We start from the raw sequence: 144,179 nt of genomic DNA, 5'->3' as shown, positions 1-144,179 counted from the left end.
TCCTGACATGTGTGCAAACCTCATCATCAACTACAGAAGACGTCTGACCGCTGTGCTTGCCAACAAGGGTTTTGCCACCAAGTATTAGGTCTTGTTTGCCAGAGGGATTAAATACTTATTTCCCTCTGCAGAATGCAAATAAATTCATATACTTTCCACAATGTGATTTTCCGGATTTAATTTGTGATGTGCTATCTCTCACTGTTACCAATAACCTACCCTTCAATTATGGGCTGCTCATGTCTTTGTCAGTGGGCAAACTTACAAAATCAGCAAGGGATCAAATACTTATTTCCACCACTGTAAGTCCAGCAGTCTTTATTAAAAAATCAAAGAGAAAGACCTGACACGGGCCGTGTTTCGACGCAGGCAGGCAGGCAGGCATCTGCAACAGGGGTCAAACTGTCAATTCTACGAATAAAGAATACAGTGAAACCTTGGGTTTTGTCGATAATCTGTCCGAAAATAATCGGCAAAAACCAAAACCGACGAAAACCAAGGCAATAAGAAATGTTTTCTTTTACATGAATAAAAAAGACAAATGCATAGAATAAATGAACATTTAACATGGCATTTACCTTTCTGAAGACTCTTCTTGGTGTTTGGAAGAGGGAGAGAGAGTTGCAGATATTATTATTTGGAAGGGGGATCCCCCTCCATAAGTACAGTAGGTATCAAGGCACTATCTGGGGCGGTCACTTCCCTTCTTGGTGTTTTGGTACTAGGACCAGCTTCAGAGTCAGTGGAACCATGTCGCACTAGAAAGTTGTCCAAAGAGGTTTGTTTCTGCTGCCTCTTTAAGATTTGCCTAAATGGGGCAAGACATTATCATTAAACAAGTTGCAGGCACGGCCTGCAACAGCTTTGTCTGGGTGATTTTTCTCCACAAATACCTGTACTTTACTCCACATGGAGAAGATGTCCTTAATCTCTGAAGGCACATCTCCCCTGTCTCTTCCTCTTATCCGAAGCAACTTCTTCATCTGCTGTCTGTTGCACTTCTAGTTGAAGGTCTTGCAGCTCTTCAGTCGTGAGTTCTTCACTGTGGTCATCCACCAACTCTTCCACATTCTCACCACTCACCTCCAAACCCATGGACTTCCCCAAATAAACAATTGACTGCACAACATGTGTAGGGTCATCATGTAAAGGCTCTAACCCTTCTAAATCTCTCTCAAGCACACATCCTGGCCATAATTTCTTCCAATGTGCAACCAGTGGATCCAAAAAAGTCCTCTCACAAATGGTGTTTCCCAAACAAGGTCTTTATTAGAACAAATATTTGTTCTAATAAAGACCTTGTTTGGGAAACACCATTTGTGAGAGGACTTTTTTGGATCCACTGGTTGTACATTTGACTTTCTGTTTTTCCTGTGGAGAGATCACCTTCTGTGGGTGTTGGCTTCGTTGGAATTGGAGGAAACCATAATTTCTTCCAGCCACAGTTCATCATCCTTGATGTCACCCACTGCCAAGCCTTATCTATGAGGCTAATGCAGTTGAGAATGTTGAAATGGTTTTTCCAGAACTCTCTTAAGGACAACTCTGTATCTGATGTCACCTCAAACCACCTTTGAAACAATGCTTTCGTGTACAGTTTCTTGAAATTGGAAATGACATTCTGGTCCATGGGCTGGATGAGTGGTGTGGTATTAGGGGGCAAGAACTTCACAGTGATAAAACTGAACTGCTCCAACAATGCATCTTCCAAACCTGGAGGATGTGCAGGAGCATTGTCCATTAACAGGAGGCACTTAAGGGGCAAATGATTATCCTGAAGGTATTTTTTCACACTCGGGCCAAACACTTCATTCATCCACTCAATGAAAATTGACCTCGTGACCCATGCTTTCTTGCTTGCCCTCCACATCACACACAATTTACTTTTGATCACATTGTTTCTGCTAAATACTCTTGGTGTTTCTAAATGGTACACCAGTAAGGGCTTCACTTTACAATTACCACTAGCATTACCACACAACAAAAGAGTTAGCCTATCTTTCATAGGCTTATGTCCTGGCAGTGCCTTTTCCTCCTGTGTAATGAACGTTCTCTTTGGCATTTTCTTCCAAAACAGGCCAGTTTCATCACAGTTGACGATTTGTTGGGGGATGAATCCTCCAGCCTCTACATAGTCTTTGAATTCGAACACAAATTTGTCGGCACCAGACTTGTCCGAACTCGCATCTTCGTCTGAGAGCAGGCCGTGATCAAACAACGAGAAACAACGCAGTGTGGGACAAATGACGAAATTCTTATTTGCAATCTGTTGTCTGAGAGCTGGCAGTGATCACACAATGAGAAACAACGCCCCAGAAGAACGCCGCAGGAGAACAGCCCAGAAGTACGCTGCAGGAGAATGCAAAATTAGCAGCGTGGGCACGCCGACAAAACCCGAAGCAACCAACAAAAACAAATTTTCGATAATAAATTTGACGAAAACCGAAAACGACGAAATCCGAAGTCAACGAAAACCGAGGTTTCACAGTAATAATAAAACAATCAAAAAATTAGAAAATTATAAACAAACATAATTGTGCCTAGATATGAAAATATGTGCACATTTATGTTCTTTTTCTTTTTTTACCTTTTTTGGCATATATTTTGTATTGTGCACTTTCATGATTTACCATTTAGTCATTCATTTTCATATTCATTTTTTAAAATTTTCATTTTTCTTTTAATAAATCATATTCATGACATATCTACTTTGCATTTTTGTATACTTTGGTGTCATCATCTTAATACATCATTTATTATTTCTTTATTATTTTATTATTATTTTTGATACACATTTTATTATTTTTTCATTATGACTATATAATTTACAGAATTTTTTTCATTTATTAATGTTTCTGCAGATATAACATGTTTTGTTTAGCAGCAAAACATAATTAAACTATCTCAAAACAATGTTATCCAATTTGTTCTATGATTGCAGTTTTTAGAGTTATTTTAGGCATTCCATTATTAAACAGTTTGTTTATATGATGTTATTGGTGTTGGTATTTATGATATTTTGATATTTATAATATTTGTGTTTCAATTTATTTTTAATATTTGTTTTAACCAAATGCTATTGATATTTGTATTCATAATATCTTTAAGTCGATTATTCACATTTGTTTTTACTAAACGTTTTTGTTTATGACCATATTTTCATGTCTAGGCACAATTATGTTTGTTTATAATTTTCTAATTTTTTGATTGTTTTATTATTATTATTTATTCATAAAATTGACAGTTTGACCCCTGATGCAGACGCCTGCGTGCATCAAAACACGGCCCGTGTCGGGTCTTTCTCTTTAATTTTTTAATAAAGACTGCTGGACTTATATCTCCGTTGGTGATTCGTCTTTTGTCAGCCTCTACTTTTGCCTGTTGTGCTTCCAGGTAAGACATGTCACTTGTGTTATAAAAAGTATGAAAACTAACTTTATGGAAAAAGAAAACTGGGAAATTAACCTCAACAAGGTAAACAAAATTAATGGTGCAGGATGTGGGGTTTACTGAAAATTGGGGTGGCTTGGAATGCCATTCCATAGGCTAAGTCAACTTTTAACAGTCTTAAAGTTCAACGGTCTGTGCGTCCAGCACATCAATCCAATAATAACCCAGAACCTCACAAACAGCAATTTAGTAAAGTGGACATGTCATCTCTAGACCGCGGCAGTGAAACTTTTTCACAGTGAGACACAGACTAGTGATTCTCTGATATCATCGTTGGTCATAGACAGCTTTCTCATATAAATATTAAATGTATCTTATGAACATTTTTATACATTTTTTGAAAATAATAAAAAACTACTCAGTTTAATTCAGACCCACAGTAAGGATAAGCTGTGGCTGTTAGGTTTTCTCACGGAAACACTAGGTTTGTGAGCCCTTGGACCACAAGGCGCGGCAGTGGCAGGCAAAACCACCCCACACCAGAGACAAGGCAGAACTCTGACAGAAACAGCTACGGTAGACTTTACCTTCACTTGACCGCCCTTCCCCAGGAGTTGAGCCCCCGGTTGCAGGCAGCCGGCAGGACTTACCTGACAGGGCAGGAACTGGATGCCAACTATGCTGAACAAGGACTGAGGGTCAGAGGGGAAGGGAATATACATGGGCAGCAAGGCAGGAAACTGGGCTAGGACTCACAGACAGACAATACTACACAAGGTAGGAAATGGACAAGCTAGTGGATAGGAACTGAAAGCTGCCAAGCAGATACTGAAAAACACTGACAGACAAGAGTCAAGACTGAAAGCTGCAGAGCAGCCACTAAGCAAGAACACAGGCAAACAGAAACTAGACCAGGAATACAGACCAGAAACAAGACTAGGGAAAGCAAACAATAAACCTAAGCTAACCTACACACAGACTAACTAGAACCGGACAAGAAACACAAACAAGAAACCAGACTAGGCAGAAGTGCAACAAAGCACCAAGAAACCAGGGACCTTAGACGATGCAAAGGCAAACACAAAAGTTTCCAGGTGATTAATAAAGCCCATCAGCTGCTGAAGCTCAGCTGCAGGAATCACAAGGCAGCTACGGGTGCTGTTCAGGCACAAACAAGATAAGCAAATCTGGCAGCCCGGAAGATCCGGACTGGAGTGGGCTGAAATCTGGAACATGAGACAGTCCATAACAGCCACCGGTTCTGGCCACCAGAGGGCGAGGTGAGCACAGACAAGGAAACAGTCACCATCGTGACAGTGGCTAAGCAAGGAGCAAGCCCTGATGCAGGTTCCTGAAACATGGACCACGCTGGTGTGGGTCTGTTAGAGATAGCTTACTCAGCAAAAAATTTGTATCACTGAAGGACCCACACCAACGTGGTCCATGTTTCAGGAACCTGCATCAGGGCTTGCTCCTTGCTTAGCCACAGCTTATCCTTACTGTGGGTCATTTAGCGAAACATAATTCTGCTGATTAAGCTGAGTAACTTTATCATTTTCAAGAAATATTAAAAAAAATTTGTAAGACACATTTATATACATTTAATATTTATATCAGTGAATCACCAGTCTGTGTCTCAGTGTGAAAAGTCACTGCTGAGGTCTAGTTATGACATACCTGCTTTACTAATTGCTGATTGTGAGGTACTGGGTTATTATTGGATTGATATTCCGTAGGGTAAGAGCATACATTGGTTGTAAAAACTGGAGGGACTCAAACTGATGGAAAAAAATCAAGTACTCAGAACAGAAACCACTGAACTAAAAACTTAAAAAGTTCTTAATACATGTTTTTGCAGGTACTAAATTAGAATTTAGAGTGACGGTAGTCTATAATACTGCAAATGCAATGATCTGAGCCTGGCCCTTGCCAAGGATTCTTGATATTAGAAAGTAATTTTTCAAGAAAAGCAATTAACATTTATTTGAACATCCATTGCATTCTTTAGCAAACTTAGCATTCATTGACAATAGTTCTAGTTGCTGTTAACTTAATAAAACAAATTTCAAAACATTCTTGATCAGAAACTAATGCCATATAGTTGAGTCTACAGATGTCCCAGAAAAAGCAGTCCACAGCTTATCGCTGTTAGCGTGCACCAGTCCCACTGCCATGTGAGCTTCAGGCCTTTGCTGGAGCTCAGGCATTGGGCGCCTGCATAACCATGGTAACAATGGCACATAAAATCCCTCTTCATCTTCTCTTTCTCATTCAGACCCATGGAGCCTGTTACTGATACATAAGTTCCATTGATAGACTCTAGAACCTCAATTCTGAAGGAATCCGAGTTCAGATGGAGGTAGGTGTCCGATTGAAAATTTTTTCGTAAGCAGCGGCCATTACTGTTACACATGAACTCACTGCAGAGTTTTGCTGCCGTGGTTACATTGATGATGTAAGGGCCCAAGGTGGTTTTGAGGTAATTCTGAACGAACTGGCAGTTTGTCTTTAAAAAAAAAAAAATTATTATTATTTAGTTTGGAAAATAGCATATTTTCCTTATAGGACATCTGTCCCAGTAGTCAAATTTGGCCCTTGGTGTATGAAGCAGTAATCCAAATATACAAGTGAACCTGTCATTGAACTAAATAGACATATGAGAATTACATTAGCTTCTGCAGCTAACTAGATCTACTTAGGGGTGGAAAGGACTGATTGACATTGATTGCAATTAGTGTGCCATAGGATATTATGAAAACAGTGATTATCTATTGGTTTCTTCAGCCTATGTATTAATACAGAGGATAATGCTTGACTATAAAAGTGCAAAGCTGGCACATTGAGTGGTCCAGATGATGTTAGAGACTAGTAAGACAGGAAGTGTGTGTGTGTGGCAGTGGCATAGCTACGTGGGGCCTGGGCCCCTGGGCCCCCATAGATTTGGCCCTGGCCCCCCTGGAGACGACCCCCTTGAACCCCCCTCCCGCCACCAACCCTCCCCCGCCGCCGTCTGCCCTGCCGCCACATCAGATACCTCGTTTGCTGCAGCCGAAGAGAGTCTTCTTTAGTTCAGCGCCGGAGTAGCGCCTTCGTTCAAGGAAGTTCCTGCTGTGATCAACTGTTTCTGACGCCTTATGTCCTGCACGTAAGGCGTCAGAAACAGCTGATCACAGCAGGAACTTCCTTGAACGAAGGCGCTACTCCGGTGTTGAACTAAAGAAGATTCTCTTCGGCTGCAGCAAACAAGGTTATCTGATGTGGTGCCGGGGCGGGCGGTGGTGGCGGGAGGGGGGGTCCAATGTGGCGGTGGCTGCGGTAGCTGGGGGGGCGATGGCCAGGGGGGGGCTAAACAGTGCCCCCCACCTCGGGCTCTGGCCCCCCTCCCCCAGCGAGGTCTGGCTATGCCCCTGGTGTGTGGTGGTGGTGGTGATGGAATTCATTAAGCGGCATTATGGCCTTAATGTGCATTAAAAGGAATTAGTGCATGCTAAATAATAAAAGCACATTCTATATTGTCATGAAATGCCTAGCCACCCGCCAAGGGTTATGCCACTTAGAGGGTTTATCCCCAACACAGCTCAGTTCCGCTTGCACCTGAAGCTTGTTCTCTATACTAGCACCCTCCTCCTACCGACTGGGCCACAACCACCTCTTGGCGAGTCTCCCGCTCTCAAATTATACCCAGTGATTTCTAGGTTACTGGAGCCACACTCCCAGTGGTCCCACAGTTCCTAGAAAGCACTCGGAGACCCAACACACAAACCACCAGGATTCTTTATCAGTCCAGATAGGCAGAGACAATAAACAATTGTTTATTGTCTTAAAAATATATTGAACAATGAACAAGAAATGTGCTAAAAGTGTGCAATCAGCAAACAATAACAGGTAATTGAAATATGGATCAATTTTAACACTAACTAAACCTTTGTTTACTTCCTAAAAGTACCTGGGAAGATCAGGACATACAACTGCCCACAAGTTATCAAATGTAACTGTTTACAGGGCCTTAGCAGAGAGATCTGTCTCTCTCTTCTCCCGGTCTAAGACTGGAGCAAAAGCCAGTACTAATAGGGTAATTTCAAACTCCAGGCCAATCAGAGCCTAGAACAACAATGTTCAAAAAAAGCTGGTTGCATCACTACAGGCATTTCTGTGTTAACTAAAGAAGGGAAAGGTCAGTTCTTTGTAACAGCTTGAAACACAATACGCACCACCTGCTGGCCAACCTAGAGAAATGCACTTCAAGAAATATTCAATACAATTTACAGGCTTAAAACACACGGTTGTCACATATACCTATGAACTTTCAGCATTTAGCATGCCTTAAGGCCATAACACTGCTTGATGAATTTCTCCTCCCCCTCCAAAGTCTAGCAATTTACATTTCTAATAGTGTCATGGTTCTGAGATCAGGCACAGCCAGCCAAGGCTGGAGGAAAGCAAAGAAAAATTAACCAAAAGCACATATTCTACATTTACTGCAGTATGCCCTTGATAGTTCATTCTAATTACATGGACAAATAAGGTTTTGTTATAAAGATCCAAGGGAGGCAAAACACAGACAGACACTTTTATCATGGTATTTTTACTTTCAATGGACATCATATTGCTTTGTAGATATTGATGAAGGCTTATCCCCCTAATTCTATAACTGCTCACCTAATGTTATGTGTGAAACTTAGTTTTCTAGCCTAAGTACTCCATGGATGTTAAGTGGTATTCTGTACTTTTAGCATGCTACTGCAAGGGGGTGTTCACAGGGGGAGAAGCATGGCCAAGGAATGGATGTGCCCCCCTCCCCCACCCAGTTACACAGAACACTTACAGAATACTGCATTAAACATATTTAGTCAGGCATATATACACCTGCTACTGACATGAAATAAGTTTGTGTGTGTAAATGTAGGTATGTTAATGCTGACTTATGCTAATAGGTCAAATATATCCACTGCCACTCAGGATCCAAATAAACTCTAATTTCGTTCACTTTTCAGACCTCAGCAGCTTCATAGCTCCAAGCTTTATGTGCTCTATCATCATTAGCCTTTCACAATATCTCACAAGTATTTCAACTTTAAACATTATAAATGCAAACTTACCTTTTGGTAGTATTCTAATGGCGGCCAAGTTGGTATAATCGAAAGCCGATTTTGGCCGCCCTCGCCGGCCAAAGTTTAAAGGGGCGTGTCGGCAGTGTACCGAAGGCGGGACGGGGGCATGGTTAACATATGGCCGGCCTCGGCCGATAATGGAAAAAAGAAGGCCGGCCCTGACAAGCATTTGGTCGACTTTACTTGGTCCATTTATTTTCAGGACCAAGCCTCAAAAAGGTGCCCGAACTGACCAGTTGACCACTGGAGGGAATGGGGAATGACCTCCCCATACTCCCCCAGTGGTCACCAGCCCCCTCCCACCTTAAAAAAAAAATTAGAAACATTTTTTGCTAGCCTTTATGCCATCCTCAAATGTCATACCCAGCTCCATGACAGCAGTATGCAGGTCCCTGGAGCAGTTTTAGTGGGTGCAGTGCACTTCAGGCAGCCGAACCCAGGCCCATCCCCCCACCTGTTACACTTGTGGTGGTAAATGGGAGCCCTCCAAGACTCACCCGAAACCCACTGTACCCACATATAGGTGCCCTCCTTCACCTATAAGGGCTATGGTAGTGGTGTACAGTTGTGGGGAGTGGGTTTTGGGGGGGGGGATTTGGGGGGCTCAGCACCCAAGGGAAGGGAGCTATGTACCTGGGAGCAATTAATGAAGTCCACTGCAGTGCCCCCTAGGGTGCCCGGTTGGTGTCCTGGCATGTGAGGGGGACCAGTACACTACAAATGCTGGCTCCTCCCATGACCCAAAGGGCTTGCATTTGGCAGGGTTTGAGATGGCTGGCCTCGGTTTCCATTATCGGCGAAAACCAATGCTGGCCATCTCTACGGGCAGCCATCTCTGGGGTCGACACAAATGTTGAGATTTGGCCAACCCCGACCGTATTATCGAAACGAAAGATGGCCGCCCATCTTGTTTTGATAATACAGTCGGAGACGCCTCTTTACGGTGCCGGCCTTAGAGATGGCTGCCCTTATAGATGGGTGCCCCCATTCGATTATGCCCCTCCATGTTATCCAACATGTGCCGTGTTCACCCTATGGCTTTACCAAGGCTCTGCCCCTAGAGAAAAACCAACATTGAGTGGTATACTAAAAAATATGAAAAAAAATATCTATAAAGTTTCTTTAAAAACACTTTTACATATTACTGTATGCCACTGACATCAAGATCCACAATCTTTTGGGAGTGCTGGTGAGCTCTTGATGGATATGGACGTCTGATCTGTCATCTCCCACAATACTAGAAAATCATCTAAAATAGCATCTTTTACAAGATTTTTTTTTCTATTCATCTTTATTCTTCCTCCTATACTTAACTGATGTAAAGTTTGAGGGCATATAAAATGGATCCCTGCACTTCTTCCTTGACAGGATTTAAAAGAACACCAGAAAAAAATGTATCTGGAAAACCTGTTTCAGTGCTTTCAGATTCAGTTCTGGAAGAACTCCATGCACTTCGAGACCTCTCCTCTCTCATTATGAAACCACCTGTGAATTAAAAATGGAGATCACTAACATCACTACCTCACTATCTGCCTTTCAACTTCGAGTTGAAGAATTAGAGCAACGCTCTGACCACGCGGCTCTGCAGATCTCCCGACTACAAGATGCTTCTTCAGCACAGTTTAAAATATTGGGACTAGAACTTGAAGATTTAGCTAATAGATCCAGATGTAATAATATCAGAATTCTGGGCCTCAAAGAGGGGATAGAAGGTTCAAATATGCGAGAGTTTCTCAGCAAATGGATCCCCTCTGTGCTTCATATTACTTTCGAGTCATTAGAAATTGAGCGTGCTCACCAAATGCCATCACACAGGAAGCTTAACCAGTCACTTCAGCCGCCTGTGGTAGCGAAATTATTACGATTTCAGCAAGCTCTCCAAATTTTAACTACTGCTCGTTCACATCCTTCTCTACAAATTGACGGTAAGACAGTTCTAATAGTCCCATATCTTGCTAAAACTACTGCAAGGAAAAGGAAGTCTTTCCTAGAAATGCACCCCAAGCTGAAATCTCTTGGTGCTCGTTTTGGTCTGCAGTACCCAGCTCGCATGACAATCACCCGTCACAATACAACTAAATCCTTTGATTCTTCTGAGCAACTACAGTCTTATTTGGATTAGCTTCAGAGGCCCCAACGCTGGTAGAAGGCTGACTATGTGAATCGCTGGTGCCAGAGAGAGAACGCTTCAGGGCAGTAAAAAGTGACCACGCAGACGGGAGAAAGCGGGCAGAAGAGACAGGAAAAGATTGAAGGCTCGGGAGGGGGTAGAAAAAAATATTTATTGGCATGAGGCGCATAGGTGCCATTTTTTCTAAAAAGCTGTTTGAGGGAGAGACCGCTCCCTCTGCGCCCCACCCAGCTATGCCTGGCTTCAGTCTCACGGCATGTCCTAACCCTCATTTTTCCTTTATTTTTTATGTTCTAATTATTTGCTTAATTAATGCAATAGTGCTGCTGCATATTTTACCAGCATGCACTTTCTGATGTGTTAATGCATAAAGCATTATTCCTGTTATAAAATGTATAACATTTGACTGCATATTCTGTTAATTTTTGGGCTCTAGCAATTCTAGTACACATGAAAATACGTTTTTCCCTATGTTTGGTGGGTTTTGCCTTTTCGGTGTCCTTACAGTCATCAGCTCTGTTAACTATAGATTTTCTCTCTTGACTGAGCTTTTTCTGTTTTAGCTCTATATGTAATTAGTCACTATTATACATGGGAGACACTTCTTTACTGTTTGTTATCTGCATGGGATTGTATTAAGAAGAAATCCTGTTCTAACCTCTCTGCAACCTCCATAATGGCTAATATTTCTTCCACTACAGCTCTAAATGTTATATCATGGAATGTAAATGGTTTGAAACATCCTGTTAATTGCAAAAAAGTATTACACATCTTCAAAAATATAAACCAGTTATTATCTTTCTTCAGGAAACGCATGTCCCCAATTTGGTTCATTTAGTTTCCCCTTACAATTGGATTTCACAAACTGTTGATGCTCCCTCAATTGGCAGAAAAAATGGCGTCAGTACTTTTTGATAGAAATTTACAGATAAAGATATTTGAACATATAGCTGATACTGATGGGCGTTGGCTCGTCATTAGAGTAGAAATTTTCTCTCAGCAATTATTATTAGTAAACATATACTAATAATGATTCTCCAGATTTTTTTCACCTCTCTCTTTCATTTTGTTGTTTCTTTTAATTCATTACCTATCCTTCTCTTAGGTGATTGTAATCTTCCCCTTGATATCTGGCTTGATAGGCACTCAGTCTCTAAGTCAGTTTGTAGAGCCAATACCACATTACACTCCCTAATATCTCAGTTTAATTTAGTGGATCCCTAAAGAATTAGACACATCCAGACACAAGAGAATATATACCGTTTTCCTCCCCACATAATAGTTTCTCTCGAATTGATTACTTCTTACTTTCTGTTTCACTCCTTCCTTCAACCACGGAGACCCGCTTACACTCAATAGTTATTTCTGATCATGCTCTCATCACCCTGACTTTAGCTTCTCCAATGCACTTTACCTCCAGATCTCTTATGGAGACTTAACTCTAAAATTCTCACTGACAATAAAATTAAGTCTCATCTCAATGATTTCATCTCAGAATTTTTCCAATGTAATTCAATTGATACAGTCTCTCCACTTACTCTCTGGGAAGCCTTTAAGGCTACCTTAAGAGGTGAGATGATTTCAATTGCTGCTTTTAAAAATAAAAAATGAAATGCAGCACTTCATAACTTAGAAAAACAAATTAAAGAATGTGAAAAAAAATTATCTCCTTCTAAATTATAAAACCATGCTAAATACTATTTACCAGTTCAAATATACTTGCAATAAGATACCTAGTGAATTTGCCACACAAGAAATAATGCAAGATATTATGTTGAGGGTAATGAAAGTAGTAAATTACTTGCTAATTACATTAAACGTAAACGAACTAAAGTTCAGATTCCATCTATCAAAAATACCAAAAACGATATTGTCACCTCAAATTCTGACATACTGAATTCATTTTATCACTTTTTACAATTCCTTATACAAATCTGACTCGCATGGAGACCCTTCAGGCATTACCAATTTTCTCACTCCATTCAGCTTCCACAATGGTCCTCTGCTTATAGCATATCTCTAAGTTATTTAAATTAGAAGATATTAACAGATCTCCCCTCTAGTAAGACTCCTGGCCCAGATGGCATCCCAATTGAATTTTAAAAAGTCCTCTTTCTCTAATACTCACAAAATTATTTAATTTTCTTGACCCTGCATCTGTCTCTAGCAGTCACTTTTCAAAGGCTGTTATTACAATTATCCCTAAGCCTAATAAAGATCCTCTCAGCTTGTTCAGAACTATAAACCTATATCCCTCCTTGATTCTGACTACAAGCTTTATGCCAAATTTTAGCAAATAGACTTTAAAAAGTTATAGATAAGGTTATATCTCCATGTCAAGTTGGCTTTATACCAAACAGACTTAATACGGATAATGCTAGATTATTTTTTCATCTTTTACAAATCGCCAAATCTCATGATCACCCTGTCATTGCTATGTCACTAGACACAGAAAAGGCCTTAGAATGATCTTACTTATTCTCAACTATACAATGGTTTGGGGCACCCCCAGAGTTTATAAATAAAATTAAAGTTTTATACTCTAATCCCATAGCCAGAATTATTGCCAATAACCACCTCTCAGATTATATTACACTCAATACAGGTATACGACAAGGATGTCCTCTATCCCCTTACTTATTTAATCTAGCCTTAGAACCACTTTTAATAGCTATTAATTCTCAGACTAATATAACAGGAATAGTTCCTAATAATACACGTTTTAAAGTTTCTGCATATGCAGATGACATATTACTATATATTTCTAACCCCTCTACCTCTTTACCAATGGTTTTTTCCCTTATATACAAATTTTCAATGTTCTCTGGTTACAAAATTAATCAATCCAAAACTGAGGTGCTTCCCTTAAATATTTATGCCACTCCTGATTTAATCCAACCATATGACTTAGTTTGGTCTTCTAAAAAAATTAGGTATCTTGGTATTGATTTATATCATATAATACAAGACACTATAAAATATAATGGTGATAATATATTAAAATTTCGTAAAAACCTTCTCTACACATATCATGGTTGGGAAGACTGAAAACTATTAAAACGATGGTCTCCCCTAAAATAAATTGTATGCTCAGTATGATTCCAACTCTTGTTCACATCTCATTTTACAAGCAAATTGGCAAACTTTTAATCTCATTTTGATGGAACTCCAAGCCACTTAGAATATCTTTAACAAGCTCAAAGCCCCCAATTTGGAGTGCTATTCCCTGATGTTTTTTGTTATATCACAAGCATTTAAAATGTAACAAGGTTCTCATTGATTTTCTTATGATTATTCCGTTTGGCTCCACTTAGAACATTTGTTGTTGTATCCGACTCCTTTGAATTTACTTATTTCTACTTCAAGGAGCGTAGCTGCTATGGGGCCATGGGGGCCAGGGTCCCCGTAGGTTTGGCCCTGGACCCCCCTGCCAACGACCCTCTCAACCCCCCCTCCCACTGCCAACCCGCCATCGCTGTCTAGTACCTTTGCTGGCGGGGGACCCCAACCCCCGCCAGCCGAAGTCTTCTTGCTTCGTTTGTTTTCTGAGTCTGTCTGATGTCCTGCATGTACACAACGTGCAGGACATCAGACAGACTCAGAAACCAAATGAAGCAAGAAGACTTCGGCTGGCGGGGGTTGGGGTCCCCCGTCAGGAAAGGTAGGCAACGTCACGGCAACAGTGGGTGGGGGGTTGTTGGCGGGTGGGCCACAGTTGTTGGAGGTGGTTCTGGTGGTGGCAGGGGGTGGCGGCAATGGTGGGCGTCGTCGGCAATAGCGGCAGGGGGGTCGTCGGTGGCGCCGGAGGGGGGGACTAAAATGTGCCCCTCACCTCGGCTCTGGACCCCCCTAACAGCAAAGTCCAGATACGCCCCTTCAACCTCTTCCTTACAAAAAGATAACCCTATTATTTCCAGTACTAGATCCTGTCTTCGGAACTTAGACCACATACTTGAATCACCTATACTCACCTCTCTATACATTTCTATATGGAACAATCCTAAATTTCTTATTAATAATAATACTTTTTTTTTTAAATCTTGGGCAGAGTGTAGCATTTGAACTCTAAAAGATATATGTAATAATAATACTAAAAATGAATTTGATAAAACCTAGCCTCAAATCAAAGGCATCAAATGGCACTGTAGATACAACTTTCCAAGAACTTCAATCAAAATTTAATCTACCCTTAACCCAATTGCTGGCTTCAGTTATCACACTGCCCAAAAAAATCTGGAATCTGGAAATCTACTAACTGCCTTGAACCTACTATATATCAACTTACCACTTCCTTGATACACAATGGTCATGTTGCTTCATCCATATACAATACTTTATTGTCACATCAAATAAGTGCAGCATCACTCTTCAATCAATATGGGAAAAAGACACTGACCAACTCATACCAGAATCTTCACCACCCAAGCTTTGGATCTCTCATCAAAGCATTATCTGCAGCCAATGTTATGCAGTTGATGTACTTTATACCATAGAGCTGTTTGGACACCTTGGAAACGCCATAATGCCAAACTATCATCCTCGAATCTATGTTGGCATTGCCAGTCACAAATAGGAACGCTAGTTCATATGATTTTTGAATGTACAGAGTTTCAACCTTTTTGGCATTCTATCTGGAATTTTCAAATCTCGCTCCTCCAATATATCTTTACCAGATCATAAAAAAAACTCTTTTTGATACTTTAATTACTATTGCACATCAAACGGTATTGGCAAACTGGAAAAATTCTTCTTTATTAAATGAACACTTCTGGTGAAAATCTGTCCTAATTACCATAAATACGAACTGGCATCAGCAGATTTATCTGGATCAATAATTTAAAAAAAAAAACCCCAATATGATCCCTACTTAACTATATAAACTCATTAAAGACTTCTAATTAGCCATCCTGATTTCAATTATTTACTCAACTTGTTCATATTGTACCTGTCATTATGATATATTCTCTTATGCATAATAATTTCTGTACTTATGTGCCTTATTTCTATGTTTAATTGTTCTGTTCTTTTTTGAAAACCTAATAAAATTTCAAGGGAAAAAAAATTCACAATCTTTCCATGACCGAGATGGTGGTGGTGTCTAAGATACCTGTTAATATACCCCACTTGAAAACAGCTGACCATGTGACAACCAATCACAAAATGACATGGTTAAATAAAGAATTTCATTTGATCTCTCCATTTAGACCAGATGGAATTACTGTATTTAAAGAATAAATCCATCTTTGTTCTTTATAATTTAAATATTTCTCTAGATCCTTGGTAAAGCCATGGGGCGAAACATGGTGCTTGTTGGATAACATGGTCTCCTTGCTGTTTTTTTTGATTAAAGAATACTACCAAAAGATAAGTTTACATATATAATGTTTAAAGTTTAAATACTTGTGAGATATTGTGAAAGACCCATGAAATAGAGCATGTAAAGCTTAGACCTATAAAAGTTTTCAGCTCGGAGTGGTGCTGCTGAGGTCTGAAAAGTGAACGAAAAATATGTTCTATTCCATGTGGAAACTCAAAAGAGTTAAACCTTTCTTCCCGAGATACATATTCCGCACCCTGGTACAGTCAATGGTGATAAGTCATCTCGATTACTGTAATGTACTGTACGCAGGCTGTAAATAGCAGAACATCAAGAAGCTCCAGACTGCCCAAAATACTGCGGCCAGACTCATATTTGGAAAAACCAAATATGAAAGTGCAAAACCCTTAAGAGAGAAACTTCACTGGCTCCCACTTAAGGAACGTATTGCATTCAAGATCTGCACAATGGTACACAAAATCATTCACGCAGATGCCCCAATCTACATGTTAAACCTTGTGGACCTACCTCCTAGAAACGCCTCAAAATCATCCTGCAAATTTCTTGACCTGCACTTCCCCAACTGCAAAGGACTAAAATACAAGACAATGCATGATACCACCTTCTCCTACATGAGCAAGAAGTTATGGAACGCACTACCTAGAGACCTGAAGACAATCAATGAAACAGCTATCTTTTGCAAATCCCTCAAGACGTATTTCTTCAACAAAGCTTACAATGAAAACCCAGAACTGTACTAATCTACCTCTGAAAACCCATCGTCTAAGAAAACCCATCGTTTAATATTCCTACTAAATCCCTTCCTTCTTCTCTCTACTTCTTCCCCTAATTAATCTCTGCACAACAATAATTGTACCTGACATCCAGGTGTGTGTAAATGTAGGTTCTTTCTTTTCTTCTTACCTTGTCTAATCAATTTAATCAATGTACTGAATTTATTGGATATTTGGAAGAGCAGGTACAGAAAATATTGCAACATCCTGCTCTTCTGGATGATGGTATAGAGATACCAGTGCAAATATCATGGACTGAATTGGAGAATTTGAATAAGAGATTAGTACGTTCGGAATTGCATGGCAGGTACAATATTTGAAGAAGGCGATGATTCCACATGAATTGCATATAATGAAAGACTACAACATCAGATAAGTGCTTTTTGGATAAATGGATAGCTATTTTGAATTGTTGTAGTAGGGACCTAACTGTTCTTATTGTGGAAGCTACTATGAAAGTGGAGTGGGAACTGCGGTCAAGTATTTCTGAGGTTGAGACAGAGTTGCACTCTAAATTTGAAGCCATGGAATAAGATAGAGTTGGCAGATTTACAACAAAATATAGTACAATGTAGAGATTCTTTGAAACAAATGAAAAGTCAAAAGTTAAAATGGGATGAAAGAGACTAGTGTTTACTCTTGGAACAAGAGACAAGTGCCTTCTGGTACAACAAAGAAGGTGGCTTTTGAGAACTCTTCTGGCGACTCAGATGAGGTTGGAGATGAGATGAATGACACTTCCTCTGAGTGATCTGGAGTGGAAGTTGGTTTGAGAGAGAAACAGTTTGTGGGCAGAGGACAAAAAACAGGAGTCCAGAAGGTTCGGGAAAGAGTCCCTGTACCAGGGGGACTCAAAACCCCTACCCAGTCATGATGACCATAGTTAACCTCTCCACAATATGGTTAACATTTTTTCAGCTACAGGTTCTTCAATTAAAACTTGGTTTTGTACCTACAGTGTCATTTGATGCCTTTTCTTTGAGGCTAGGTTTTATCAAATTCATTTGGAATTTGCATATTAGACTGTACTTTTTGAATCATCCATCTAGTTCTGATATTTCTATTTGTAAGCCAGAAAGGCCATCTTTTCTGTTCAAGCTCCTGAGCATTGGAACAGGATACCCCAGTCCCTTCGCCAGGAAACATCCCTTCAGAATTACCAGTCTTAAAACATTTCTCTTTTCAGATGCGTACTCCTAATCCTACTTTGGGGTTCCTTAGAGGTGGGCTCTGTGAGACCTATCTGACCAGTCTCAATCTTCCTTTTCTCTCACCCCCCCCCCCCCCCCATATGCAATAGTAGTTCTACCTCACCCTTTCTTTTCCAGTACTTGCTTTCCTTCTTACCTTGTATCTTTTAGTCTGTAAATCGCCTAGACATCTCCATGATGGGTGGAGTAGCAAATTATGAAATAAACTTGAAGCCAACATCACACTGGAGTTTGCCATCTGCCAGAGAATCGTCCTGTGATATTACAGACATTTAGAGATCTAGTTCTTAGGGATCTTATTAGTTGGCAAGAACAAAATAAGTATGTTAAGAAGTGGAATATGACAGTTCTTGAATGGAAAGTGTTACAACAATTGGTCACATCTCAGAATGTGGTGATTTTAAAAGCTGATAAAGGGGGAGCAACAGTACTTCTCAATAAACACGATTATTTTCAGGAAGCAGATCGTCAGCTGGCAGATAGGGAAGTCTATCAAAAACTAGATGCAGATCCTACTTCAGATCTGCAAATCCAAATAAAGTATTTGGTACAGATGAAACTGCACCTACTATATATTTTGTTCCAAAAATACACAAGACATTGAATATTCCACCCGGTCGGCCAAATGTGAATAATAGAGGCTCGATTTTGGAAACCCTTTCCAAGTTTATTGATTGTTTTTTGTGAGATGAAGTCATGCAAGTACCCTCTTATTTAAAGGACTCTTCACATTTTTTTACGGGTGTTAGAGACTTATTTGGGACTGGTAAATACTACTTGAATGGTCATATTAGATCATTATTCACTTGGATACCACAATATGGATTGTTGGAAGTGGTTGCTGAGGCATTGAGGCATAGATCTGGTCTGCAAAGAATTTCGACAGCATCTTTTAGTGCAATTGGCTGACTGGATTATTTGTCAACAAATGTTTTCTATATCAAGAGACTTGGTACAAGTAAGTAAAAGGTGTGGCGATTGAAGCAACTTCAGCTGCCTCAGTAGCCACATCGTATGTGGCACAGTTTGAGGCTCAACAGTTAGACCCATCAATGCAGTTTCATCTGATTCCATTATGGCAACAGTTTTTAGATGATATATTTTTTCTCTGGACTGGATCAGAAGAGGAGTTAAAACAATTTGAGATCTGGTTGAATTCATTGGACCCTAATTTGCAATTTGTGATGCGCGACCTAACCAACTTTCGGAAATCACTGAAAACCTGCCTCTTCAACAAGGCATACCGCAACAATCCATCCTATGATCTTTAACGCAATACCACATTATCTCTTATTCTGAATATGATCTCTTTATACTTGATTGCTTAATCTACTATCCTGCTTATTTTTGAAAGAGAAAGGCGGCTATCTTCCGACACAAATCAGAGATGGCCACCCTTCTCCTGAAGCCGGCCAAATCAGTATAATCGAAAGCCGAGTTTGGCTGGCTTCAACTGCTTTCCGTCGCAGGGCCGGCCAAAGTTGAAGGGGGCGTGTTGGCAGTGTACTGAAGGCGGGACGGGGGCGTGCTTATGAGATGGCTGACTTCAGCTGATAATGGAAAAAAGAAGGCCGGCTCTGACGAGCATTTGGCTGACTTTACTTGGTCCATTTATTTTTAGGACCAAGCCTCAAAAAGGTGCCCCAACTCACCAGATGACCACCGGAGGGAATCAGGGATAACCTCCCCGTATTCCCCCAGTCATCACCAACTCCCTCCCACCCTAAGAAAAAACCAAAACAAAACATTTTTTTGCCAGTCTCAAATGTTATACCTAGGTCCATGACAGCAGTATGCAGGTCCCTGGAGCAGTTTTAGGGGGTACTGTAGTGCACTTCAGGCAGGTGGAACCAGGCCCATCCCCCCTACCTGTTACACTTGTGGTGGTAAATGGGAGCCCTGCAAAACCCACCCGAAACCCACTGTACCCACATGTAGGTGCTCCCCTTCACCCATAAGGGCTATGGTAGTGGTGTACAGTTGTGGGGAGTGGGTTTGGGGGGGGGATTTGGGGGGCTCAGCACCCAAGGGAAGGGAGCAATTAATGAAGTCCACTGCAGTGCCCCCTAGGGTGTCCGGTTGCTGTCCTGGCATGTCAGGGGGGCCAGTGCACTACGAATGCTGGCCCTCCCACGACCAAATGCCTTGGATTTGGCTGGGTTTGAGATGACCGGCTTCGGTTTCCATTATCGACGAAAACCAATGCCGGCCATCTCAAACCCGACCATCTCTGACATTTGGCCAGCCCCAACCGTATTATCGAAACAAAAGATGGCCACCCATCTTTTTTGATAATACGGTTGGGGCCAGCTCTTTATGGCGCCGGCCAAATAGATGGCCGCCCCCGTTCGATTATGCCCCACCACGTCACTCATGATCTTTATGTAATACCACTTGTATCTCTCACTCTGGAATGGAGATCGCCATGAAGGAAAATTGTAAGCCACATTGAGCCTGCAAATAGGTGGGAAAACGTGGGATACAAATGCAGCAAATAAATAAATAAATTTATCTGTACTGAATTGGAATTTTTGGATTTATGGATTTGGAGGGGTTTTAGAAACCAGTATATAGAAAATCAGTGAACAGAAACATTTTATTAGATTTCTCAAGTTTCCAGTCTTATATATTAAAATTGAATTTGCTGATTAGTCAATTTGTATGACTTCATCTCTGTACCACCACGGAGGAATTTAAGTTACAAGCAGGTATATTGAAAGAGCAGTTCTTGGAGAGAGGATATCCTAAACAAGTGATTAAACAAGCATATTTAAGAAAATCAACAGGCTCCTTTAGTATGCCATTGGATGACTCGTGGACATTCTGTAAAAGATTTAAACTAGAGGATTATTGATTTGAGTACAAGTTGGGAAGGAGGGTGGCAACTTGGAGAAATATTAAAATTATAACGAACAAAGATGGATTTATTCTTTAAATGCACAGATCAAATGGAATTCTTTAACCATGCCATTTTGTGATTGGTTGTCACATGGCCAGCTGTTTTCATGTAGGATATATTAAAAGGTATCTTAGATGCCACCGCCGCATTCTTGGTCATGGAAAGATTGTGGATGTCGGCGGTATAAAGTAGGGTGTGAAAATGTTTTAAAAGAAATGTTATAGATATTTATTCAGATTTTTTTAGTATACCACAATGTTGTTTTTTGTAGGGGCAGATCCTTGATAAAGCCATGGGGCAAAACATGGCACATATTGGATAACATAGCCCCCTTGCCGTTTATTGATTAAAGAATACTACCAAAAGATAAGTTTTACATTTATAATGTTTAAAGTTTAAATACTTGTGAGATATTGTGAAAAACCAATGATGATGGAGCATGTAAAGCTTAGAGCTATGAAAGTGAATGAAGTGAGAGGTTATTTAGACCCTGAGTGGTGGTGGATATACTTGACTTTTTGGGACAAGACTACTTGGGATATATCTCATAGCCTGAGAGTGCTGGACTTATGGTATTATGCACATAAGTTTTGTTTATAGAATAATTACCATTATTGAATTATCATGCTATATTTTGGTGCCTAAATTTGGCAACCTTTACAAAACTGCCTCCTATGTGACTCCATTCTGCAGTGGTCATACTGTCTGCTTAAGCTGTAGAGGAGAAAGAAGGAGGACTTCAAGGTAAAATGGTGGAGGATCAAAGAACGACTATGGGGTGCAAGATATTTCAAAGTTTTATTTTACCTTGTTTCGAGAATATTCCGCACTTCCCCAGATAACAATCCCTTGAACTCCCAGTGCAGCTGTTTGTCCAATGGTGATTATTAGGTCCACCTGCAAGTGAAAAGCATAACAGCTATTATTATTATTATTATTATTAGCATTTGTATAGCGCTACCAGACTCAAGCAGCGCTGAACACTTGACACAAAGAGACAGTCCCTGCTCAAAAGAGCTTACAATCTAAATAATACAGACAGACAAGACAGTTAGGGGTGAGGGAAGTACTGGGTGTGAAGGAAAGAAGGAACAAGGAACAAGGGGAGGGCAAATGTGTAGAAGCTAGGAGCCAAAAGCAGCAGTGAAAAGGTGGGTTTTCAGCATGGATTTGAAAACAGGTAGAGATGGAGTTAGACCTATAGGTCCAGGAAGTCTATTCCAGACATAAGGTGCTGCGAGAGAAAAGGAATGAAGCCTGGAGTTAGCAGTAGAGGAGAAGGGGGACGACATGAGAGATTTGTCCAGTGAGCGGAGTTCATGGGGAGGAAAGTAGGGAGAGATGAGAGTGGAGAGGTAATGGGGGGCTGCAAAGTGGATGATAGCAGCATGCTGGCCACCTCCCCTCCCCCACCCACTTCTTGCTTCTCGATTGTGAATGGGATGACAGATTTGAAACAGATCGGTCCTAGATATTCTCTCCTGTGTATGTCTCCACCAACCTCAACAACCTCCACCTATCCCCATCTTTAGCTAGCATATCTCATAATTACCATTAAGCCGTTATAGCGTCAACTCCACACCGTTAGATACTGGGATTACCCCTGTCAAGATGGCGACGGCGTCTTGATAATACCATTTAAATGATTTATCCCAGGACGTATCGGACCCCCTCAATCCCCATTGGATAATGCTGACAACCCATTTTATATTAAGGAAGCCCATTCTAATTCGGCATTTAAGCCGGACGGAATCACTGTGTTTAGATAGTAAATGGGGAAGGAGTCAAGATGGCGGTTTGGGCTTGAGGCTCTGTGGAAGCCAACGCTGAGCTCTGTTCAACATTATCTTTTTCCAAAATGCCGCATACAAAACGAAAAGGTGCAGTGAAGGGTGTCTTACCATCGGCCCAATCACTCCTTCTGGGCCAGTGAACGCTCCTACAGTTTGCCACGAGCACCCCTGTGGATACTGGCGTGAGGAACCCCGCTGTTGGATACGCCAAAGGAGCGGCGTTTCCACTTGGGTCGGAGACATCACTATCCCTGCCAGAGCTTAATCCGCCGCTTTGCCCTGCAGCCCTTCAGATGAGCGACGAGGACTCGATGGGACTGGAAGTCGGTAACCAAAGGGCCTCAGACGGCAGAACTCTACCCCAGGACGCAGATGGTTCGATCATAGAGCCTAAGGCTCCCCAAGCGGTGACTCTACACTCTATTTGGGCAGCAATTGAACAACTAACAACTACGGTCACAAAAACTTCTCGAGATACAGCACTGCTGGTAAATAAGCTTGACTCTTTAACGTTAACCTTAGAAACTGTTAAGACTGAACAATTTGCCCAAAAAACTGAAATAACATTGTTAAAATCTGTTACAGATGCTTTGATAAAAGATAAAATGAAAACTTCTTTAAAATTGGAACATTTTGAGAACTACAACAGAAGATTAAATTTGAGGTTACTGAACTTTCCTTTTCTAATTGGAGTTACCCCAGTGGATTTCCTTAAAAAATATTTAATGGAAGTTCTGGCTTATCCTCAATTAGCAATACCACCTATTAACAGAGTTTATTATTTGCCTGATAAAATCACCAAAGCGAATCCGAGTGATAATAATCAAGGTCCAGAGATAAATTTGCAAGACTTATCAGCATTTCTGGAAGAATCTATTTCAGAAATAACCTGTCGAAGGACTTTACTGATATCGTTCGTTTTCGAGCAAGATTTAAATGTGTTATTAAGACTTTATTTCAAGAATGCAACTAAACTTTTTCATGGTCAAAAAATCTGGATTTTTCCAATGTGATAAAAACAACTCAGGATCGCAGGAGAGCGTTTCTAGCTTACAGAGAGGAGGTTAAAACTATGGGTGCTACCTTTTTGCTGGCTTATCCCTGCAAATGCTGTATCAAGTATTTAGGGAATAAATATACTTTTTTTGAACCAGACCAGCTAAAAAAAATTATAGATGCTAAAGCTATCCAAGTAAATGTGTAGAAGATATTAAGGATATGGAAATTTGACGGGGGAATACGAGCCAGGCTATTTACTTTCTGAGTTTCCTGTTTTATCTCCTTAATTGCTTTACTTCCCCTCTCCCTTTCTGTTTGTTGTGGTCTAAGAAAGTAGACTATGTTTCATAGTTAATATTTGTTAGATATACTGAAATACTTATTAGCTTGAGATTATGTTGATTGTTTCATGGTAATAGTAACCTATGACAATTTTACTGCTGTATTTCCATTTATAAGTTTATCTTGTAAAGTTGAAAAATTTAATAAAGAAATTAAATTTAAAAAAAATGTGCCATTGCTCTCTATAATTCAAAATTTTTTTTAATCGATCCCCCCTCACTACCTGGATGTATTTGTTCCAAAACCCGCCATTTAATGTCTTCTACTGTATGATTTTTTCTATCCAGTGTTCTACCAAAGGCACGCCTCCCCCCCAGAACGCATTTTTACTTACATGGAGAAGCGAGGGACGGGCAGGCGGGCCGATCTGCCCCTGAGTGCACGTTGCTGAGAGCTGCGTTGGCTCCGCTGGTTCCCTGCTCTCTCTGCCCCGGAACAACTTCCTGTTCCGGGGCAGAGGGAGCAGGGAAAAAGTGGAGCCGACACCCCCCCAGCGGCGTGCACCCGGGGCGGACCGCCCCACCGCCCCCCCTTCCTACGCCACTGAAGTGAAGTTTCCCAAGTGCTGCTGAAATGAAATGATATTTTAAATTGCCTGCTTGTTTCTGTGTGGTTTAGCGCTCATATCCTTTTTCCTTAGTGACAGAAAACAATAGCAGAATTGAAACAGTATAAGATGTAATGAGATAAGCATAAATGTTAGATTTTAGTTCCAATATTTTTATTGTGTTTTATAAATGATAACAAATGGCTAAAATAAAGCAATTAGCCAGCTTAACAAGTTAACAGTAACAAGCATCAGCATACAGCATTTCTTCTGAACAGGATTCCTTTATGTTTATCCCACGTATGTTTGAATTCCGTTACCGTTTTCTTCTCCACCACCTCCCATGGGAGGGCATTCCAAGCATCCACCACTCTCTCCGTGAAAAAATATTTCCTGACATTTTTTTGGAGTCTGCCTCCCTTCAATCTCATTTCATGCCCTCTAGTTCCGCCGCCTTCCCATCTCCGGAAAAGGTTTGTATGAGTTATAAACAAGGTTTTAGGTCTAGTTATGAGTTATGGCCATGAATTGAATTTTAAAAAATGAACCTTTGTTCTTCTTGAAGAAGGTTATGATTAATGTTTTCACCTCTCCATCTTGGAGCTATGATCTTAATCAAAGAAGCAAAGTCATCTATAGAATGCACTGCCATTGTCCAGTATTCAATGATAGGGGCTGACTGTGTCTTGTAATGAAACTTCTGTGTTCGATGTGTGTTGACCATCCTTTTAGTTTGGCCACATATAATAAATTACAAGGACACAGAATGACATATGACATCTGATCAACTGTAGTTAGTAAAAAAAAAGAAGCACAACTGGGCCTTCAGGACCGAGATAAGTATAGTCCTTTCTATTCTGAAAGAGACCCGACACGGGCCGTGTCTCGGCGCACAATGGCAGATAAAGACCTGAACGGTCCATCCAGTCTGGCCAACAAGATAAACTCATTTTACATGGTATGTAATACTTTATATGTATACTAGAGTTTGATTTGTCCCTGCCTTTCTGAAGCTAACATTGAAGCCCCTTAAAATTTATGCTCTAGCCCATCCATATCTATTCAGTCACGATCAGGGTACAGACCTTAGAAGTTCGCCCTGCATCGGTTTTACTGTCCAAATACCAATGACACCACCCAATCTCCGCTAAGATTCCATAGATCCATTCCTTCTAAACAGGATTCCTTTGTGTTTATCCCACGCATGTTTGAATTTCATTACCATTTTCATCTCCACCACCTCCCGCGGGAGGGCATTCCACGTATCTACCACCATCTCTGTGAAAAAATACTTCCTGACATTTCTCCTTTCAACCTCAATTCATGTCCTACCACCTTCCCGTCTCTGGAAAAGGTTCGTTTGTGGATTAATACCTTTAAAATATTTGAACATCTGTATCTTGTCTCCCCTGTTTCTCCTTTCCTCCAAGGTATACATGTTCAGGTCGGCAAGCCTTTCCTCGTACGGTTTGCAATGCAAATCCCATACCTCACCAATGACTTGTAGAGGGGCATCAACACCTCCTTTCTTCTGGTTATACCCCTTTCTATGCAGTCTCGCATCCTTCTGGCCACGGCCGTCGCCTTGTCACATTGTTTCTTCACCTTCAAATCCTATGACACCAACATCCCAATGTCTCTCTCCTGACTCGAGCTTACTAATCTCTCCCCTCCTATTTGGTATCTCTCTTTTTGGTTTCTACACCCCAAATGCATCACTCTACACTTCTTGGCATTAAATTTTAACTGAGAAACTCCAATCACACAGCTCCAAGGCTGCAATTGTACTACTGCTTGCAATACACCTTATGTGACTCCAACCTCCAGACACCACCCAGCTTTTAGAAAGTGGAGAAAAAAAGCCTCAGTGATACCACCCAGCCAGCCTGAAGATATCAATAATAATACCCTAAGCCTCCACCAGAAATGGCTGCACTTGAAAAACTTGTAAAACACCCTACTACTGAAGACACACTGAAGAAGTGGAAAATGTTTTATCCTTTGTATATTTGGTATCATCCACAGTGTCCTACATAAGTACATAAGTAATGCCATACTGGGAAAAGACCAAAGGTCCATCGAGCCCAGCATCCTGTCCCCGACAGCGGCCAATCCAGGTCAAGGGCACCTGGCAAGCTACCCAAACATACAAACATTTTATACATGTTATTCCCGAAATTGTAGATTTTCCTCAAGTCCATTTAGTAGCGGTCTATGGACTTGTCCTTTAGGAAACCGTCCAACCCATATTTAAACTCTGCCAAGCTAACCGCCTTCACTACGTTCTCCGGCAACGAATTCCAGAGTTTAATTACATGTTGGGTGAAGAAACTTTTTCTCCTATTTGTTTCTGAACACACAGAAATAATGATCCAGCTCTGTCATTGAAAGCGAAGACAAGTTTGCAGATCAACTCCTGCACAGTTCCCCACACTTGGGAACCCTTCCTGTACATAAAGATTGATTGCACTAAGCTGTCAAAGGGGGTTTAAGTGTTTGCCACTGTTTGCAACAAATTTATTCCTTTGAAGAAGCTGATGTCATTTTCCTTTTCTCCCTTTGATAACCTCTTCAGTTTATGCTTTGATTTTACTGTCTTGAATTAATGCTGTATATTTAATGCTATTAAATATTTGTTGAGGCCTTCCATTTACAGTTTTTCCAAAGGTGTCGCAGCACAAGTCATCACTGAAACTTTATACAAAAAGCGAAGAAGATCCATTATACTGAGGCCCATCATGAATCAGCATGATTTACAACATCAGGACTTCTTCATCAACTACCTTGAGGAACCCGAATGACTGTGGTAGGCTCATCTACCATCAGGATCATCGGCTTATAAGGCTGCACAGTTTTATAGGACTGAATCCTAGAGCTTTACAGCCTGTTTTTGTTTTTCTTGCATTTAAGGACTTCTTCCCATTAATGTTTTAGGACTTTATTCTTTTCCTTAGCATTTATTAAGCTATTGTGTGTATTATTGGAATTATTGCTATGTTTGTGAAGGGTTAGAAAAAGTGATAGGTCAGATGAAAGACATATGTGTTTTACTGAGTGTGTATTCATCCTGTCTTGAATCTTATACCTGTTTCATATTTTATGCTCACTTCAAGAGACTCTCTCCATGTTCTCCTTATTGCCCAGCTGAAGTGAGACCTGACAAGTGCAGTGAGGAAAATGAAGATACCACCTGCTGATAAGTGATGGGAACCATGGCTACTGCAACAGATACTGCCTTATAACTGAAGCACAACAACTCTCCTCATCCAGAGGTGGAAACTTCTGGATTAAAGAATGGAATGCTGAACATGAGAACATAAGAGATTCCAGCATGGTTAACTCACACTCTGATACCTCAATGTGAGCACAGCCTGAAGAAGTCCAGAATAACCCAGTCTGCACTGGTTGAAGGTTTTTGTACAACATGTGGACAGCAGTTCTTTCTAGAATTTAAGAGTTTGTTGAATTCTTCTTGAAGGTGCAGTAAAACTCATGACAGAATGAAAGGTGTGTGTGTATATGTATGTGTATGTATATATATGTATGTATATGTATGCATGTGTATATATATATATATATATATATATATATATATATATATATATACAGTGCACTCCATTTAAGTGCATGTCGGATAAGCACATGCTCTGTTTAACTGCATGCCATACTTCGGTCCTGTTTTTGGCACCATCAATTTCTATGGGGACAAACTTCAGTTTAGTGCATGGTTTAAGACCGCTCCTCTGAAGGAAAGACTCCGCATAAGTGCGCGGACGGAATATGGAAGCCGATTGGCGCTTGACAACCAACGAGATTTCAAATTTATCACCCCTTTAACTGCCACAGGCAGAATAAGCAAAAAAATGTTGTTAGAGTGTACACTGGGGTCATCGTCATCGCGGCAGCAGAACTGTAAGACTTTAACACTGGCTGAAGAAATAGAAGTTCTTAAAAAGTTAGAAAACAAACAAAGTCAAGCATCTATTGGTAAAGAATATGGTGTCAATCCCAGTCAAATTTCACGTGTCTTGAAGCAGAAAGACCAGCTTCTGGAAGACTGGCAAAACAATACAAATCCACAACGGAAACAAAAATGAGTGGGAAAAGCTGAGGAGGTAGAAGATGCTCTTCTTCTGTGGTTTTCTCGAGTCAGGAGCAGACAGTTTCCTGTCAGTGGTCCCCTGCTCATGGAGAAAGCTAACCAGCTAGCTGAAAGTCTTGGACTAACTGAATTCAAAGCCACTGTTGGATGGTTGGAAAGATAGAAGGAGAGGAACAACATAAAATTCAAGAAACAGCATGGTGAGAAACAAGACGCTGATGACTTTGGTGCTGAAAATTGGGTTGTTTCAGTTCTTCTTACCATCTTGAACGAGTTTGCACCTCGTGACATTTTCAATGCTGATGAAAACAGTCTCTACTGGTGAGCGATTCCTGATGGAACACTTGCATTCAAACATGCCGAAACTACTGGAGGTAAAACGTTGAAGGACCGACTGATGATCTTCCTTTGCTGCAATATGGATGGGAGTGAGAAGTTGGAACCCCTCGTCATTGGAAAGAGCAAACAGCCCCGTTGCTTCAAGAAAGTTAAGCAACTTCCTGTGTCATACGAGGCTAACGCAAATTCATGGATGACGGGGGAAATTTGGAAGCAGTGGCTAAAGAAGTTAGACACTAGAATGCGGGCACAAAGGCGTCAGATTTTGTTGCTTTGTGATAATTGTGCTGTACACAGGGATGATGTCAGGCTGTCTAACGTCAAGGTGGTCTTCCTGCCACCAAACACTACCTCTCTGATCCAACCTATGGATCAGGGCATAATAGCCAATTTCAAACAACATTATCGGGCTCTTGTGCTACGTCGTCTGATGAGCATTATGGCAAGGATAAACGTGCTGTTGAACTGGCTCATAATCTATCACTGTTGGATTCCCTATATAAGTACATAAGTAATGCCACACTGGGAAAAGACCAAGGGTCCATCGAGCCCAGCATCCTGTCCACGACAGCGGCCAATCCAGGCCAAGGGCACCTGGCAAGCTTCCCAAACGTACAAACATTCTATACATGTTATTCCTGGAATTGTGGATTTTTCCCAAGTCCATTTAGTAGTGGTTTATGGACTTGTTCTTTAGGAAACCGTCTAACCCCTTTTTAAACTCTGCTAAGCTAACCGCCTTCATCACGTTCTCCGGCAACGAATTCCAGAGTTTAATTATGCGTTGGGTGAAGAAAAAGTTTCTTCGATTTGTTTTTAATTTACTACACTGTAGTTTCATCGCATGCCCCCTAGTCTTAGTATTTTTGGAAAGCGTGAACAGACGCTTCACATTCACCTGTTCCACTCCACTCATTATTTTATACCTCTATCATGTCTCCCTTCAGCCGTCTCTTCTCCAAGCTGAAAAGCCCTAGCCTCCTTAGTCTTTCTTCATACGGAAGTCGTCCCATGCCCGCTATCATTTTAGTCGCCCTTCGCTGCACCTTTTCCAATTCTGCTATATGTTTCTTGAGATGCGGCGACCGGAATTGAACACAATACTCAAGGTGCGGTCGCACTATGGAGCGATATAACGGCATTATAACATCCTCACACCTGTTTTCCATACCTTTCCTAATAATACCCAACATTCTATTCGCTTTCCTAGCCACAGCAGCATACTGAGCAGAAGGTTTCAGTGTATTATCGACGACGACACCCAGATCCCTTTCTTGGTCCGTAACTCCTAACGTGGAACCTTGCATGACGTAGCTATAACTCGGGTTCTTTTTTCCCACATGCATCACCTTGCACTTGCTCACATTAAACGTCATCTGCCATTTAGCTGCCCAGTCTCCCAGTCTCGTAAGGTCCTTCTGTAATTTTTCACAATCCTGTCACGAGTTAATGCCTTTGAATAACCTTGTGTCATCAGCAAATTTAATTACCTCACTAGTTACTCCCATCTCTAAATCATTTATAAATATATTAAAAAGCAGCGGTCATAGCACAGACCTCTGAGGAACCCCACTAACTACCCTTCTCCATTGTGAATACTGCCCATTTAACCCCAATCTCTGTTTCCTATCCTTCAACCAGTTTTTAATCCACAATAGGACATTTCCTCCTATTCCATGACCCTCCAATTTCCTCTGTAGCCTTTCATGAGGTACCTTGTCAAATGCCTTTTGAAAATCCAGATACACAATATCAACCGGCTCCCCTTTGTCCACATATTTGTTTACTCCTTCAAAGAATTGAAGTAAATTGGTCAGGCAAAATTTCCCCACACAAAAGCCGTGCTGACTTGGTCTCAGTAATCCATGTCCTTGGATGTGCTCTGTAATTTCGTTTTTGATAATAGCCTCTACCATTTTCCCCAGCACCGATGTCAGACTCACCGGTCTATAATTTCCCGGATCTCCCCTGGAACCTTTTTTAAAAATTGGCGTTATATTGGCCACCCTCCAATCTTCCGGTGCCACACTCGATTTTAATGATAAATTGCACATTACTAGCAGTAGCTCCGCAAGCTCATTTTTCAGTTCTATCAGTACTCTATGATGAATACCATCCAGTTCAGAAGATTTGCTACTCTTCAGTTTGCTGAACTGCCCCATTACGTCCCCCAGGTTTACCGTGAAGTCCGTAAGTCTCTCCGACTCGTCCGCTTGAAATACCACTTCCGACACTGGTATCCCATCCAAATCTTCCTCGGTGAAGACCGAAGCAAAGAATTCATTCAATCTCCCCACTACGTCTTTGTCTTCCTTGATCACCCCTTTTATCCCTCAGTCATCCAGCGGCCCAACCGATTCTTTTGCCGGCTTCCTACTTTTAATATACCGAAAAAACATTTTACTATGTTTTTTTGCCTCTAATGCTATCTTTTTTTCGTAATCCTTCTTGGCCTTCTTTATCTGCGCCTTGCATTTGCTTTGACACTCCTTATGCTGCTTCTTGTTATTTTCAGACGGTTTCTTCTTCCATTTTCTGAAGGTGTTTCTTTTAGCCCTAATAGCTTCCTTCACCTCACTTTTCAACCAGGCCGGCTGTCTTTTGGACTTCCGTCTTTCTTTTCTAATTCGTGGAATATGTTTTGCCTGGGCCTCCAGGATGGTATTTTTGAACAGCGTCCATGCCTGTTGTACAGTTTTTACCCTCTCAGTTGCCCCCCTAAGTTTTTTTTTTACCGTTCTTCTCAAATGCAGAAAGAAGCCTGGAATCATGTTACACAGGCAATCTTGTGAACTGCTACAAGCGAGCAAGCTTTGTTAAGGATGTGGAGGGGGATGCAGCTGTTGCAAATGTGTCAGATAAACAGGTTATTGACATCCCAGCCGGTGTTACTGAAGAGGAGTTTCATCGCTACGTTGTTGTTGATTACGATCTACAAACAGCTGATGACAGCACTGATGTAGAGATATGCGCCTACACACCGGCAACAACGGCTGATGATGAAACAGAGGATGAAATGAGCAGTGAGGCACATGCTGACGAAATTCAACAACTTCCACCTGTCACTTTTGCAAGAGTGCTGGAGAGTCTCAACACCGTGTGGGCCTATCTGGATGCCACTGGATGTCAGTGCTATGACAGTTTTTACCATCTGGCAGACATAGTATATGGAACTCACAGACCCATTAGTGTACAGAGGACTATAACTGATTATTTCAAGTAAGCCTTATGTTAGTTAACGGAGACTGTATACTATACATATAATAATAAACAGTACTGTACATATGTTTATCAGATGTCAAGCTTCTTTGGGTCACACCGGTTAAGTGCACGCTCCGGTTAACTGCATGCATTTCTTTGGTCCCAGACCCTTGCACTTAATATATATACTTTTTTTTTAATTAAAAAGGATGTATAAAAAATAGTTCTGTAGGAACTGGCCAGCCCCTAGAAAGATTGTTTCCTAGTCAGTAGGATTATAAACATCATCGCTATAATTCCATTGTCTGAATGCTTATTATGATATATCTCCATTCCTGGTGTGCATTGATGGTATTCGTTCCCTAGAAGGGGAGACTACTGGAACTTTATTGAGTTCTATTAATATGAATAGTTCAAATTTATTTAAAAGTACCTTCTAGATGTGCCATCCTATTCCTGTGTTTTTAAGATTAATTATTGTTGCTTTATGCAGCAGATGGCTTGAAACATATTACCCAAACCTAAAATTAAGATACTGTTGCAACAGACCATAACAGATTGATCACGCACCACTTCCATAGTTGAATTGGGCTGCGTGACATGAAATTGTGATCATATTCATAATAAAAGGGGGCACTGAAATGAATGTTTTGTTCAGACGCTGAGAAGTGTCACTAAGAACATGCATATTCGGAAGGAAATAAGGAAGTGAAAGCGAAATACGCAATGTCTGAGCATGCAGATGTAATATGGAATAATGTATGTTAGTTCCATATTCCTATAAATGTTAATGATCTTTACTGGAATGATAATGATCTTTACCAAAATAGCTACGTAGCAGCTGTCTGACCTTTGCTCTCTAGAATGCTGATAGAAATTGAATATAATCTTCAACCAATGAGCATCTATATCTTGTACCATCCATACCATGTATCCAATCATGTATATTGTATACCTGTTGACTGACCTCATGACTTGATGCATTCCTTTAGTTAATAAAATGGAGCAGCCAGAAGGAGTTGAGATAATTCTGGGTGGCCTCCCTGTCATTATGTGAGAACCTCTATTCTCTCTTTCAAAGGCCTTTGATCTATACTTTTTATTTATTAGTGGTGTGTGTTTGCATTTTTTTCACTTGGCCTCCTAGATTTGAGAATAAAGAGCCAGGTATGTACCTGTTCTGGTAGGGATCCTGGGCAATCAGATGGACACCCCGGAGGAAGTGGAAAACATGAAAAGGTATCTGCAGAAGTTAGAAGAATGGTCTAATGTTTGGAAATTAATATTCAATGCAAGGAAGTGCAGAGTGATACACTTCGGGAGTAGAAATCCAAGGGAGACGTATGTGTTTTAGGCAGTGAGAGGCTGACATGCACAGAGAGGGAAAGGGACCTTAGTCTGATTAGTTTCTGAGGATCTGAAGGTGACAAAACAGCGTGACAAGGCGGTGGCCCTAGCCAGAAGGATGTTAGGCTGTATAGAGAGAGATGTAACCAGTAGAAGAAAGGAGGTGCTGATGCCCCTGTAGAAGTCACTGGTGGGGCCCCACCTGAAGTATTGTGTTCAGCTTTGGAGGCCGTATCTTGCTAAAGATGTAAGAAGACTTGAAGCAGTCCAGAGGAAGGCGACAAAAATGATATGGCGCTTGCGCCAAAAGACATATGAGAAGAGACTGGAAGACCTGAATATGTATACCTTAGAGGAGAGGAGGGACAGGGGAGATATGATACAGACATTTAAATTCTTTAAATATATTAATGTAGAAATAAATATTTTCCAGAGAAGGGAAATGGTAAAAATACTAAAGGACATGAATTGAGGTGGTGGTAGACTTTAGAGTAAACAAAATTATTTTTCGTGGAGAGGGTGGTTGATGCCTGGAATGCCTTCCTGAGGGAGGTGCAGGAGGAAAAGAAACTGTGGCAGAATTCAAAATGGCATGGGATGAACACAGAGAATCTCTAAATAGAAAATGAAGGGTTGTATATGTGTTTTATGTCGAGTGGTGCTTAGATGGCAACTTTGTATGAACTGAGGCAGTGCTGAGCTGGCTTGTACGTCTGAGTCCTGCATTTAATAATCCATTTTAGGAGGGGCTGTAGAGAGCTTCAATGGAAACTCCAGTAATTTGCAAGGTGAGGACAGTGTCAGGCATACTTTTACGGCCTGTGTCCTGCAAATGACAAAATGGATTCGGATAGGCTGGAGTGGGCTTTGACAGCAACTCCAGTGGCTGGAACATAAGGACAGAGCCAGGCAAACTTCTACGATCTATGTCCCAGAGACAACAAAGGCCATGATCAAGAATATAATATCATACTCATTGTTGATTTAATCTAGAATTGAGAATGAATGTGATTGTTGGGAAGAATTGATAGACTATTGAGGTCTTTATCTGCTGGCACTTCCTATATTATTATGGTTCACTACAGTTTATCCCCAATGTTGATGCGTCTAATGGATTCCATCTACTGGTGCTGTTCCCCATGTGGTGCAAACCTCAAATAAGTGGCTTGAACCCTGTAGTGCTCTAGGAGGATGTATGGGGAGCACCGTGTGGTTCAAGCTGTCTGATTTTTGAATTGAATAGGAGAGGTCAGTTTTGTAAGAGGAGGAACACATTAAGGGCTCCTTTTACTAATCCACGGTAAAAAGTGGCTTGTGATAGCGTAGGTGCGGGGTTTGGGTGTGCACAGAAATATTTTTCATCACAAGTGCTAAAAATGCCTTTTAAATTTTTTTGCCGAAAATGGACGTGCGGCAAAATCTAAATTGCCGTGCGTCCGTTTTGGGTGTCTGATCTTACTGCCAGCCATAGACCTAGTGGTAAGGAATCTGCGCGGCAAGGACCTACATGCGTCAGGCGCCACTTGGTGCATGTCCGCAAATAAAAAATATTTTCCAGATGTGCATAGTGGACGCGTGCCAAAAATGAAATTACCACAAGAGGCACATGGTGGTCGGGCAGTAAGTTCATTTTGGCGCGCGTTGGGCATGCGTAGAGCCTAACACAGCTTAGTAAAAGGGGCCCTAAGAAAGCTAGCATCAGTGACAGACTGGGAAGTGAGAAAGAAACATAGAGGCCCATCCTTGTTTCTAGTTATGATTCTGGAAGGAAAGATGCTGTGCCAGAGCTACTGCCACTAAAAGCGGGAGCACTGTGCCACAACCTGTAAAGTTTCTTTTCATCATGGAAATGGGGCAGCAACTTTTTTTTTTAATGGGTGCTGATTAGCCTAGAGCCAGCCCCAACCCATATAAAGCTACTTGATATTGATAATCTCTACTTATCCAAAGGTTATATCCTTAGGCAGGAACAAACCATTATTGTGTACTGTAAAGGAAATGCCTCCGAGGATGCTTATTTAAAATGTAGCTGATTGCCGCAGCAATTTAAAAGAGCATGTAAATAGCTTTCAAATTTCCCCATGCACAGGGATAAAGGGGTTTCTTCTTACCAGACTTAAGGGCTTTAAGGTGTAAGTGTAGAAAGGCCGTGTATATGCATACACTGGCAAGAAATACACAGTAGAAGCAAGTTGTGCTACTCTCATAGCCTCGACCATCTTGCCCTTCACAAACTTATTTGCCTGGTTTGAGGACTTCAGTACTTCCTCAATATAGATGGATGGGTAAAGGGCAGTGCTCTCCTCCCAAAGCCATTTCAATTGGTTGTTGCGCTTAATTTCAATGCTAGGGCAGGCCCCAGTAAAGTTCTCAAAATTATTCTTGTAGTCATAATTATAACATTCTGGAAACAGGTAATAGCCCCATTTCCCATCAGGGTGCTTGATCCGGGCCAGTTCTAATGTCCTTGACATTATATCTTGGCCAGCAGTCTCATATTCCAACTGGGCCTTCTGTTTTACATAGTTTGTTGAGCGGCAAGGATGAACCTTCCTCACCAGCTTCTCAGACATCCTCCGATAAATGTCCTTCTTGCCCCAGTTCCGTATCCACAGGGGTCTCCATTCTTCCCAGTCAATCACAGCCAAGCCCGAGAAAGACTGTGGCATATATTTTTTAAGATCGACAACTACTTTCTCCAAATGACTCTGTAAACTGTTGTTTTGGGGGCAACCTCCATTGACAGGCTCTTCATCATGATAAAATGGATAGTAGCCCAGCTGTTTATGGTAAAAGATAATGATATTGTCCCCAGTAAAGTTCTCCTTTATATTGTGGATAATGGAAAAAGCATTCAGGTTCAGGGGTACTTTATAAGCACTCTCACATCTGGCAGTTGGAGCGTTCCAAACCACCACAAAAGGCTGGTTTGGGCGGATGGAGGGAAGGGATGGCTTTAATCCATAGCACCTGTTCATCAAGTCATTCCCCAGAAGCAACAGAAATGAAAGAAATAGGTGGCATGATTGCTGATAGCATGTCCTGGAGCTTAATTCATTTACCCTCACTGGCTTCTCTTCATTTCCATTTCTGGCTCCTGATGTTGGGCTTTGGGCATTAGGATCACTCCCCCTAAAACAAAAGTATACAAAAAGTTACTTGATCTGACAGTTTCTCTCATACTGAAATCAGTGGCGATCAAGGCTATTTAAGTGTGTTGACATCAGAATTCATTCAATACCATTGCTCCAAACTGAAAATACAATACAAATAGCAGATCTACTCAGTGTTGTGTGTTTGCACAGTTTGTTACTGGATATTAGACAGCCGTACCCAAACTGAATATAGAACCAGTGTTTAGCTGTTATCTACTAATTTGTTCTCATTTCTTTTTAAGAAGATGTACACCTTGACAACAAAAGTAAAGTAGGATGAGAACTTATAATCACCACAATTTCCACAGTAAAACATTTCTAAAAATCTGTTCCCCCAGTTTACAAAAAGAAATGGCCCCATATCATAAGCAGAATATACTGGTAATCGGTCCAAAATCATCAAATATACTGTCACTAACTTGAACAAAATGAAAACACTTCAAGACATTGACTAGACTGTAAGCTCTGTGGAGCAGAGTGTCTCTCATGCATTCATAAAGTGCTGTGTACGACTTGTAGTGCTTTACAAATTAGTAACAGTGCATACTAACAAGAGCCATTTTGAACATTCGGGACTAGATTCTATAAATGCTGCTGAAAAGATTGGTGCAGAGAAAAAAACCACACACACTTCCCGCTATTTTATATCCTGTGCCGAACATTAGACACGGTTTATAGAACACGTGTAGTGCCCAGACCCATGACTAAATTTAGGTGTGACCATTTATACCAAGTAAAACCTGGTTTTAAATGCCCGCACCTAACAGTCACAGATCAGGCATACAAATTTATCTCATGCATATTGTGGGCATATTGAAAACCTAATGGGCTTGGTGTGTCGCGAGGACTGGGTTGAGAACCCCTGCTTTAGGGAGATAGATGTGGGATGTTTGTGGGGGGGGGGGGGAGGGGGGCTGGATTAGGAATCATGGGGGATAATTCTGTACAGATGGCCTAAAATCAGGCACTACTATTACTAATACTTGACATTTCTAAAGCGCTACTAGGGTTACGCAGCGCTGTACAATTTAACATAGAAGGACAGTCCCTGCTCAAAGAGTTTACAATCTAAAGGAGAGGAGTGTGGTAGCCGTGTTAGTCCACTCTTAAGGTTATCAATAGAAATCAAACAAAATAAAACATGGAAAAGAAAATAAGATGATACCTTTTTTATTGGACATAACTTAATACATTTCTTGATTAGCTTTCGAAGGTTGCCCTTCTTCGTCAGATCGGAAATAAGCAAATGTGCTAGCTGACAGTGTATATAAGTGAAAACATTCAAGCATTACTATGACAGTCTGACAGGGTGGGAGGATGGGGGTGGGTCGGAGGTATGCATGGGGACATCAAAGCATATCATTGATATTCTAACAGGATGGGTGTGGATAGGTGAGGGGTGGGGTGATCAACAGAGACATACAGCTTTATGGTTTATAATGGGCTAGGAACCCCAGGTCCTTGTTTCACAGTGAGAATACTGAAAGGTAGCTTTAAAACCATACAAGAACATAAGACCTTTGAAGTCAGAATGATTGAATATTTTAACACCCAACAGAAAGGACTTAACAAGGACCTGGGGTTCCTAGCCCATTATAAACCATAAAGCTGTATGTCTCTGTTGATCACCCCACCCCTCACCTATCCACACCCATCCTGTTAGAATATTAATGATATGCTTTGATGTCCCCATGCATACCTCCGACCCACCCCCATCCTCCCACCCTGTCAGACTGTCATAGTAATGCTTGAATGTTTTCACTTATATACACTGTCAGCTAGCACATTTGCTTATTTCCGATCTGACGAAGACTATAGAATGAGGGGGATAGTGGCTATCCTTTGCTGTGCTCCATCTGCTCTGGGTTGGCTGGCTTTCTCCTGGGAGAGGAGGAGCTGAGTAGAAAGAAATGGTTGTTTCTTTGCTGTCTAGGATTAGAATCGTGGACAGCAGCCAAGATGGTTGCTGCACACACCTGACAAGTGTGGAATCTCTCTGCAGTTTTTCCACTTTTCCTTTGCAATGCCAAACAGAAGGGGGCGATCTGCTGCTGAAGCCCCTCAGCGACCTAGTACTCTTTCTGTTACTGGAGTGATCAACTCCTTTCTGCAGACAGCTGGGTTTCCGAGAAAGTCCATGAGCAGCCCACTGGAGCAGTATGGGGCAGTGAGAGGCTCCAGTCTGCTCCCTGGGCTAGAGGTTTCACTCAGACCTGACATGGCGGCAGGAGGGGGGTCAAGAGGGTCATCAGCAGGGGTCATCAAAGTTGGTGGTGGTGGCGGCAGCGGCGGGGGGGGGGGGGGGTCGGCAATAGTGTGTGTGGGGGGGGGGTTCGGCAGCACCGGGGGGGGGGCTAAAATGTGCCCCCTCACCTCGGGCTCTGGACCCCCCTTCCCGCTGGTCTGGCTAGGCCCCTGCTTACAGTTATCCCTATGACAGGCATAAATGCTCACACCTAAATGCAGCAGTTACACGCAAAACTAACAGTATTCTAAAAGCTTATCACAGTGGTTCCCAAACCTGGTCCTGGAGGCACTCCAGCCAGTCAGGTTTTCAGGATATCCACAATGAATATTCATGAGAGAGATCTGCATGCAGTGGAGGTAGTGAATGCAAATCTCTCTCATGAGTATTCATTGTGGATATCCTGACAACCTGACTGGCTGGGGTGCTTCCAGGACCAGGTTTGGGAAGCACTGGCTTAGCACTTAACTGTCTGGCACACCCTTGCCCCACCCCTACCCCTCCCACATCCACACCCTTCTCACAGTTACATTATAGAGTAGTACCTAAGTGCAGTTATGTTCGCAACTGTAAATTAACATTGATTATTTCAATAAACATTGATTATTGGTTGTCAGTGTCAATTTTTACCTAATTAGGCCACTTAATTATGCACATAACTGGCAGTATTTTATAACCTGTGTGTCCAATTTTGAGCTAACCCCCGGATTCTATATAGCATGACTAGATTTCCGTGTGGAAATCCAAGCATATTCTATAACAACGCACATAACTTAATTGGTTTAACAAGCTAATAGTGTTGTTAACAGCTCTTAACAAGCAATAATAAGCAATAATTGGCAATAATTTGAATTTACATGCACAAATCCCAAAGCGTATTTTGTAATGCACTGCACCTAAGTTTGAAATCACATAGGCACAAGGGGCATGGTTATAAGTGGGGATGTGGGTGTTTGATGGGCATTAGAAACACTGGTACATGATAAGCTCATATAATGCTTAAAAAGGAGAAAATCCCTCAGAAACCTATGGATTGAAAAATCCTAGGTTTACAAAGGCAAAAAGCTTATGTCGTTGATAAGTTTCTATCATCGGGAAAAATACTCCTTATTGTTTTTACATTTTTTTCTTTTTTTTTTTTGTTCTATGCAATCTTTTAAAGTGTTGTAACTGAATTCAAAGATTCAAGCATTTGTACACAAATCAGACTCTACATAGAAGCGCCAGATATGTAAACAACAGCACTTAGCTTATGTCCGACGGGGCCGCCGTTTCACCCCTATTTGGCTTCTTCAGCACACATTGAAAAAGGCATAGAAGAGAGCTAAATACAATAAGAGGGAGCTCCTATTATCGGGCACATATATATGTACCATGGTAATGAAATACACGTCATCGAGTCCAGATATCACCAAGATAATGAAGAAACGTTGGGAAATTATTCAAAAAAACCAATTTGAGGATTGCATTTGTGAGAGGCAAGAATCTCAAAGAGGAACTTTGCCCTGCAGCTACCATTACCTGCTGCGGGAAACAGCAAGATTCAGGGACATTTTAAATGTGGAATGTGTCAAATCTGTAAAATTACCATGCAAACGAAAATCTTTAAAGATGTTCAAAATAATCAAGAATACTCATTAGTTCATCACACTAATTGCAGAACTGATTTTGTTGTGTACATCATCCAGTGCCCATGTTATAAATTATATGTAGGAAAGACAACTAGACCATTCAAAACAGTAAAAACAATGTTCGACCACCTACAGTTCTGGAAAAAACTAAAAACGCACCTGTTCCAAAAGGCATACTCCACCAACCCAACATAAGAACCAGAGTACCTGCTACACAACAACACCAAGAACTTAATGGACTCACCCCAACTCTCCCTCTTTCTACCTAATGTTTCACCAATGTATGTAACATATATGAACCCTTTTCTACCACAACCACACCTTGTACTTGTGCACACTCTGTATTTGTTCAGACCGGAACCGGCGATCGCCGCTACGGTTCTATGTTAGCCACATTGAGCCTGCAAATAGGTGGGAAAATGTGGGATACAAATGTAACAAATAAATAAATAAAACCAGAATGCTAGAACATAGATCGAATATTGTGAGGAGAAATATGATGGAGCCATTAGTAGAGCACTGTACTGCTATGAAACACTCTTTTGAGGACCTTAAATGCTGCATTTTGAACAAAATAGAAAAAAATTAGAGAGGAGGCAACAAGAAATTGCTGTTGCAACATAGGGAGACAAAATGGACTTTCAAATTGAAAACGTTAGAACCTGAAGGTTTAAACAGTAAGATTGATTGGCATGTATTTTATTAACCTAATTAAGACCATATGATTGAGAATAAAGCGGGTAATAAGAGAGTTTAAGAACATTCAAATGGGCATGTCGCTTTAAGATCAGCTGTTTCGTGTAGCCTATTTAAAGGGAGAAGCCAGCGTGTGATGCGAAGGCACCATTTTGTCTGAAATTAAACGATTGAAAGTAAGTGAACCAGAGTTAGAGAAAGATAGCTTTGGAAACTGTATGTTTATAGAACTAAGAGTCTTATTTTTCAGACATTCACAAGCCTAAACAAACAGCACACGTTCCTGAAGAAGTCAAAAATGGGTGAAATGGCGGCCCTGTCGGACATAAGCTAAGTGCTGTTGTTTACATATCTGGCGCTTCTATGCAGAGTCTGATTTGTGTACAAATGCTTGAATCTTTGAATTCAGTTACAACACTTTAAAAGATTGCATAGAACAAAAAAAAAGAAAAAACGAAAAAACAATAAGGAGTATTTTTCCCGATGATAGAAACTTATCAACAACATAAGCTTTTTGCCTTTGTAAACCTAGGATTTTTCAATCCATAGGTTTCTGAGGGATTTTCTCCTTTTTAAGTACCACATGAGTTTGGAAAGCTTATTATGTACCAGTGTTTCTAATGTGTTTGTAAAAATTTACCTGATTATTACACTGGTTGTTACTTTACATTTTGCTGTAGTGTTTCATGGACAATCCAAAATTTACGTGCATTGTTACAGAATATGGCCCAGTGTGCATGAATCTACATGCAGGGATTTATACCACGTTTTCGTTGGTGTAAATGGGAGCACATAGTTTTAGTCACATTGAAGTCCATCTAAGCATATTCTATATACCATGTGTAAATCTAAGTGTTTCTTACAGAATACACCTAGGCGGAATTGTTTACCATGCAGATTTTCTTAGGCTGCATATATAAAATTCCCCCCTAAGTGAAAACATGCACGCAAGACTATAGAATGAGGGGGATAGTGGCTATCCTTTGCTGTGCTCCATCTGCTCTGGGTTGGCTGGCTTTCTCCTGGGAGAGGAGGAGCTGAGTAGAAAGAAATGGTTGTTTCTTTGCTGTCTAGGATTAGAATCGTGGACAGCAGCCAAGATGGCTGCTGCACACACCTGACAAGTGTGGAATCTCTCTGCAGTTTTTCCACTTTTCCTTTGCAATGCCAAACAGAAGGGGGCGATCTGCTGCTGAAGCCTCTCAGCGACCTAGTACTCTTTCTGTTACTGGAGTGATCAACTCCTTTCTGCAGACAGCTGGGTTTCCGAGAAAGTCCATGAGCAGCCCACTGGAGCAGTATGGGGCAGTGAGAGGCTCCAGTCTGCTCCCTGGGCTAGAGGTTTCACTCAGACCTGACATGAGAGCCCCTCTCCCCCCAGCTGCAATGGAGCAGTTCCCCGTTGTCAGCGTCTTCAGCTCTGCATTCGTGAAAGAAGCCCCATAGAGACTGAGTGACAGAGTCAGTCTGTGAGTGCTTTGGAAGCCTTGAATTTGCAGGGTTGTATAGCGGCTGTCACAGCAGGTTTACCATCTATCTCGAGGGAGTTGGAGGCTTTGAGTATTGATGATCAATCCTCAATAATAATGGAACCACAGGTACCAGCTCCACAATGTACTTTTCCCTTAGTAAAGCCCGCTGAAGTAACTTTGGACAGTTTATGGACCCTAATAGCAGACTGGGTAAAGCTTTGTGACCCTCAACAAGCTTTGTGTACCCTCAACAAGCCTACAGAAGGGCTAAATATAATAATCATGAGTACCTTTTGACACCTAAAAGAACTGAAGAGGTGAAAGATCAGGACGTTATGACATGTATATTACGTCATTCTATGAGGGCAAACGAAGTGGCAGAAGCAATGAAGACTCATTGGCATGTTATACAAACTTTACCAGGTTTTGAACAGAGTAAATTGAGATTAGCATACAGTAGAGGCCGAAATTTAAAAGAAATTCTGGCTCCCTCAGCTCTGAAACAATATGTGGGGATACAGGACAGTGAAATGGGACATAGAAAATGCGGGGAATGCAACATGTGTGAAATTATGTTGGATACGAATGAATTTGTAGATCCCCAATCAAAGAAAAAATATAGTTTACGACAGAAGACCACATGTTGGTCAGATTGGGTGGTGTACAGCATTGTTTGCAGTTGCAATAAAGTGTATGTTGGTCAGACATCTAGAAGATTATCCACTAGGTTAGTGGAACATAAAAGCGATATCAGTATAAGAAAGACCACAGCACCCTTAGCAGTTCACTGCAATAAAGAAGGGCATACCTTTGAAAACTTGAAATGTTGCGTACTCCAACAATTGAATTGGCAGGTAGGAGGGGGTGACAAGAAACTCCTCTTACTTAGGCAAGAACAGCGATGGATATTCCGCTTAAATACACTGATTCCGTTTGGATTGAACACCAAGATTGAATGGAATAAATTCTTCTGACAACATTGGCTAGCGAGGCAGATTGTTATTGATTGACATTGAAGAGGAGGAGCGTAATGTGGAGGCGTCTGACGTCACCTCTAGATAAAGTGGAGCCATTTTGAGAATGATTGTGGAAGCGTGAACAGATTGGAGAGCACCTTGTGAGAGAAAAAAAGAGAAAAAAGAATAAAGTATTATACTACTGTTCTGAGTAGCCGTGTTAAAAAAGTCATGCTGAAATGTTGATGTGCTTTTTTACAGATTCGATCAGTCAGACACCACGGCACCCTGAAGAAGGACACGAAACTGAGGCCAAGTCGGGCCGTGGAAGGTGTCGAGTAGACTGTAATTGGATAAGATAAGTGCTTTTTCCCGTACTAGATATATATAGACGGGTTTTGTTATTTTGGTTTAAATAGAGTAAAAAGACATTGTAGTATTTGCAAAATAACAGAAAAGAAGGAAGTTTTTTACCCGTGATGATTTAAAGGACCTCCCGATAGTTGGTGATATCAACAATAGGAGTGTGCCTTTAGAATTTGAGGTTTTTTCCTCCTAATATTCAGAATTTTCAGGTCTATTAAAGGATATCTCTGTTGGCTGTGATGTGAACATTGATTATTAGTGATATCCTAATAAGCTCTTTATGATATTATAAAGCTTTGTGACCCCAGGTCCAAAAGTTGGGCCAGGATTTGATAAGTTTGGAGGGGGAGTCAAAGGAAACTGATAATGGTTTAAAAATATTAACTGAGCAAGTTAAGAAATAAGAAGAAGAGTTGGAAAATATTAGTAACCTTCAAACTAACATTGTGAAAGATGTGTCTAATATAAGAAGGAAAGCAGAATTGTTTGAAAACTCCATTAGGAGTAATAATCTTCAAAATTTTCCTAAGGTGTTTGCTGTTACTCTTTGAGATATGCTTAAAAGCAGCATAAAAGAAACATTTGGAGTTACTGAGGAAAATATTCCACCTTTTTCACAAGTATATTATTTACCTTCTAAATCTCTGGTTAACCAACAGCAGAATGCTCCACAATCGGATGTTTTAGCGTTTTTTGGAATCTTCAGACACGTCAACCTTGGTGGCTACCTGTCATGTCCCCTACCCTCAACGCAAGCGGCGTCCCCGGGCTGCGCGGGGTCCCGTCGACACGCACACTTGACTGGAACAGCCCTGAGCCATATGTGTGTAGTTCTTCTCTGGCTGCAGGCTCCTTGATTGCTTTGCTTCTATGCACCTGGGTCTGCTCTCTCTCTGCCTGGCTTTCAGGCTCCTTGATTGCTTTGCTTCCATGCACCTGGGTCTGCTCTCTCTCTCTGCCTGGCTTCCCTTGCTTCTCTCCTATTGGTCTTCTGGTTCCTCTTTCCCCTGCTCTTGTCCTATGGCTGTGCTCCTTGTCCCTGCTGATGTCAGATGCCAGCACTTATCAGCTGAGCTCTTCCTGGACTCCATGCTTTGGCTTCTACTTTGGTACGTGTTACTTGCTCAGTAGTTTGCTTCTTCTCTACTTTGTCCCTCATTGCTGATTTTGCCTGTACCTGGATTACTCTCTTGCCTGCTGCCTGCCTATTGACTTTACCTGCGCCTGGATTACTCTCTTGCCTGCTGCCTGCCTACTGACTTTACCTGTACCTGGATTACTCTCTTGACCTGCTGCCTGCCTATTGACTTTACCTGCGCCTGGATTACTCTCTTGCCTGCTGCCTGCCTACTGACTTTTCCTGTACCTGGATTACTCGCTTGACCTGCTGCCTGCCTGGCCAATACGTTCACCACCCCGTTTCCAGCTCCGTCTCGTAAGTCCTGCAGGCCGCCTGCACCTAGGGGCTCAACCTCTGGGAAACGGCGGTCAGCGCAGGTGAAACCTGGGGTTGTCCGGCCGCCAAGCAGAACCTGGTCTGAGTACCGGGCTCAGCAGCACTCTACTTGATACAAGAACTCACAAGTCTGACACTACCATGGTGTTGGCACCTGATAAAAATTGGCTAATGAGAATGTACTTTAAAAAAAAAAAAGAGAAGATCTTTTGGGGATTTAGAATTCAAATCTTCCTGATGTTTCTAGAGGTACTCAGAAGAGGCATCAACAATTTTTGTTGTTAAAACCAGGGGTGCTTCAGATAGAGGCTTCTTTCTTTTGCAATATCCCTATAAATGTGTAGTTCGGCACCAATCTGTTAAATATGTTTTTTTTTTTAGCCTTCTCACCTCACAGCTTTTTTAGCATCTAAACATATCATGGGGTATAATTTTACTTCGTGTTAGGCTCTCTTTATATTGGTTGTTTGGGAATCCTGCTGCACGTCAGGTGTATATTTTTTCCTTTTTAAAAAAATTTCTTTCTCCTTTTAGATTCTCCATTGTTAGTAATCTTGGATCATATAATGTGGACTTGAGTTTGATTCCCAATGTATATTGCTATTTTCTTCTTTTTAGTATTGTTTTCCTTTATTTTTGTTATTGCTGGGACTCTTACTTTTCGTACAAGTATGTTGCTTAGTTGTAATTAGAAATATTGATAAATAAAAAGTTTTAAAAAAAGAAAGAATTGTGGACAGCAGGAAAGAGGAAAGTAGATACCTATGTTCCCTTAAAGAATGGCCCTCAAACTGCTCTGTCCCCTGATTTTATTAGCCAATATCCTATGTGAGCTCCACCCATGCTTTACCCATATTTAATGCCCTCTTGCAAATAGCTGCTTAACTTTCATAACATTTATTTTCAGAACAGTGCTGAGGTGGAATTCTGGCATTTATGTGCACACATAAACACTAATGGGTGCTTAAATAATAGCACCTGAAAATGAACAATTCCCCGGGCTCCTCCCCAGTGCTGCTCCAAGTACTGCCCCTGACCTGCTCACTTTTTGGTTGGGTGATCTGTGGGGGTATTCAGTGGCTGTATCCAGTGAAGTGCCACTGACTATCCCCACTTATTTATTTAGATTTTGCTCACACCTTTTTCAGTAGTAGCTCAAGGTGAGCTACATTCAGGTACTCTGGATATTTCTCTGTCCCAGGAGGGCTCACAATCTAAGTTTGTACTGAGGCAATGGAGGGTTACGTGACTTGCCCAAGATCACAAGGAGCAGCAGTGGGATTTGAACTGGTCACCTCTGGATTGCAAGACCTGTGCTCTAACCACTAGGCCACTCCTCTTAGGTGTTGGGCAGCACTTTAAGTGGGTAGGAGAGGCTCCTGCATTCTTAAATTGCTTTGAAAATCAGCTAATATTTGCATAAGTGGGAGCCCTGCCCATGTCTTGCTCATGCTCTGCTCCTGTGTGCCCCCCTGGCTGATTCACGCTTTGTAAGTTAAGCAGGTGTATTTGCAGAACAGCACTTAGGTACCCTGCTAGCGTGCATGTAAAAGTTAGTATTCTAAACATTTCTGCACATGGGCTGATTTCTATAAATGATGCTCAAAATTTTGTGCCAGAAAAAAATCAGTGCTAAGCTTGATTCTGTAAAGCGCATGTGCCCTTTAAAGAATTGTGCTTAGCACTAATTCCCGTGTCTAACTTTAGGCAATCAGACTTATGCCGGCTGAAACCCTAAATGCTGACACCCAAGTTGGGTGCATTGGGGCAGTATTCTGTACCAATGCTTGCAACCTTTTGGAACGTTCCTGGCATGCCCATGCCCCTCCCATGGCACTTCCCCTTTTGCGTTACGCACTATAGGAGTTATGATCCCTGCCTTAAAAAATAACGCACAGCCAGGTGCAAGCACAAATTGTAATTGATGCCAATGAACCCCAATAATTGGTTGTTAGGGTCCAATTATTGTTCATTAATGACTCAGTCAATTAAGGTTTCAGGTTTATTAAAAGCTTGTTATCCTGCACATCAAAAAGGGATATTTATGCAGCTTACAATACTAAAAATTGGAAGTAAATGGAAGGAAGGAAGGAAATTGTGAGATGGGAAGAAAAATATGGGGAATGAAGAAATAGAGGTAGAGGGAGCGGAAATAAGTCCAAACTGGCTAGCAGGCCCAGTTCCAAGACAATTCTAGGGTTGTATTAAGGCATCCTCAAAAAGATATGTTTTAAGCTCTATCCTGAATTTGGTCAGGGAGGTCTGTGGTCTAAGATAGAGGGGTAAAGCATTCTATAGGGTAGGACCCATAACTGAAAAAATTGATCATGTTTGGTGTCGTATCTAATATACCAGATTGATGGTATAAGTGTTTTTGAGATGAGCAAAGAACGCGTGGCAGAGCATATACGGCGAATAACCCTGCCAAAGAGGGAGGCTCCCAAATCTGGGCGCCATAGAATCCAGAGGATAATGTGCACGTAAGTGTGAGTGCTTAGGTTCTAGAATTGCCCCGATTGTGTCTAGATTGAAGGCATGGACATTATTGCTACTTCAGAGCATATTTTTTGAAGTATGCATGTCAATTGCAACTCTGCCCGTGCTCCAGCCCAGAAGATGCTCTACACCAAATGCATCTACAAGTATGCTGATCTTCCATTGCACATATTTTAAGATTCATTATATATGTGAAAACAACTTTATAGAATTGCTCTTGTTGTGCTATTATAGTGTGTCTTCTGCAATATCATGCATTCAATTTTTGGGAGAAAGGTCATGGAGAAAGTTTTGGAGAAAAGCAGCCCATTTGGGCATGATGCCCACACAGGCTGCTTCTCTTTCTCTCTCCCTCCTTCCCTCCCTCCCAACACTTTCTTTACTCATGGCCCCTTCCTGAGTATTCTCCCTCCTATGTTCTACTCCCTGCAGTCCTTTCTTTGCTCCTTCCCAAGTTCTTGCTCTCCTCCTCCCTCACCTGAGGGCAGCCCTCCCCCCATGGCTCTTTTCTTCTTCTCCTTCTCCCACATAGCATAGGTATAGCCTGCCTGCTGACTTTGGGAGGCAAAGGGTAAGGAAGTAATATGACCAATGGTGGAAGGGGAACCAATTCAATATTAACACTTATAATATGCCTCCCCCATTGCCCACCTGAAACTATGCCTATGCCCCATAGCCATACAACTCACTCAGTGCAACTTTTGTGGAACTTGGGAATGGGGTTCTCACTGTGCTTGTCTCTTTCGGTCATTGGAGCTGCATCTGATGAAGGTGCAGGCTAGGGCCCCTGCTCCCAGTGGTGGCAGGCAGTCATGTTTTCGTTCCTGTCCTGTGCTCATGTTTGGGATTCTGTAGGCAGTGATCTTCTTCCTCTCGTCTTCGCATATGATTAGTTAACAGCCTTAGTTGAAGTCAACTTGCTCTCTCTCAGCAGTTATACTGTGGTTGCTGGCCTTTCACTGGATTCCCTTTGATGCTCTTGTAGACACCTAGCATACACAGACTTGGAATATGCCCAAGGCAAATCACCATTAACTTATGTCTAGTAAAGAAAATGTGGTTTTTAAGTGCACTTTTCATATAAAATATTTATATACAAGAGCATGAGAAAGAGGTGAATTTGTGCCAGAGACACAAACTCTGTATACATTTCTGTCTAAAAAACCCCTGCAAAGCAAGTTAAGGTTTCATCATAATCATTGTACATTATGATGGAAGGATCAGCCAGTGAGCTACAGTCATGAATTTATATATTAGCTCTTAACCTTGGTAAGATACAAGCTCATACAATGGCAGCAGGACAATTAACTACCAGCGGCAGAAAGTATTGAGCTCTCCCACAGTCTTGGCAGACTCATTTCTTTTTAACCTCCCTTTAATTAAATAAGTTGATATGGTTCCTTAGGAAGACTAATTACATTTACTTTTCTTTTGTATGGAGTGGAGGGGCCATTTATGAAAAGAGCATAAGAGTTGCCCTACCGGGTCAAGCTAAGAGTTTATTTACCCCAGTATCCTGCTTCCAAAAGAGAACCTTTTTCAAAAATCTCTACTACCTCCCTAAATGGTTAATCCTTCCTTTTCCCTCTATCTCCATTCTTTTCCTCCATTCCCTGTTCCTTTACACTTTCCTGCTGCTGAGACCGGTATTTCTCAACTCGGGCATTCGGCACACACTCAGACGTATCAACCCCCGCCCCCTTCAATACCACACTACAAGCTGTATCTTCGATAGAATTGGATTTATTTTGGCTGCAGCCAGGAACATCAAAATTGTTACAACTTAAAGAAATTACATTACATCTTCTAATAATCATTATGCCAGCATTTGCATTTCTACCTGGGTACACAGCTTCTACACACAGTTGCATATTCTGGGCCACAGGCCAAGCTGTACCAAGCCCCTGTGGACCCCTGTGCTGTTTTCCAAGCACCCGACGTCACTTGGTGTCTCCCGTTGAAGGAGGCACCTACCACATTTACAAAATGACGTTCTAGGCCTCCCGGCCGTCGAAGCCAGGAGACACGCTGTATACACGTTGTTTCCTTATAACAAGGCTGCTCACATGCAAGTCTACCATTTGTATCAACTTGATAACTTTCCACACAACTCTTTCTGCAGCAGTAGTTACCCCAAACTTGTAACTGTTATGTGTCAAGCTGCTGTGTACCCATTGCTGGCTGTGCGTAAACATTGTAGTCTAACGCCACAGGCCACGGCAATGACAACTCATTTGCCGTGGTCCCCTACCCCTCCTGGCTGCGGCCATGCCCTAACGCTATGGCTTGTATCTATTCACAAGTCATGTGGGATCTTATGGCTTTTAATGTATACATGAATGCCTGAAGCATCCCTCTCTTACCTATACCCTGTTATGGCTCCTCTATCGCCCTGGCTCCTCTATCGCCCAGCCCAGGCTCTCACTGTTCGGTCTTACTGCTGCCCTTCTATGCGCCCACCGCCTTTCCCTGTGCCCAACGTACATACGAGTGACAAGTGACCGCATATCCAAATCCGCTGCAGCTCATTCTGGATATGGATACCTGTAATAGAATATAATGGGAAGCGACATGTTAGCACAGTGTAAGCAACCATTATCACTTTGCTGTGGATGCCTTAATGGGTCCAATGTACCGCTTGTATACATTAGGTTGCCATCGGCCCAGTCTTTTGATGGCCTCTATGGACACTCCTAGCGCTGCCACTGCCGTAGCTGCCCCAATCCTAAATGAGTAGGTACTGTACATAGTGTATGAATCAGCAGGCTGGTCTTTGGTCTTTGTTTTAAGTTGGCTTGAAGGTTCAGGACAGGGCATGTCCGTTCCGATCCATTTTTGATTTGTGAATAAGTAGGTCTATTGCCACGGCTGTAATGGCCGCGTCACGTATTAAGAGGGACATGCCCTGGTGGGCATGCTTGTACGTAGCCACCAACTCACTGACTCGCAGAGCACCATGTCAAGCTAATGAGCACACGCATTTGCCTTGATGGCCCTTGAATTCAGTGTCACATATCTCCACTAATGATGCAAAGAGACGGCCCATTTCCCTGCCGGTACTGGGTTTTCTTTTACCTGGGTAGGGTACTCCTGGCCTGCCTTATCCTCTCATCAGTCTCATGACAACAAATGACCTAGGTGCAGTGGCGGTCCTAGGGGGGGGGGGGGGCGGTGGGGGCGGTCCACCCCGGGTACACGCCGCTGGGGGGGGGGGGTGCCGCGAGCGCCTGTCCTCCGTTGGTCCATGCTTCTTCTCTGCCCTGGAGGGCAGGCGCGTGCGGCACCCCCCCAGCGGCGTGCACCCGGCGGGGGGGGGGGGGTCCTTCGTGGGGGTATCCTTTTGCTGGGGGGGTCCGCGCTGCATTGGGGGGAGGGGGCGCTGCACCCGGGGGGGCGGGGCGCATCGGCGATCCACCCCGGGTGCCAGCCCCCCCAGGAACGCCATTGCCTAGGTGGATTTTGGACCGCCACCGCTTTGGCGAGAAAACTGATGACTGCGAACATGATTGAGACCTGTTTTCTGCTAATTCCCTTCATACATGCTGGGGGCCGGGAATATATCAGTACCACCTTGCTCTTCTATGTGTTGACTATATGTGCAGTTGTGTATCTTGGCTGCGAGGTGTCTATTAATTATCGCAGCATTGGGTCCCATTTCTGGGTCTGCACTCTAAGAACGAGAAAGAGAATCCGCTATAAACATTCTCCCTGCCTGGTATATGTTTAGCTGTAATCACTGCGGAACTATCTGTCTGCGCGCATAACTTGTGGGAAGTGCGTGGCGGACAACTACTGCCATATTGTCTGAGGTAAATACAATTGACTTGTTAGATACGCCAGTTCCCCCCAGGAAAAGTGATATCCTACGTGGTCCCTGCTGGAACACGAGCTTGCTGCGCACCCCGCTCCCTGGAAGTAAATCTGCTGCATCTGTCGAGAAACTGTAGGGCTTCCGTGGGAGTGGGTGAATCGTGCCCGAATGAAATCCCATTAGAATAGGCGAAGAACCTAGTAAATCTTGCTTGATGTCCTGTGTACGTCTGAGATGAAAATGCGCTTTGTTCGCTCCTGATGTTGCTAAAGCAATTGGGAATCACCCTTATTGCGAAGCCTACTGGACCCAGGAGTTCATGTACGTGCTTCAGCCTTGCTTTTTTACAAGTGCCACATCACATTCACCGCTCTGGCAAGCTTATCAATTTTGTTAGCCAGCAGTCTGGAACATCTAGTTCTAATTCAATACCTAAAAACGCAAGGATTCGCTGTGGGCCTACTGTTTTTTCAACGGCTAATGGGATGTCCAATTTCTGTGCCAAGCGGATAAAAACCTGTAACACATCCGTCCCCTCTTGTGATTCCCGGCCTATGAACAGGAAGTCCTCCATATAGTGGACCAGAGCTCCAGCGAGGGCTAGTTCCTCCACTACCCAGAGCACAAAAATGCTAGTCTGTTTGAAGTCTATGCACTGGACGCAAAGCCTGTAGCACGTCCGTCCACTCTTGTGATTCCCGACCTATGAACAGGAAGTCCTCCAGATAGTGGACCAGAGACCTAGCGGGGGCTAGTTACTCCACTACCCCGTGCACCAAAATGTTAAGCTGTTTGAAGTCTGCACACTAGATATGGCCGCACATGGGGACGCATTTATCACAATAGAACCTCTCCTGGAACCTGACACCTAACAAGGGAAAGGGCTGTGGGTGTAAAGACAAGGATGAAAAGCCGAATCTCCGTCCACCTTAGCCAAATGCGCCTAGTTGCCTTGCCGCCGAATTATTTGAATGGCGTTGTCTACCGATGCATATTGTACTGTACAGCTGCTAGGGTCAATGTAGTCATTTACTGATGTTCCTATGTGGTGGGACAAGTTATGACTGGGCCTACCTTTCCCCAGCTCCTTCCTTGGTATTATGCCTATCGGAGACACTGTCGTTGCCTTGAATGGCGGGTTCGCAAACAGCCCCGCTATGCAGCCTAGCAATAGATTTGCCTGCAGCAATCTGTCGATGCCTGTGAATCGAGGATGCATTGTTGGGGTATGCATGTGACTCTAGGATGCATTGTTGGGGTAGTGTTGTAACTGTGGTGTTGGACCTCTAATATGGAATCGTGCAACCAGATTGGAACCCTGTGGTGATGCACCCGTTCTGTCAGGGTAACGAACTAACCTTGAAGCTTGATGGCTTCTGGACCCTGACCTGTGTTAATAGATTGCTGTCTCCTGTCTCTTAAGCTTGATGGGGGGAGCGCTAGCTCCCTCAGTACCCTGTCCCATGTTAATAGATTGCTGTTCCCTGTCTCTGGGAGGCCTGCATTGCCCTGCAGCGTGCTCGCGCGGGCATGTCGGGTGCTAGGTGCAATGTCCACTGTTATATTGGTAGCATAGCCTCTGTCCTGCCTTTGTCCTGACGGTATTGCCTGAAAGGACTAGCACTGGCGCTGACCCGATATGTATGGATTGTCTGCACTGCTTTCTTGTAAATTTAATATCGTAGTTAAGCCATGCCCGTCCCCTGAATAGCTCATGCGCTTTTAAACTTATATTCCATATCCCACACCAAGTCCGGGCCCCTTCCATTTCCTTCACTATAGTGAGTATCCTGAGTATGTGAACAGCCTACGACCAGTCCGTGAAGGACCTGAATATCTTGGGCTTCTTATCCCGCTCGAATGGCGAAGTTACTCTATCCCTGCTTACAGTACCCTCCTCATGCAACTCCCGCACAAGGAGGGAGAAGATATCGATCCACCTGTATTGTGAGAATGGTACCTAATGCATCGCTCCTGTGATTAAGTACTCCCACATCCTGACTGATCCCCTGTGCACTGACCGGTGCCACAACCGCATTCTGTCCTGCCATATTGGGCTCTGTTACCCGTTCTCATCGTCCCGTACTGCATATCTAGTTATGTCATGCGTCTGCGCTGGAAGGAGTGTGCTGCATATCTAGTTATGTCATGCGTCTGCGCTGGAAGGAGTGTGGTGCTGTCATTAGACTTACCACTTGCCGGTACTGGCGGTAGCCCCGCAACTATGGAAGTGGAGTCTGCGGTGATGCTACCTCCATAGGCGGTCGGTGGCCCAACTGTTTGGGGAGGCTAAAGGGGGTGGGGTTATGGGTGGGGGCAGGGGCGGGGCTTACATCCATAATTGTCTGACAACACAGAAAAAAAATAAGTAAAAATAAGTCACAATACCTTTTATTACATTTAGATATTAAATATGTATCATGTCAAAGAATAAAGTGGTTGCTCAAAGCATGTACTAACCACAATTGCTCAACTGTAAAACACTATGCACAAATTTATGCAAAAACACACTCAGAACCTTACTGTACCATAACACTGGGCAGACCCTAATAAACCAATATACCACCCATACGGAAAATGCAGACCGTCAACAATATGAAACAAGGGATCATAATATCACAATTTTAATGTAGAGCCACAAAACACCCTTTTAGGGTGGATAGTGTTCACAATGAGCTCCTTTTATGAACGACTATATGTAGATCCTTCAAGAGGTAGTGTGTCATGATTTAGGCTCTAAAACCCTTTCTGATGTTTTGGTGCCACCTCAGTAAGGCCAATACACAATCTCTCCACTGCAAAACACTATACACAAACTTGTGCAAAAACACACTCATAACCTTAGCAAACCATAACAGCACTAATTCCAAGGACAGGACGAGCTACAACCTTATGCGTGGAAAGGCAGCACTGTAATTACACTGGGCTTTAAAACACCAGTACACAACCTAGTGAAACAAAAAAAAACCCCAAAATGGGCTGTAAATACTACACACTAGTAGAATACTGCACCTTGATTACACATGAAAACCACATGACACAACAGATATGAAGGCAAAACTGGAAAGTTACCTCAAGAAGTCAGACTCAGCATGGAGCAATACTAGAAAAATTGAAACTTACATGCAAAATATCACAGATGCACATTTCCAAAAGCTGATAAATTCTGAATAAAATACTTTTTTCTACCTTTGTTGTCTGATCATTTAGTTTTTCTATTCGCTTTGGTCCCAGTGTATTCTGTTTTATGCAGTGTCTTCTTTCCATTTGATGTTTTTTCTCTCACCATGTCCACCATCCTCCTGTGTCCTTATGCGTCCTGTCTACCATCTGTAGCCCTGTCCCTATCCTTCAGTATCCCGATCCAGCTCTTAAAGTCAACAGTTTTCCCTCCATCCATATCCAGCATTTCTCCTCACTCCCCTCCATCCATGTGCATATACTTCCCTCTCCTCCATCCATGTCCAGTACCTTCCCTCTTTCTCTCCTACCATTCCATCCAGTGTCATCCCTCTTTCTTTCTCTCTCCATCCTTCCACCCATTATCCTCTCCCAATCCTTCCGTCCATTGTCTTCCTCTATCTCTCCTTCCTTCTAGACAGTTCTTTCTCTTGACCCTTTTCCATTCAGCATGTCCTCTCTCACCCCATCCTTCCAGTGTCTTTCCTCTTTCCCTCCCTACCAGTTTCTTCCCTCCTTCCAGCATTTTTCCTCTTTCTCCCTCCTTTCATCCAGCCAGCATTTCTCAGTCTGACAGCTAGGGTCTCCCCCAGTTTCTCCCCAGCAGCTTCTCTCTCTCTCTCCTGTCCATGTCCCCTCTTTCTCTCCCCATCTCTTTTTGGCTCTCCCCTGCTTTTTTCCATGTCCCTGGCTCTCCCCTGCTCTTTTCCATGGCCCCTCTTTCTCTCCCCATCTCTTTCTGGCTCTCCCCTGCTTTTTTTCCATGTCCCTGGCTCTCCCCTGCTCTTTTCCATGGCCCCTCTTTCTCTCCCCATCTCTTTCTGGCTCTCCCCTGCTTTTTTTCCATGTCCCTGGCTCTCCCCTGTTCTTTTCCAAGGCCCCTCTTTCTCTCCCCATCTCTTTCTGGCTCGCCCCTCCTTTTTTCCATGTCTCTGGCTCTCCCCTGCTCTTTTCCATGGCCCCTCTTTCTCTCCCCATCTCTTTCTGGCTCTCCCCTGCTTTTTTTCCATGTCCCTGGCTCTCCCCTGTTCTTTTCCATGGCCCCTCTTTCTCTCCCCATCTCTTTCTGGCTCACCCCTCCTTTTTTCCATGTCCCTGGCTCTCCCCTGCTCTTTTCCATGGCCCCTCTTTCTCTCCCCATCTCTTTCTGGCTCTCCCCTGCTTTTTTCCATGTCCCCTCTTTCTTTCCCTATCGCTCTCTGGCTCTCCCCTGCTCTCCTTCTCTCTCCTCCTCTCTCCTCCTCCTCTGGTCCGGGCTTCTTTACAGCAGCACTAACAAAAGACGAAAAGAAGCGCGGGGCCGCAGCAGCATTCAGACATGCGCTGTCGGCTCTGCCGGTCCTCTGCCCCCGGAACGGGAAGTTGACGTCACGGGGCAGAGACCGGCAGAGCCGACAGCGCATGTCTGAACGCTGCTGCGGCCCCGCGCTTCTTTTTCTTCTTATGTAATGCTGGCTCCGAGAGAAGTGGCTGCCACTGCGCTGCTCAATAGAAGAGGCGGCAGCAGAAGATTTCGTCGTCAGGAGTCTCGGGGTACATTTGGAGAGGGAGGCAGGTGGCCGCGAAGCTCACAGCTGGGCTGGGGAGGCTTAGCCTCCCCAAGCCTCTTATACGGGGCGCCTATGGCTACCTCCCTTGCAGGCCCCCGCACCGTCTGTGCTTGTGGTGTAGGTCCCTTGTGACTTCTAAGGTCTGGGGCCGCAGTATTCCGCATCTTAGCTGGCGGAGTTTTGGTGGGCCGCTTGGCTGGCCTTGCTGGTGCATAAGTCTCCTTCGCACGCTGCAGTGGCATTACTGCAATGGAGAAACTAAAAGAATAGACAATTTAAAGCAAAATGACCTCATAATAACTCATTGTGGTGACGCCGGCTTCCCCAATAGTTGTGTGTATTCTATGGCGCCTGTGTAAACTGTACCCTCCTTGCTCACAGCTGCATATCCGGCTGCATGCTGCCTGCGCAGTGCGCCCTTCCCTAAATGGCCGGCCTAAAGCCCCACGGGCGATGGCTGTTACATTCAAATTTGGCCTGGCCTGGTAGTCAAAATGGCCGCCGTATGCAAAATGGGCCGCTAAAATTAAATTGGCTGGGCTGCTGTACATCCGGCAAATAAATCAGTAAGACTGGTGGTCCTTATATCAAAATGGCCGCCGTTTTCAAATTAGCCATGTTAGTTCACGTGGCCGCTCTAGTCAAAATGACCGCTAAGTGCACATGATCCTCTAGGACTAACACAGTTGTACCAACCCTTCCCTCTGTGGACCTGGTCCTAACCGCAGCTAGGAGTAGCATACTGTAACTGATATGTTTGTCCGACGCCCCTGTGTCCCGCTAGGCTGGCACCAACGATATGATATCAATTGGTCCGGCCTATGCAGTGTGTCAAAGACGCATGCGTGTGGTATCCAAGGTGGCCGCTGCGGTTAAATGTGTATTTGGAATGTCCATTCTAGTGAATTTTTAGTGCCATAAAAATGGCCGCCTTTTTCAAATTTTACTGCTAGTCGAAATGGGCGGTGTATTGAAAGTGGCTGCCGTTTTTACAATCGGCAATCCTGCAAATGGCCGCCTTATCGAAATTCACTGCTGCCGTACGTGCCTCTGTAGGTTAATGGCCGACTGTATGGGCGGGCAATTACAACGCGTAGTGAAGTGCATGTTCCGCCAATTTTGGACTCCCCCTAAGTGGCCCGCAAGAGAAGACCCTGACTAGCGAGGATCGCAATGTGGATGTTTCTGCAAAAACCCACATCGCAAATATTGCATGGCAGGCCAATTATGCAGACATGGCGCCGGTAAGTAACGATTAGGATGAACCGTAGTCGACTGAGTAGAAAACACGGCATGGCCGTAGCGCTGTGTACATGGGTGGCTTATACAACATTGGCGACTTATACCGCACTAAAGTTTACCAAATTAGATAGCATGGCATGGCTGACCACAATGGGGCTTGTATAGCTCTGCATGGCATGGGCGCCTTATACAGCATGTGCGACTTATACTGCACTCATTTTTGCCGCATTAAATTGAAAATCTGGAGTGGCCGGCCATAACGGGGCTTAAGGTCCGTCGTCGTAATGGCATGGACGGCTTATACCGCATTAATTTTTCGAATTAGATAACCCGGCGTGGCTGGCCACAACGGGGCTCATTTTTTTTTTACCACGACCGCTATGTCGCCATGGCATTCGCCGCGGGGTCCAAAACCCATATGTGCGCTGCGTCGCCATCACTGCATGTTCATTCAACGAGACCCATGCTGTAGGTAGTGGGTAGGTACCATGCCGCACCGGCGAGGAGCCGCGTGGACGGGCAAAAAGACCTCATTATAGGTCACGGTTAACTACACTAGCACGCATCTCGTGACCTGGCAAGCAAAACTCGCTGTATGTCGCTGCTACGGCAACAGCCCACGAACTGGTAAAATTGTGAGTCGCCAGCACCATAGGAGGTCGGTGGCCCAACTGTTTGGGGAGGCTAAAGGGGGTGGGTTAGGGGTGGGGCCAGGGATGGAGCTTAAATCCATAATTGTCTGATAACACACAGAAAAAATAAATAAATAAAAATAAAAGTCACAATTAATACCTTTTATTAAATTTAGATATTAGATATGTATGTCAAAGAATAAAGTGGTTGCTCAAAGCATATTCTAAGCACAATCGCTCAACTGCAAAACACTATGCACAACTTTGTGCAAAAACACATTCAGAACCTTACTGTACCATAAATATTACACTGGGCAGAACCTAATACACCAATATACCACCCATACGGAAAATGCAGACCATCAACAATATGAAACAAGGGATCATATCATCACAATTCTCATGTAGAGCCACAAAACACACTAATTCATGTTTAATGTGGGATAAAATGCCATAAATAAGTAAATAAATATAAACTTTTAATGTTGAGCACCTGATTCTCAAAGTGGACATATTCCAAACACTATAATGAAAATAAAATGATCTTTTCTACCTTTGTTGTCTGGTGACTTTTTCTGATCATGCTGGCCCAGTATCCGATTCTGCTGCTATCTGTCCTCAGTGTAGGTCAGGAAGTCATCCTCGTTAAATATCTCCCTGGCAACCCAGGACACCTCCAGCCAACCCCCCCTGCTCTCCCAGCAGTAAAGTAAACAAATTAAACCATAAACCAATTTCTACTACTGGTTACACAAGGCTAGAGGGCTTTCACTGCAGCTCCTGCTGTGAGGATGCAGGTAAATCAACAATTTAAACCTCTCAGCACAGCAGGGAAGGCTTAGCCTCTCCAAGCCTCTTATACTGGGCGCCTATGGCCAGCACCGCATGGCCGGCTAGGACGCGGTTAACAACCCTGGCGCCGTAATCATTATAAGGGGATTATAAAGCACCACGTGGCCAGCCCATGAGACCTTGGTGTAGGTCGTGGCCACTAACATTAATGCCTGAACCGCTGTAATGCGGATTGTGAGCACCGCGTGGCCAGCCAAAAACGGGTACCGCGCTGTGGCAAACCCGCCTGCCGTGCGCCATAGGCAGCGTATGTGGGACTCTCCAGCCTAGTGCGTGGAATCCCATGAGATAGGCAGCTAACCCGAGATGGCCGGCCATCCTGGAAAAAGCTAAATGGGGGTCGGCAGGAGAAAGCTAAAATGCCTTGCAGCCACATACATTTTTAAATGTCTATGTACTGTAAAATTTTTCTCGATTCGTTGGAATATCGTGCTCTGCTGGAAGAGCTTCTTTGACTGTACTCTGCACGAGCTGTGCCCGGGGCGGATACAAAACGTGTGCCTGTAAAATTTCAGGAGCTGCTGCCCAGCGTTGCTCTTCTCCTGCCTCCAAATTCAAAAGGACTTCCTGTGCAATTTGAATTCCTCTCTCCTCCTCCCTTGCTCCTCCCCTTCTTTCCTGCCCCCTCTCCTTGCTACCCCTTGTTTCCCTCCCACGACTACCTCTGCTCTCTAGCTGGCCCTCCCTGTACCCTCCCCCACACTTCTGTCTTCGCTGGCCTTCAGCCCGGTTGTGGTCGGCCCCCCTTTAACGGGTGTGCCTGGTTCTTTCTTCTTTGTTTCCTCTTTTAATCCTTCTTAATTCTCTTTTATCTTTTCTCCAGATATGTGGATCATAAACCACCTAGCAGTGCTAAAGTGTAAAAATAAAATACATATAGGAATGCATGCATAGGTTTCCAGCTACATGCGGCAGGAGCAAACATTTTACAATTGTCAATGTCTAAAACATCAGTGGAAGCGGCTCGTTTCAGAACATAGATGTTTAAGTGCCGATGCATAGATGTGTTTGTCTGCCATTTTGGAAATCAAAGGGCCCAATATTCAAACAATTTAATTTTTATTTATTTATTTTTTGCATTTGTATCCCACATTTTCCCACCTCTTTGCAGGCTCAATGTGGCTTACAATACATCATGGATAGTGGAAATGAGAAGGGAGTAGACATTTGATGTTACAGAAGGATTTGGGTTGCATGGTATTGGAGTACATAATAGTAAAATACAGAAGACATTAATTTACATTCAGGGTATATGTGGGAGTTTCACATGACTTGGCCTTTGTGATAAATCTTGTCGAAGAGATGGGTCTTTAGTAGTTTCCGGAAGTTGGTCAGTTCATAGACCGCTTTCAGGTTTCGTGGCAATGCGTTCCAGAACTGTGTGGTCATATAAGAAAAGGTTGATGCATGCATTAATTTGTACTTTAAACCTTTACAGTTGGGGAAATGAAGATTAAGGAATGTGCGAGAAGATATTTTAGCATTTCTGGATGGTAGGTCTATCAGGTCTGACATATAAGCTGGAGCATCGCCATGGATGATCTTATGTACTAGGGTACATACTTTAAACGTGATGCGTTCTTTGAGTGGGAGCCAGTGTAACTTCTCTTGGAGGGGTTGTGCACTCTCGTATTTTGATTTTCCAAATATGAGTCTGGCTGCCGTGTTCTGGGCTGTTGGGAGTTTTTTGAGTATTTGCTCTTTGCAGCCAGCGTAGAGTGAGTTGCAGTAATCTAGATGACTGAGTACTAATGATTGTACCAGATTACGGAAGACGGTCCTCAGGAAGAATGGTCTTACTCTTTTTAATTTCCACATTGATTGGAACATCTTTTTGGTTGTGTTTTTCGTGTGGTTCTCAAGTGTTAGGTGCCGATCAATGGTAACTCCAAGAATTTTCAAGGCCTATGAGACGGGTAGGTTTAATTTTGGTGTGTTAATGGTGGTGAATTTGCTCGTGTTGTGTTGAGAGGCATTGGGTTTTTTCTGCATTGAGTTTTAACTGAAAGGCATCTGCCCAGGAGTGCATAATGTGTAGGCTTTGGTTGATGTCATTGGAAATTTCTTTTAGGTCTTGATTGAATGGGATGTAGATCGTTACATCATCGGCATAAATATATGGGTTGAGGTTTTGGTTAGATAGTAGTTTGGCCAGAGGTGTCATCATTAGGTTGAATATAGTCGGTGAAAGGGGAGATCCCTGTGGACCTCCACATTCAGGTGTCCATGCGGCTGATGTAATCGAGTTTGACATCACTTGATATGAGCGTGTGGTTAGGAATCCTTTAAACCAATTAAGAACATTTCCTCCAATGCCGAAATATTCAAGGATGTGTAGTAGGATTCCATGATCAACCATGTTGAAGGCGCTTGACATGTCGAATTGTAGAAGTAATATAGTCTTGCCGGTTGCAATCGTTTGTTTGAATTTCGTCATGAGCGTAACTAGTACTGTTTCAGTACTGTGATCAGAACGAAATCCTGACTGGGAGTCATGTAGTATTGAGAATTTGTTTAGATAGTCTGTGAGTTGTTTGGTTACCATTCCTTCTGTTATTTTAGTTATTAAGGGGATGGATGCAACTGGTCTACAGAAGGATGAAGCTCAGTTTCCCTGGCTTCACCATCAGTATATAATTCCCCCCAGCTGTGAGAAGGGGAGAGCAGATTTCCTGGAGGTTCTCAGTCACCAGGAGAGAGGGGAGACGAATGGAGAGAGAGATTCCATGGAGTATGTGGAGGAAGGGAGTAGCCTGCAACTAGGGCTGCCTAAGGGAGAGGAGCCAGCTACCATGGAGTGGGAGAATTCAAAGGTTGCCCTGCCCAGCACTAGAAGGCAGTGGAGGAGGCCATACTGGGCGTGGTGCTGAGAGGTGGGAGAAACTGCCAACCCTGCTCCTTACAGGGTTCCCTCTGGGCTGTGAAAAGGCAGGTGATTTGTGGTATTGGTTTGATGTGCAAAGACTGTCCATGAAGATTTGTTCTGAACTGTTGTGCTATATTTGAAGTGTGCGAAACTCTTACTAAACCCAGCAGGGGGAAGGGAAAGCTAATGTCCTAATAGAAGATCTGAGGTCTTGAGGAGCTGAGCGTTTGCTGAGGGATTTTGGGACCTGGACTGTACCTTTTTTTCTTTTGAAGATTATCTTATGAGGACTGTGCCTTTTTCTTTTGAAGACTATATTAAGAGGGCTGTACCTTTTGTTTTGAAGAATATATTATGATTTTTGGTATGAAATTGCCGTGATAATAAAATACTTTGGCCCTGAGTCCCAGTATCAGCAGTATTCTGTCCTGGAACCCTGGGAGCCCCGCAGGCTTGCTGGCTCCACCCAAGAGGAGGAAGCGGACCCCCCCTTTACACAGGTCATTCCTTTGTTTATCAGGAGTGTCAATCTTGGCATGGCCCTTGACCTTTTCCCAGTAGATGATTATGTCATTGTCCTGTACTAGCCGATCTAAGGCTAGAATAAGGTTTTCATGTTATACTGGTTTCTCTTTTTAGTTCAACATGTTGTTTTTCCTCCAAGTGAGTAAATTGGAGACAAAATTCTGTCTCACATGATCTGAATCTCTGCAGATAGTTCTCAAATTCCTTTCTGAACCCCAGTCTGTACCGCCACCAAAGCTGCAACAATCTCAGCATATTGATTGGTTTGGGAACCCAAACAGTACTTCAAGGTCTCATCTGGAGTAGTGGGATGCCATACCACACCAACTCCAGCAACCAACTCATGGTCTGTTTCTCTGTGGAATGCACAGCCTTCCACGTAGACCTTGGGAATGTCAGTACACATCTTCTCATCGTAGAGATGATGGCGGTGGGGTTCCTCTTCTTCAGGGGGAGCATCAGTATTGGGAATACCTGCAAGGAAATCATTTTCTGTACACTCATGTAAATCTTCCATACCTTGCGCTATCACATTACGATGTTTCTGAGCATACCTTACCTCTAGAGGCTATCCTTTGAGAGCCAAAGTCCAGGAGACTATCCGGCTGTTAGACACCCGATCGGACTTGATTCAGTCGCTAGCCAAGAAACTGATGGAGAGAGAGTGGTGGATGCTTGGAATGCCCTCCTGCGGGAGGTGGTGGAGATGAAAACGGTAACAGAATTCAAAAATGCATGAGATAAACATAAAGGAATCCTGTTCAGAAGGAATGGATCCTCAGAAGCAGGGCCGGTCAAACCCGGTAAGCAGGGTAAGCACTGCAGGGGGGCGCATGCCTTCAAGGGCGCCACTTTGCAAGCAATCAAGCTCTGCTGAGTATCTAATCTCTGCTGCTCTCAGTCTGGCTCCAAAGCTGTCAGCTCTCTGTCCCATCCCCTCCCCCCTCCCAAGCAGAGAAATATCCTCCTTGTGTATGTTAGAGGACATCACTGCTCCAACTGAATCTGGCTCTGAAATAACTTGTGGGAGCTCAGCTAACCTCTGTCCTCGGCCCAGAGAGGGCTCAGACAGAGACAGCACAGCAGAGCCTGGACCCTTGTTTTGTCAGAGACTGCTGTTTAGTGCTGCACCTGACCCACCCTTTTCCACCCCCACCCCCACCCCCCCCACCCCCAACACAGCAACTCACAGGACAGGAGGGCTAGATGCCTGCTTTCAATTCCTAACCATCATCTATCTCTCATTCCCACTTCAGTAACTCCTGTTAGTCTGTCCAACTCAGATTGTAGAATATGTTTGTTTATGCTGATTAAGTCTGTCCTAGCTAGATCCTAAGCTGTGCTCGATGGGAAGGCTATTGTACTGCATGTAGAGTCTAACTTCTTAGGATTTCAGGTTAATTTTTGAAGAATTTGAAGAGGGGCTATCTCTGTTCTACATGTGTGACTGCAAGGCCAAGTGTCTGAATAGGGATCTGTTTGTTAGATTCTGAAATTTTGATAACACATTGTTTTTCAGAGTTGGCAAGACTGTCTGTTCTCCTAATTCCTGGTCTGTGTGCTAAGTTATTTTTCTTCTATACTGGTGTAATATTTTCAATGATGCCATGGCTGGTAAAAGGGGTGTGTCTACTGTGGGGGCGGTAGCCATAGTGATCCCGCCTCTGGATGGGTAGGGGCGCCGACTAATAGACTACAGGAGGGCGCTAGAAACCCTAGGGCCAGCCCTGCTCAGAAGCTTAGCGGAGAGTGGGAGGCGGGGTTAGTGGTTGGGAGGTGGGGCTAGTGCTGGGCAGACTTCTACAGTCTGTGCCCTGAAATGGCAGATACAAATCTGGGTGGGACCCGACAAAGCGCGTCATAGGGGGCATGGCAGAAGGCTGGATAAACAGGAGACAAAGTGAGCCTATCTAGTCCATTGTATGAGCTGAAGCCAGTAGGTGGAGCTTGCCGACAGTAGGTAGAGCTTGCTGTGGTTTTAGTACACCCAAAATAATAGCAAATGCTATTGAAAACAATAGCAAAAGATTATTAGAAATAAGGGACTGCCTACGCATGGTCAATCTGTAAAAAATCTAAAGCTGTTCCAGTTGGTAGGCAGTGCCTTAAAAGGTGGAGGAGAAAAGATTTTTTTTAACTTATTGGACAGCTTTTTAATTTATTGGAAAGCTGCTCATATGTTGATATAAATACCTTGAAATGAAAACTGAATATCACTAAAACAGCTTCAAAAATTATTGTAGCTGGTAGAAACATTAATTATAAACTCTGTATTTTGTGCTCATTTTTCTACACTGTTCTCTACAATACAGATGGCCAAATTTCAGTGAGGATACCCTGTGTCCTGATGGGTTCATCTTAACTGTTGTTGTAATCTGCCTTGGAAAGCCTGGTGTTAGAAAGATTATGGAATATATTAAAATTAAATGGAAGCAGAATTAAACTCTCCTTTCATTGGGGGCACATGGAATCTCATCTTCATCTGTTTTGTAGAAGTTTACCTTTTAGATACACAAATGGATTATTTATTTATTTATTTGTAGCATTTGTATCTCACATTTTCCCACCAATTTGCAGGCTCAATGTGGCTTACATTTGCTTTAGTGGCGGTTGCCATTTCCAGTTAACAGAATTACAAATGGTATTGCATTAAGGTGCGTACATACATGGTAAAGAACAATACATGTTTCAGGGACAATACATGTTTCAGGGACAAGTGGTTTTATAAGTCAAAATAAAAATAAATATTTTGTTTCATGCAGATCACTTTTGTTTAAATATAACTAAATGGGCTATAAGACCCTAAGGCAGTCCATTGGTTTTCTTATATTTTGTTCTTGTGATGACTTATTGTGCCAAAACTGAAAACTCGTATCTCTATCTGGTCAATAATAAAAGAAGCTCATTGTGAACACTATCCACCCTAAAAGGTTGTTTTGTGGCTGTACATGAGGAATTGTGATATTGAATAAATAAGTATATGTTTGTGTCCCTAGTCATGCATCCAAAGTTTATATAAACCTTCCTAGAAATCCAGTTAATTACTACTACTACTACTACTACTTAACATTTCTAGAGCGCTACTAGGGTTACGCAGCGCTGTACAATTTAACAAAGAGAGACAGTCCCTGCTCAAAGAGCTTACAATCTAATAGACAAGTGAACGGTCGGTCCGATAGGGGCAGTCAAATTGGGGCAGTCTGGATTCACTGAACGGTAAGGGTTAGGTGCCGAACGCAGCATTGAAGAGGTGGGCTTTAAGCAAAGACTTGAAGATGGGCAGGGAGGGGGCTTGGCGTAAGGGTTCAGGAAGGTTGTTCCAAGCATAGGGTGAGGCGAGGCAGAATGAGCGGAGCCTGGAGTTGGCGGTGGTGGAGAAGGGTACTGAGAGGAGGGATTTATCCTGTGAACGGAGGTTACGGGCGGGAACGTAAGGGGAGATGAGGGTAGAGCGGTAGTGAGGGGCAGCAGACTGAGTGCATTTGTAGGTAAGAAGGAGAAGCTTGAATTGAATGCGGTATCTGATCGGAAGCCAGTGAAGTGACCTGAGGAGAGGGGTGATATGAGTATATCGGTTCTGGCGGAATATGAGACGTGCAGCAGAGTTCTGAACAGACTGAAGGGGGGATAGATGGCTAAGTGGGAGGCCGGTGAGGAGTAAGTTGCAGTAGTCCAGGCGAGAGGTAATGAGAGCGTGGACGAGAGTTCGGGTGGTGTGTTCAGAGAGGAAAGGGCGAATTTTGCTGATGTTAAAGAGGAAGAAGCGACAGGTCTTGGCTATCTGCTGGATATGCGCAGAGAAGGAAAGAGAGGAGTCAAAGATGACTCCGAGGTTGCGGGCAGATGAGACGGGGAGGATGAGGGTGTTATCAACTGAGATAGAAAGTGGAGGAAGAGGAGAAGTGGGTTTTGGTGGAAAGACGATAAGCTCGGTCTTGGACATGTTCAGTTTCAGGTGGCGGTTGGACATCCAGGCAGCAATGTCGGATAAGCAGGCCGATACCTTTGCCTGGGTCTCCGCGGTGATGTCTGGTGTGGAGAGATACAGTTGGGTGTCATCAGCATAGAGATGATACTGGAAACCATGAGATGAGATCAGGGAGCCCAGGGAAGAGGTGTAGATTGAGAAGAGAAGGGGTCCAAGGACCGATCCCTGGGGAACACCAACAGATAAGGGGATGGGGGTGGAGGAAGATCCATGAGAGTGAACTTTGAAGGTGCGGTGGGAGAGATAGGAGGAGAACCAGGAGAGGACAGAGCCCTGGAACCCAAATGAGGACAGTGTGGCAAGAAGTAAGTCATGATTGACAGTGTCAAAAGCGGCGGATAGATCCAGGAGGATGAGGATGGAGTAGTGGCCTCTGGATTTGGCAAGGAACAGGTCATTACAGACTTTAGAAAGTGCTGTTTCTGTCGAGTGAAGAGGGCGAAAACCGGATTGAAGCGGATCAAGGATGGCATGAGAGGAGAGAAAATCAAGGCAGCGGCTGTGGACTGCGCGCTCAAGTGTCTTGGAGAGGAAGGGTAGGAGGGAGATGGGGCGGTAGTTGGAGGGACAGGTAAGGTCTAGTGATGGTTTTTTGAGGAGTGGCGTGACTACAGCATGCTTGAAGGTGTCGGGGACAGTTGCAGTGGAGAGAGAGAGGTTGAGGATATGACAGATGGAGGGGGTGATAGTAGGAGAGATGGTGTTAAGTAAGTTGGTGGGGATGGGATCAGAGGAACAAGTGGTGCATTTTGAGGAGGAAAGAATTGTTTAACTTATTAGTGGAACATAACCACAGAGCCATGATATGGTTACATTTTCAATATGGTAATATTAGGGCCCAGCTAAGGAACAGGTTATTTTGAGTTGGTCTTCACTGGACCAAACTTGCTTTCCTTGTGCCATTACTATCCAGTGGGTAGGCAGTGTCTTAAAAAAAGTGGAGGATTTTTTATTTATATTTTGCTCACACCTTTTTCAGTAGTAGCTCAAGGTGAGTTACATTCAGGTCCACTGGATATTTCTCTGTCCCAGGAGGGCTCACAATCTAAGTTTGTACCTGAGGCAAGGGAGGGTTAAGTGACTTGCCCAAGATCACAAGGAGCAGCAGCAGGATTTGAACCTGCCACCTCTGGATTGCAAGACTGGTGCTGTAGCCACTAGGCTACTCCTCCACTCCTGTTTTTGTTTTACATTTATATCAGACATTATCCTAAGCAAAGTAGGGTTCAATGTAGCTTACATTTGAAAATACATTGAGACCGAATAATAGAATTCAGTTATATCATGGGAGCAAGTAGATGGATATGTCTGAAACCTTTAACAAAGATAAGATTAGCATATATGCCCAATTAGGCATTTAAAAGTTTGTCCTTTAATGATGTCACATGTTCAGAATCATAGCCATAAATATAGGCAGTTATTCAAAGATTATCACTTGCACATACCAGAACAGGCATCCATCACATTGCAAAAGTAAACAGCAACTTCTACAGAGTACATTTAAATTTAAATTTTCTTATTTCTATCTTTCAAAATTCCAGACAGCAGATGTACAGATCAGCAGGACCCAAAGCACTCTAAAACAAGTAAAGTCAGAAACAACACAATTTATACCTAATTGTTCAACCACTCTTAGGATTTATCTTTGGGTTTAAAAAGCAAAACCATGTGCATGTAAGATCTGGATAAACAAATTAAAACAATCAAAGTTTAAAGCAAATGTCCATAATCTACTAAAATAAAAAGCACCTCCAACGTTCTGAAGCTGACTCCGTGGCTTCAGTGAAGGGTTCGTAACATTCGTAAGTCTGTCACATCTCTCTCTCTCTGCCCCACCCTTGCGTCAAAACGTGATGACGTCGAGGGCGGGTAATCAGAAGGCAGGACTGAGGGAACGAACTCGAAGGCTGGAGACAAGCAGGTTAGAGACGGGCAGGGCTTTCATTAACGCCGCTGCTTCGACGGAGCTAATCAGGAGATAGAGGACAATCGCTGGGTGGCTGGAGGGGAGGCAGGGAAGAGAGGAGAATCGCTGGATGGCTCGAGGGGGGGTAGGGGAGACAGGAGAATAGCTGGGTGGCTGTAGGGAGGGCAGGGGAGACCAGAATCGCTGGGTGGCTGGAGGGGGGGCCAGGGGAGAGAGGAGAATCGCTGGGTGGCTGGAGGGGGGCAGGGAAGAGAGGACAATCACACACACTCTCTCTCTCACAGATACACTTGCACCCAGTCTCACTCTCTATCTGTCACACACACACATACTCGCACGGAGCTGCCAACTACGCAGAGGGGGGGAGAGGCAGGGGGTCCTGAGACCAGAGGGGAGGGGAATGCAGAGGGGGGAGGGGGTCCTGAGACCACAACGGGACGGGTGGGTATCTCTGTCACACATACACTCTCTCTCACACACACTCTCTCACAGTCAGTGTCTTTCTCTCTCTCACTCTCACACAGTCTCTCACACACTGTATCACATTCACTCTCTATGTGTCACACAGTCACTCTCACACACTCTCGGTCTCATACACACTCTCAGTCTCACACACTTGGTCTCATACACTCTCGGTCTCACAGAGAGTCTGTGTATTGCACACATACTCTCTCACACTCTCTCTGTCTCACACAAACACTCTCTCACACACAGTGTATCTGTGTGAAACACACTCTCTCACACACGCACTCGCACACACTCTCATTGAAACATACACGCTCTCATTCTCACAGACACACTCTCTCTCACAGACATACTCGCACCCAGACTCTCTTTCTGTCATACACACACACTCGCACATTCACTCTCTCTCTCTCTCTCTCTCTCTCACACAGTCACTCTCACACACACTCTCTCAAACATACACACTCCGAGGAAAACCTTGCTAGCGCCTGTTTCATTTGTGTCAGAAACGGGCCTTATTTACTAGTATGTAATATGAGTAGCAATAATTAAACAATGATGGAATATTTATGTAGGAAGCAGCTTGAGCCCAGATTTATTTTCCACTGAACATAATTAACTTTGTGGCTAATATTATTGTTTAGATTTTGCTCACACCTTTCTCAGTAGTAGCTCAAGGTGAGTTGCATTCGGGTACACTGGATATTTCTTTGTCCCAGCAGGACTCACAATCTAAGTTTGTATCTGAGGCAATGGAAAGTTAAGTGACTTGTCCAAGGTCACAAGGAGTAACAGTGGGATTTGAACTGGCCACCTCAGGATTGCAAGACTGGTGTTCTAACCACTAGGCCACTCCTCCACTCCAACAGTGTGCTGAACTGGAAAATGTTTATTACTTCAAAAGAAAAGATGGCTTAAACTTTCAAATTAGTGATCAATTTCACAAAACAAATGTGTGTGCCATTGCGTGATTTATAATGCGCTGCACCTTGGGTGTTGGGGGAAAAGTCTCATAATGTCACAATGCCTGTGTCCTGTATTCTCACTCATCAACCGGACATGTTTTTCATTGGCGTGCATGACTGATCTAATCACTGACAACCCCCCCCCCCCCCCCCCGACTTCCTATTTTAACTTGCAGGTGCAGTATTCAAATCGTGTACTTAATGCATCAAAAAATGCTTTAACTATTTTTGTTTTTTCTTCACGTTACTTCAATCAGCTGTAATGTTGCATAAAAAGCTGTGCTCGGGTATGGTGTTCATGAAAGGACAATTACTTATCTGTTTTGTTCAAACATTCTCTGGACCCCTACAGGTTCCTGTTTCGCCTGGGCTTTATCGAGGGATCTAGATTGTTGCAGATCTGGTTAAATACAAAACTACATCAGCCATCATCCACAAACATGCACATACAGCAAAATCACCTATAGCGGTGATGGCGAACCTATGGTAAGCGTGCCAGAGAGGGCACGCGTGCCAGTTGCTGGTCCGCTCAGCCCACTCTCCCTCTCTCCCTTCGACCGAGTAGCAGGCCGGCCTCCCTCCCTCCCACCAAGCACCACGCCGCTTGCCCTCTCTCCCTCCCTCTTCCAAACAAGCATCAGCTCGCCCGTCCTCCCTCCCTCCCAGCACCACCCCCTCCTCCTCCTCCTCTGCAATTGAAAAAATGTACCGGGTTAAGGCAGCGTCGGCAGCGGCAACTAAAAGCGTAGTCTTCACTCGGCACGCTTCCCTTCTGTCTCGCTCTCAAGGGAAGCACGCCGAGGGAAGACTACGCTTTTAGTTGCCGCTGCCGACGCTGCCTTAACCCGGTACGTTTTTTCAATTGCAGAAGAGGAGGAGGAGGGGGGCCGTGGTGCTGGGAGGAAGGACGGGCAGGCTGATGCTTGTTTGGAAGAGGGAGGGAGCGAGGGCAAGCGGCGTGGTGCTTGGTGGGAGGGAGGGAGGTCGGCCTGGTGCTGGGTGAGAGGGAGGGAGGCTTGATGCTGGGTGCTGCTGGGTGCTGGGTGGGTGGGTGGTTGGGAGGGAGGCCTGATGCTGGGTGGGTGGGTGGGTGGTTGGGAGGGAGGGATGCCTGATGCTGGGTGCTGCTGGGTGCCGAGAGGGAGGGAGGGAGGGAGGGAGGGAGGCCTGACGCTGGGTGCTGCTGTGTGGTGGGAGGGAGGGAGGCCTGATGCTGGATGCTGCTGGGTGGGTGGGAGGCCTAATGCTTAGTTCTGGGAGGGAGGCCTGGTGTTGGGTGCCGCTGGGTGCTGGGTGGGAGGGAGGGAGGCTTGATGCTGGGTGCTGCTGGGTGCTGAGTGGGAGGGAGGGAGGGAGGCCTGACGCTGGGTGCTGCTGTGTGGTGGGAGGGAGGGAGGCCTGATGCTGGGTGCTGCTGGGTGGGTGGGAGGCCTAATGCTTAGTTCTGGGAGGGAGGCCTGGTGTTGGGTGCCGCTGGGTGCTGGGTGGTTGGGAGGGAGGCCTGATGCTGGGTGGGTGGTTGGTTGGGAGGGAGGGAGGCCTGATGCTGGGTGCTGAGTGGGTGGGAGGGAGGGAGGGAGGGAGGCCTGGTGCTCGGTGCTGGGTGGGAGGGTGGCCTAGTGCTGGGTGGGAGGCCTGATGCTGGGTGGGAGGGCTGGCGGCCTGATGCTGGGTGCTGGGCGGGAGGGCAGGGGGGAGAGGAGGGTGGCTAGACATGGGTGGCTGGAGAGGAGGGTGGCTGGAGGGGAGAGGAGGGTGGCTGGACATTTGTGGCTGGAGGGGAGAGGAGGGTTGCTGGACATGGATGGAGGGCAAGAAATGAAAAAAGGAAGAAAGTAAAGAAATAAATGGAGGCAAGAAATGAATAAGAAAGGAGGAAAGTAAAGAAATAAATGGAAAGGAAGCCCTGGAAACAGAGTTAAGAGAACAGATAGAGAGCAGCAGAATCAGTGACTAGGACCAATATGGATAGAAAAACAAAATCACCAGACAACAAAGGTAGAAAAAAAATCATTTTATTTTCATTTTAGTGTTTGGAATATGTCCAATTTGAGAATTTACATCTGCTGTCTTATTTTGCACTGGGTATACTGGAGCTGTAACAACTTACAGAAATGATTTATAATGAAAGAAAATCATGTTATTTTTTTCTCCTATACTAGTATAATATTTTCAATGATGTCTGTTTATATGCGCCATGGCTGGTGTAAGGGGGTGTGGCTATCATAGGGGTGGAGTCATATGTGGTGACCCCGCCCATAATGATTACCGGCACTTCGCGATAAATAATTAGATTTTGGGTTGCTGTTTGGGCACTTGGTCTATGAACGGTTCGCCATCACTGACCTATAGTAATGCGTGCAACAGCTAAATATTCTCCTGGCACTTACATGTGTCCTTTTCACACTGATTCCAGTCGCCAATGCTGCAAATGGCGGCTGCTTTTTTTAACGGTTCTGTTACCGTATATTGATATGAATCTACACCGGAAACTGACACTGACTATTGGGCTCATTTTTGAAAGAGAAGGGCGTCCATCTTTCGACATAAATTGGAAGATGGACGTCCTTCTCACAGGGATGTCCAAATTGGTATAATCGAAGCTTGATTTAGGACGTCTTCAACTGCAGTCTGTCACAAGGACGTCCAAAGTTCAAGGGGGCGTGTCAGAGGCGTAGCAAAGGCGGGACTTGGGCATGTCAGAGGCGTAGCAAAGTCGGGCATGCCTAACACTTGGACATCTTTGACCCATAATCGAAAAAAACAAGGACGTTCCTGACGAACACTTGGACGTTTTCACCCGGACCTGTTTTTCTTACGACAAAGGCACAAAAAGGTGTGGAGTGGAGGAGTGGCCTAGTGGTTAGGGTGGTGGACTTTGGAACTGGGAAACTGAGTTCAATTCCCACTTCAGGCACAGGCAGCTCCTTGTGACTCTGGGCAAGTCACTTACCCCTCCATTGCCCCAGGTACAAATAAGTACCTGTATATAATATGTAAGCCACATTGAGCCTGCCATGAGTGGGAAAGCGCGGGGTACAAATGTAACAAAACAAAAGGTGCCCGAAATGACCAGATGACCACCAGAGAGAATCGGGGATGACCTTCCCTTACTCCCCCACTGGTCACTAACCCCCTCCCACCCTCAAAAAACATCTTTAAAAATATGTCGTGCCAGCCTCTATGCTAGCCTCAGATGTCAAACTCAGGTCCATGACAGCATATGCAGGTCCCTGGAGCAGTTTTAGTGTGTATTGCAGTGCACTTCAGACAGGCAGACCCAGGCTCATACCCCCCCCCCCTTACCTGTTACATTTGTGGAGGAAACAGCGAGCCCTCCAAAACCCACTACAAATCCACTGTACCCCCACATCTAGCTGCCCCCCTTAGGGCTATGGTAGTGGTGTACAGTTGGGGGCAGTTGGTTTTTTGGGGGGGTTGGGGAGTTCAGCACAAGGTAAGGGAGCTATGTACCTGGGAGCAATTTGTGAAGTCCACTGCAGTGCCCCCTAGGGTGCCCTGTTGTTGTCCTGGCATGTCAGGGGGACCAGTGCACTACAAATGCTGGCTCCTCCCATGACCAAATGGCTTGCATTTGGCCGTGTTTGACATGGATGTCTTTGGTTTTGAAAATCGCTGAAAATCAGAAATGTCCATGTCTAGGGATGGCAAAATTTAAGGATTTGGACGTCCCTGACTGTATTTTCTAAAAGAAAGATGGACGTCCATCTTTCGAAAATACGGGTTTCCCCGCCCCTAGATTTTGCCGTTTTGCAAGGACGTCCAAATTGCAACTTGGACGTCCCTTTCGAAAATGCCCCTCCACATGTAACACCCCCAATGTAAATGGGTGTTAAGACCCATCGGTTCCATCAATTTGAGATGGTATGTCCAGAATACTTCTCTCTGCAACAACTTCTTATTGAGATCTCCCCCTCTATTCCCTATCTGGACTTGTTCTAAAGCCAAACATCTCAGGTCAACAAACTCATGGGAATTCATCAAACGGTGCTGCACCAAAGGTGCCCCTGGTGTTCGTGCTGTAATCCGTGAGTGATGTTCTCTCATATGGATGTGTAATGTTTTACTGGTTTTGCCCACGTACACTTTGTTACACGGGCATTTGACCAGGTAAATCACATTCAATGACTGACAAGTAGTGTAGTCCCGCAGCTTATACATTTTGTTGTCATAGTGGTTGATGAAACAGTCTGCAGAGTGATCTCACACGTTGTGCAGTTCGGTCTATTGCATTTAAAATGGCCCAACGGCGGTCTGTCACTCAACTGCGTCAGTTGTTTCTGTCACATATGTGCCGGGCTAAGCACCTCTTTCAGATTTCTGGAGCAGGAGTACGCCATTTTCAAATGTGCATTCGCAGAAACAGAGTGTGTTTCCATAATATCCCGATGTTGACGAATAATTCTGGTTTTTGCTTCCCTTCCTTTGTATTTAACCAGATCTGCAACAATCTAGATCCCTCGATAAAGCCCAGGCGAAACAGGAACCTGTAGGGGTCCAGAGAATGTTTGAACAAAACAGATAAGTGATTGTCCTTTCATGAACGTCATACCTGAGCACAGCTTTTTATGCAACATTACAGTTGATTGAAGTAACGTGAAGAAAAAACAAAAATAGTTAAAACATTTTTTGATGCATTAAGTACATGATTTGAATGCTGCACCTGCATGTTAAAATAGGAGGTTGGGGGTTTTGTCAGTGATTAGATCAGTCGCGCATGCTAATGAAAAACATGTCTGCGCCATCTGCTCCAGCCTGCAGCTTAAAATCCAATCCTGCAACCTCTACTCCTTTGTTCCACCCTCCAGCCTTGCTGCCTCAACTCTGTGAATGTTAGCTAACTGTCTAGCTATCTAACTGTCTGCTATTATTGGCTATTCTACTACTGCATATACATTACCCTGAATTGTATTATCTTGTATTATTGGCTATTACCTCTAATGCCTATACCATCCCCCTCCTAATTGCTCTGAGCCTATCTGAACCTCTACCCCCTTCTGCTTATTCTGAGCATTTCTGTACCATAATCTGCTATTCTTATGGCTCCTGTACACCTGCTCTTCTTGCATAGTCCCTTCCCAATCTGCTTCTCCTTATAAAACCACTTCCCACCTTAGGAACACATTGCTTTCCCTCTGTATTCATCACCTCTCTATCCCTCTCCTCACCATCTCTTTTTTCCACCCCCTTCTTCACAGCTCTGAACCTTCAACGCTTCCATCCTTCCATTCACCCCTCGGCTGTTTACCTGAGTACATCTTGCTTTCGTCACTGTCGTCGTGCCTCTCCTGCTCTCCTCTGTGCTCTCCTGTTCCTTCTCCTGCTCTCCGCTGGTGACATTAATCCCAATCCTGGTCCCCCACACCAGCCATCATCCTATTTGTGCAGGCCTTACCGTGATACCTCCAATCTTATTCCTATTCCTCTCCACCCCCCTTCTTCTCTGCCCTTCTCTTGTGCTCTATGGAACGCTCGCTCTGTCTGCAACAAACTCTCCTACATCCATGATCTCTTTATCTCTCATACCCTTCATCTGCTTACCCTAACTGAAACCTGGATTTACCCTGAAGACTCTGCTTCAGTTGCGACCCTATGTCATGGAGATTATCTCTTCTTCCACACTCCTCGCTCAGTTGGCCGCGGAGGCGGTGTCGGGCTACTACTCTCACCCTCCTGTAAATTTCAACCCATTCTTCCACCTCAGTCTCACTGATTTTCTTCCTTCGAAGTCCACTCGATCCGTCTAGTCGCTCCTCAACCTCTCTGGGTAGCAGTCATTTATCGACCCCCTGCTAAATCCCCCTCTTCCTTTCTCACTGACTTTGATGCCTGGCTCTCCTTCTTTCTTGAACCTTCATCTCCTTCCCTCATTCTTGGGGATTTTAACTTTCATGTTAATGACCCCTCTAACTCTTATACTTCTCAATTTCTTGCCTTAACATCCTCCTTCAATCTTCAACTGTGCTCCACCGCCTCTACTCACCAGAATGACCACTGTCTTGATCTTGTATTATTCTCCAACTGCTCACCCTCCAATTTCCTTGCCTCAACTCTTCTCCTATCTGACCATCATCTTTTAACTTTCACACTTAGACACCTTCCTCCTCAGTCCCGTCCTATTCTAACCAACACGTTTAGGAATCTACAGGCTATTAACCCTTCTACCCTGTCCTCCAGTATCTCTAACCTTTTCTCTACTGCTATATCAACCAAATCCGTCAATGAGGCTGTCTCTTTCTATAATACTATTCTGTCATCTACTCTGGACACTCTCACTCCTCCCATGTCTCGTCCTGTAAAACGTACCAAACCCCAGCCTTGGCTGACCCCTACTATCCGCTACCTACACTCTTGTGCCCGCTCTGCTGAACGCCTTTGGCTTAAATCTCGTGCCCATGCTGACTTCTTACACTTCAAATTCTTGCTGACCTCCTTCCAATCTGCTCTCCAACTTGCTAAACAGGATTATTATATCCAATTGACTAACTCTATTGGTTTGAACCCTCGACGTCTCTTTGCCACGCTAAACTCTCTCCTCAAAATGCCTTCTCCTCCAACTCCCCCTTCACTTTCTCCCCAGACTTTGGCTGATTACTTTCACGATAAGGTTCACAAGATTAAACTTGAATTTGCAACCAGCTCTCTTCCACCCCCCTCTTCCCTTAGTCCACTCTCTCAACCCTTTTACCCCTGCCTCCTTTTCTTCCTTTTCCAAAATCACTGAGGAAGAAACTTTACTTCTTCTTTCATCCTCAAAACTAACCACCTGCCCCACACTGACCCTATCCCCACTCATCTACTCAACACTATCTCTCCTGCTGTCACCCCTTTCATCTGTCATATCCTCAATCTGTCACTTTCCACTGCAACTGTCCCTGATGCCTTCAAACATGCCATAGTCACCCCTCTCCTCAAAAAACCTTCTCTGGATCCTACCTCTCCTTCCAACTATCACCCCATCTCCCTACTCCCTTTCTTATCCAAGATACTAGAACATGCTGTCCACTATCACTGCCTTGACTTTCTTTCTTCTCAAGCTATTCTTGATCCACTCCAATCTGGCTTTCGCCTTCATTCAACTGAAACAGCACTTGCTAAAGTCTCCAATGATCTATTCCTGGCTAAATCCAAAGGGCTCTACTCTATCCTCATCCTTCTCAATCTTTCTGCTGCTTTTGACACTGTTGATCACAGCCTGCTCCTTGGCACGCTGTCCTCACTTGGATTCCAGAACTCTGCTCTTTACTGGTTTTCTTCTTCTCCCTCTCAGCGTACTTTTAGTGTATAATCTGGTGGATCCTCTTCTTCCTCTATCCCGCTCTCAGTGGGTGTACCTCAAGGATCTGTCCTAGGACATCTCTTTTTCTCCATATATACTTCTTCCCTTGGTGCTCTGATCTCAGCCCACGGTTTTCAATATCACCTTTACGCTGATGACTCCCAGATATACTTCTCCACACCAGAAATCTCAGCAGAAATCCAGGCCAAGATATCTGCCTGCCTGTCTGACATTGCTGCCTGGATGTCTCACCGCCACCTGAAGCTCAATATGTCCAAAACTGAGCTCCTTATCTTCCCACCTAAACCAACCTCTCCCCTTCCCCCACTCTCTATTTCTGTCGACAATACGCTCATTCTTCCTGTCTCATCTGCTCGTAACCTTGGGGTCATCTTCGATTCCTCCCTCTCCTTCTCTGCACATATTCAACAGATTGCTAAAACTTGTCGTTTCTTCCTCTATAGTATCGCCAAAGTTCGCCCTCTCCTTTCTGAGCACGCTACCAGAACCCTCATCCACACTCTCATCACCTCTCGCTTGGACTACTGCAACTTGCTTCTCACAGGTCTTCCACTCAGCCATCTCTCTCTTCAATCTGTTCAAAATTCTGCTGCACGATTAATATTTCGCCAAAGTCGCTATGCCCATATCAGCCCTCTTCTGAAGTCACTTCACTGGCTCCCTATCCGTTTCCGTATACAGTTCAAGCTCCTCTTATTGACCTATAAGTGCATTCACTCTGCTGCCCCTCACTACCTCTCCACCCTTATCTCTCCCTACACTCCTTCCCAAGAACTCCGTTCTCTGGACAAATCTCTCCTAGTTGCACCCTTCTCCTCCATTGCTAACTCCAGACTCTGTTCCTTTTATCTCGCCGCACCTTATGCCTGGAATAGACTTCCTGAGCCTTTACATCAAGCTCCATCCCTAGCCGCCTTCAAAACCGGGCTAAAGGCCTACCTGTTTGATGCTGCTTTTAATTCCTAACTTGTCACCTGCTTGTAACCTTATCTTGTCTTCCTCTCTTCAATAGTCCCTTCTCCCTATGTGTCCTATCTGTCTGTCCTACCCTTATCCCTTATTTGTCTTGTCTGTCCTGATTTAGATTGTAAGCTCTTTTGAGCAGGGACTGTCTTTTCTTCCTGTTCAATTGTGAAGCGCTGCGTATGACTGGTAGTGCTATAGAAATGATTTGTTGTAGTAGTAGTGGTTGATGAGTGAGAATACAGGACACAGGCATCGTGACATTAAGAGACTTTTCCCCCAACACCCAAGGTGTGCAGCTCATTATAAATCACGCAACGGCACACATTTGTTTTGTGAACTGGAAAATGTTGGCACATTTAGACTGACTGGACTTCTGCATGACGGTAGCTCTGCCCTTATTATTCAATATCTGACTTTTAAATAGTAGTAATAAAAATATCACGTGCATTTTTATAATATACCACTGCAATCCACAGAACAAATGGAGCAAGTTCCCACATTCCATCTTTTTCTTTTGATGTAGGCACAGGAATTTTTTTTAAAACACTCCCAGGTTTCAACCTAATCCATGTTTAGTGTGTGATATAAATGCTCTATAGCCCAGTGTAATATATATAGCACTGTCTTTTCATAGGTAGGTTAGGGCTGTTATGGTGTGGTAAGTTTGGTGTTCTAGGGCAGTGTTTCCCAAGTTGGTGCTGGAGTAACCCCTTGCCAATCAGGTTTTCAGGATATCCACAATAAATATGCATGACATTGATTTGCATATACTGCCTCCATTACATGCAAATCTCTTTCATGCAGATTCATTGTGGATAGCCTGAAAACCTGAATGGCAACAGGGTACTCCAGGACCACCTAGGGAAACACTTCTCTAGGGCTCAGTGTAATATTTGTAGCACCGTCTTTTCGTAGGTGGGTTAGGGCTGTTATGGTGTGGTAAGTTTTCAGTATAGGTTTTGGGTGTCTTTTTACAGGGTTTTGTGTTATTTCACAAAGAGGGGCATAATCAAACGGGGACGCCCATCTCTAAGGGCGCCCATCTCTAAGGGCGCCCATCTCAAAGGACGTCCCGGCGAAGGGGTGGCAAAACTCATATTATTGAAACAAGATGGGTGTCCATGTTTCGTTTCGATAATACGGTTGGGGACGCCCAAATCTCAACATTTAGGTTGACCTTAGAGATGGTCGACCTAAACGTTGAGATGGTCGACTTTAGAGATGGTCGTCCCCGGTTTTCTGCCATAATGGAAACCGAGGGCACCCATCTCAAAAATAACCAAATCCAAGACCTTTGGTCGTGGGAAGACCCAGAATTGGTAGTGCACTGGTCCCCCTGACATGCCAGGACACCAACCAGGCACCCTAGGTGGCACTGCAGTGGACTTTAAATTGCTCCCAGGTACATAGCTCCCTTACCTCGTGTGCTGAGCTCCCCAAACCCCCCCCAAACCCCACTCCCCACAACTGTACACCACTACCATAGCCCTAAGAGGTGAAGGAGGGCACCTACATGTGGGTACAGTGGGTTTCGGGTGGGTTTTGAAGGGCTCATATTTACTACCACAAGTGTAACAGGTAGGGGGGATGGGCCTGGGTCCGCCTGTCTGAAGTGCACTGCACCCTCTAAAAACTGCTCCAGGGACCTGCATACTGCTGTGATGGAGCTGGGTATGACATTTGAGGCTGGCAAAAAATGTTTTAAAATTTTTTGGGGGGGTGGGTGGGAGGGGGTTGGTGACCACTGGGGGAGTAAGGGGAGGTCATCCCCGATTCCTTCCGGTGGTCATCTGGTCAGTTCGGGCACCTTTTTGAGACTTGGTTGTGAAAAAAAATGGACCAAGTAAAGTTGGCCAAATGCTCGTCAGGGATGCCCTTCTTTTTTACATTATCGGCCGAGGATGCCCATCTCTTAATCACGCCCTAGTCCTGCCTATGGTACGGTGCCAACACGCCCCCGTGAACTTTAGTGGTCCCCGCGACGGAAAGCAGTTGAGGGCATCCAAAATCGGCTTTCGATTATGCCGATTTGGGAGGCCCTTCTCTTTCGAAAATTCCCCTGAAAGTGTCTGACCCTATTTGAAAGTAGGCTTAGCCGCTCTGGGGCAAGGGCTGCCTATTTTATAAAAGTCTGCTCCCCCCTGACGTCAAAACCTGACTATGCCTCTGGCCTTCAATTGGTATCAGAAACCTCCAAATTGCCCACTGAGAGCTCATTCTTTCAGCTCTCAGCACAAACAGGTACTTGCAGAAGAACTCTCAGCCCTTCTGAAGGCCCATGAGGTTGAGCCCGTTCCACCAGGGGAAGAAGAGCGGTGATTCTGTTCCAGGTACTTCCTTGTGCAGAAGAAAATAGGGGGAATGTGTTCCACCTTAGACCTAAGGGTCCTGAACAAATTCCTGGTCAAAGAAAAGTTCAGGATGGTTTCCCTGGGTATCCCTTTCCCCATGATTTAGGAAAGCAATTGGCTATGCTCTCTGTACTGGAAGGATGCATATACTTACAATCCGATACTATTTGAATAACTGTCTATACTTATGGCTATGAATTCTGAACATGCGGCATCATTAAGGGACAGACTTTTAAATGCCAAGTTGGGTATATATGCTAATCTTAACTGTTAAATGTTTCTGACATATCTATCAACTTTGTCCCATAACTCAGCACTGGGAACTCTTCACGTACACCAGTGGCAGGCAGAAAAAAAAGGACTCCTTTTTTTAAGGTTGTCCATAAAATCCGAGAAACCCATTTTTTACCCAGGCCCGGCACCTGGTATAAGAAGCTAACCCTCTCCAGCCCCAACTACAACCTTCCCCACCTACTTTCTTTCCAGTATTGCCCTTCTCTCTCCCCCACCCAAGCCATCTTCCAAGCTGTAGCACTTTTCATTCCCTCCTTCCTGTTGCCATTTCTGCTACACCTGCAGTATTAATTATATGGCAAAGCTGTGCGGAGACCACTGGCTGTGGCTGTTGCTTCCTCTGCCAGTCAGCCTCCTCTGAAAGAGGAAGTTATATCAGAGGAGGTGGAGTCACTGGCTTTCCGACCCTAGCTGACACCCGGGGCGGATCGCCGATGCGCCCCCCCCCCGGGTGCAGCACGACCCCCCCCCATCTCTTTCCCCCCCCCGGCGAAAGGCCCCCCCCCCCCCCGGGTGCACGCCGCTGGGGGGGGGGGGGGTGCCGCGGCGCGTGCCAGTTGCCCTGTCTCCGAGAAAGTTCGCAATTCGCATGTGTTCACTGCTCCCTCTGAGTCTGCCCCGGAACAGGTTACTTCCTGTTCCGAGGCAGACTCAGAGGGAGCAGTGAACACATGCGAATTGCGAACTTTCTCGGACTGAGACAGGGCAACAGGCGCGCGCCGCGGCACCCCCCCACCCCACTGCCCCCCCCCCTTGGTACGCCACTGGGTGGGGTCAGCTTGGAAGAAGCAGCTGCAGCATGCAGAGACCCACTGTCCCATGCAACTTTGCTGTATAATTAGCCCGGGAGAGACAGTAGCAGGAGGGAGACAGCCTTTGTTTTCATAGGCATAGCTGATGGCTCTGTTGGTCATGCTCTCCTCTGACATCAATTTCCTGGTCCAGAGGGAGAAGGAATGGCAGAGTGACCGCTGCGCTAATGAAAACAGAGGTTCTGTGCTTTAAACAAAAAATGAATTGCCACTCATCTTTTGAGGAGAAGCTGCAGTGGTTCGGGGTAGGGAGACACTGGCTGCAAGAGGGTAAAGAGGGAGACAGGGCGGGAGGGGTCGGAGAAAGAAGAGGCTAGCTGCAAGCAGATACAGAAAGGAGTGAGATACTGGCAAGAAGCTAGAGGAGAGTTGCTGGATGAAAGAGGGAAGAGAGGAGAAAATCTGGCTGGAAAGGAGTAGAGAGATGGGAAGACATTGGCTGGAAAGGGTGGGGTGATACTGCTTGGAAAAGGTGGAGAGATAGGGGGAGAATAGGATGGATGAGAGAAGAATGCTAGCTGGAAGGGGTGGAGAAGAGGGGGCGATGTCAGGTGGAATGGGGAAGGGAGGGGAAGATGCTGGATGTAAGAGAGGAGATACTGGACAGAAGGGGAAAGGCTAGAGTTAGTAAAGAAGAAGAGGAAGAGGAGTAGAAGAACCCGGGTGAGGGAAAGAAATGGAAAGTTGTAGGTAGATGCAGTACAAAGAACAAAATTGTATAGTAAGAGTAAAAGAAATTTGGACAGAGAGGCAGAAAAATAAATGTGCTGCTGTGGCTAGGAAAGCAAATAGAATGTTGGGTATCATTAGGAAAGGGATGGAAAACAAAAATAAGGATATTATTCTGCCGTTGTATCGCTCCATGGTGCGACCGCACCTCGAGTATTGTGTTCAATTCTGGTTGCCGCACCTCAAAAAAGACAAAGTGGAATTGGAAAAGGTGCAGAGAAGGGCGACAAAGATGATACAGGGAATGGGACGGCTTCCCTTTCAGGATAGGCTGAAGAGGCTGGTGCTCTTCAGCTTGGAGAAAAGGTGGCTGAGGGGAGATATGATAGAGGTCTATAAGATAAATGAGTGGAATAGAACGGGTCGATGTGGAGTGTCTGTTTACACTTTCCAATAATACTAGGACAAGGGGGCATGCGATGAAGCTGCAGTGTGCTAAATTTAAAACGAATCTGAGGAAATTTTTCTTCACTCAACGAGTAGTTAAACTCTGGAATTCACTGCTGGAAAAGGTGGTTAAGGCGGTTAACTTAGCGGACTTCAAAAAAGGGTTGGACGGCTTCCTGGAGGAAAAAGCCGTAGAATGTTATTGAATGGACGAGGGAATAATACAGTATTTCTAGGATGGGTGGGACAAATTGCTTTTTCTTTTGGCCGCTGTCGGTGACAGGGTGCTGGGCTCGATGGACCCTCAGTCTGTCCCAGCATGGCGATGCTTATGTACTTATGTAGATGTAGTAGAGGAAATGAAGAAGACAGGAGGGGAGAAAAATGACAGCCAGATAGAAAACCCTGTGAAGAGTTAAGAGAACTGAAAGGAAAGCAGAACGAGAGCCGAAACAATTTGAAAAATGAAATGGCCAGACGACAAAGGTAAATAAAAAGAATTTCATTTTTATTATAGAATTCATTACTGTTCACATGGCCAACAAGAAGATACTAGACTGGGGAGCTAGGACTGACCAGGAGTCAAGTATTAAGGTACCTGCACATAATGCTGCAAATACTATTCTATTTAATATATTGTATTATTTTACATTTTTTGGCACATAATTCCCTGGTGTGTACTCTGTGTATGCTACCATAATATACAGAGGTAAAGACTGAGGCAGCTGGTAAGGAGTTCTTCTATACTTGTTTGAAAGTGCCTCCACTTTCCTTTCCTAATGACTTAGGTGTTGCCCCCCCCCAAGATTTTTAATTTGACTCATTCCACCTTAACCTCCCCAAACAGTTGAGTCACCAACCTCCTATGGTGTGCTTCCAGGTAAGACACTGCTCTGACACAGCATGGCACTTATGTTATAAAAGTAAAAAGTATGTAAACTAACTCCATGGGTAAAAAACCTGGGAAATTAACCTCAACAAGGTAAACAAAATGAATGGTGCAGGATGTGGGGTTTACTGACAAGGGAGGTGGCTTGGTATGCCACTCCATAGGCTAAGTCAGCTTTCTGCTGATTAAGCTATCTCTAAAGAACCTACACCAGCACGTTCCATGTTTCAGGAACCCGCATCAGGGCTTGCCCCTCGCTTAGCCACAGCTTAGCCTTACTGTGGGTCATTTGGAGGGACATAATCGAACGTCGCCGGCAAAATAGGTCACCGGCGATCTATTTTGGTGGCGCAACAGCTGGCCGGAACCGTATTTTCGAAAAAGATGGTCGGCAATCTTTTTTTTCGATAATACGGTTTAGCCCGGCCAAATGCCAGAGTTCTCCGTTTTTGTTTTTCAGCGATAATGGAAAAAACTGCCAGCCATCTCAAACCCGGCGAAATCCAAGGCATTTGGTCATGGGAGGAGCCAGCATTTGTAGTGCACTGGTCCCCCCTCACATGCCAGGACACCAACCGGGCACCCTAGGGGGCAATTCGAAAAATGTTCAAAAAATACACAAATAGCTCCCAGGTGCATAGCTCCCTTCCCTTGGGTGCTGAGCCCCCCCAAATCCCCTCCCCACAAGTCTACACCATTACCATAGCCCTTATGGGTGAAGGGGGGCACCTACATGTGGGTACAGTGGGTTTTGGGGGGCTTTGGAGGCAGTGGTGTGCTGGTAAATTTTTAACAGGCTCTCTCCCCGGTCCACCTCTGCGCACCCCCCCGTCCACCTCTGCGCCCCCCCCCCAAATTGCAGAGCTGGCTATAGCCGGGGGGGGGGGGGGGGGGCAATGCATTACTCTCTCCAGGAAAAAAAAATTAAATGATCCCAGGTTCCAATCTAATTCATGTTTAATATGGGATAAAATTCCATAAATAAGTAAATAAATATAAACTTTTAACGTTCAGCACCTGATTCTCAAAGTGGACATATTCCAAACACTATAATGAAAATAAAATTAATTTTTTTTCTACCTTTGTTGTCTGGTGACTTTGTTTCTCTGATCATGCTGGCCCAGTATCTGATTCTGCTGCTCTCTATCTGTTCCCTTGACTCCGTTTCCAGGGCTTCCTTTCCATTTATTTCTTTTCTTTCCTCCTATCTTCTTCATTTCTGGTCCTCCACAGACTTGACTGTACAGTGGATCCAGCTTCTGTCTATTTTCTCCATCCATATGCAGTTTCTCTCCTCACTTCCTTTTCCCTCATCTAATCTCCTTCCTCTATCTTCCCTCCATGTCCAGCATTTCTTCTCTCTCCCTTGTCCCTTCCCTCCCCTCCATCCATGTCCAGAATTTCTCTTGCCCTCCTCTCCATCCATGTCCTGAAACTCTCTTCTCTCCCCTGCCCCCTCTATTCATTCATGCCCAGCAATTGTCCTCTCTCCCCTGCCCTCCTCTACCCATCCCTGCCCAGCAATTGGCTTCTCTCCCCTGCCCAGCAATTCTCTTCTCTCCCCTGCCCAGCAATTGGCTTCTCTCCCCTGCCCCCCTCTACCCATCCATGCCCAGCAATTCTCCTCCCTCCCCTCCCCGCTCCCAAACATGTCCAGCGATTCTCCTCCCTCCCCTGCCCTCCCCTCTCACTCCCAAACATGTGCAGCAATTGTCCTTCACCCCCACCGTCCCCTCCCGCTCCCATCCATCTTGTTTATTACCTCTCCGTTGAAGTGTCGCGTTATTTAAGCCCTGCTGCCCATCTCCAGCCTTCCATGCTTGCTTGATGAGTTCGTTCGTGCCCTTAGTCCCGCCTTCTGACGTATGACGTCAGAAGGCGGGACTAAGGGAATGAACGAACTCATCAAGCAAGCAGGGAAGGCTGGAGACGGGCAGCAGGGCTTAAATAACGCGGCGCTTCAACGGAGAGGTAATAAACAAGATGGATGGGAGCGGGAGGGGACGGTGGGGGCAAAGGACAATCGCTGCACATGTTTGGGAGCGGGAGGGGAGGTAAGCATGGTGCCCTCCTGCCATGCTTACCTCTGTAATGGAGCCGGCTCGCCCCAAACAACAACCGGCTCGCAAGAGCTGTCAAAATTTAACAAGCGGCTCTTGCGAGTCGGACAGAGCCGGCTCCAGTACACCACTGTTTGGAGGGCTCAACACTTAGCACAACAAGTGTAACAGGTTGGGGGGGGGGGGGGGGGGATGGACCTGGGTCTGCCTGCCTGAAGTGCACTGCACCCATTAAAAACTGCTCCAGGGACTTGCATACTGCTGTCATGGAGCTGGGTATGACATTTGAGGCTGGCATACAGGCTGGTAAAAAAAGTGTATTTGTATTTTTTTAGTGTGGGAGGGGGTTGGTGACCATTCCCATTCCCTCCGGTGGTCAGCTGGTCAGTTGGGGCACCTTTTCGAGGCTTGGTCCTGAAAATAAAAGGACCAAGTAAATCCGGCAAAATACTGATGAACACCACTTTTTTTTTCCATTATCCGCGAAAGTTGGCCATCTGGTAGCCACGCCCATGCCCGCATATGTCCCGCCTTTGCTACGCCGCCGACACGCCCCCTTGAACTTTCGCTGGTGTGGCAACGGGAAAGCGGCGATGGTATCAAAAGCGTCGCTTTCGATTATACCGATTTCGCCGCTTTTGAGAGATCGCCGGCGATCACTTTCGAAAATAAGCCTGTTAGTGAAACAAAATTCTACTCATTAAGCTGAGTAGCTTTTTATTATTTTCAAAAAATGTATTAAAAATGTTCATAAGACACTTTAAGATGCATTTAATATTTATATGAGAAAGCTGCCTATGACTAATGATGATATCAGTGAATCACTAGTCTTTGTTTAGTGTGAAAAGTCACTGCTGAGCCCTAGTGATGACATACCCGCTTTACTACTTGCTGATTGTGAGGTACTGGGTTATTATTGGATTGATATTCCGTAGGCTAAGAGCATACATTGGTTGTAAAAACTGGAGGGACTCAAACTGATGGAAAAAATCAAGTACTCAGAACAGAAACCACTGAACTAAAATTTTTAAAAGTTCTTAATTCATGTTTTCGCAGGTACTAAACTAGAATGTAGAGTGAAGGTATTCTGTATTACCTGAGTCTGGCCCTTGCCAAGTATTCTTGATATTAGAAAGTAATTTTTCAAGAAAAGCAATTTAACATTTATTTGAACATCCATTGCATTCTTCAGCAAATTCTTAGCATTCATTGACAATAGTTCTAGTTGCTGTTAACTTAATAAAACAAATTTCAAAACATTCTTGATCAGAAACTAATGCCACATAGTTGAGTCTATAGATGCCCCAGAAAAAGCAGTCCACAGCTTATCGCTGTTAGCGTGCACCAGTCCCACTGCCATGTGAGCTTCAGGCCTTTGCTGGAGATCAGGCCTGTGTTGGAGCGCTGGCAATCAGCCCCTGAATAACCCTGGTAACAATGACACATAAAATCCGCCTTCATCTTCATTTTGTCGCTGTGACTCATGGATCCCGTTACTGTTGCGTAACTTTGATTGCCAAACCCAGACTCTTCAACCTGAATTGTGAAGGAATCCGAGTTCAGATGGAGGTAGGTGTCTGAGTTAAAATTTTTTCTTACGCAGCGGCCATTATTGTTACACAAGAACTCACTGCAGAGTTTTGTTGCTTTGGTTACATTGATGATGTAAGGGCCCATGGTGTTGTTGAGGAGATTCTTGAGGATCTCACAGTTTGACTTTAAAAAGAAAAGAAATACTTCTTTAGTTTGGGAAATAACACCTTTCTTTTTAGAACATCTGTCCTAGTAGTCAAATATGGCCCTTGGTGTATGAAGCAGTAATCCAAATATACAAGTGAAACTGTCATTGAGCTAAATGCTAAATAGACACTGCTGTATTCACCTCTGCAGCTAACTAGATCTACTTAGCGGTAGAAAGGACTGATTGACATTGATTGCAATTAGTGTGCCATAGGATATTATTAAAACAGTGATTTGCAACTTCAGGAAACTCCTAAAAACTAATCTGTTCAAAAAAGCATACCCTAATGATCCAACTTAAATGCCTTAACCCTGCAACACAACAAAATAAAAGCATGTACTGGACATCAGTGGCATACCAAGGGGGGGGGGGGGTGGTGGTCCGCCCTGGGTGCACGCCGCAGGGGGGATCGCGCTGCACCCAGGGGGGGTGTCCTTTTGCCGGAGGGGGGTCGCGTTGCACCCAGGGAGGGGGGTGTCCTTTCGCCGGGGGGGGGGGGGGGCGCTGCACCCGGGGGGAGCGCATCGGCGACCCGCCCCGGGTGTCAGCCACCCTAGGAACGCCACTGCTGGACATAACTAAACTCTTCCTCCTATGATTCCCAATGTGTCTGTCATACATAAACTTTACTCTACCATAACCTCACTCTGTATTTGTTCATACTGGTATTGGCGATCGCCTTTACGGTACCATGTAAGCCACATTGAGCCTGCAAATAGGTGGGAAAATGTGGGATACAAATGCAACAAATAAATAAATAAATTAGTGTGCCATAGGATATTATTAAAACAGTGATTATCTATTGGTTTCTTCAGCCTATGTATTCAGAGGATAATGCTTGACTATAAAAGTGCAAAGCTGGCACATTGAGTGCCTAGTAAGACAGGAAGGGGGGGAGGGGGAATTCATTATGAGGCGCTATGGCCTTAACATGTGTTATAAGGAATTAGTGCATGCTAAATGATAAAAGCACGTTCTATACCAATGGACTTTTAGCACATGCTAAGTCTCTTACTATGTGTTAAGGCCACGCTACTTGATGAATTCCCCCCCCCCCCCCCCCCCCCTCAAATGTCTAGTAATTTACATTTCTAATAGTTCTGAGATCAGGCACAGCCAGCCAATGCTGGAGGACAGCAAAGAAAAGTCAAGCAAAAGGATTTATTCTCTCTTTAGGTGAAGTATTTGGAATTCTTTTTATGCAGTATGCACTTGATGGTCCATTGACATTACATGGACAAATAAAGTTTTGCTATAAAGATCCAAGAAGGGCAAAATGGAGACAGACACTCTTTATCATGTTGTTATTACTTTTAAAGAACAATGTGCTGCTTTGTAGATACTGATGGATGCTTATCACCCTAATTCTATAACAGGCACCTAACGTTATGTGCTAAACTCTTACAGGTGAATTTTCGAAAGAGAAGGGCGCCCATCGTCCAATACAAATCGGGAGATAGGCGTCCTTCTTGCAAGGTAGCCCAAATCGGCATAATCAAAAGCTGATTTTGGGCGTCCTCAACTGCTTTCCATCGCCGGGATGACCAAAGTTCACGGGGGCGTGTTGACAGTGTAGCGAAGGTGGGACTGTGGCGTGCATAGGAGATGGGCGTCCTCGGCCGATAATGGAAAAAAGAAGGGCGTCCCTGATGAACACTTGGGTGACTTTACTTGGTCCATTTTTTTGTTCATGACCAAGCTTCAAAAAGGTGCTTGAAGTGACCAGATGACCACCGCAGGGAATAGGGGATGACCTCCCCTGACTCCCCCAGTGGTCACTAACCACCTCCCACCCTGAAAAAAACAACTTCAAAAACTTTTGTCTTTTTTTAAGAGTATGGGTGAAGGATGTCCTTTGCTATGCCTCTGTCCCTGCAATGGCAGCAGTTGATCCAAAGTGTGGATGTTTCTGTGAGAAGGATATCCATGCCTTTGCTATGCCTCTGACACCCTCTTTATCTGTTTGGATTTTGGATCACAAGTAACAATGGTGGGATTTGAACCAGCCACCTCTGGATTACAAGACCAGTGCTCTAACTACTAGGCCATTCCACCACTCCTCAAGTCTGCTCCACTCCCTTGAAATTTGGCCGTCCCTGTGGGGAGGGGGGCAGTATGCAGGTCCCTGGGGAGGAGGTATGTGTGTGTCAGTGGAGGCATAACAAAGGCATGGACGTCCTTCTTTCAAACATTTTGGACATCCTCAACTGCCACCCCCCCCCCCCCCCACACAGGGCCTGCCAAATTTCAAGGGACTGGAGTGGTCTAGTGGTTAGGGCACTGGCCTTGCAATCCAGAGGTGGCCAGTTCAAATCCCACTGCTGCTACTTGCAATCCAAAATCTAAATAAATAAAGGGGATGTCAGAAACATAGCAGAGGCATGGACATCCTTCTCACAGAAACATCCACATTTTGGACATCCTCAACTGCCATTGCAGGGACGGAGGCATAGCAAAGGACATCCTTCACCCATACTCTTAAAAAAAAAAAAAGACATCCCTGACAAGCACTTGGACATTTTCACCTGGACTTGTGTTTTTCTAAGGTTGTAGACGGCTATTATACACACAGCTTGTCTGCATGTATGAAGCTGTCTTTGGCATGCACAGAGCAGCCACGCATAACGCATGGCTGCTCTGCACTGGCTTCCCCTCCTTAGGATGGAAATCGTGTGCAAATGAGCTAACAGCGAGCAGCTTATTTGCATGCAATTTCCTTCATGCATGCCCGTTCCTTTCCGAATCGCTAAGGGATCGGTAAGGGAAGGGCTCTTTCCGTTCAGTTAGTGGGACCAGTGCACTACGAATGCTGGCTCCTCCCACGACCAAATGGCTTGGATTTGGTTGTTTCTGAGATGGGCGTCCTCTGTTTCCATTATTGCCGAAAATCGGGGGCGACCATCTCTAAGGTCGACCTAGATTTACTGATTTGGGCGTCCCCAACCGTATTATCGAAAGGAAGGATAGACGCCCATCTTGTTTTGATAATACGGGTTTTTCCCACCCCTTCGCATAGCCGTCCTGCGAGGACGTCCTCAGGTAAACCTGGGCGCCCCATTCGATTATGCCCCTCTTAGTATTGTAGCCTAAGTATATGGTGCATTTTACATGGTATTCTGTACTTTTAGATGCTACTGCAAGGGGGTGTTCACAGGGGGAAGAGCATGGCCAAGGCATGGATATGCCACCCCCCCACTTGCAACACTTACAGAATGCTCTAAGTTACACACATTTAGTCACATGTATGTAAACCTGCCACTGACATGTCATGTTTGTGTGTGCAAAATGTAGGCACCATTAATGCTGACTTATGCTAATACGCACATAATTTCTGTTTATAGAATAATTACCATTATTGAATTAGCATGCTTTATTGCGGTGCCCAAATTTTGCGACCTTTATATAACGGCCTCCTATGTGATTCCATTGTGCAATGGCTAGACCAGGGGTGTAGCCAGACGCTCAATTTTGGGTGGGCCTGGGCTCAAGATGGGTGGGCAGAAAAACTCCACCCTGTCCCATAAGTGATTTGGTCTCTCTTTCTCTTGCCTGCATGCCATATGGTCTCTCAAACATACCCCTCCCCCCATACCTTTTAAATAGAGATTTTCACTGGCAGCAAGCAGCAACTAATACACACTGCTCATGTTGGCCCAACAGCCTTCCCTCTGATGCAACTTCCTGTTTCCGCATAGGCAGGAATACATTAGAGGGAAGGCTGGTATGCAGGAAGGACAGTTGTTGGGAATTTTCAGCTGGTGGGGCTTCAGGATCCCTGCCAGACACTTCATAAGTGTGCTGCTACTGGGTGGGCCTGAGCCCAAAGTGGGTGGGCCTGGGCCCACCCGGGCCCACCCTTGGCTATGTCACTGGGCCAGACTGCTCAAAGCTGTAGAGGAGAAAGGAGGAGGTCTTTGGGGTAAAATAGTAGAGGCTCAGAGAAAGACCCTGGGGTACAAGATATTTCAAAGTTTTATTTTACCTCGTTTTTAGAATAATCCACATTTCCCCAGACAACAATCCCTTGAACTCCCAGTGCAGCTGCTTGTCCAATGGTGTATATTAGGTCCGTCTGCAAGTGAAAAGGATAACAGCTATGATAGCAGCATGCTGGCCACCTCCCCCTCCCCCCACCCCCTTCTTGCTTCTCAAATGTGAATGAGATGACAGATTTGAAACAGAGTGGTCGCCCTCAAAGGAACAGACAACATGAGAAGTGATCTACAAAAGTTAGAAGAATGGTTGGCAGTTAACATTTAAAGCAAAAAAGAGCAGAGTGATGAACTTGGGGGGGGGGGGGGGGGGGGTAGAAATCCAAAGGAACTGCATGTGATAGAGGGCGAGAGTCTGAAATGTACAAAGTAAGAGAGGAACCTTGGGGTGATATTGTCAGAAGATCTCAAGGAGTGACCTACAAAGCAGCCCACACCACAAACTTCCCATTTAACACTGCCAGATGGTGGAATGCACTGCCAAAGGATACAAGACACATAACCTATGGAAGCTTTTGCAAAAAATTAAAAACATTTTTGTACAAAAAATTCCTGAAGATCGATGTAACCAAGAGCTTGATTTTACAGTGCTTCTGTGAAATGTGATGGACTTTTAATGCAGTCTCTGTCTGGCACTGCTCATAAAGCAATATAATAAATTAGGGGATAACTATAACCTCCCAGAGTCACAACTATTAAATGCTATTCCATAACGACTCCAGTACACTGTCAAATTTCAAAAACATTTATTATTGCCTTATCATTAAAAAGCTGGCACTACTAACTAACTAAAACACTCATTCATCCCAACCATTCACTTTGCACTGCATATACCTACATATAAAGTTTACAGTATATAAATACACATAGAATCAACTCTGGACCTTATTACATATCCCAGCATTTAGCACAGATATAATATGACATAGATGTAATAATCTTCCATTAGCGTCAAGCGTTCCGCTTGTTCAATCTAGTCACCGCATGAATTCGTGCTAGCTGCTGGATTCCTCCTGGTTGAAACCAACTTATTCACCTCCGAATGTGGGGCGACTTAGTTGTTAATCCTCACAAAGTCCAACCTGTCTTCTACTCAGATTATGCAGGTGCTATGTGCTCGGTGATTAGTCCACTAATCAACGGAGTTGTCTCCTGCTCATGCCGGTTCCCCAATGCCGGACCGCATTTCAAAAATCTTCCTCAGGAGGAACCACCGCCACATCTAAAACATTATGATAATATCATCATTGTAACCACCAATGCTATCACTAAACTATACGTTTTACATCACTTAACACTTACATTTTCAAAATAAACGGCTACACGCCAGACTGGAACTCCTTCTAGAGCGGGCCACTGACCGCCACCAGTGAGCTGCTGGGCACGGCGCACAAAGCGAAATTTAAACACCCAACAAGATAACTCCACCCTCACTCACTTAAAGGGATACACCACTATACCCATTCAACCTCTAAATTGAGGCCGTTGGGGGCCACCGTCCTCCACAAAAAAAATGTATCGTTCTATTGCTAACAGATTAGCACTGACATCACCACCCCTATTTGACAGTGGTAAGTGTACTAATACCACACACCGTAACTGATCTATAGAATGATTGCACTGAGTCCAATGGGCTACCAAAGGATTTTCTTGCTTATTATGTCGTAGGTTGCTGATATGCTCAGCCAACCTATTTTAAGCTGTCTTTTAGTATGCCCTATATAGTATAACTCACAAGGACATACAATACAATAGATGACCCGTTCACTACAACAAGAGGTCTGATGTCTTAAACTGAACTGTCTATTAGAATGGGGGATGGGGACCACAGACGTATCCCACTAGTACTGGCAGTACACGCACCTACCACAAGGAGCGTGCCTGCCCATACCATCATTCCTACTAGATCTCTTAAGTAACTCACCCAAATTTGCCTGTCGCCTGTATGCCAAGTTAGGGCGCTCACTAAACTCGGGGTGAACTGAGAGAACCTGCCAATGTTTATGAATAATAGAACAAATGGTCAAAGCATTTTGGGAATAAGGTATGACACATGCCAGGGAACTGTGAGGAGCCTTTTGCCTAGGTGACAAGAGCCAAGAGCGATGAGCATATAGGGCCCTTTTACAAGCTCTTTTGAGGATCCCCCTAGGGTACCCCTGGGCCACAAATCTATCAATCATTTTGCCAGCTTGTTTCCTGGAGGAGCATAATCGACGTAATTGCAACAGCTGACCGACCGGAATACCCCGTTTGAGAGTGCTATGATGAAAACTCAGAAAATGCAATAGGGTATTCTGGTCAGTAGGCTTACGATAAATAGTAGTAGTAAATCCTCCATCATCGGATTTAATAATTTTGATATCCAAGAACTCAAGCTCAGCACTACTGATTCTAGAAGTGAATTTGATGTGAGCATCCACCGTATTGAGGTACTCAATGAACATCCTCAATTCGCTCATCGGGCCCCGCCAGAATAAAATAATGTCGTCAATGTTCTGGGCTACATGGGAGAAGAAATTCTTTACTGTAGGGGAAGAGTAAGAAGAGAGATGCTAGACTGGGTGGGGGAGGGGAAGAGGAGAGGAGATATGCTAGACTGGGTGGGATAGGGGACACATGAGACTAGAGTAGCTAGACTTGGGGGAGGGGGAAGCACAAGAGGAGAGATGTTGGATTAGGGGGGAGGGGAAGAACGAGAGAAGAAATGCTAGACTGGGTGAGGGGAGGGTAAGATGAAAAATAGCATTTAATTCCCAAGATTTCAGCCAGTTCTCCTACATCTGCCAGCATAGGGAAGTAGTGTATATATTCCAAATCCCTTACCTAGTCCTTAGTGAAGTGAATGATCTGGTGTAGGAGGTAATGGTGCTAGGGCCGCTTGATAACATAGATCATAACATGAACAGATTTGATATAAGCTCCGGAGTAAGTACACACAGGAAATGCAATACGTTAGCATTTAACTTTCAAAAGGAGACTATGATAAAATGAGAAGAACGATGAAAAAAAACTTAGAGCAGCTGCGAAGGTCAAAAATGTACATCAGCCATGGATGCTGTTCAAAAATACCATCTTGAAAGCCCAGGCCAAATATATTCCATGTATTAAAAAAGTAGGAAGAAAGACCAAATGACAGCCAGCATGGTTAAAAAGTGAGGTGAAGGAAGCTATTAGAGCTACAAGAAACTCTTTAAGAACATGGAAGAAATCCAACTGAAAATAATAAGAAACAGAATAAAGAATGGCAAGTGAAATGCAAAGCACTTATAAGGAAGGCAAAGAGAAACTTAGAAAAAAAAAATCTTCTTTTTTTTTTATTTTGAAGGCAAAAACGCATAGAGGGGCATAATTGAATGGGGACGACCATCTCTAAGGGTGCCCATCTCTAAGGACATCCTGGGGAAGGGGTGGGGAAACCCGTATTATCAAACCAAGATGAGCGTCCATCTTTTGTTTCGATAATACGGTTGGGGACGACCAAATCCCAACATTTAGGTCGACCTTAGAGATGGTCGTCCTTAGGTCCGTCTTAGAGATGGTCGTCCCTGGTTTTCGGCGATAATGGAAAGCGAGGATGCCCAACTCAGAAACTACCAAATCCAAGAGATTTGGTCATGGGAGGAGCCAGCATTCGTAGTGCACTTGTCACCCTGACATGCCAGGACAACAACTGGGCACCCTAGGGGGCACTGCAGTGGACTTCACAAATTGCTCCTAGGTGCACAGCTCCCTTACCTTGGGTGCTGAGCCCCTCAACCCCTCCAAAACCCACACCCCACAACTGTACAAAGCTACCATAGCTCTAAGGGGTGAAGGGGGGCACCTACATGTGGGTACAGTGGGTTTTGAAGGGCTCCCATTTACCACCACAAGTGTAACAGGTAGGGGGGATGGGCCTGGGTCTGCCTGGCTGAAGTGCACTGCACCCACTAAAACTGCTCCATGGACCTATATACTGCTGTCAGGGAGCTGGGTATGACATTTGAGGCTGGCAAAAAAAAATTTTAAGTTTTTTTTTTAGGGTGGGAGGGGGTTGGTGACCACGGGAGGAATAAGGGGAGGTCATCCCCAATTCCCTCCGGTGGTCATCTGGTCAGTTCAGACACCTTTTTGAGGCTTGGTCGTGAAAACAAATGGACCAAGTAAAGTCGGCCAAGTGCTCATCAGGGACGCCCTTCTTTTTTCCATTATCAGCCGAGGATGCCCATCTCTTAATCACGCCCCAATCCAGACTTCGTTACGGTGCAGAAACGCCCCCGTGAACTTTGGTCGTCCCCGCGATGGGAAGCAGTTGAGGATGCCCAAAATCGGCTTTCGATTATGCCAATTTGGGCAACCCTGAGAGAAGGACGCCCATCTCCCGATTTGTGTCAGAAGATGGGCGCCCTTCTCTTTCGAAAATAAGCCTGCAAGTAAAAACTTTTTTAGGTATATTAAAAGCAAAAAGCTGGCAAAATAATTAGTTGGACCGCTAGGTGAAAGGGGCACTCAGCGAAGACAAAGCCATAGCAGAGAGATTAAATGAATTCTTTGTTTCGGTCTTCACCAAGGAAGATTTGGGAGAGATACCGGTGCCAGAAATGGTATTCAAAGTTGATGAGTCAGAGAAACTGAATGAAATTTCTATAAACCTGGAGGATGTAATGGTGAAATTTCACAAACTGAAGAATAGGAAATCAATTGGACAGGATGGTATTCATCCCAGAGTATCGACAGAATTGAAAAATGAACTTGCTGAACTATTGTTAGTAATATGTAATTTATCTTTAAAATCTCAATCATGGTACCGGAAGATTGGGGGGTGGCCAACGTAACACAGATTTTTTAAAAAGGTTCCATAGGTGATCCGGGAAATTATAGACCGGTGAGTCTGACTTCGGCACCGGGCAAAATGGTAGAAACTATTATAAAGAAAAAAATTATAGAGCATATTCAAAAGCATGGATTAATGAGACATTCAAAGCCAACATAGATTTAGTGAAGGGAAATTTTGCCTCACCAATCTACTACATTTCTTTGAAGGGCGAATAGACATGTGGATACAGGTGAGCCGGTTGGTATTGTGCATCCAGATTTTCAAAAGGCATTTGACAAAGTACCTCATGAAAGACCTCAGAGGAAATTGGAGAGTCATGGGATAGGAGGTAGTGTTCTATTATGGATTAAAAACTGGATAAAAGATAGAAAACAGAGAGTAGGGTTAAATGGTAAGTATTCTCAATGGAGAAGGGTAGATAGTGGGTTTCCCCAGAGGTCTGCGCTGCGACCGTTACTTTTTAACATATTTATAAATGATCTAGAGATGGGAGTAACTAGTGAGGTAATTAAATTTGCTGATGACACAAATTTATTCAAAGTTGTTAAATTGCGAAAGGTTTGTGAAAAATTACAAGAAGACCTTACGAGACTGGGAGACTGGGCATCCAAATGGCAGATCACTTTTAACGTGAGCAAGTGCAAAGTGATGCATGTGGGAAACAGAAACCCGAACTATAGTTACATGATGCAAGGTTCTACATTAGGACTCACCGACCAGGAAAGGGATCTAGGTGTCATTGTTGATGATATGTTGAAACCCTCTTCTCAGTGTGCGGTGGCGGCTAAGAAAGCAAATAGAATGTTAGCTATTATTAGGAAAGGAATGGAAAACAAAAATGAGGACGCTATAATACCTTTGCATCACTCCATAGTGCGACCGCACCTCAAATATTGTGTGCAATTCTGGACATCGCATCTCGAAAAAGATATAGTGGAATTAGAAAAGGTGCAGAGAAGGGTGACAAAAATGATAAAAGGGGTGGGACAACTTCCCTTTGATGAAAGGCTAAAGTGGCTAGGGCTCTTCAGCTTGGAGAAAAGATGGCTGAGTGGAGGTATGATAGAGGTCTATAAAATAATGAGTGGAATGGAATGGGTAAACGTGAATCGCTTGTTTACTCTTTCCAAAAATACTAGGACTAGGGGGCATGCAATGAAGCTACAAACAGTGGCGTACCAAGGGGGGAGCGGTCCGCCCCGGGTGCACGCCGTTGGGGGGTGCCGCGGCGCGCGCCTGCTCCGAGTTCGCTAAACTTCTTTGCTTGTTCGCTGCAGCTCCCTCTGCCCCGGAGCAGGTTACTTCCTGTTCTGGGGTAGAGGAAGCTGCAGCGAACGTGCAAAGAAGTTTAGCGAACTCGGACAGGCGCGCGCCTCGGCACCCCCCCCCAGCGGCGAGCACCCGGGGGGGGGGGGTGTCATTTCGCCGGAGGGGGGGAAAGTGTAATTTAGTGGGGGGGGTGCGCATCGGCGCTCCGCCCCGGGTGCCATCCAGGCAAGGAACGCCACTGGCTACAAAGCAGTAAATTTAAAATGAGTCGGAAAAAATATTTATTCACTCAACGTGTAATTAAACTCTGGAATTTGTTGTCAGAGAATATGGTGAAAGCAGTTAGCTTAGTGGGGTTTAAAAAAAGGTTTGGATAGCTTCCTAAAAGAAAAGTTCATAAGCCATTATTAAAATGGACTGGGGGAAAATCAACTGTTTATTTCTAGGAAAAGCAGCATAAAATGTATTGTACTGTTTTGGGATCTTACCAGGTACTTGTAACCTGGATTGGACACTGTTGGAAACAGGATACTGGGCTTGATGGACCTTCAGTCTGTCCCAGTATGTCAATACTTATGCACCCATTAAACCAGGTCTATCCAGTGGCGTACCAAGGGGGGGGGGGCGGTAGGGGCGGTCCGCCCCGGGTGCCAGTGGGTGGGGGGTGCTCCGCTCCCTCCGCCTCCCGTGGCCGTTCCCGCGGCGCCGCACATTTAAAAAACCGGTGAAGCAGCGTCGCAGGCAGCGCCTCATGCCCTGCTTGTAAAAAAAAAAATCAAATCTCCTTCCTCCTTCTCCTCCTCATCTTGACGTCGACTCAGGCCTTCCAATCAATTTGATTGGAAGGCCCGAGTCGACGTCAAGACGAGGAGAAGGAAGGAGATTTGATTTTTTTTTACAAGCAGGGCACGAGGCGCTGCCTGCGACGCTGCCTGCGACGCTGCTTCGCCAGTTTTAACGGGACTGAGGTGGGGAAGGAGACGGGCAAAAGGGACTCGGGTGGGGGCGTTCAGAGGGGAGAAGGGGACTGGGGTGGGGGTCTCAGACAGGGGAGGGGAGAAGGGGACTGGGGTGGGGGTGTTCAGAGGGGAGAAGGGGACGGGTGGGGAGAAGGGGACTGGGGTGGGGGTCTCAGATGGGGGAAGGGGAGGGGAGAAGGGGACTGGGGTGGGGGTGTTCAGAGGGGAGAAGGGGACTGGGGTGGGGAGAAGGGGACTGGGGTCGGGGTCTCAGACGGGGGAGGGGAGAAGGGGACTGGGGTGGGGGTGTTCAGAGGGGAGAAGGGGACTGGGGTGGGGATCTCAGACAGGGGAGGGGAGAAGGGGACTGGGGTGGGGGTGTTCAGAGGGGAGAAGGGGACTGGGGTGGGGATCTCAGACAGGGGAGGGGAGAAGGGGACTGGGATGGGGATCTCAGAGGGGAGAAGGGGAGGGGAGAAGGGGACTGGGGTGGGGGTGTTCAGAGGAGAGAAGGGGACTGGGGTGGGGGTCTCAGACAGGAGGAGGGGAGAAGGGGACTGGGGTGGGGGTGTTCAGAGGGGAGAAGGGGGCTGAAAAAAGGGGCAGAGAGAGAGAGGGGACAGATCCTAGATGGAAGGGGGAGCGAGAGGGAGGGCAGACCCTGGATGGATGGGAGAGGGAGGGCAAATGGTGGATTGAAGGGGCAGAGAGAAAGGGCAGGCAGTGGATGGAAGGGACGGCAGAGAGGGCAGACACTGGATGGCAGAGAGAGAGAGAGAGAGAGTGAAGACAGATGCTGGATGGAAAGAAGATGGTGAAAAGAAGATGAGGAAAGCAGAAACCAGAGACAACAAACTGTAAATAAAATATATTTTTTTATTTTTTTGCTTTAGGATAAAGTATTGTAGATGTGTTAAATGTTTATAATAGAACATGTAAATAAGGTAATCTTTTTACTGGACTAATTTTAATACATTTTGACTAACTTTCGGAGAACAAAATCCCCTTCCTCAGGTCAGGATAGGATACTGTAACAGCACTATACTGTACTGACCCGAGGACGGAGGTTTTGGCCTCTGAAAGCTAAATGTATTAGTCCAATAAAATGGTATTATTTTACTTTCTATATTTGTTTTATTTCTATTTGTTAATTTGTAAAGTGGTGATTGGTACTTGTTAGGTTTTTTTTTCAAATTTACATCTGCTGTCTTTATATTTTGCACAGTACTAGGGGACAGTTTCTGTTTCTGTGGTGTTGCATTGTATGCAGAGTCTGGCATTGGGAGTTCAGTTTAATTTTTGTCTAAATAGAAAGTTTATGATTACTTATCCTATAGTGGATTAGGGTGTATCTGTGTGTGTGAAAAAGACATGGCTTTCAGTTGGCATTGACTGTGCAGGATCTACGATCTGTACTATTCTGTCTGGTTTCGTTTTACAATAGGTGAATTGATGTTCTAGTGCTCACTGTAGTGTTTAAGATGCTTTCCTTTTCCTTGTGTGACTCGTAGAAATGACTGCTTATGGTATGGTAGAATTGCTCTATAGGTCCTGAGTGTTTTGTATTCTCGGCATGCCTAGTACTGGATTTGGGGGGGGGGGGGGGGGGGGTGTTAAAAATGACCGGCCCCGGGTGTCAACTACCCTAGGTACGCCACTGGGTCTATCCACAGCTTTGAGTAACCTGATTGCCCGTCTAACCACAACTCAGGAATGGGCAAAAAACAACAAAGTTTGCCTGAGCCCAAGCAAAACAGAGATTCTGTGGGTACCTAACACAAGTGGACAAGTACCTGACTTCAAAATACCTTTTGGGAAGTATGAACTCCCCCCTGAAATCACAGTTCAGGAGTCTTGGGATACTGCTGGACTCATCACTCACTCTGATCCTGCAAGTTCAAACCAGCTTTAAAAATTGTTTCTATCGCCTTCGGCAACTATGAATCTCTCTAAAAATATTGAAAATATGAGTTTGACTACAGTGGTCCATGATAATGTCACAACTAGATTACTGTAATTCCCTGTACACTGATCAAACCAAAAAGAGCTTGCATCAGCTCCAACTAATTCAGAATGCTGTAGCACAACTGCTAGAAGGCTGCCAGTGGCATGACCACATCACAACCTTCCTGCAAAAAGTACTCTGGCTCCCAGTACCTTACAGGGCTACATTTAAAACTCTGTGATTTTCAAGGTCCTCAGACAAAATGGTCCAGAGTACTTAAGAATATGTTGGCTCTACACACTTTTGAGACCTTTAAGGTCCTTTCAAGTAGTATCGCTATCTGTACACTCACCAAAAGAAATTGTGATCCCTGCCAACGAGCCTTCTCAGCCCCTTGCTCTGGAATTTACTCCCAGAGGGGCTACATCTAACTCGAAACTACCTCTACTTCAGGAAGCAGGTGGAAGCCTAGCTCTTCTCATAAGCCTTTAATACATGTGGTGACTGACTATACACTCACTCTCTACCTGGACTAACATCATATCTATGTTATCTGAATGTTCTATTGCTTGCTTATAAGGTGTTTCATTGGTATTATGCTGACATCATATTATATCTGTTATTTGAATATTCTTCCATGCTGTCTATTATGGTATTGTTTGTATTGTACTGACATCATATTTCCAAGTTTATCTCATTTATTGTATTTATGTTTATATTAGATTATTTTACTATTGTTACGATGGTAACAAAATTTTAAGTTTTATGTTAAACTGGACCTGCTGTACACTGCCTTTGGTGAATCTCTTCATAAAAGTAGTTAATAAATCCCAATAAACAAATAAAATATATAAATCTTTGAGCACTTGATATACCACTTTTTAAAGCAAAAAAAAGGCAAAACACAGTGGTTTACAAATTAGAATAGATTATTATGAAAACATAGGGCTTACAAGAGAGAAAAAGGGAAAGGAGGAGGCAGAGGGAAAGGAGATGAGAAGGTTCCGTTTAGGTTATACAATCCAGGGCCGCCAAGGGGGGGGGGGGGGGGGGGTAAAATTCCACGGGCCCGGCCTCCAAGGGGGGCCCGGCACCAGGGTCTGTCTCTCTCCTGTTCCTGTGTGCCGGGACTGGGTTATTGGACGCACTGATGCAGGAAGGTAAGGGCGTGGGTGGCTTGAGTGAGTGAATGAGCGAGTGCTGGCATCAGCAGCTGTGTGTTTCCCGAGTAGGGGCACGGCGGCTGTGCCAGCCCTGCCCTGGGCCCGGCTCTGTCTCTCGGTGGCCCTGATACAATCAGAGGGAAATGCTAACTGAAACAGCCATGTTTTAGTTGCCATTTTGAATTCAGGAAAAGACTCCTCAAAGCGTAGGTGCATTTGGAGAGAATTCCAGAGTCGAGATCCAAGATAAGAAAAGACCGATTCCAGTGTTATGTTATACCGAATCTGGCTCAGAGGGGAAGAGCTAATAAGCCACCTTGGCAGTGACTCTTCACATCATCAGTCCACCTAATCCCCCTTATTAATTCTAAAGTTTTTAATACAATCAATTTGATCTTAATATTAAAATTTACCTAGCTTATTTTCAAACAATGTGCTGAACCATTTAAGACCCCTCACATTAAATGGTTCAGCACATTGTTTGAAAATAAGCTAAGCAGATTTTAATATTTAATTATTAAGAGCACTAAAAATTGACTGTACTAAAAAGCATTAGAATTAATAAGGGGGATTGGATGGACCGATGTTGATACCAGTGAGCCCCAGGGCTATGTCCCTGTTTGAAAAGAGTCACTGCTGAGGTCTTTGAGTTTGGATACCTGCTATTTAGATATTATTTGGCATTGGGTTCCTTAAGATTGATTCATTGGATGATGCCCCAACTGACAAAGGCTGAGAACTAACATCAGCATTCTGAATTTAATATGAGCTGTGATTTTCTTTCTCACGATTTAAGCTTCCATGTCCTCTGAAATAGGCCATATTTGGATGTGCAACTGCACAGGCTGTCATGCGGTAAGCGGTGCACCAGGTTTTGCCTGCTGTAGTGGTATAAGGGAGAGAAAAACATGACAGCGTAATGTCACTTGGTCATATGTGTCACCACAAAAGGGCTGGGGCCTTGAAGAATGGCTTTAATTCCCTCCACCACTACAGCCTACATATCTAATAGGGTCTTTCTACTGGTGCTGTTCCCCACGCGGTTGCAAACCTCAAATAAGTGGCTTGAACCCTGCAGTGCTTTAGGAGGATGTATGGAGCACTGTGTGGTTCAAATTGCCTGATTTTTGAACTGAATGGGAGAGACCAGTTTTGCAGGAAATTAGAAATGATTACATTTGTACCCCGCGCTTTCCCACTCATGGCAGGAGGAACACATTTAGAAAGCTAGCATCAGTGACAGACTGGGAGGTGAGAGAGAAACAGAGAGGCCCGTCCTTGTTTCTAGTTATGATTCTGGAAGGAAAGATTCTATGCCAGAGCTACTGCCACTAAAAGCGGGAGCACTGTGCCACAACCTGTAAAGTTTCTTTTCATCATGGAAATGGGGCAGCAACTTTTTTTTTTAATGGGTGCTGATTAGCCTAGAGCCAGCCCCAACCCATATAAAGCTACTTGATATTGATAATCTCTACTTATCCAAAGGTTATATCCTTAGGCAGGAACAAGCCATTATTGTGTACTGTAAAGGAAATGCCTCCGAGGATGCTTATTTAAAATGTAGCTGATTGCCGCAGCAATTTAAAAGAGCATGTAAATAGCTTTCAAATTTCCCCATGCACAGGGATAAAGGGGTTTCTTCTTACCAGAGTTAAGGGCTTAAAGGTGTGGGTGTAGAAAGGCCGTGCATATGCATACACTGGCAAGAAATGCATAGAAGAGGTCATTTGTGCTATTCTGAAAGCCTCGAGCACCTTGCCCTTCACAAACTTCTTTGCCTGGTTTGAGGACTTCAGTACTTCCTCAATATAGATGGATGGGTAAAGGGCATCGCTCTCCTCCCAAAGCCAATGCAATTCGTTGTTGCGCTCAATTTCAATGTTAGAGCACTCCCCAGTAAAGCCATGAAAATTACTCTGGTAGTCATAATTATAACAGTCTGGAAACAGGTAATAACCCCATTTCCCATCAGGGTGCTTGATCCGGGCCAGTTCTATGGTCCTTGACATTATTTCTTTGGCAGCAGTCTCAAATTCCACCTTGGCCTTCTCAGTTACATAGAATTCTCCACGGCAAGGATGAACCTTCCTCACCAGCTTCACAGACTTCCGCCGATAAATGTCCTTCTTGCCCCAGTTCCTTGACCACAGGGGTCTCCATGCTTCCCAGTCAATCACACCCAAGCCCGAGAACGGCCGTGGTATGTATCTTTTAATATCGACAGCCACTCTGTTAAGATGTCTCTGAACACTGATGTTCTGGGGCAAACCTCCTTGGACAGGATCTTCTTCCCTATAATATGGATAGTAGCCCAGCTGGTAATGGTAAAAGAGGGTGATGATTTCCCCCATAACGTTCTCATCTTTATTGTAGGAAATGGAATAAGCATTCAGATTCAGGTATATTTTATATGCTCTTTCACATCTAAGAGTTGGAGCGTTCCAAACCACCACAAAAGGCTGGTCTGGGACAATGGTGGGAAGGGATGGCTTTAATCCATAGCACCTGTTCGTCAAGCCATTCCCCAGAAGCAACACAAATGAAAGAAATAGGTGGCATGATTGCTGATAGCATATCCTGGAGCTTAATTCATTTACCCTCACTGGCTTCTCTTCATTTCCATTTCTGGCTCCTGATGTTGGGCTTTGGGCATTAGGATCACTCCCCCTAAAACAAAAGTATACAAAAAGTTACTTGATCTGACCGTTTCTCTCATACTGAAATCAGTGATCATTCTATGTAAGGACATTTAAGTGGGTTGAGTCAGCATTCATTCAATACCATTGCTCCAAACTGAAAATCTCCTCTCTACTGTGGCACCATCCACGTCTGTCAACGAGGCTGTTTCTTCTTACAACAATACTCTATCCTCTGCCTTAGACACTCTTGCACCTTTGATGACCCGCCCTATAAGGCGTACAATACCCCAACATTGGCTGACTTCTAATATCCGCTGCCTACGTTCCTGTACCCGCTCCGCCAAATGCCTCTGGCGGAAATCTCGGGCCCTTGCTGATTTCTTACACTTTAAGTTCATGCTGACCTCCTTCCAATCTGCTCTTTTACGCGCCAAACAGGATTATTATATCCAACTGACAAACTCTCTTGGCTCTAACCCTCGACTTCTCTTCACCACATTGAACTCTCTCCTCAAGGTGCCCCCTCCCCCAACTCCCCCTTCATTATCTCCTCAGACCCTTGATGAATTCTTTCACGACAAGGTTCAAAAGATAAACCTTGAATTCTCTACCTCACCACCTCTCCCTGCACTAGTCCATTCCCCTCTCTCTCCTTCCCCTCATTCCTTTTCCTCCTTTCCTGAAGTTACTATAGAGGAAACTACACTTCTCCTTTCTTCCTCAAAATGTACCACCTGTTCCTCTGATCCCATTCCCACCCACCTTCTTAATGCCATCTCACCTGCTCTTATTCCTTTTATCTGTCACATTCTCAACCTCTCACTTTCCACTGCAACTGTCCCTACTGCCTTTAAACATGCTGTGGTCACACCTCTCCTTAAGAAGCCTTCACTTGACCTTACTTGTCCCTCTAATTACCAACCCATCTCCCTCCTTCCTTTTCTCTCCAAATTACTTGAACATTCTGTTCACCACCGCTGCCTTGATTTTCTCTCCTCACATGCTATTCTTGACCCACTACAATCTGGTTTTCGCCCTCTCCACTCAACCGAAACTGCGCTTACCAAAGTCTCCAATGACCTATTACTGGCTAAATCCAGAGGTCTCTATTCCATCCTCATTCTTCTTGATCTTTCTGCTGCTTTTGACACTGTCGATCACAGCATACGCCTCGATATCCTGTCCTCACTTGGATTCCAGGGCTCTGTCCTTTCCTGGTTCTCTTCCTACCTCTCCCTCCGCACCTTCAGTGTTCACTCTGGTGGATCCTCTTCTACTTCTATCCCTCTGCCTGTCGGCGTACTTCAGGGTTCTGTTCTTGGTCCCCTCCTCTTTTCTATCTACACTTCTTCCCTTGGTTCATTAATCTCATCCCACGGCTTTTCCTACCATCTCTATGCTGATGACTCCCAAATCTACCTTTCTACCCCTGATATCTCACCTTGCATCCAAACCAAAGTTTCAGCATGCTTGTCTGACATTGCTGTCTGGATGTCTCAACGCCACCTGAAATTAAACATGACCAAAACCGAGTTTCTCATTTTTCCCCCCAAACCCACCTCCCCACTCCCCCCATTTTCTATTTCTGTTGATGGCTCTCTCATTCTCCCTGTCTCCTCAGCTCGAAAACTTGGGGTCATCTATGACTCTTCTCTCTCCTTCTCTGCTATATCCAGCAGATCGCCAAGACCTGTCGTTTCTTTCTTTACAACATCCGTAAAATCCGCCCCTTTCTTTCCGAGCACTCTACCAAAACCCTCATCCACACCCTTGTCACCTCTTGTTTAGACTACTGCAATCTGCTTCTTGCTGGCCTCCCACTTAGTCACCTCTCCCCTCTCCAATTGGTTCAAAACTCTGCTGCCTGTCTTGTCTTCCGCCAGGGTTACTTTACTCATACTACCCCTCTCCTCAAGTCGCTTCACTGGCTCCCTATCCATTTTGGCATCCTGTTCAAACTTCTTCTACTAACCTATAAATGTACTCACTCTGCTGCTCCCCAGTATCTCTCCACACTCGTCCTTCCCTACACCCCTTCCCGTGCACTCCGCTCCATGGATAAATCCTTCTTATCTGTTCCCTTCTCCACTACTGCCAACTCCAGACTTCGCGCCTTCTGTCTTGCTGCACCCTATGCCTAGAATAATCTTCCTGAGCCCCTACGTCTTGCCCCATCCTTGGCCACCTTTAAATCTAGCCTGAAAGCCCACCTCTTTAACATTGCTTTTGACTCGTAACCACTTGTAACCACTCACGTCCACCTACCCTCCTCTCCTCCTTCCTGTACACATTAATTGATTTGATTTGCTTACTTTATTTTTTGTCTATTAGATTGTAAGCTCTTTGAGCAGGGACTGTCTTTCTTCTATGTTTGTGCAGCGCTGCGTACGCCTTGTAGCGCTATAGAAATGCTAAATAGTAGTAGTAGTAGTAGTAAAATGCAATACAATTAGCAGATTTAGTCAGTGGTGTTTGTTCGCACAGGGGGTCTTTTACTAAAACCTAGCTCGAGTTATCTGCAGCAGGGCCCATAGGAATAAAATGGTCCCTGCTGCAGATAACTCGAGGTAAGCTTTAGTCAAAAACCCGCACAGTTTGTTACTGGATATTAGACAACTGCACCCAAACTGAATATAGAACCACTGTTATCCACTAATTTGCTCTCACTTATTTTTAAGCAGATGTATATACCTTGACAGCAAAATTACAATAGGATGACAGCTTATAATGACCACAATTTCAACATTCCAATTTCCAAGTGAACCATTAAAAATAAAAGTTCTCCCAGTTTGCAAAAGGAAATGGTCCGATATCATAAGCAGAAAATACTGATAATCTGCCGAAATCATCAAATATTCTGTCACTAACTTGAACAAAATGAAAACACTTCAAGACATTGACTCTGTGGAGCAGAGAGTGTCTCTCGTACATTCATACAGTGCTGTGTATGACTGGTAGTGCTTAGTAATATCTCATTGGTAAGCGTCATTTTTGTGGCACACAAATATGCCTATTTCTCCACTAATGAAACAACTACACTGGTTACTGATAACGACCAGATTAGAGTTCAAGATGAGTCCATAAGATTTTTTTTATGGAGATGCCCCTGTTTATCTGCCAATAATGTTTCGTTTTTTAATGGAAATGGTTTAAAGCAAACAAAAATTGTTATTCACTTGCTTTTGTTGGATTATTTGTAGTAAATAATTAGCAGATTTTAGTACACACAGCTTCAGCTTTAGAAATGTTAATTTCTTTCTTCATCTCTCTCTCATTCACCCCTGAATAATTCACTGCTGAGTCACTTTAAAGTTGAAGTAACAAAACATCTGTTTACTCACAGTTTGCAGTTAGATTATAATCAGACAGGCTTATATATACATATTACTATACATTTGTATTATCAGCTCCTTCCATGTGCTTAGATGGTAATGGATGCTCACACCACCATAGATCCTCTCAGGTTAGGAGAGATCATGAGCTCCATGTGCTCCATGTGCTGCATCTGCTGTGTCTAACCCCCACAGGAAGTTACATAGCTGTGTGACCTCTCTAAGTAATTCACATCAGAGGTCACAGAGTAATCACAGAGAAATAATAGGTGACAGGCAATGCATGTAAAATACAATTACATTCCAACAAACCCCTTCTCATGCATAACTGTCATGCAATTATTTATTCATACAAAGTCCAAGCTTTATACGCAGATTCACAAAATGTTCTCTGGGTAACGGTTTGGTCATGATGTCAGCTGTCATCTCACTGGTGTGACAATAGTGTAGACTGATGACCCCTTCTTTCGCCAACTCTCGCACGTTGTGGTATTTCGTTGCGATGTGCTTGGTGCGTGACTGAACCTTGTCATTCTGTGACAGTCGGATGCAGCTCTGATTATCTTCCATTATCTGGATTGGTCTCTTTTCAGCTATTCCGAAATCCAGCAAAAGTTTTTCAATCCACATCAGTTCTCTGCACGCTTCCGATACGGCCACGTATTCAGCTTCTGTAGAAGACAAACTCACAATACTTTGTTTATGACTGGCCCATGAAATTTGTACATTTCCATACATAAACACATATCCACTTGTGGATTTATAATCAGAATGATCCCCTGCCCAATCTGAATCACAGTAACATATTAGTTTTGGATTACTATTGGCTGAAATCTTTAATTTACAATCAATGGTACCCTTTAAATACCTTACCATCCTTTTAACTGCAGTCCAATCTGATTTGGTAGGTGAGCTGACCCTTCTGCTCAAAATTCCTACTGCATTTGCTATATCAGCCCTGTATGTGGTAGCTAGATATAAAAGCTTACCTATGGCTGATCTATATTGGATGTTATCTGGTAAAGGTTCTCTTACTGTTTCATCCTTCAGAAAATCAGTGATCATGGGAGTGCTTACAACTTGGGCATCTTGCATACCTAAACTTTCAATAAGCTCATTTATTTTCTGCTTCTGGCTTAGAAGATAAGAACCATCATTTTGTTTCTCAATTTCTATACCAAGATAGTATGACACATTACCAAGTTCTTTTATCTCAACATTGAGGTTTAAATATTTTACAATGTCCTTGTACTCTTGCTCACTTTCGCTTGCAATGAGCAGATCATCAACAAAAGCTAAAATGTATGCATATTGTCCATTTGTGCACCTAGTGTACAAGCATTTATCTGCTTCACCTTGCTTAAATCCTAAATTTGTCAATATTTCATGCAATTTATCATTCCAACATTTTGCACTTTGCTTTAATCCATAAAGACCTTTGTTTAATTTACACACTAGCTGTCTTTGTTTTGTATTTATGAAACCTGTTGGTTGTTCCATGTACAAGTCTTCAGTTATATCTCCGTGAAGAAATGCTGTTTTCACATCAATGTGGTTGACTTGCATGCCTTTTGAGACTGCAATGCTCAGAAGTGTTCTGATTGTCGTGTGTTTCACTACAGGTGCAAACACTTCATCAAATCTTCTCCATATTTTTGAAGATATCCCTTTGCCACTAATCTGGCTTTATACCTTTCCACTTTTCCTTGTGCATTCCTTTTTAACTTGAATACCCATTTGCATCCTATAGCTTTCTTGCCAGGAGGTAATTTTGTAAGAATCCAAGTATTATTTTTATCCAATGCATCAATTTCTTCTTGTGCAGCTTTATGCCATTCAGCAGCTTCTTCTGCTGGCATTTTCTCAATCTCATCCCATGTTAAGGGCTCTTGAGCTTCTGCTGACTTTGTTAGGTAAGACAGTCTTGGGGGTGGAACACCTTTGTTTTCCCTGGATGAGCGTCTGACAACAGGTTGGTCTGACCTTTCCGCATCCTCAAAATCTGAGAGTCCTTCTCCAATTGATTCCCCTTCTCCAACTGTACTGTCTTCTTCAATGATCCTTTCTGTGTCTGCTTCCTCTGCCTGTTCCTCGTTAGATACAGGTGAGTTGCTTTCAGACATCTGCCTTGGTATGGCATTTATATACACTGGCATGTCTATTATGGTTCTAGTTTCATATTCTGGATGATAAGGCTCATCTGGGATAATCCAGCCTTTATCAACCCTTTTGTTTTCATCAAAATATGTAACATGTCTTATGCCAACAATGCCAGTTTTCAGATTCAAAATTCTATATCCTTTGTGTCCTGGAGCATAGCCAACTAAAATGCCCCTTTCTGTTGTGGAATCCAGCTTATGCCTTCTTTGCTTTGGTACATGAGCATATGCTGTACTTCCAAATGTTCTTATGTGTGACAGGTTTGGCTTCCTACCATGCCATGTCTCATGTGGTGTGCGCTCAGCGCCTTTAGTTGGCATTCTGTTTTGTAGGTACACTGCTGTGAGAATGGCTTCCCCCCATAGTCTTTTAGGGAGATTGCTATCTGACAGCATACATCTGGTCATTTCCACAATTGACCTAAATTTTCTCTCTGCAACAGAATTTTGCTCTGGTGTATAAGCTACTGTTGTGATATGTTGAATGCCTTCTTGTTCTAGAAATGTGCGCATGCTTTGTGAAGTGAACTCACCACCATTGTCGGTCTGAAGAACCTTTGGTTTTCTTTCAAATTTATTGCTCACCATGGCTACGTATTTCTTCAGCATGTCTGTGACTTGACTTTTCTCTTTCAGCAAATAGGCCACACAATATCTAGAGAAATCATCCAAGAATATTAGCACAAATCTGTTATTTCCCAATGATGGGATATTAAACGGTCCACATAAGTCACTGTGTATTAAGTCCAGCACTTTATTACTCCTATTTCCTGTGTATGCAGGAAATGAGGGTCTCACACCTTTTTGAGTAACACAGTCTATGCATTTCTCCATTTTACCAGCATCTGCACTTATCTGAATGCCGGTGGCCAGTTGCTTACTGTAAAGATCCTGGATCACCTTACAATCACGATGTCCCAGGCGGCGATGCCAGATTTCCAGACTACATTTACCATCATTCTTCCTTACTTGCGCCATATGTGAGGCTTCACCTGAAATGCTCAGTTTATAAACATCATTATGCATAAAAGCTTCAGCATACACTTCATCATTTTTAGAGATTGTGCACTTACTGTTTTCAAAATGAATCACAAATCCCTTCTTATCTAATGTAGATACACTAAGCATATTGCAAACTGCTTGGGGAATATACAAGACATCACTTACAGGAATTTCTTTAACTTCATTAGACACTTTGCATTTTAAGAATCCAATACCTTTTGCTTGGATCTTAGCAGTCCCTGCGTTTGCAGTTTTAAGAATACCTTCCTCTGGACACATTTCCTGAAAGAAATCCTTACAATTGGTTAAATGGCATGTGCTCCCTGAATCCAAAATCCAAGTACTTTCATTTGAATTATTATTTACCATAGTCAAAGATTTTTCTGCCATTAGAAAGCCCTTGTGTTTATCTTTGTCCTTCATACATTTCCTGGTTTGAAAATTCTTTAGTTCCATTGGCTTAGGTGAGCTAGAGGGAGTGTTTTGTGTTTCCTTACACCATTTAGATACATGTCCCTCCTTTCCACATGAGTAGCAAATCAGCTTGCCCTTGGGTGGAGTTTTCCCATAGCTCCGCCTTCCTCTGTTCTTTGCCAAGAAATTTGTTTCATTTCTCTCTGACTTGCTTTGAGAACACATCTCCTCAGAATCATTTATTATGCATTCCTGCCTTAGTTTTGATGTTGCCTGTTCAAAAGATTGCCCTTCAATGGCCTCATTTACAGACCTAAAAACATCAAACTTCTTTGATAGTGAGGTAAAAAGAAATGCTCTTTTCAATGCATCACACATGGGAATTCCAGAAAGTTCTAATTTTTGAAATGAAGACATAAGATGCATAATGTGATCATTACATTTACTTTTATCCCTTAATTTGGTTTCATTCAACTCTGCCAACCAAATTGGTTGCTGCTTTGCATATGTAGTTGCATACATAGTTCTCAGTTTATATAAAATGTCCTTTGGTGTATCTTTTCCCTCCACTAATATGGCTTGTTTCTCTGAGAGAGCTTCCAAAAGCATGCACTTCACATAATAGTTTGCATTGTCCCATTCAGCCATATTTTCAGCTGTTCTGTCTTGGTCTAAGCATATATTTAATCTTTTTGCTCGAAGGAGACATATGAATCTTAGTTCCCACTGCCGATAATTAAACTCAGTTAATTTAGGCACCTTGAGAGAATAGAAAAATGGTGAATTTCTTCCCTCAGCCATTTTCTTAGCCTTCTGTCTGCTGTGTGGGGGGAGAGAGAGACAGACTGAATCTTTCCTTTAAAACTTAAGAGAAAAAATGTGGCCTTTTTTTTCTGCCTGGTAATATTTCTCTTCTTTTTCAATTCCTGGCCCTGGGCCCATAACCCTTTTGTTGGATTATTTGTAGTAAATAATTAGCAGATTTTAGTACACACAGCTTCAGCTTTAGAAATGTTAATTTCTTTCTTCATCTCTCTCTCATTCACCCCTGAATAATTCACTGCTGAGTCACTTTAAAGTTGAAGTAACAAAACATCTGTTTACTCACAGTTTGCAGTTAGATTATAATCAGACAGGCTTATATATACATATTACTATACATTTGTATTATCAGCTCCTTCCATGTGCTTAGATGGTAATGGATGCTCACACCACCATAGATCCTCTCAGGTTAGGAGAGATCATGAGCTCCATGTGCTCCATGTGCTGCATCTGCTGTGTCTAACCCCCACAGGAAGTTACATAGCTGTGTGACCTCTCTAAGTAATTCACATCAGAGGTCACAGAGTAATCACAGAGAAATAATAGGTGACAGGCAATGCATGTAAAATACAATTACATTCCAACAGCTTTTCCCTCTGATAGACAGGTGAAGGCTTTTCGCCCTCTCAAGAATTCTTTTCCTTTATCAAGCTGCAACTTATTGGAATTCTTTACCACCTTCTATTAGGCAATGGGAAAATCACTGCCTATTGAGAAAGATGTTGAAAACCTTTATTTTAAGAAAATATTTTTGGGGGGATGATTATTGTTTTATTTTTTAAGGCTTGTTGAATTCTGAGGTATTTTGTTTTTAGTAGGATATGTATCTTCTTGAATTCTTTAATATCTTGATTGTAACCTGCACTGAACTGGTTTGTGGTTGCAGGATATAAGACTGTAATAATAATAATAATAATATACACAGTCAGCCTTCAAGTCTTTTTGCTTCTACGGAATTAAGGAATTCAACAAGGGCTGTTTCATGCAGAATCGGGAACAGCTTTTTCTGTTCCTGGACTAGAGGTTTAGAGCTCTTCTAAAACTTTCATGACTGAATACACTCGTACCAATATGCGGATCAAGAAGATCATGGAACTCGTAAAAGAAAAAAAAACATGCAAAAAATGGCATAAGGGGCGGATGGAACCAAGACTTCACTGCTACGTGAACACAGAGCACCACTACAAGAATAAGTACTACTCAGAGATAAGTTCACATTTGTTTGATTTATTTTATTTGATTTGGTAGCACGAACAACACAGTTTATAGCACTTTCAAAAAATACAAGAGTTACCCGATGAAAGATGTGCTATACCAGTGGTCGTATCCAAGGGTGGGCTCGGGTGGGCCCAGGCCCACCCTCTTTGGGCTCAGGCCCACCCAGTAGCAGCACACCTATGATTTGGCAGGCAGGGATCTCTAAGCCACATCAGCTGAAAACTCCCAGCAACTGTCACTCCTGCATACCTTGTAAATAGCAGATCTTTACCTGCATTGAGCAGCGACTGATACATACTGTGCACTGGCCCCACAGCCTTCCCTCTGATGTATTCCCACCTATGCAGAAACAGGAAGTTGCATCAGAGGGAAGGCTATGGGGCCAACATGAGCAGTGTGTATTAGTTGCTGCTCACTCCGGTGAAAATCTGCTATTTAAAAGGTATTCGGGGTGGGGGGGATATTTGAGAGACCATATGGCATGCAGGCAAGAGAAGGAGAGACCAAATCACTGTGGGATAGGGTGGAGTTCTGCCCACCCATCTTGGGCCCAGGCCCACCCAAAATTGAGTGTCTGGCTACGCCCCTGTGCTATACCACTTGGCGAAGAAATGTTCTGCCTTGAAAAGTGGTTTCTGCTGAGGGTACTCTTCAATGAAAATTAGTAATTAGTAAATGTTATTTAACAGCTTACGGTGATTTATTGAATACATCAGTATTATTCATGTAGTGGTGCTCTGTGTTCATGTAGCAATGAATAGTCTAGGTTCCAGTTTATCATCTATTACCAAAGACTGTGGGATTTGATTCTTGATATATAAGGGGCGGATGGACATGTTTTTTACACGAAAATGTTTAAATGCAAACCCATTAAAAAAAAGGTAAAGTCCAATATTCGCCGAAAGAAACACGTGTTGAGAGTGGGCATTTCCGGGATGTGTCATGGGCGTGAGATAGGTGGTGTTACATTATAGAAGTTTTTTTGTGATAACGGATAGCAAAATGATTTCCTTGTGACAGAAAGAAAAATGCTATGATTTAGACCTGTTTTAAAAGTGCCTAGCTCCAGTGGTGTTCCTAGCTTGGATTGCACCCAGGGCGGATCGCCGATGCGCCCCCCCCGGGTGCAGCGCGCCCCCCCCCTGCCTGCAAAATTACATCTCCCCCCCGGCGAAATGACACCCCCCCGGGTGCACGCCGCTGGGGGGGGGGGGGGGCTGCGGCAGGCGCCTGTGGGCTCCGACTTCGCTAACTTCGCTCGTTCGCTGCAGCTCCCTCTGCCCCAGAACAGGAAGTAACCTGTTCCGGGGCAGAGGGAGCTGCAGCGAACGAGCGAAGTTAGCGAGGTCGGAGCCCACAGGCACGCGCCGTGGCACCCCCCAGCGGCATGCACCCGGGGCGGACCGCCCCCACCGCTCCCCCCCCTTGGTACGCCACTGCCTAGCTCAAGACCAAACTTGTCTTTGGAACCATTTGTGGTTTTGCTGAGTTGGAGAGTGCAGAGATGGAATTGTTGGTTTGTGAAAAGGAGTGGAGAGTTGCTGAGTTTCTTTGCTCTTGTCTGAACCTTTGAACCCTCACATTTCCTGCCTTGCCTCCTCTGTCTCACTTCCTCAAGTTCTTGACCACACTTGCTAGCCTCCAAGGCACACCCATTCCTTGCTCTGTATCCAGTGGCGTTCCTTGGTCGGCTGCCACCCAGGGCGGATCGCCGCTACGCACCCCACTCCCCTGGGTGCAGTGTCGTTTCCCCCCCCTCCCCGGGTGCAGCACTACCCCCCAGGTGCAGCATCCCCCTCGTCGCATCACCTCCAAGCTCCCCTCCCCCCCCCGGGTGCATTCTTCTTACCTGCTGGGGTGCTGGGAGCAGCCGCACGGCTGTCAGCTCTGCCGGGTTCCCTGCTTCCTCTGCCCCGGAACAGGAAGTAACAACAGAGGGAGCAGGGAACCAGCGGAGCCAACATCCACGCAGCTGCTCCCTGCACCCCTCCTGCAGTGTGCATTCGGGGTGGACCGCCCCCACCACCCTGCCCCGGTACGCCACTGTCTGTATCTCACCCCCTTCCCCTACCAAATCCTCACTGTATGCAAACCCCAATAACTCCCATTCAAACTTCCTACCTGTTTGTCTTCTATGTCTCATTGTTGTTCTGTTTGTCACTGTGCTTTGTGTTGCTGCCATTTGTGTGAGGACTGTGTGCTGGTGCTGGGAGAATGAGTGCTGGGTGCTGGTGGTGGATCTCACCGGAGGGCCCTTTTTACTAAGCAGCAGTAAGCTCAATGCAGGCTTACTGCTCGCTATACCATAACTACCACTGGGCTACCGCAGGAACCCATCATTAGTTCCCACCCCCAGCGCGCTGGTGCTTACCTGGCAGTAATTGGGCAGTGCTGCATGCTGCCTGGTTAGCACAGGAGTCCTTACTGCCACCTCAATGGGTTGCGGTAAATGCTCTCCCCTGAAATGGCAATGTGGTAAGTGGTTCACTTACCACATTGCCATTTCTTTCTTTAAAATAAAAAAAGACAGCCTTTTACCCGCTGCAGTAAAAGGGAGCATAGGCCCCTTTTTACTGCAGCTTAGTAAAAGGGCCCTGGGTGCAGTAGGTGGAGAAGTGCACAGTGGTGTCACTGAGATTAGTGGGTGCACCAGTGATGGTGGGACACCAGCATGTCAGTCGTGGACAGTGGTGTGCTGGAGCCTGTTGGAATGTAATTGTATTTTACATGCATTGCCTGTCACCTATTATTTCTCTGTGATTACTCTGTGACCTCTGATGTGAATTACTTAGAGAGGTCACACTGCTATGCAACTTCCTGTTGGGGGTTAGATGCAGCACATGCAGCACATGGAGCACATGGAGCTCATGATCTCTCCTAACCTGAGAGGATCTATGGTGGTGTGAGCATCCATTACCATCTAAGCACATGGAAGGAGCTGATAATACAAATGTATAGTAATATGTAAATATAAGCCTGTCTGATTATAATCTAACTACAAACTGTGAGTAAACAGATGTTTTGTTACTTCAACTTTAAAGTGACTCAGCAGTGAATTATTCAGGGGTGAATGAGAGAGAGATGAAGAAAGAAATTAACATTTCTAAAGCTGAAGCTGTGTGTACTAAAATCTGCTAATTATTTACTACAAATAATCCAACAAAAGGGTTATGGGCCCAGGGCCAGGAATTGAAAAAGAAGAGAAATATTACCAGGCAGAAAAAAAGGCCACATTTTTCTCTTAAGTTTTAAAGGAAAGATTCAGTCTGTCTCTCTCTCCCCCCACACAGCAGACAGAAGGCTAAGAAAATGGCTGAGGGAAGAAATTCACCATTGTTCTATTCTCTCAAGGTGCCTAAATTAACTGAGTTTAATTATCAGCAGTGGGAACTAAGATTCATATGTCTCCTTCGAGCAAAAGGATTACATATATGCTTAGACCAAGACAGAACAGCTGAAAATATGGCTGAATGGGACAATGCAAACTATTATGTGAAGTGCATGCTTTTGGAAGCTCTCTCAGAGAAACAAGCCATATTAGTGGAGGGAAAAGATACACCAAAGGACATTTTATATAAACTGAGAACTATGTATGCAACTACATATGCAAAGCAGCAACCAATTTGGTTGGCAGAGTTAAATGAAACCAAATTAAGGGATAAAAGTAAATGTAATGATCACATTATGTATCTTATGTCTTCATTTCAAAAGTTAGAACTTTCTGGAATTCCCATGTGTGATGCATTGAAAAGAGCATTTCTTTTTACCTCACTATCAAAGAAGTTTGATGTTTTTAGGTCTGTAAATGAGGCCATTGAAGGGCAATCTTTTGAACAGACAACATCAAAACTAAGGCAGGAATGCATAATAAATGATTCTGAGGAGATCTGTTCTCAAAGCAAGTCAGAGAGAAATGAAACAAATTTCTTGGCAAAGAACAGAGGAAGGCGGAGCTATGGGAAAACTCCACCCAAGGGCAAGCTGATTTGCTACTCATGTGGAAAGGAGGGACATGTATCTAAATGGTGTAAGGAAACACAAAACACTCCCTCTAGCTCACCTAAGCCAATGGAACTAAAGAATTTTCAAACCAGGAAATGTATGAAGGACAAAGATAAACACAAGGGCTTTCTAATGGCAGAAAAATCTTTGACTATGGTAAATAATAATTCAAATGAAAGTACTTGGATTTTGGATTCGGGGAGCACATGCCATTTAACCAATTGTAAGGATTTCTTTCAGGAAATGTGTCCAGAGGAAGGTATTCTTAAAACTGCAAACGCAGGGACTGCTAAGATCCAAGCAAAAGGTATTGGATTCTTAAAATGCAAAGTGTCTAATGAAGTTACAGAAATTCCTGTAAGTGATGTCTTGTATATTCGCCAAGCAGTTTGTAATATGCTTAGTGTATCTACATTAGATAAGAAGGGATTTGTGATTCATTTTGAAAACAGTAAGTGCACAATCTCTAAAAATGATGAAGTGTATGCTGAAGCTTTTATGCATAATGATGTTTATAAGCTGAACATTTCAGGTGAAGCCTCACATCTGGCGCAAGTAAGGAAGAATGATGGAAAATGTAGTCTGGAAATCTGGCACCGCCGCCTGGGACATCGTGATTCTAAGGTGATCCAGGATCTTTACAGTAAGCAACTGGCCACTGGCATTCAGATAAGTGCAGATGCTGGTAAAATGGAGAAATGCATAGACTGTGTTACTCAAAAAGGTGTGAGACCCTCATTTCCTGCATACACAGGAAATAGGAGTAATAAAGTGCTGGACTTAATACACAGTGACTTATGTGGACCGTTTAATATCCCATCATTGGGAAATAACAGATTTGTGCTAATATTCTTGGATGATTTCTCTAGATATTGTGTGGCCTATTTGCTGAAAGAGAAAAGTCAAGTCACAGACATGCTGAAGAAATACGTAGCCATGGTGAGCAATAAATTTGAAAGAAAACCAAAGGTTCTTCAGACCGACAATGGTGGTGAGTTCACTTCACAAAGCATGCGCACATTTCTAGAACAAGAAGGCATTCAGCATATCACAACAGTAGCTTATACACTAGAGCAAAATTCTGTTGCAGAGAGAAAATTTAGGTCACTTGTGGAAATGACCAGATGTATGCTGTCAGATAGCAATCTCCCTAAAAGACTATGGGGGGAAGCCATTCTCACAGCAGTGTACCTACAAAACAGAATGCCAACTAAAGGCGCTGAGCGCACACCACATGAGACATGGCATGGTAGAAAGCCAAACCTGTCACACATAAGAACATTTGGAAGTACAGCATATGCTCATGTACCAAAGCAAAGAAGGCATAAGCTGGATTCCACGACAGAAAGGGGCATTTTAGTTGGCTATACTCCAGGACACAAAGGATATAGAATTTTGAATCTGAAAACTGGCATTGTTGGCATAAGACATGTTACATATTTTGATGAAAACAAAAGGGTTGATAAAGGCTGGATTATCCCAGATGAGCCTTATCATCCAGAATATGAAACTAGAACCATAATAGACATGCCAGTGTATATAAATGCCATACCAAGGCAGATGTCTGAAAGCAACTCACCTGTATCTAACGAGGAACAGGCAGAGGAAGCAGACACAGAAAGGATCATTGAAGAAGACAGTACAGTTGGAGAAGGGGAATCAATTGGAGAAGAACTCTCAGATATAGAGGATGCAGAAAGGTCGGACCAACCTGTTGTCAGACGCTCATCCAGGGAAAACAAAGGTGTTCCACCCCCAAGACTGTCTTACCTAACAAAGTCAGCAGAAGCTCAAGAGCCCTTAACATGGGATGAGATTGAGAAAATGTCAGCAGAAGAAGCTGCTGAATGGCATAAAGCTGCACAAGAAGAAATTGATGCATTGGATAAAAATAATACTTGGATTCTTACAAAATTACCTCCTGGCAAGAAAGCTATAGGATGCAAATGGGTATTCAAGTTAAAAAGGAATGCACAAGGAAAAGTGGAAAGGTATAAAGCCAGATTAGTGGCAAAGGGATATCTTCAAAAATATGGAGAAGATTTTGATGAAGTGTTTGCACCTGTAGTGAAACACACGACAATCAGAACACTTCTGAGCATTGCAGTCTCAAAAGGCATGCAAGTCAACCACATTGATGTGAAAACAGCATTTCTTCACGGAGATATAACTGAAGACTTGTACATGGAACAACCAACAGGTTTCATAAATACAAAACAAAGACAGCTAGTGTGTAAATTAAACAAAGGTCTTTATGGATTAAAGCAAAGTGCAAAATGTTGGAATGAAAAATTGCATGAAATATTGACAAATTTAGGATTTAAGCAAGGTGAAGCAGATAAATGCTTGTACACTAGGTGCACAAATGGACAATATGCATACATTTTAGCTTTTGTTGATGATCTGCTCATTGCAAGCAAAAGTGAGCAAGAGTACAAGGACATTGTAAAGTGTTTAAACCTCAATGTTGAGATAAAAGAACTGGGTAATGTGTCATACTATCTTGGTATAGAAATTGAGAAACAAAATGATGGTTCTTATCTTCTAAGCCAGAAGCAGAAAATAAATGAGCTTATTGAAAGTTTAGGTATGCAAGATGCCCAAGTTGTAAGCACTCCCATGATCACTGATTTTCTGAAGGATGAAACAGTAAGAGAACCTTTACCAGATAACATCCAATATAGATCAGCCATAGGTAAGCTTTTATATCTAGCTACCACATACAGGGCTGATATAGCAAATGCAGTAGGAATTTTGAGCAGAAGGGTCAGCTCACCTACCAAATCAGATTGGACTGCAGTTAAAAGGATGGTAAGGTATTTAAAGGGTACCATTGATTGTAAATTAAAGATTTCAGCCAATAGTAATCCAAAACTAATATGTTACTGTGATTCAGATTGGGCAGGGGATCATTCTGATTATAAATCCACAAGTGGATATGTGTTTATGTATGGAAATGTACAAATTTCATGGGCCAGTCATAAACAAAGTATTGTGAGTTTGTCTTCTACAGAAGCTGAATACGTGGCCGTATCGGAAGCGTGCAGAGAACTGATGTGGATTGAAAAACTTTTGCTGGATTTCGGAATATCTGAACAGAGACCAATCCAGATAATGGAAGATAATCAGAGCTGCATCCGACTGTCACAGAATGACAAGGTTCAGTCACGCACCAAGCACATCGCAACGAAATACCACAACGTGCGAGAGTTGGCGAAAGAAGGGGTCATCAGTCTACACTATTGTCACACCAGTGAGATGACAGCTGACATCATGACCAAACCGTTACCCAGAGAACATTTTGTGAATCTGCGTATAAAGCTTGGACTTTGTATGAATAAATAATTGCATGACAGTTATGCATGAGAAGGGGTTTGTTGGAATGTAATTGTATTTTACATGCATTGCCTGTCACCTATTATTTCTCTGTGATTACTCTGTGACCTCTGATGTGAATTACTTAGAGAGGTCACACTGCTATGCAACTTCCTGTTGGGGGTTAGATGCAGCACATGCAGCACATGGAGCACATGGAGCTCATGATCTCTCCTAACCTGAGAGGATCTATGGTGGTGTGAGCATCCATTACCATCTAAGCACATGGAAGGAGCTGATAATACAAATGTATAGTAATATGTAAATATAAGCCTGTCTGATTATAATCTAACTACAAACTGTGAGTAAACAGATGTTTTGTTACTTCAACTTTAAAGTGACTCAGCAGTGAATTATTCAGGGGTGAATGAGAGAGAGATGAAGAAAGAAATTAACATTTCTAAAGCTGAAGCTGTGTGTACTAAAATCTGCTAATTATTTACTACAAATAATCCAACAGAGCTGGCTCTGTCCGGCTCGCAAGAGCCGCTTGTTAAATTTTGACAGCTCTTGCGAGCCGGTTGTTGTTGGGGGCGAGCCGGCTCCATTGGGGGAGGTGAGCATGGCAGGAGGGCGCCATCACAGGCCATGCTTACCTCCCCTGCCGCTCCGAAGCATGTCCAACGATGTCCTTCGCCCCCACCCTCCCGCTCCCATCTGACTTTTTAAATTACCTCCGTCAAAACCGCTATTTAAAGCCCTGCTGCGTGCAGCCCGTCTCTCCAGGCTTCCCCTGCTTGCTTTGGTGACGTTCGCGCCCTTAGTCCCGCCTTCTGACGTCATTCTGACGTCATTTCCTTTTTCCTCGAAGGCGGGACTAAGGGCACGAACATTACCGAAGCAAGCAGGGGAAGCCTGGAGAGATGGCCTGCACGCAGCAAGGCTTTAAATAGCGTGGGCTTCGACGGAGGTAATTAAAAAAGACAGATGGGAGCGGGAGGGGAGGGTGGGGGCGAAGGACATGTTCGCTGGACATGTTTGGGAGCGGGAGGGAAGGGCAGGGGAGGGAGGAGAATCACTGGGCATGGATGGGGAGAGGGGGGGCAGGGGAGAGACTTGCTGGGCATGGATGGGGAGAGGGGGCAGGGGAGAGACTTGCTGGGCATGGATGGGGAGAGGGGGGCAGGGGAGAGATTTGCTGGGCATGGATGGGGAGAGGGGGCAGGGGAGAGATTTGCTGGGCATGGATGGGGAGAGGGGGCAGGGGAGAGACTTGCTGGGCATGGATGGGGAGAGGGGAGCAGGGGAGAGTCTTGCTGGGCATGGATGGGGAGAGGGGGGCAGGGGAGAGATTTGCTGGGCATGGATGGGGAGAGGGGGCAGGAGAGAGACTTGCTGGGCATGGATGGGGAGAGGGGGCAAGGGAGAGATTTGCTGGGCATGGATGGGGAGAGGGGGCAGGGGAGATACTTGCTGGGCATGGATGGGGAGAGGGGGACAGGGGTGAGATTTGCTGGGCATGGATGGGGAGAGGGGGGCAGGGGAGAGACTTGCTGGGCATGGATGGGGAGAGGGGGCAGGGTAGACACTTGCTGGGCATGGATGGGGAGAGGGGGGCAGGGGAGAGATTTGCTGGGCATGGATGGGGAGAGAAGGCAGGGGAGAGACTTGCTGGGCATGGATGGGGAGAGGGGGCAGGGGAGATACTTGCTGGGCATGGATGGGGAGAGGGGGCAGGGGAGAGACTTGCTGGGCATGGATGGGTAGAGGGGGGCAGAGGAGAGAGGATAGTTTCAGGACATGGATGGAGAGGAGAGCAAGAGAAATTCTGGACATGGATGGAGGGGAGGGAAGGGAGAGAGAAGAAATGCTGGACATGGAGGGAAGATAAAGGAAGGAGATTAGATGAGGGAAAAGGAATTGAGGAGAGAAACTGCACATGGATGGAGAAAATAGGAAGAAGCTAGATCCACTGGACAGTCAAGTCTGCGGAGGATCAGAAATGAAGAAGAAAGGAGGAAAGAAAAGAAATAAATGGAAAGGAAGCCCTGGAAACGGAGTTAAGGGAACAGATAGAGAGCAGCAGAATCAGATACTGGACCAGCATGATCAGAGAAACAAAGTCACCAGACAACAAAGGTAGAAAAAAATAATTTTATTTTCATTAAAGTGTTTGGAATATGTCCACTTTGAGAATCAGGTGCTGAACGTTAAAAGTTTATATTTATTTACTTATTTATGGCATTTTATCCCATATTAAACATGAATTAGACTGGAACCTGGGATCATTTAATTTTTTTTCCTGGAGAGAGTAATGCATTGCCCCCTCCCCCCCGGCTATGGCCAGCTCTGCAATTTTGGGGGGGGGGGCGCAGAGGTGGGTGGGTGGGCACAGCGGTGGATGGGGGGGGCGCCGAGGTGGATTGGGGGGGGGGGGGCGCTGAGGTGGACCGGGGAGAGAGCCTGTTGTTAAAAATTTACCAGCACACCACTGGTTGTGGATGTGCTGAACACCTACTGTGGCTGATGCTTTACTGGATGTGGATGGGAGAGGAGGCCCAGGAGAAGATACCTCTATTCTAGAGTATTTAGGCCCAGGACCGGCTTCATGGACCTCCCTGACCAGCAATGCCTTACTAGGTGCTGTTTTGACAGGGCTGTCATACAGCACCTCTATCAGTAGCTACAACCCCTCCTCCAGGCCAGGACGTGCAGCAATAATCCAGTGCCTGTCCACCTTAAGGTCATTGCCTCCCTTGCCTTTCTTGCTACTGGCAGTTTTTAGTCAGTGCTAGCAGTCAATGCAGGCCTTACCCAGCCTGTCATCGTCAACTGCCTTGCCCAGTTCCTCAATGCCCTCCTCACAAAAACCTCACACTGTATTACTTTCCCTACTACCGTCCAGGCCCTCCAAAACAACATGGCTCAGTTCTACACCATAGACCGCTCCTCCTCAGTCACTGGCATCATCAAATGCACACACATCACACTCAGACCTTCCCCCCCGGACACATGAGGACACATAAGTTCACTCAATGTGGAAACTCAAACGCGTGAAGCCATTCTTCCCGAGAGAAATATTTTGCAACCTGATACAATCAATGGTACTATGCCATGTAGACTACTGCAATGGAATTTATGCAGGATGTAAAGAACAAATCATAAAGAAACTACAGACTGCTCAGAACACGGTGGCCAGGCTCATATTTGGAAAAACGCATTTTGAAAGCGCCAAACCCCTCCGAGAAAAACTGCACTGGCTCCCAATCAAAGAACGTATAGCCTTCAAAATCTGCACCATGGTCCACAAAATTATCTACGACGAGGCCCCGGAATACATGACGGATCTCATAGACCTACCAACCAGAAACACAATCAGATCAGCAAGAACATACTTAAACCTCCATTACCCGAGTTGCAAAGGACTTAAATACAAATCAACTTATACAGCCAGCTTTTATAGGCACACAACTGTGGAACGCACTACCAAAAGCTGTGAAAACAACGTACAACTATCTAAACTTCCAGAGATTGCTAAAAACCAACCTGTTCAAAAAGACATACCCTACGGACCCAACTTAAACGCCTGGATCCTGTTACACAACGAAACCAAAGCTCGCAATGGACATAACATAACTCTTCCTCTCTATGATTTCAAATGTGTCTGTAACACTTGAACCTTATCCAACCACACATCACACTGTATTAGTTCTTTACCGGACTGGGCGAACGCCTTTACGGTACCATGTAAGCCACATTGAGCCTGCAAATAGGTGGGTAAGTGTGGGATACAAATGTAACAAATAAAATAAATAAATAAATAAATAAATAAATAAGTACATAAATATTGCCATGTCAAGCACATCTTCCCTTCCTACCAATTTCTGATCCAACACCTCTCTGCCCTCCAACAGTTCCGACACCGCCATGTCCACGTCTTTCTTACCCTACCCCCATCCCCACTATGGCGCTTGCAGTTAATGCTATCATCGCTGCCCAGCAGGAACTCCACATAGGCCTGCATGCTGCGTCATGGCCTTCTCTCTCTGCCACATTCTGCCCAACCTGTGTAAACAGGAAGTTGCATCAGTGGGTGAGAGACAAGGTATAAGGAAGGCTCTGACGCACTCGGTGGATCTCCTGCCCAATGGCATAATAGCATTAAAGTGCAAGCACCGCTGTGGCGGGGGGAGGGTAAGCAAGACGTGGAAGTGCCGGAACTGCAGGAGGGGCGAGAGGTGCTGGAAATGCGAGGGTGAAGGGAAGGGAGTGAGGGGATGTTGAATTTTTATTGGCTGGGGTGTAGCGCTTCTGGGTGGGCCTGAACCAAAACTGGGTGCAGACCCACCTGTAGCTACGCCCCTGCCATACTGGGATAGACTGAAGGTCCATCAAGCCCAGCATCCTGTTTCCAACAGTGGCCAATCCAGGTCACCAGTACCTGCCATGATCCCAAAACAGCAGAATACATTTTATGCTGCTTATTCTAGAAATAAGCAGTGTATTTTCCCCAAGTCCATTTTAATAATGGTCTATGGACTTTTCCTTTAGGAAGCCATCCAAACCTTTTTTAAACCCTGCTAAGCTAACAGCTTTTATTACATTCTCTGGCAACGAATTTCGGAGTTTAATTACACGTTGAGTGAAGAAATATTTTCTCTGATTCATTTTAAATTTACTACTTTCTAGCTTCATTGTGTGCCCCCTAGTCCTAGTATTTTTGGAAAGAGTAAACAAGCGATTCACTTATACCCGTTCCATTCCACTCATTATTTTATAGACCTCTATCATATCTCCCATCAGCCGTCCCTTCTCCAAGCTGAAGAGCCCTAGCCACTTTAGCCTTTCCTGATAGGGAAGTTGTCCCATCCCTTTTATCATTTTCATCACCCTTCTCTGCACCTTTTCTAATTCCACTATATCTATTTTGAGATGCGGTCACAATATTCGATGTGTGGTCACACCATGGACCAATACAAAGTCATTATAACGCCCTCACTTTTGTTTTCCATTCCGTTCCTAATAATATCCAACATTCATTTTGCTTTCTTAGCTGCCGCAGCACATTGAGCAGAGGGTTTCAATGTATCATCAACAACGATGCTGAGATCCCTTTCTTGGTCTGTGACTCCTAACATGGTACCTTGCATTGCGTAGCTTTAATTCGGGTTCCTCTTTCCCTCATGCATCACTTTGCACTTGCTCATATTAAACGTCATTTGCCAGACATCCAGTCTCCCAGTCTCGTAAGCTCCACTTGGAATTTTTCACAATCCTCTTGCGATTTAACAACTTTGAATAACTTTGTGTCATCAGCAAATTTAATTACCTCACTAGTTACTCCCATCTCTGGGTCATTTATAAATATATTAAAAAGCAGCGGTCCCAGGCAGGGGCATAGCCAGACCTCTCGGTGGGAGGGGACCTCCTTACCACCGCCACCGCCACCCTGCCACTCCCCCCTGCCACTACAGCAAATACTTTGGCTGGCAGGGGTCCTCAACCCCTGCCAGCCAAAGCCATCTCCAATGCCGGTCTCTGTCACCGTGTTGCCTGCCTGCTCTCTCTTCCCCATCACGTCCTGTACACTCCTTTTAGTAAAACTGAGCATGCTCAATTTCACTAAAAGAAGCGTGCAGGACGTGAGGGGGGAAGAAAGAGCAGGGCAGGCAATGCAGTGGCACTGGACAAGGCTTCAGCTGGCGGGGGTTGGGGATTCTCGCCAGCAAAAACCAGGGGGGGGGGGCCCTGAGGAAATTTCAGGGGGCCCAGTGGCCCCACGTAGCTATGCCACTGGTCCCAGCACAGACCCCTGGGGAAACCTGGGGAAATTCTCTATTGAGAATACTGACCATTTAACCCTACTCTCTGTTTTCTATCTTTTAACCAGTTTTTAATCCACAATAGGACACTACCTCCTATCTCATGACTTTCCAATTTCCTCAGGAGTCTTTCATGTGGTACTTTGTCAAACGCCTTTTGAAAATCCAGATATCCTGACTGAAATTTGGCCATCTGTATTGTATAGAACAGTGTAGAAAAATGAGCACAAAATACAGAGTTTATAACTGCTGTTTCTCTACCAGCTACAACAAGTTTTAAGCTGTTTTAGTGATATTCAATTGTTATTTCATGATACTGATATATTATATATAAGGAGCTTTCAAATAAATTAAAAAGATGTCAAATAGGTACAAAAAATAAAATCTTTTGTCCTCCACCTTTTAAGGCACTGCCTATCCAACTGCAACAACTTTAGACTTTTTACAGTTGGACCATGAATAGGCAGTCCATTATTTCTAATAATCTTTTTACTATTGTTTTCAATAGCATTTGCTATTGTTTTGGGTGAACCAGTGTGGTAGCAACCTTCACATATACTGGATTTAGCCCATATGGACTGAATCCAGTATATGTGTAGCAGGGGCGTATCTGAACTTCAACGGTAGGGGGGGCCAGAGCCGAGGAGAGGGGGCACATTTTAGCCCCCCCCCCCCGGCGGCACTGACCCCCCCCCCGCTGAAGACGAAGACGACGACGCCACCACTGCCCCCCCGCCTGACTACTTTAAACCCCCCCTCTCGCGGAAGACAGCTCCAACTACTTTAAACCCCCCCTCCTCCCGCCGTCGCGCCTCACCTCCCTTTGCTGGCGGGGGCTGGCCCGCCAGCCGAAGTCTCCGTCCTTCCTTCCGTCACTCTGCCGTCATGCCTCACTTCCCTTTGCTGGCGGGGGACCCCAACCCCCGCCAGCTGAAGTCTCCGTCCTTCCTTCGTTTGGGTTTGGTGGTTTCTGACGTCCTGCACGCTGCACGTTGTACGTGCGTGCGTGCGTGCAGGACGTCAGAAACCACCAATCTCAAACAAAGGAAGGAAGGAAGGAAGGATGGAGACTTCGGCTGGCGGGGGTTGGGGTCCCCCGCCAGCAAAGGGAGGTGAGGTGCAACAGCGGAGTGACGGCAGGAGGAGGGGGGTTGAGAGTGTCATTGGTAAGGGGGTCCAGGGGCAAATCTGCGGGGGCCAGGCCCCTGTAGCCCCATAGCAGATACGCCCCTGATGTGTAGATTGCCACCACATCATAACTACCCTAGGCCATTGATCTCCTTGCCATTTCAATCCAATCCTATGGGTTCGTTCGATCAGAAGAGGACCCGCATAGTAAAAAGAGGATGTGAGGCTAGCAGCAGGGCAGTGCCTGTGAATCGCTGCCACAGCCCAGTAAGTCTTGAAACAAATTAAAGGTAGCACTCGAGGGAAGAGGATTGAGGGAGAGAAGAAGGAAAAGAGGAGATGCTGGTCTAGTGGGGAGCAGCAGTGGTGAATAGAAGGGAAAGGAAGAGAAAGATGCCTGAAAAGGAGTGCAGCACAGTGTCTGATTATAAGACTTTCCCGCTTTGGCAGGATTGTGGGAGATCACTCGCCAAAGCAGGAGTGTCCCACTCAATGCGGGAGACTTGGCAGGTCTGTGACAAGAAGAGGGAAGAGATGGCAGACCGCGGGGGGCCCTCTGGAGCTGTGGGGCCCAGGGTAACTGCCCTGTTTGCCCCCCTCTAACGTCGACCCCTGAGGTCCATCATCGATAGATCTGCCAAGTCTCTCACGCTGGACTAGAAGCTCCCATTTTATGAAATCTGTAGAACTTTTGTAAAGGCATGCAGACTCTAGGTGAGTTTTTTTTATATTGTATCCTCCCTTAAATAAAAATTTCAGGTCCCCCAACTCCCTACTGATATTTAGATCATTTTATTTTTTATCAATTTTTATTAAGAATAAAGCATAAATTGAACAGCAACAGAGTCTGGTTGATTTTATACAATATTATAATCCCCCTCATTTCCTGCCCTCCCACTTCCCTCCCCCATCCTTCTCCATCCCACCCCTTTCTACAATACAGAACTGATATTTTGATAATTTTATGTCTTGCATTTGATTTATATCTCTCACCAACAAAGCCTGAGATGAGTTACAATATAAAAACAAATAAGTACATAAGTACATAAGTAATGCTATACTGGGAAAAGACCAAAGGCCCATCAAGCCCAGTATCCTGTCCCTGACAGCGGCCAATCCAGGCCAAGAGCACCTGGCAGCTTCCCAAATGTACAAACATTTTATACATGTTATTCCTGAAATTGTGGATTTTTCCCAAGTCCATTTAGTAGCGGTCTATGGACTTGACCTTTAGGAAACCGTCTAAACCCTTTTTAAACTCTGCCAAGCTAACCGCCTTTACCATGTTCTCCGGCAACGAATTCCAGAGTTTAATTACTCGTTGAGTGAAGAAAAATGTTCTCCAATTTGTTTTAAATGTACTACACTGTAGTTTCATCGCATGCCCCCTAGTCCTAGTATTTTTGGAAAGCGTGAACAGACGCTTCACATCCACCTGTTCCACTCCACTCAATATTTTATATACCTCTATCATGTTTCCCCTCAGCCGTCTCTTCTCGCAGCTCCTTGTGACTCTGGGCAAGTCACTTAACCCTCCATTGCCCCATGTAAGCCGCATTGAGCCTGCCATGAGTGGGAAAGTGCGGGGTACAAATGTAACAAAAATAAAAATAAAATTCCACCTACAGTCCAAGTCTACTTCCCATATTCTCCCCCTACTCTTCCACAATCCCTTTATATAGAACAATCAAGATCACCCCCAACCCTACCCCTCCTGCATAATGTGACATCTAATTCTGTTGTCACCTCAGTAATTGTGACAAATTCCTTCCATTAGCAAATAATTTGTGAAATAACAAAACCCCACAAAATTTTAATCAAAGTACACTGTGTTAAAAAAAAAACTAGAGAAAGCTTCTTTTTTGCTTAACTCTGTCAACAAGTGACCAATTTCAATAAAAGTTGGGATATATCATCCTGAATAAATTTGCAATAAGCCTACACTCACAGCAGCCACTTCACCTGAACAATGTCACCACCACTTAGTGATTATTGTCATGATACACTCAAATGCCATTTTACTTTAAATATAAAGGGTTACCATGGTTTTCAGTCAGGAGGATCTGATCCATATTACAAATTTGTATCTGGAGAAAAGTTATAGTTCTGATAGACTGGTGCAAGAGTTTCCAAAAAAGAAGTGAAAGAGGGTAAACGTGTTTATGATAGGTCAATTTGTGACAACCTCAAGCAACATCCGGCTGAGGTGTGGGCCAGCTTGAGTCAGAGTGTCATTGAGAAAATGACTCCAAGCATGTGTGTGTGTACGAACAGGAGCCATTTTGAACATTTAGGACTAGATAAATGTTGCTGGAAAAAAAATGGGTCAGAAAAAAAACCACATTTCCTGCTATTTTATAACCCGTGCCTAACATTAGACATGGTTTATAGAACACGTGTAGTGCCCAGACCCATAACTAAATTTAGGTGTGACCATTTATACCAAGTAAAACCTGGTTTTAAATGCCCGCACCTAACTTAGTCACAGATCAGGCATATTCTATAACCTGCCCATGCTCGTCCCATGGCCACACCCCTTTCGAGATCCGCACATTAGAATTTACGTGCACCACTTTACAGAATGTGCTTAGAAAGTTGCAAGCATGAATTCTAATTAGTGCAGGTAATTACGTGCTATTGTCCAATTATTGGGACCGATTATTAAACAATTAAGTTGTAGAATCGGGGAGAGGGGGGAAAGGGGAGAGGGAGAAAATGTTTAAAACTTTGATGATAACGTTATAGTTGAAAATTGTTAATATGAAACTTATATCAGAATGACTTATTTGTAACATGTGAATGTTGTTTGGATATGAAATATCATCAATAAAAATTATTAACCATAAACAATTAAGTTGTGCAGACAACTTGGCTGCACTTCCAAATTTGCACTTGCAACTTTAGTAGCATATATATAGAAAGCAGGGGTTATATATCCCAAATTTTGTTTGAAATTGGTTAAGATTTGGCAGAGTTATGCAAAAAACAAGCTTGGTATAGTTTTTTCTTGAAATTCAGAAACACAGTGTATACAGCAAACCTGCCATTTTACTACTCACTCCCAACCCCTTAAATAACAAAACATCTCATACTACATTGTTAACAGATCCCTACCTACACAAAAATGATGCAAGCACAATACCCTGTAGACCCCATATAATGCTACTCAGTATAACATAGGGCTGCTTACGATACGGTTAATGGACCCATTTTTTAAAATTACATATTACACTGTAGACCTGATATTACACAGATTCCCTTATAACACAGTCAGATATCTTGAGCCTAATATCCACATTATTCCTTAGATTCTATATAGTGTGACCGGAGTTGTGTGTGCAAATCAGGTCATATTCTGATTTGTACATGCAACTTAATTATCATAAAAATCCAATCAGCATCGATAATTGCCATTTAGGCAATTATTGACACTACTTGGCATTAATTAGAATTTAAGCGCACAACTTGCTAAGCTTGTTCTGTAAAGTGATGCGTGTAAATTCTAAGACACAGAACCGAAAAGGGGAAGTGACCATGAGCGTGGAGTGGGCAGTTGAAAACTCTATGCGCACTGTTATAGAATATATCTGGTCTGCATCTAACTTAGTTGTCGGTATTTACACCAAGTTTTATTTGGCATAAATACCCGCAATTAAATTTAGTTGTGTGGACTGGCACTAGGCATATTCGCTTAGGCCTATTTTATCGGCACTGATTTTTACAATGTCATATATAGAATCTAGCCCCATATGGAATCTACAGTGTACCTCACCTCAATCACATACCAAGAACACAGACTCTCACCAAATACAGAATTAGTGATTATATATTAGAAAACAAAAATATGCAGCCAAAACCTGAATTCGTTTTTTGTTCTGTTACCATGCTAGTGTTCCCCTTTCCTCCTGTTTCCTTTAGAACATGGGTCCTCAACTCAATCCTCAGGACACACCAAGCCACTCTGTTCATGGTATCCACAATGAATATGCATGAAATAGATTTGCATACAGTAATAATAATAATAATAAACGGAACTTATAACCCACTCAGGTCTTACAGTTCGGAATGACTCACCTTATAAGATACTGGTCAATTCAGCAATTGCATAGAACCGTGATAGCAATGTGCTAACAATCAGAAAGTAATTCAAAATAAGCATAAGTCCTAACCCATGAGAAAAGGTTACACAGAATTTAAAACACATTTTTTAAAGGAAAAGTTTTAAAATTTAATTGAAACCCTTCATAGGAGTTTGAAGTCCGAATCATAGCTGAGATCTCCTTACTGAATTTTGAAGCCTGAAAAACTAAGAGATTTAGGGGGTTCTTTTACTAAACCATGGTAAAAAGTGGCCTGTGGTAGTGTAGGCACGTGTATTGAATGTGTGCCGGGCCAGTTTTTACCGTATCTACAAAAAATGGGTTTTTTAAAAATGGGACAGGAGAAGGGCCTGTGGTAAAAATGAAACCAGCATGCGCCCCAAAACTGGCCTGAGCCCTTAATGCCACCCATTGATCTAGTGGTAAAGGCTCACACGCTTCATGCATGGTGACAGTTGGCGCATGCCAATTACCAGTGGAACCGGTGCACGTAGGAGGAAAAAAATAAATAATTCCTCCGGGCATTATGGACGTGCGCCAAACCTGAAATTACCGCCAGGAGGGCACACTGGCCTGGCGGTAGTCTTATTTTGGCACACGCTACACAAGCATAGAGCCTACTTTTCGCTGATGGGAGGAAATTGATATTCCCTTTTCTGTAATTTTTAGTAATTTTTGCTATCCTAAAATGATTGTAAAAATAAGATGATGCTAACCTATATAAAACTTTGTAGAGAAAGCAGGGCTTTTTGGTGCTGGTATGTGTCAGTACGCACCTTTTTTTTTCCTTGCCTGCTCATCTTCCCATCTCCCACCTCCCTCCCGCGGCCACTGTTGTTTTTCTCAATGAGCAGCAGCAGTAGGCAAAGCATGGAGTAGCAGTTGGGGGGGCTGCAGTGCTAGGATACACACTGTAAGCTGTGCCAATCCCCTGCCCTGGAACAGGAAGTTGATGTCAGAGGGGCAGGGGGTCAGCAGAGCCAACAGTGCACTGTGGCCCTGTGCCTTTTACTCCTTGATTTTCCTGCCACTGCTGCTCATTGGAAGAAGCAGCAGCGGCCACAGGAGAGATACTGGATGGGAAAGAAGGGGCAAGGAGAGAGAGATACTAGATGGGAAAGAGAGGGCAAGGGGAGAGAAATGCTGGATGGGGATAGAGGAGGCAAGGGAAGATGTTGAATGGGAGAGAAGGGGCAACGGGAGAGATGCAGGATGGGGAGAGAGTGGACAAGGGAAGAGATGCTGGATTGAAGTGGTGAAGAGAGAGGGGGGGGGGTAGATGCTGAATGGAAGTGGTGATGAGAGAGGAGGCAAATGTTGGATGGAAGTGGTGAGGAGAGAGGGCAAATGCTGGATGGAAGTGGGGAGAAGAGAGAGGGGAAATGCTAGTTGGGAGTGGGGAGGACAGAGAGAGCAAATGCTGGATAGAAGTAGGGAGGAGAGAGGGGGCAAATGCTGGATGGATATGGGGAGGAGGAGGAGGAGCAATGCTGAATGGAAGTTTGGAGGAGAGAGAGGGGCAGAGTATGGAAGGGGGAGGAGAGAAAGGGGCAAGCTGTAGGTAAGCACAGTTAAAAGAGGGAAATTGAAGATTGGATAGTAAGGAAGAACTGAATGTGGGCAAAGACAGAAAATAAAATCGAAGAAAGCTGAACGGAAAAGGAGGAGAGAAAAATGACAAACAGGAAATTCTGGCAATAGAGTTAAGAAAAGATGAGGAAAGTAGAAACCAGAAACTGGGACCAACACAATTGAAATGTGGCCAGACAACAAGGGTAAAAAAAAAGAATTTTATCTTTAGTTTAACATTAGTGTGGTAGCTGTGTTAATTTTTTGTTTTCTTTGTAGTTGTAATGAATGGAATATGTCAGTTTTTGAAATTTACACCTGCTATCTTTATAGCAGTACAAGGGGAAAATATTTTTGTTTTTCTGGTGTTATCCTGCATGCCAGAGTCTGGTTTTGGGGGGTTTTAGCTGAATTAGGGGTTCTTTTGTTGGACTTAGGGACTTGTGCACTATTTTCAATAATACCTTTTTATATGTTCTATGGCTGGTAAAATGGGTGTGGTTACCCTGGGGTGTGACTACTGTAGGGGTGGAACCATAGATAGTGACCATGCCCTTAAGGTTGGCCCTGTATGAGTTCCGGTGCCTTTTTTCCTACAAAAAAAGCACTGAGAGAAAGCATGACAACTTAAATTGAATTCTTGCTTTGATTGGAAGCCAATGTACCTTTACATAAAATTGAGATAATCTGTCAGATTTTGTCAAAGAAAAGATTAAGCAGAGAGCTGTATTTTGGATGGTTTGTAGTTCTTTAAGTACTAGTTCAGTACAACCCATGTAAGCTAAATTGCAATATTCAGTGGCAGTGCTTACAAATTTGTCTCATGCATAATCATTGTGGGTATCCTGAAAACCCGACGGGCTTGGTGTGTCCCAAGGACTGGGTTGAGATCAGGGGCATAGCCAGACTTCGGCGGGAGGGGGGTCCAGAGCCCAAGGTGAGGGGGCATAATTTAGCCCCCCCCCCCGCCGCCGCCACCACCACCACCAACGTTGACCCCCCCCCTGCCGACGACCCTCTCGACCCCCCCTCCCGCCTTCAACCCTCCCCTGCCACCACCGTCGCCTACCTTTGCTGGCGGGGGACCCCAACCCCCACCAGCCGAGGTCCTCTTCTTCTGGTGCAAGACTTCGTTCTGTTTCTGTGAGTCTGACATCCTGCACAATACCACAGGACCTCGGCTGGCGGGGGGTTGGGGTCCCCCGCCAGCAAAGGTAGCTGACGGCAATGGCGGCAGCGGGGGAGGGTTGGCGGCGGGAGGGGGTCGAAAGGATCGTCGGCAGGGGGTCCAGGGCCAAATCTGGCCCCATGTAGCTATGCCACTGGTTGAGATCCCCTGCTTTACAGAGATGGGAATGTGATGTGACTGTGTGTGTGTGGAGGGGGGGGGGGGGCGGAGTAGGGCTGGATTAGGAATCATAGGGGATAATTCTGTACAGATTGCCTTAAGTCAGGCACCTAAAGTGTGTGCACTAAAGCATGAATTCTACAACAGCAATTAATCACTTATTTGCCATGATAGAATATTAGCTTAAGTCCACATTTACATGTGCAACTTCAGGTGCATGCACTTACAGTAGCTCTATGAAAGGCATAAATGCTCATACCTAAATGTGTCAGTTACATACAAAACTGACAGTAATCTAAAAGCTTAGCACATAACTGCTTGGCACACCCTTGCCCTGCACATGCCCTGCCCACATCCACACCCTTCTCACAGTTACGTTATAGAATAGTGCTTAAATGTAGTTATGAGTGTAACTGTACATTAAGGCCAATTAGCTGCAATAAACACTGATTATTGATTGTCAGTGTCAATTTTCACCTAATTAGGCCATTAAATTATACACATAACCAGCACTATTTTATAACCTATGTGCCCAATTTTGCGTTAAGTGCGAAAACATGCATGCAAGATTATAGAATGAGAAGGATAGTGACTATTCTTTGCTGTGTTCCATCTGCTCCAAGTTGTCTGGCTTCTTCCTGGGAGAGGAGGAGCTGAGTAGAAGGAAACGGCTGTTCTCTGCTGTCTAGGATTAGAATCCTAGACAACAGGAAAGAGGGAAGTATTATTATTATTATTTGTGACATTTATATCCCACATTATCCCAAACAAGTCTGAGTTCAATGTGGCTTACAATAAACAGTATAGGATAAACTCTGGAATTCGTTGCCAGAGAATGTGGTAAAGGTGGTTAGCTTAGCGGAGTTTAAAAAAGGTTTGGACGGCTTCCTAAAGGAAAAGTCCATAGACCGTTATTAAATGGGGAAAAATCCACTATTTCTGGGATAAGCAGTATAAAATGTTTTGTACATTTGTGGGATCTTGCCGGGTATTTGTTACCTGGATTGGCCACTGTTGGAAACAGGATGCTGGGCTCCATGGACCTTTGGTGTTTCCCAGTATGGCAATACTTATGTACTTGTACATAACAAAAGAGGGTAATACAGCATACACAGATGGCTTTTACTTTCGCTTTCAAGCATACGAGTGGGCTCTCTATAGAGCTGCATCCTCGCAACTGTGGCGAATGGCGTTTTTTAAATTATATGCTGGGGCATCGAATTGACTTCGAGTAGATCAAACTGTGTCCCTTTTTGACCCCTGAGGCAGGCGTTGTTTTGCGCCGAAACACGGCCCGTGTCGGGTCATCAATTAAGAATTTCAATTGTCCCAGTCTTGAAGGCCTAGTGTTGCTTTTTTTGTCCTTATACAGACCAATTCTGGATATCAAAGTCAAGAATAGCCCCTTATGCAAAAGTGAAAGATAGTACTCAAAAAGGTTATTAAGCTGATAATTTCAAAACAATATGGGGAAATAAGACTGATAATTAGTGAGGGATGAATGTATCACTACACACTTTGAATTCCAAGCAGTGGATTGAGGGGCAAAAAGAGACACGAAAAAGTCTGGGCCAGTGTACAGTTTTAAAAATTCCTCAGGTTACATTCCTTTTCATGAGCTCAAAGCACAGAGAGATGAATTACAACAGGAAAAAGTGGGATCAGGATTGACATCTAATGTAGCTACAACAGGACAAAATAAAGAGTGACCTGAAAACTGCCCAGGAGAAACAGAAAACTAAAGAATAGGAATGTCCTGATCTTCAGTGTCCAAATACCAAACTGTCCCATGCCTTCCTTGCCCAGTCTGACTCCTTTCACTTACCTGAGGACTCACTTCAAGCACCTCAGGATGATGGGAAGGATACAGGCTCCCTTGTAGAATAAGCTCCTATCTGGCACCAGAATGGCTCTCAGACTGCTCTGTCCCCTGATTCTTTTGGCCAGTATCCTATGTGTGAGCTCCACCCATGCTTCACCCATATTTAATGCCCCCTTGCAAATAGCTGCTTAACTTTCATAGCATTTATTTTCAGAATAGTGCTTAGGTGGAATTCTGGCATTTATGTGCATACATAGGTCTATGCCAGAGCCGGTGGTGGGAGGCGGGACTGGTGGTTTGGAGGCGGGGATAGTGCTGGGCAGACTTATATGGTCTGTGCCAGAGCTGGTGGTGGGAGGCGTGGCTGGTGGTTGGGAGATGGGGATACTGCTGGACAGACTTATACGGTTTGTGCCCTGAAGAGGACAGGTACAAATCAAGGTAGGGTATACACAAAAAGTAGCACATCTGAGTTTATTTTGTTGAGCAGACTGGATGGACTGTGCAGGTCTTTTTCTGCCGTCATCTACTATGTTACTATGTTATTATGTAAAGGATGCTATTCTAAACATTTCCACACTAATGGGGGCTTAAATGTTAGCACCTGAAAAGGAACAATTCTATAGCAGTTTGCTAGGACAGGAGGATAGCAAAGGCATCCACTCAGGGGTGTGCTGGTAAATTTTTAACAGGCTCTTTCTCCGGACATAGCCAGCTCTGCAGTTGAAAGGGCCAGGGGCTGCCGGGAGGGGGGGGGGGGGGGAGCAACACTTGCCTCTCTCTCCTCCCTCCCTTCGTGTGGCACACTAGGCATACCTTTGCTGGCAGCCAATAAATGGACTGCCACCACTCCCAACGTCTTGCTCTGAGCAGCATGCTGGAACTTCTCTCATATGCTCGAGAAGTCCCAGCCTGCTGCCCAGAGCTGGAAACAAGGAGCGGGGAGCAGCAGTAGTCTACTGTATTTACTTGGCTGGCAGGGCTCAGCATCCCCACCAGCAAAGTAAAAGAGAATTCAGCAGGGGGCCCAAGCCCACATTTTGGGAGCCAGTTGTTAAAGTAGCCATGGAGGGCCCTACTTTAACAACCGGCTCCCAAAATTCTTAAAAACTTAACAACCGGCTCTTGTGAGCCTGTGAGAGCCTGCTCCAGCACACCACTGCATCTACTTTTAGACTATTTTATAAAGACACATGGAGAGGCATTTTTGAAAAAACGTCCAAGTCAGAATTCTGTAAGTTATCTACCTACCTCCTGAACTTTGCAAGTGCCTAAATATTACGCATGTTAAATACCTGATTATGTTAGTAATCTCTAAAGGAAGGAAGCACCTACTTTGTGTTATTGGGGGGATAACATAGTATTCTGTAAGTTATCCCCCCAATATTCAGTCGGCGACAGTCAGGGCTTACCTTCACCAGCTAAATTAGTCCCCAGTATTCAATGCCGGGCCACGTCCAGGCACTGGCACTGGATATTTGGGAGATAAATGTGACACAGATAGGTGCTGGAGCTTATGCGGGCCTGGCCGATATTCAACTGTAACCAATTAAGAGTTATGCAGGTGCCGGCACTGAACATCAGGCTGGCACTCGCATAGCTATTTTTTATTGCTAAAACCATCCTGATCTCCCTTATGGTCTAATACCTCCACCCCCCACCAGCAGCGATGCCCTAAGTCCCTCCCCTCCTCCCCGAACAAACCTCCCACCCCTGATGTCTAGATAATTCCCCGGGCCTACCTGTCTACCTGGTGGTCCAGCAGGGGTCTTTGGGGGCAGGAGTGCAGTCCCCTCATGGATCCATTTCAAAATGGCTGCTGTGATCTCTTGAGGCAGCTTGCAGTACTACACAAAGATATTGCAAGCTGCTGCAAAAGGTCGTGGCAGTCATTTTGACAGGCAGCCACGAGGGAGAGGAGCAAGGAGGTTGCGTTCCTGCCCCCAATGATCCACTAGACCACCAGGGAGACAATTAGGCCAGGGGGTCTATCTAGACATCAGGGGGTGCTGTTTTGTTTGGGGGAAGGGAATGACTTAAAGCATTGTGGCCTGGGAGAGGGGTAGGAGGGAGAGGGTATTAGAGAGGCTGGGAGGGGAATCAAGAGGTTTTTATCCACAAACAAAAGTTATGCAGGTGCCGTTGCCCCAATAGCTAAGTGGTCTAATTTAGGACTGCTTTTAATCTGTCCTAAATTTTGCCACTTAGCTATGAGGGTGCCGGCACTGAATATTGCCAGCACCCACATAACCCCGGACTCCTCCACAATGCTGCTTCCAGTGCCACTCCTGACCTAATCTGCCTTGCCCACTTTTTTTTTGGGCAGTCTGTGGAGATAATATCCACACTTATGCATCGGGAAGCACTTTGAGCAGGTAGGAGAGGCTTAACTTGTTTTGAAAATTGGCCAGTATGTGCATAAGTGGGAGCTTTGCCCAAGTCCTGCTCATACTCTGCATCTGTGTGTGCCCCCCTTGCTAAATAAGCGGGTATTTGCAGAATATAGCCCTTAGGTGCCCTGCTAGCATGTAAAAGTTAGTATTCTAAACATTTCTGCAAAAGGGGCAAATTCTAAAAATGGTGCTCCAAACTTGGTGCTGGAAAAAATTGGCACTAAGCTTGATTCTTGAAAGCGCATGTGTCCATGGATTGCTGTGCCTAACTTTAGGCACCAGACTTACACCTGCTGAAACCTGGTGTAAATGCTGGTGCCTAAGTTGAGTGCACTGAGGCAGTATTCTGTAACAATGCGTGTAACTTTTTGGAACATCCCTGGCACACCTATGCCCCTCCCATGGCCATCCCCCTTTTGCATTATCAGAGTTAGGTCAGGTGCCCTGCCATAAAGCAGAGCGCACAGCCAGTTGCATGCACAAGCCTTAATTGATGCCAATTTACCCCAAATAATTGGTTGTTAGGGTCCAATTATGACTCATTAGACAATTGAGGTTTCAGGTTAATTAATGGCTTGCTATCCTGCACATCAAAAAGGGATATTTATACTGCTTACAATACTAAAAATTAGAAAGAAATGGAAGGAAGGAAATTGTGAGATGGAAAAAAAAAAGTATGGGGAATGAAGAAATAGAACTCCATTATTTGATAGAAAGAAGGGCATTAGCTGGAGGCAGAGAGAGAGGAAACAATTCCAAATTGGCTAGCAGGCCCAGTTCCAAGACGGTTCTAGGGTTGTATGAAGGTATGTTTTAAGGTCTATCCTGAATTTGATCATACATGTACGCAGACAACGTAACAATCTACATCCCATTCAAACAAGATCTACAGGAAATTTCTAATGAAATCAATCAAAGTCTCCATATCATGCATACATGGGCGGATGCATTTCAGTTGAAACTCAATGCAGAAAAAACCCAATGCCTAATACTCACCTCTCAACATAACAAGAACAAATTCACCACCATCAATACACCAAATCTGAACCTTCCAGTTTCAGACACCCTAAAAATTATTGGAGTTACCATCGATCGACACCTAACATTCAAGAACCACGCGAAAAACACAACCAAGAAGATGTTCCACTCCATGTGGAAATTAAAAAGAGTAAGACCTTTCTTCCCAAGGAATGTTTTCCGTAACCTGGTACAATCAATGGTGCTTTGTCATCTAGACTACTGCAATGCACTCTATGCCGGCTGTAAAGAGCAAATAATCAAGAAACTTCAGACAGCCCAGAACAGTGCAGCCAGACTCATATTTGGCAAAACAAAATATGAAAGCGCTAAACCCCTACGAGAAAAACTACACTGGCTCCCACTTAAAGAACGCATCACGTTCAAAATATGCTCCCTAGTTCACAAAATCATTCACGGAGATGCACCAGCCTACATGTCAGACCTGATTGACTTACTACCCAGGAATGCCAAAAGATCATCCCGCACATTCCTTAATCTGCACTTCCCTAACTGCAAAGGTCTGAAATACAAACTAACGCACGCGTCAAACTTTACCTACGTGAGCACACAGTTATGGAACGCATTGCCGCGCAACTTAAAAACGACTTACGAACTAATGAACTTCCGCAAACTACTGAAGACCCATCTCTTTAACAAGGCATACCACAAAGATCAACAAATATGAATATACACAACTCCTCCACATATATTCAGAGCTGTCTTACAATATATGCTTGTTATACCACTATCATGTCTCCCAAGATCCTTCTGTAACACTAAATGTCTATTTTCTAATGTATTTCCACTATTCATGATTATTGTAAGCCACATTGAGCCTGCAAAGAGGTGGGAAAATGTGGGATACAAATGCAATAAATAAATAAATAATAAAATAAATAAATAAAATCGTGGAGGTCTGTGATAAAGTAGGACCCGCAACTGAAAAAACTGAATCGTGTTTGGTGTCATATCTAATATAACAGAATGATGGAATAATCAATAAGCATTGATGAGATGAGCATTGAGCAAAGAATACATGGCAGAGTATATGTGCCAAAAAGGGAGGAAATCCTGAATGTTTAATTTTAAAAACCGAGAGTTACAAACGCATATCGGGAGCACAAGCAAATTTCGGTTCTCAAATCTGGGCACCATAGAATCCAGAGGATAATGTGCATGTAAGTGTGAGTGCTTAGGTTCTAGAATTGCCCCGATTGTGTCTAGATTGAAGGCATGGACATTATTACATAAGTACATAAGTAATGCCACATTGGGAAAAAACCAAGGGTCTATCGAGCCCAGCATCCTGTCCACGACAGTGGCCAATCCAGGCCACGGGCACCTGGCAAGCTTCCCAAACGTACAAACATTCTATACATGTTATTCCTGGAATTCTGGATTTTTCCCAAGTCCATTTAGTACTGGTTTATGGACTTGTTCTTTAGGAAACCGTCTAACCCCTTTTTAAACTCTGCTAAGCTAACCGCCTTCACCACGTTCTCCAGCAACGAATTCCAGAGTTTAATTATACGTTGGGCGAAGAAACATTTTCTTTGATTTGTTTTAAATGTACTACACTGTAGTTTCATCGCATGTCCCTTAGTCCTAGTATTTTTGGAAAGCGTGAACAGACGCTTCACATCCACCTGTTCCACTCCACTCATTATTTTATATACCTCTATCATGTCTACCCTCAGCCGTCTCTTCTCCAAGCTGAAAAGCCCTAGCCTCCTTAGTCTTTCTTCATAGGGAAGTCGTCCCATCCCCGCTATCATTTTAATTGCCCTTCACTGCACCTTTTCCAATTCTACTATATCTTTCTTGAGATGCGGTGACCAGAATTGAACACAATACTCAAGGTGCGGTCGCACCATGGAGCGATATAACGGCATTATAACATCCTCACACCTGTTTTCCATACCTTTCCTAATAATACCCAACATTCTATTCGCTTTCCTAGCCGCAGCAGCACACTGAGCAGAAGGTTTCAGTGTATTATTGACGATGACATACATATCCCTTTCTTGGTCCGTAACTCCTAACGTGGAACCTTGCATGACGTAGCTATAATTCGGGTTCTTTTTTCCCATATGCATCACCTTGCACGTGCTCACATTAAATGTCATCTGCCATTTAGCCGCCCAGTCTCCCAGTCTCGTAAGGTCCTTCTGTAATTGCTGCTTGAGAGCATATTTTCTGAAGTATGCATGTCAATTGTAACTCTGCCCATACTCCACCCCAGAAGATGCTCTACACCAAATGCATCTACAAGTATGTTGATCTTCCATTGCACATATTTTTTCACATGGGGCAATTTTGTGAGGTTCATTATACATGTGAAAACGACTTAATAGTGGGCCTTCGGAAATGTTATGCTTTTTCAGTTTTTTGGGGAAAGGGCATGTGTACAAAATACTCTGAGCTCCCAGAGAAAGTTTTGGAGAAAAGCAGCCCATTTGGGCATGATGTCCACGGTGACTGCTTCTCTTTCTCTGTTTCTCTCCCTCCCTCTCTCCCAGCACGTTCCTTATTCATGGCCCCTTACTGAGTTCTCTCCCTCCAATGTTCTACTCCCTGTAGTAATTTCTTTGCTCCTTCCCAAGTTCTTGCTTTCCTCCTCCCTCCCCTAAGGGCATCCCCCCACTCTATGGCTCTATTCTTCCTCTCCTTCTCCCACATAGCATAGGTATAGCCTGCCTGCTGACTTTGGGGGGCAAAGGGTAAGGAAATAATATGACCAATGGCAGGAGGAGAACCTATTCAATATTAGCACTTACATCATGCTTCCCCCACGGCCCACCTGAAACTATGCCTATGCCCCATAGCCATACAACTCACTCAGTGCAACTTTTGAGGAACTTGGGAACGGGGTTCTCACTGTGCTTGTCTCTTTCAGTCACTGGAGCTGCATCAGATGAAGGTGCAGGCTGCAGGGTGGATCCTTTTCTCCCAGTGGCGGCAGGCAGCCATGCTTTTTTCCCTGTCTGTTCTGTGCTCATGTTTAGGATCCTTTTCCTCTTGCCTTGGCATGTGATTAGTTATTAGCTGCCTTAGTTGGTCCTCAGAAAGAAAGTTCAACTGTCTTCCAGTGGACTCCCTCTGATGCTCTTGTAGACATCTAATGTTCACAGACTGGGAATATGCCCAAGGCAAATCACCATTAACTTATTTCTAGTAAAGAAAATGTGGTTTTTAAGTGCACTTTTCATATAAAATATTTATATACAAGAGCATGAGAAAGAGGTGAATTTGTGCCAGAGACACAAACTCTGTATACATTTCTGTCTAAAAAAAACCCTGCAAAGGAAGTTAATGTTTCATCATAATCATTGTACATTATGATGGAAGATTCAGCCAGTAAGCTACAGTCATGAATTTATATATTAGCTCTTAACCTTGGTAAGATACAAGCTCATACAATGGCAGCAGGACAATTAACTATCAGCGACAGAAAGTATTGAGCTCTCCCACAGTCTTGGCAGACTCATTTCTTTTTAACCTCCCTTCAATTAAATAAGTTGATATGGTTCCTTAGGAAGACTAATTACATTTACTTTTCTTTTGTATGGAGTGGAGGGGCCATTTATGAAAAGAGCATAAGAGTTGCCCTACCGGGTCAAGCTAAGAGTTTATTTACCCCAGTATCCTGCTTCCAAAAGAGAACCTTTTTCAAAAATCTCTACTACCTCCCTAAATGGTTAATCCTTCCTTTTCCCTCTATCTCCATTCTTTTCCTCCATTCCCTGTTCCTTTACACTTTCCTGCTGCTGAGACCTGTATTTCTTTCTTCTTTCCCCCCCCTCTTTTAATCCTTCGTAATTCTCTTTAACTTTTCTCCAGATATGTGGATTATAAACCGCTTAGCAGTGCTAAAGTGTAGTGAGTGAGTATATCAAGTCTTTGTAACAGAAAAATAAAAAAATAAAATACATGTATAGGTACCAGCTATATGCGGCAGGAGCAAACATTTTACAATTGTCAATGTCTAAAACATCAGTGGAAGAGGCTCCTTTCGGAACATAGATGTTTAAGTGCCGATGCATAGATATGTTTGTCTGCCATTTTGGAAATCAAAGGGCCCAATATTCAAACAATTTAAATGGACAGAAGGTCCTGTTTATCACCTGTCCAAGGCTAACCAGGCATTTTCAGAGGCATTCATCCAGATAGTGCCACCGAAAATGCCCAGTTAGGTGGATTCTATATATCGTACCTAAAATAATTGGCGCCGACCCCCCCCCCCCCACTTAAGCGCTATCCTATAAGCTCTTAAGTACAGGGATTGTATATAAATTTAGTTGCATCCATTCGCACCAACAAAAATGTGGTGTAAATGCCCCTGCCTAAACTTACATGCAGAATGCCCTTATTTTATAAT

The 144,179-nt window shown here is 44.1% G+C and overlaps 2 protein-coding genes across 2 annotated transcripts; both read right to left on the bottom strand.

Annotated features, from left to right (window-relative positions):
• Nucleotides 1-5,497: 5,497 nt before the first annotated feature.
• Nucleotides 5,498-41,118, bottom strand: LOC115472665 (hyaluronidase-4-like). The gene is made up of 4 exons (XM_030207004.1): nt 41,105-41,118; nt 35,635-36,655; nt 21,661-21,750; nt 5,498-5,896 (listed from the first exon to the last, which is right to left on the bottom strand). The coding sequence occupies exons 1-4, from the start codon at nt 41,116-41,118 to the stop codon at nt 5,498-5,500; spliced, it is 1,524 nt and encodes a 507-aa protein (XP_030062864.1).
• A 45,983-nt stretch (nt 41,119-87,101) lies between these two features.
• Nucleotides 87,102-142,800, bottom strand: LOC115472486 (hyaluronidase-2-like). Its single transcript, XM_030206777.1, has 4 exons — nt 142,640-142,800; nt 103,343-104,363; nt 91,532-91,621; nt 87,102-87,524 (listed from the first exon to the last, which is right to left on the bottom strand). Exons 1-4 carry the CDS (start codon nt 142,798-142,800, stop codon nt 87,102-87,104), a joined length of 1,695 nt encoding a protein of 564 aa, XP_030062637.1.
• Between the last annotated feature and the right edge of the window lie 1,379 nt (nt 142,801-144,179).

The sequence above is a fragment of the Microcaecilia unicolor genome, chromosome 6, assembly GCF_901765095.1.
Source record: "Microcaecilia unicolor chromosome 6, aMicUni1.1, whole genome shotgun sequence".
In the NCBI taxonomy this organism is placed as follows: Eukaryota; Metazoa; Chordata; class Amphibia; order Gymnophiona; family Siphonopidae; genus Microcaecilia; species Microcaecilia unicolor.
This window is presented reverse-complemented; position numbering and strand designations above follow the sequence as displayed.

Excerpts from the sequence above, each read along its gene's own strand:
- LOC115472665 (XM_030207004.1), bottom strand. Across the intron at positions 21,751-35,634 it reads CCTTAAAGCCCTTAAGTCTG|GTGGACCTAATAATCACCAT; the intron begins GTAAGAAGAAAC and ends TTTCACTTGCAG. Across the intron at positions 5,897-21,660 it reads CGGAATATTCTCGAAACAAG|ACAAACTGCCAGTTCGTTCA; the intron begins GTAAAATAAAAC and ends TTTTTTTTAAAG.
- LOC115472486 (XM_030206777.1), bottom strand. The coding sequence starts at position 142,800 with ATGAGCACAGAACAGACAGGGAAAAAAGCATGGCTGCCTGCCGCCACT. Across the intron at positions 104,364-142,639 it reads TTCCTCAAAAGTTGCACTGA|GGGGAGTGATCCTAATGCCC; the intron begins GTGAGTTGTATG and ends CTTTTGTTTTAG. Across the intron at positions 87,525-91,531 it reads TGGATTATTCTAAAAACGAG|TCAAACTGTGAGATCCTCAA; the intron begins GTAAAATAAAAC and ends TTCTTTTTAAAG.